The sequence below is a fragment of the Lampris incognitus genome, chromosome 14 (assembly GCF_029633865.1).
Source record: "Lampris incognitus isolate fLamInc1 chromosome 14, fLamInc1.hap2, whole genome shotgun sequence".
Taxonomy (NCBI): Eukaryota; Metazoa; Chordata; class Actinopteri; order Lampriformes; family Lampridae; genus Lampris; species Lampris incognitus.
This window is the reverse complement of record NC_079224.1, coordinates 38,124,889-38,268,006: the sequence shown is the minus strand read 5'-3', so window position 1 is coordinate 38,268,006 and position 143,118 is coordinate 38,124,889. Positions and strand designations below refer to the sequence as shown.

The 143,118-nt window shown below is 44.4% G+C and overlaps 7 protein-coding genes and 1 pseudogene across 10 annotated transcripts; 1 reads left to right on the top strand and 7 right to left on the bottom strand.

Moving 5' to 3' along the window:
- Positions 1-29,260: 29,260 nt before the first annotated feature.
- On the bottom strand, positions 29,261-39,600 carry LOC130124116 (NAD-dependent protein deacylase sirtuin-6-like). 2 transcript variants are annotated; one of them, XM_056293529.1, is made up of 9 exons: positions 39,532-39,600; positions 39,136-39,252; positions 38,790-38,917; positions 33,770-33,952; positions 32,070-32,129; positions 31,777-31,872; positions 31,602-31,682; positions 29,787-29,910; positions 29,261-29,572 (listed from the first exon to the last, which is right to left on the bottom strand). In XM_056293529.1, the coding sequence occupies exons 2-9, from the start codon at positions 39,199-39,201 to the stop codon at positions 29,261-29,263; spliced, it is 1,050 nt and encodes a 349-aa protein (XP_056149504.1). In that variant the 5' UTR covers positions 39,202-39,252; positions 39,532-39,600. The 2 variants fall into 2 exon arrangements, with proteins under 2 accessions (XP_056149504.1, XP_056149503.1); XM_056293528.1 differs by lacking the exon at positions 39,532-39,600 and having other exon boundaries at positions 39,136-39,282.
- Positions 39,601-42,930: 3,330 nt separating this feature from the next.
- On the bottom strand, positions 42,931-53,700 carry LOC130124435 (NAD-dependent protein deacylase sirtuin-6-like; annotated as a pseudogene).
- A 1,078-nt stretch (positions 53,701-54,778) lies between these two features.
- On the bottom strand, positions 54,779-67,105 carry cdc34b (cell division cycle 34 homolog (S. cerevisiae) b). The gene is made up of 5 exons (XM_056293537.1): positions 66,109-67,105; positions 65,860-65,946; positions 65,612-65,709; positions 56,837-56,971; positions 54,779-56,734 (listed from the first exon to the last, which is right to left on the bottom strand). Exons 1-5 carry the CDS (start codon positions 66,292-66,294, stop codon positions 56,524-56,526), a joined length of 717 nt encoding a protein of 238 aa, XP_056149512.1. The 5' UTR covers positions 66,295-67,105; the 3' UTR covers positions 54,779-56,523.
- A 500-nt stretch (positions 67,106-67,605) lies between these two features.
- cactin lies at positions 67,606-81,942 on the top strand. The gene is made up of 10 exons (XM_056292806.1): positions 67,606-67,923; positions 71,199-71,844; positions 72,009-72,104; positions 75,999-76,144; positions 76,315-76,477; positions 77,054-77,168; positions 77,302-77,494; positions 80,368-80,490; positions 80,775-81,154; positions 81,293-81,942. Exons 1-10 carry the CDS (start codon positions 67,619-67,621, stop codon positions 81,781-81,783), a joined length of 2,658 nt encoding a protein of 885 aa, XP_056148781.1. The 5' UTR covers positions 67,606-67,618; the 3' UTR covers positions 81,784-81,942.
- A 155-nt stretch (positions 81,943-82,097) lies between these two features.
- On the bottom strand, positions 82,098-93,040 carry sema4e (semaphorin 4e). 2 transcript variants are annotated; one of them, XM_056292808.1, is made up of 15 exons: positions 92,716-93,040; positions 90,944-91,234; positions 90,647-90,792; positions 90,050-90,112; positions 89,850-89,948; positions 89,610-89,709; positions 89,379-89,489; positions 88,528-88,679; positions 88,082-88,260; positions 86,420-86,576; positions 85,997-86,219; positions 85,687-85,802; positions 85,435-85,592; positions 85,280-85,332; positions 82,098-83,442 (listed from the first exon to the last, which is right to left on the bottom strand). In XM_056292808.1, the coding sequence occupies exons 2-15, from the start codon at positions 91,050-91,052 to the stop codon at positions 82,772-82,774; spliced, it is 2,337 nt and encodes a 778-aa protein (XP_056148783.1). In that variant the 5' UTR covers positions 91,053-91,234; positions 92,716-93,040; the 3' UTR covers positions 82,098-82,771. The 2 variants fall into 2 exon arrangements, with proteins under 2 accessions (XP_056148783.1, XP_056148784.1); XM_056292809.1 differs by lacking the exon at positions 92,716-93,040 and adding an exon at positions 92,509-92,614.
- A 2,961-nt stretch (positions 93,041-96,001) lies between these two features.
- On the bottom strand, positions 96,002-107,056 carry stap2a (signal transducing adaptor family member 2a). The gene is made up of 11 exons (XM_056293703.1): positions 106,949-107,056; positions 105,961-106,032; positions 105,751-105,870; positions 105,608-105,664; positions 105,313-105,464; positions 104,002-104,133; positions 103,815-103,884; positions 101,925-102,027; positions 97,553-97,648; positions 96,254-96,391; positions 96,002-96,137 (listed from the first exon to the last, which is right to left on the bottom strand). Exons 1-11 carry the CDS (start codon positions 107,054-107,056, stop codon positions 96,082-96,084), a joined length of 1,104 nt encoding a protein of 367 aa, XP_056149678.1. The 3' UTR covers positions 96,002-96,081.
- Positions 107,057-107,539: 483 nt separating this feature from the next.
- Positions 107,540-119,378, bottom strand: LOC130123492 (endophilin-A2-like). Of its 2 annotated transcripts, XM_056292666.1 has the most exons (9): positions 119,211-119,378; positions 115,087-115,155; positions 114,429-114,645; positions 113,892-114,025; positions 113,345-113,503; positions 112,431-112,534; positions 111,951-112,084; positions 111,738-111,794; positions 107,540-110,625 (listed from the first exon to the last, which is right to left on the bottom strand). In XM_056292666.1, exons 1-9 carry the CDS (start codon positions 119,253-119,255, stop codon positions 110,438-110,440), a joined length of 1,107 nt encoding a protein of 368 aa, XP_056148641.1. In that variant the 5' UTR covers positions 119,256-119,378; the 3' UTR covers positions 107,540-110,437. The 2 variants fall into 2 exon arrangements, with proteins under 2 accessions (XP_056148641.1, XP_056148642.1); XM_056292667.1 differs by lacking the exon at positions 111,738-111,794.
- A 590-nt stretch (positions 119,379-119,968) lies between these two features.
- LOC130123362 (nuclear receptor ROR-beta-like) lies at positions 119,969-135,930 on the bottom strand. The gene is made up of 10 exons (XM_056292500.1): positions 135,357-135,930; positions 129,210-129,295; positions 128,927-129,068; positions 128,219-128,749; positions 126,325-126,446; positions 125,353-125,485; positions 123,407-123,514; positions 123,153-123,263; positions 122,700-122,812; positions 119,969-122,599 (listed from the first exon to the last, which is right to left on the bottom strand). Exons 1-10 carry the CDS (start codon positions 135,361-135,363, stop codon positions 122,438-122,440), a joined length of 1,515 nt encoding a protein of 504 aa, XP_056148475.1. The 5' UTR covers positions 135,364-135,930; the 3' UTR covers positions 119,969-122,437.
- Between the last annotated feature and the right edge of the window lie 7,188 nt (positions 135,931-143,118).

Below are 143,118 nucleotides of genomic sequence, written 5' to 3'. Positions count from 1 at the left end.
ACTGCTTGGCTGGAACAAAGACCTGCACCCACACCGGCCATTTCTGGATCATGCTGCCCACCCTTGATAGGGCTTGGTGTTGAACACTGACATTATTTCACCATAGTCCAACGAGTCAGTCAGTTCTCTTTCAGAGGACAGCAGGGACAAAGAGTTCAGTGTGCGTGTCATCACTGATGCCCTGATGACAGTTGTTATCCAACTAAACAGCTGCAAAGCGTCTTTCAACAGTGCAGCTTGTTATGGGTAGGGTGACGAGGGCCTGCAGGAGACGATTCATTTTGGGAAACGTGTCACTGGGGCATTCGCGGAGCACTTCAACAAGTGATGGAAAGGCCCTGTCCGCTGTGACCTTTCCCCTCAGCTGCTGTATAAACACTTCATGGTCTGCATCCTCCACAGCCATGATAAAGTGTGTGCTTGTCACCAGAGGTGTCTGACCGAGGCAAGCAGGCAGCAGTGGCTCTCATAAACCCGCAAGTGTCCGCTTTAAAACCAGTGTCCAGTTCCATGATCTGCCTGTCTAGTACATAAGTCCGTATATTTTTGGGGTCTTAGTTGTCCTTTACACGCAGTGGCGCCCCCAGACATTTTTCATAGGGGTGGCCAAATGGGGCCACTGAAAATCTTGGGGTGGCACACCAAAACCAAAAGCCATGACTGAATTTCAGGAATTCTATGATGCTGTTGTAGTATACTGTATAGGCTAGTTGAAAACTGTCAATATGACAGTTAAGAAAAATATACATTATTGATTTAAATGAACAGCACCTAATGTAAAATATCAGATAGAAGCGTATTGTGCATAATCAGAAGCATATTCTGCATATGCGACTCGTGGCTGGGGGGGCCAGCGGGGGGGCCAGGGATAGTATCAGGGTGGCCGTGGCCACCCCTGGCCACCCCTTGGGGGCGCCACTGTTTACACGTGACGCTTTGCCCACAGTAGATTCAACCCGCTCATCGCCCCAATTTAGCAACTTCCTCTTTCGAGACCCAGTGACGTCACAGCTCAGAATGTCATGTTTCTCCGTCAGACCGTCTGTCAGCGTCACTACTCATCAAAGGCATTGTCTGTATTTCTGAATGTGGTGTGGCTCTCCTTAAGACACCCAGTTAGATCAATGCGACCTGCAACTGACGCGGCGGAAGACTGCGAGCCCTTAGCGGCATAATCCCTCATTTCAAACGACGTGTTGAACGTGACAAGTAGAAACACAATTGTTCTTTTTTCGTTTGTTTGCGTTAGCTGAAGCAGAGGGTTGGCTGGAGAATCTAGCAAGGGTCTCCAAAACTGGAATAAAAGTGTGAAGATTTTACTTACTGCGCTTGCTCACGATCTCCCGTGGGACATCGCAGGGTTTCCGTTTGTTTGGAACTGGGCGTGATTTTTTTTTCGTACCCGTTTTCCGGGAACTCTGCCTCTGATTGGCTAGTACTCGTTGCCTCCGTTGATTAGGGTTAGGGTGGGCTTAGGGATAGGGTTAGCCAATCAGAGATAGAGTAGGGGCGGGTCTTCCCGGAGTACTAGCCAATCAGAGGCACTGCAGACGCGTTTCGCTATTCGCCCCATCGAGGCTCCGCCTCGTCACCTGAGAATTGTATTTTACTGCCCAATCGGGTGGCAGGAGCCGCGTAGCTCACCCCCTATAAAGCCCCTGCGTCTCCGTTACTCGTCTTCTTTTTTCTACAAGTTTCGGATTGTCCCCCCTGGTCGGCCACCAGAGAATGGCCGAGCCGGGGAGGGCTGCAGACTGACACATGCCTGCTCCGAGGAGTTTCGCCAGGAGGACGTATCATATTGTAACGTGCATGGATAAGAAGACACGCTGGCCGCTGGCTCGCGGGTCTGACCCTTTAGTCGAGCGGTTAGCGATGCCTCCTGCGGTGCGGGCGATACGGGTTCGCGTCCCGGGCGCGGCAGTTCCTGTGGTTGCGTTGCCCCCCGAATTCGCTACAATATAGAAGGATCACTCTATTCCACCCAGTCTCCCCCTCCGAACAGGCGCACCGACTGACCAGAGGAGGCGCTAGTGCAGCGAGCAGGGCACATACCCACATCCAGTTTCCCACCTGCAGACACAGGCAATATTATTTGTATAGCCCAATATCACAAATTACACATTTGCCTCAGGGGGCTTTACAGCAACACAACATCCTGTCCTTAGACCCTCGCATCGGATAAGGAACAACTCCCCCAAAAAAAACCTTTAACAGGGAGGAAAAAATAGGAAAATTTGAAGACAACAAAGCGCAGTCGAGACTAGAGGAGGTGGAGGAAGTTATCTCCTGTTGCTGTATTAGCAGATGGGTCAGGACATGGGTGCCACCGTGTTAACGGATACGAGACGAGACAGAGAGAGAGGGAGAATTTAAAAGAGCAACAAGAGCACAACAGAGGAAGGGATTAGGCTGTGAAGACGGATGCTATCAGATGGAGAGAGCTCAGAATCCACTGATTAGATTACACTGCAGTAAGTAATAAACAGCAACAGAATGCTGATGGATGGACATCTGTTGGGGCATTGAACGCCTGTAGCTGGCATCCAGTATGTGTTGTGTGACTTGTCAGCCCATATAGAATAGAGTATTGATGATTATTTAGTCCCTATGGGATGAAATAGTGCATTAACGGCTTGCTTTTGTATAATATGACATTGGTTGGTGTGTTCAAATTATTTGTTGAATCTATGTATAAAATAAATTGATAAATAACTTGTGTGCATGATGTAATCATCGCATCAAAAAATGAGAGATACCGATTACATCTTTTTTATGACCAGGACAGGAGAGAGTAGAGGAGATGAGGAGTGCGGCAAATAGATGAGACATCAAAAGAGCTACTAGAGCGATGAAGAGGAGAGTATCAGATAGACGGAGGAGACGCAGCGTTATCAGTTTGTCACGGTTCAAAAGGAGCCCTTGTCACACAATAGATGAAGCTATGAGACCAGGGTTGGTCGATTTTGAAAATTGAACAAAGCATTGGCAACACACAATCTAGCATATGACTTCCTCATCAACTTACCCCCCTTTTTTCTCCCCAATTTGCATCCGGCCAATTACCCCACTCCTCAAGCCACTGCTCCACCCCCTCTGCCGATCCGGGGAGGGCTGCAGACCACCACATGCCTGCTCTGATAGTATATGTGGAGTCGCCAGCCGCTTCTTTTCACCTAACAGTGAGGAGTTTCACCAGGGGGATGTGGCCCGTGGGAGGATCATGCTATCCCCCCTCCTGAACAGGCGCCCCGACCGACCAGAGGAGGCGCTAGTGCAGCGACCAGGACACATACCCACATCCGGCTTCCCACCCGCAGACACGGCCAACTGTGTCTGTACGGACGCCCGACCAAACCGGGGTTAACACGGGGATTCGAACCGGTGACGCAACGGAATAGACCGCAACGCAACCCGGACGCCAAGGCTTTTATTCGTTCTTTGGGTTTTACCCCATACTGCTGACAATAAAAATAATAAAGTTGAATGAGAATTCAGCTTGCACTCATTTTGCTTATTATGATTTCATGCAGTGAAAGACAGCCTACGCACCGGACCAGAACCTTTTGGTAGAGACCGGTTTCTCACATCTTCTATTCACTTTACTCTGGAATAATTTGAAAATGGTGCAAATATCAGATGAAAATCTAAAGATTTCTGAGCTGGGCTAAGCCCCCATGTTTCAGGATCCTAACAACGCCTCTGGCTACTCCACTTCGTTTGCAGTCTTAGAAAATCCTCATCCATTTCTCTCCGACTCCTACTTCCAGCCATGTCTGAACATCGTTCTCCTGCAGTGATGGCTGGTGACTCAAAACATTTGGGACGACAGGAGGAAAACTAACCCAAGACAAAATGTTTTTTTTTATGTTCAATGAAAAAATAAGCAGTAGAACAATGGCTTGCAGTATTTCTTAAAAAACAAGATAATTTGATTTTAATTTATATATTTTAATTTTACATTTAATTTATATATTTTATTTTTACATGTTATTTTAATTTATATGTTTTTATTTTAAATCTCATTCACATTTATTTATTTATTTTATCTAATTTTACAAAAACCATGAAAATCTGTAATAAAAACAAAGCAAAAATGAAGCGTGTTGTGAGTTCTCCCTGTGGGAGGGTCCCACTTGACTTTACACGCTGGGAAATTATCTTCATAGCTGCTGGGAGGCCTGTTGTTGTATTCAGACTTCCAAGAACAAAAGAGAAGTAAAGGCTGGTTGTCATCTTTCGATCTCTGTATAAGGTCAGAAGAGGTCTAGTCAGTAAAATATCAACACAAACAAGCTTTGACAGTTTAATAGGGATTGAAAAAGCACCAGGGGGGAAAAACTAAATTGAGCTACAAATACTCGTTTTCTTTGGATCTTGTAAGGTCAGAGTGACTGTTGTCACTGCTCGATAAAAAAGGGAAACGTAAGTCTGAAAAAGGAAATGTGGACTCTGTTGCCAATTGCCTTTGTTCGGGAAGGGGAACAAAGACAAAGGAAGGTTCCACCAAGGGCCAGGTTTGGACAGCTGGAGGCAGCCTGGGACTGGCAGATGCTGGTGGACGTGAGCCAACAGCTTTACGGTTCCATCAGATAGCCATCACCAACTTGAGGCCTGATCTGGTCCTGTGGTCCAGCTCCCAGCGCATGGTGTATTTTGTGGAGCTCACAGTCCCTTGGGAAGCTGCTGTGCAGGACGCTTTGGAGAGAAAGAAAATGTGATATACAGAGCTTGCAGCAGAGGCAGGACAGCGGCGCTGGAGAGCAAAGATCTGCCCTGTAGAAGTTGGATGTCGAGGCCTCGTGGCAACATCAACTGTAAGGCTGATGAGGGACCTGGGGATCAGCGGACAAGCCCTATGCCAGGCAATCAAGGAAACATCAGAGGTGGTAGGGTGGAGTAGCCAGTGGCTCTGGCTGAAGAGGAAAGACCCTAGCTGGTCTCCTAAGTAAAGCAGTTAGGCTGATGCTGAGGGGGGTGGTTCTGAGATGTCGGAACGCACAGCTTAACCTACTGGAGACATCATGGGCCCAGTCAGTGAAATGTTGATGAACGTAGGAGCCCACTTGACAACCCCAATGACAAGTGTTCTCAGCCTTTCTCAACATTGGAATAGCGTAGGTCAGTGTTTAAGTCGTCCATCAGCACTGGGAGCGGGGGAGTTTAAGAGATGGCACTTTGGATTTTAACATCAGGTCCTGTGTATTTGAAACAGTAGTAGTTCGCAATTTGCAAGTTATAATTTCTTTTCTAATATGCTACTGTATGACTCTATCTTACAGGCTTACAGGGCCGCCCATAAGGGCAGAAAAGAGGGAAGTTTTCTGGGCCCAGCTGCTAGGGCAGGGGGCATGAAGGCCAGCAATAATCATGTTCATCCTAAATATAAGCAATGATGAGCTATCTAAACAGATGGACTTTAAAGACATCATAAAGGACTTTGCATCCAGTAAGACAAGGAAGATGGCTGTATAAGAGACAAAGATGAATCCATAAGGTAAGAAATTGCATTTTCTATTAAGAAATGTGTAATGTAAGTATAGCAGGTCTTTCTTGACTTTGGTGTGTTTGTGTGTCAAAAAGCTCTATTCTGGTGTATGTGTGTGTGTCTGTGTGTGCCTATGTAACCCTGTTACTGAGTAAGTCTCAGTTAACATGTATGTGTTAAGTAGGAGAGAAAGAGGACGTGCATGCGTTGATATCAAAAAAGCAGATGGGGGGTGGGGGGGTTTACTGGACCTTTTCAGGGGCCCAGCCATTTCTGTGGGCGGGCCTGGTCGCTTACCATGAGTGTCACACGTACAATACAGTGGTGGGGAATTGAAGAAGAAATTTGGAAATTATCATTGGACCAACATGATGTCAATATTATATTCTGGTTGTCGGGAGGACATCATCTGTTGTGGCATCATTTTACATGTTTTGGCCAATAACAGATGACACAAGACAAGAGTCTTCCATGATATTGTTGATTTCCCCTCCCTCAAAACTCTGATTGGGTATTCACCAGTGCAGTCAGCTCCACTGATCGGTTCACTGATGTTCAGCACTAAGTCCAGAGCCCTCTGGCTAGACCTGCCCAAAGGGAGGTTTGTCCTCCCTTACTTCCATTCACCCTCATGTTAAAAGCTAGGAATCACAAGCCGCTGGGGCAACAACCATTTATAATGGACATCAATGGGAGGCTTGGGGAGGTCGGACCACGGGGAGACAGTTTTTGTGACTTTGAAGTGTTAAAATGGTAATATTATCAGTATTTTAACAGATTATCCTATTATGTGTATTTAGTTTTCTCTTTGAAGTTTATTCTTCTCTGAAATTTTAGGGGGGATGGTCCTCCCTTTCCTCAATGGACGAGCTGCCTCTGTTAATTGATCCTCTGTCCAGTAAAATTGTCACATCATCATCACATTTCGAATGGAAAGGATAGTGAAAAAAGTCATGGATTGCAGCTGTAAGTAGTTTCCAACTGCCTTTCTGTACCTCAGTCATGTCATTATTATTCCTACTGAAATCCGTTTTGCCCCTGAGAAATTCCCATTTTCATAATAGAGAAAAAGATAGCTGTGCCATAGATGGACTTATATTCATGCTGCTGCAAGCTTAGGCTGGGGCTGAAATGATCCTTGTGTATATAAAGAATGCTGTTTTTTTTATTCATGACAAAAGAACAACTGAAAGTTGATTCTCGTTTATTATTCTGTGTTTGATGACTATTTAATTATTGTCAAACACTTCAAGTATCTTGTCTGCTTTGCTGAACTGCTTTACAATGGTTCGTAAATAAATGTATGTACCTTGATAAGAAATAAATGTGCCAAGTTAGACAACAAAAGATTTTTAGGATGTTAAAGGGAAGCTTCATCTGTTGCAGATGTAATCTTGATTGGGGCCTATTTCCAGAACAACCCCCCTCACCCCCCCCCAAAAAACCCACAAACGAACAAAAAAGGAACCAAGACCAGGAAAATGAGGAGTCAGCCGCACAAAAGCTGGTCCACAAGTGCCCTTTTGCAACCTCAGAGTCTTAACCTAGATAACCATCATTGGCTGCCCACAACATATGGCCAGTATGCAAATATTGTGTCACAAACACACTTTACTGTTGGTGTACTATAAACCCACTCCTCCATTGTGTGCCATTGCTGTGATTTCTGACAGCTCAAAAACCTTTTTTTCTCTTACATAACATGGTTAAAATTCCTGTCTTTTCTGTCCATGGCTGACACAGAGACTCTAATACATGCATTTGTTTCATCCAGACTTGATTACTGTCATGTTCTGGTTTCAGGTCTGCCACAAGCTAGTGCTGAAAGTCTGCAGATGGTTCAGAATGCTGCAGCCAGAATCCTAACTAAATCTAGGACATTTGACCATATTGCACCAGTTCTTGCCTTCCTTCATTGGCTTCCTATCTATGTTAGATCAGAATACAAGCCGCTTCTGCTGACTTATAAAATCCCAAATGGGCTCACCCCATCTTACCTATCTGATCTCCTTAAACCGTACATTCAATCTCGAGTTCTTTTCTCTCAAAATACAGGGCTCCTGTGTGTACCCAAAGTTAAAAAGAAGTCAGCAGGTGGCAGGGCCTTTTCCTATCGGGCCCCGTTCTTGTGGAATGACCTGCCTGCTGCCATCAGACAATCACAGTCTGTTGAGTCCTTTAAGTCCAAACTTTAAACTCATCTTTTTGCTTTAACCTACAATTTAGTTGCCTTTAAGTTGAGTACTTCAAAACCTGTACTGCATGGCGGGTCGGTTTTGTGTCTCAGTGAATTTACTAAACGCTGTTCTGCCAATGAGATTATAGCGTATAGATTATGACTAATTGATGACTTGATTATGGCTAATGACTATTGCAAACTGTTCTCTTCTCTCGTGTTTTTCTCTCTCTCTGAATGATGTCTTCTCCTTTCTCTTTTTCTGTGTGTGAATGGTGTCACATGAGTCTCCCCTGTGTGCACGTGCAGTCCGTCCTCCTCCCAGGTCTCCATGGTGATGGTGGTTGCCACCTGGGCACTGCTTGGCATCCCCCTCATCACATTTTCTTTTTATACATCTTATAAATCCATATCATTTTGTTATCCTGTTTCAATGTTGTATCCTTCCCTCACTAAGATGTGTGACTAATTTTTTAAAACATTTTTACGTGGTGATGCTGGTCGCATGGCTCAGGTCCTGGGCTGTTTCAGTGGTGTCTGGACACCACTTGGCATCCTATGCATCATATTCTTCATAAATTTTATAATTCCGTTATAACTCTGTTATCTTCTTTCAATGTTGTATTGTGTAAATTGTGTACACACAACATCCATTGCACGTCTGTCCGCCTTGGGAGAGAGATCCTCCTCTGTTGCTCTCCCTGAGGTTTCTTCCTATTTTTTCTCCCTGTTAAAGGGTTTTTTTTTTTTAGGCAGTTGTTCCTTATCCGATGCGACAGGACAGGATGTTGTGTTGCTGTAAAACCCACTGAGGCAAATTTGTAATTTGTGATATTGGGCTATACAAATAAAATTAACTTGACTCAGATAAAGCCCCGCTATCCCCATTCATAATTGCTGGTACAGTATGTCTACATTCATTTCTCCTCCCTGCAGGAGGCTCTCACGTTGTTTAGAATGTTAAGTGTCGCCAAACAATCCACATCCACAGGAATATAATGGAGAACCATAAAAAACTGATTTAACAACAATCATCCATCCATCCATTATCTGAACCGCTTATCCTGCTCTCAGGGCCACGGGGATGCTGGAGCCTATCCCAGCAGTCATTGGGCGGCAGGTGGGGAGACACCCAGGACAGGCCACCAGGCCATCACAGGGCCAACACACACACACCCACACCCATTCACGCCTAGGGACAATTTAGTATGGCCAATTCACCTGACTTACATGTCTTTGGACTGTGGGAGGAAACCCACGCAGGCACGGCGAGAACATGCAAACTCCACACAGAGGCCGACCAGGATGACCCACCAAGGCTGGACTACCCCGGGGCTCGAACCCAGGACCTTCTTTCTGTGAGGTGACCGCGCTAACCACTGCGCCACCGTGCCGCCCCTAACAACAATCAGTTGCTTGGAAATCTGGGCTGAGACACCAACGTGTCTTTTGTGAACTCTGTTATCGTAGGAGCCATGTATTTGATTTGTATTTAAGTGTAATATTCTTCCGAGCATTAGGTGGTGTAATGTAAAGGCCGCGGCTGGCCACAGGAAATTTAGGTTCATACCAGTAATCACAGGGGTTGCTAACTGGAGAGAGGCAAACAGTTTTTGACTGCTCAGAGCTTTCTTTTAAAAAAGACTTTTACACTACTACTACTACTACTACTACTACTACTACTACTACTACTTACTACTACTACTTTCAGCTGCTGCCATTAGGGGTCGCCATAGCGGATCATCCGTTTCCATCTCTTCCTGTCCTCTGCATCTTCCTCTGTCAGACCAGCCACCTGCATGTCCTCCCTCACCACATCCATAAACCTCCTCTTTGGCCTTCCTCTTTTCCTCTTCCCTGACAGCTTTTTATGGAGAAAAAAAATTATGAAAGCTTCTACAAAAACATAATTGTTTTTATTTATTTATACTGGTTTATTTTTACTCTTGTTTATTTTTGTAGCTTTTTATTACAGTGCCTTGCAAATGTATTCAACCCCCTTGACAGCCATCACTAGTTTCTGGATTATAAAAGTGACTCCCACGTCTGTTCCTGAACAATATTATTTTTGTGAACCCATAAGATCTAACAGCATGTTTCGCTGACTTTTTAATGAATAAATTAAAAACTAAAATATAGTAATTGCATAAGTACTCAACCCCTTGTGCTCTGAAAGCTCCAGGTTTACACAAATGACAAATTATGCCTTGAACAAACTCAGGTAAAGACAGTTGGACATAATTAGTGGGCACCTGTAAGATATTAAAGTAATGGTCTCGTTTAGGGATATAAAAATCAATCTGTGTTAAGTTCATTAGCCGGGTGTGAACACCAAAAGAAAATGAAGACAAAGGAGCATAATACTGAAGTAAGAGACAAAGTTTAAAAAAAGACATGCATATTAGGGTTAGTACTCCTGTCTGTGCCCCTGGCTGAGGCATGGCAAGAGGAACTGGACTTGGTCTCTGGGCGCTGCACAGCTGCCCACTGCTCCTAGCTGTGTAGCTCCTAGCTACACAGCTAGGATGGGTTAAATGCAGAGAGAATTTCCCCACAGGGGGATTAATAAAGTAGTACAAAAACAAAACGTGATTAAAATGCAGAAAGCAGAAAAGGGATACAAAAAACTACCCAAGCGTTTGGATGTCCCACGGAACACTGTTGGATTCACTGTCAGAAAGTGGAAGCTGTATCACACCACCCAGACGCTTTGCAGGGCAGGCCGTCCGTCAAAAGCCAAGTGTCCGAGCAAGACCTGGGCTGGTGAGGAAAGCCACAGACGATCCTGCAATCACTTTGAAGGAGCTCCAGAGGTCAGTGGCTGAAACTGGAGTTAAATGTTCATGAGTCGACCATATCACGGGCTCTCCGTAAACCTGGCCTGTATGGGAGGGTGGCAAGAAAGAAGCCGTTGCTCAAAACTATGCACATAAAAGCACGCTTGGAGTTTGCTACCAAGCGTGAGAGAGACCCAGTTGGGATGTGGCTAAAGGTTTTGTGGTCAGACGAGACGAAAGTTGAGCTTTTTGGGCAAAATTCGAAAGCGTTATGTGTGACGCAAACCTAACACTGCTCATGCCCTAAAAAAAACACCCTCCCTACAATGAAGCATGGCGGCGGCGGCATAATGCTGTGGGGTTGCTTTTCATCTGCAGGCACTGGGAACCTTGTTCAAATTGAGGGAAGAATGGATGGAGCGAAATACAGGGAAATATTGGAAGACAACCTGTTGCAGTCTGCCATAAAACTGAAGCTTGGGAGAAGGTTCACCTTCCTGCAGGACAATGCTCCCAAGCACAAAGCTAAAGCAACAATGGCACGGCTCAGCAACAAAAAGGTGAACGTTTTGGAGTGGCCAAGTCAAAGTCTGGACCCACACCCCATTGAAAATCTGTGGCACAGACTGAAAATCGCAGTCCACAGGCACCGTCCCACCAACCTGCAAGACCTGTACAAGTTCTGCCAAGAAGAATGGGCAAAAAATTACTCCAGAAGAATGTGCAAAGTATTGTGTTTAGAAATCACGTCAGGACAGACATAACACAAAGCTTGCACATACTTACCCCAAGAGAATCATAGCTGTTATTGCAGCAAAAGGGTACTCTACAAAGTATTGATATGTGGGGGTTGAATACTTATGCAAGCATTATATTTTCGTTTTTAAATTATTCCCAAAAAGTCAAGAGAAACATACCTTATTTTGGCTTTGGGAACATGCTGTTAGAGCTGATGGGTTCACAAAAATAATATTGTTCAGGAACAGATGTGTGAGTATCTTTTATAATACAGAAATTAGTGATGGCTGTCAAGGGGGTTGAATAAATTTGCAAGGCACTGTAACAAATTGCTTTCTTCCCTTCTGCTCTTATTTCACGATTTTAGTTATTAGTGCTGTTTATTTTATTCTTCTACAATGTTTTTTTTTGTATGTCATTTTTAACAATTTTATCCTGTTCTGTGAAGCACTTTGTAACCTTGTTTAGAAAAGTGCTATATAAATAAAGTTTATCATTATTATGACTGTATTTGTTTTAACTGAGTTGAAAACTTATCGGAATGGATGGACACTACGGAGTATGGACACTGGTGAGAAAATAAACACATGATATGAGAGAGTACTGGTAAAGACTGAATATCTTTTTTCTGAGTACACATCTAAACAATTCATACCAATTAGCAGCCAGTAGCGACTAAAGTGTAGGACCTAATCGCTACAGTTGTTGTCTTGTTTCTGAGGTAGGTTGAGAAAGTGTGTTGTAGCTGGATGTACCAGACATATATACGTATTCTCTACATAAAGATCACAGCGTGTTAGGTTAAAGTTTTCTGAGCAACTTTTTACAGAGGTCACAGTCGATTACATTTTCTGTCTCAACGGCTTCAGTGTCAGAGGGCAGTTTAAGGAGGGGTGAAATCTGGGTTATGAGCCCAGCGGTTTCACGTGCTCCCAACCATTGTTCTTTACCGGAATAAAATTAGTTTTAATTTGGATATTGGAGGTTCAAGTGAATTCTGCTGAAGTTGAACATGAACTTCTTCAAGTTTGACCAGACTGAGAATGGTCTCACCTGTCAGCACCAGAGACCTGTGACATGGACAGTACAGTAGAAGTCAGCCACAACAAATAGTTTGCATTGACTGCAGAAGTGCACTTCTTTTGGGCTTTAAAATTGGGTGGATGTTACCTCAGAATTAACCATTACTTCATTGTCTGGAAGTTTTGTTTGGTTATGAATTAATACAATTTTACTATGGACAGGACGTTGTAATGCTGTAAAGCCCCTTAAGGCAAATTTGTAATTTGTGATGTTGGGCTACACAAATAAAATTGACTTGAGGGTTGTTTTTTTTTTGTTTTTTGGGGTTTTCTTTTTGTGTGTCTCACTTAAAGCAGTGTTGATGTTGGGCAGTTATAAAGCTAGATGTGTGTAACTGGGATTTTAAGGTAGGTTGGTTGTTTTATTAACTTGTTTTATTGTAAAACAACAATGGCTGTCCTTTTGTCGATTCAAATGTGTATCTATAGGCATTTCTATAGGCTTTGCAGCATACTATATAAGCTTTTTATCCTACAGGTTCTGCAAGCAAGTCAGTACATTCAGTAGGTTGTTTCCGAGTCATTAGATTCTGTAAATGCATTGTGGCAACAATACAACAATGCGTTGACATTAAAATGTACTTTTGAATACTTGAGTATTTTTAAAAGCAAGTACTCCAGTAACTTTAACTCAAATAAAAATTTGACTGAACAACTTTCACTTGTACTGGAGTAATATTTGACCAGGAGTATCTATACTTGGACTCAAGTGATGGAGTTGTGTACTTTGTCCACCTCTGCTCTTCAGTAAACTGCATATTGTGACTTGAGATGGCCGGTGGATTCAGGAGTGGACAATGTCCAATCCCAGCGAGTCCACAAACTGTCCCCTGACGTCATACTGTATACATGGCACTGCAGCAGAGACTGCCACGTTACAAACAGCTTTTCTCCAGGGATCGGGTCCAATTCAAGAAACGTGGTGATGCATTTGAATGATGCATTTGAATGAAAGCGTTAGCGTTGCTTCCATGTCTCTCAGGACACTTCCATTTATTTCAGTCAAAACAGAGTTTGAACTGCATAATCTGAACAAAACAACTATGTTCCAGTTCAATTATGTGAAGCAAAATGTTTTGTTGAATGTTTCTCAAAGAGAACTTGTCGCAAAATTGTTAATGGCTGTCAAAATAATAGTGAATGGGCGAGGGGGAAAAAATCCTTTTTGAATGCCATTTAGGGGACTATATCACCCGTTAAAGAAGCAAATTGTCAGCCAATGTAATTATCAACCCTCACACAGTTCATTCACAGTAAAATGGAAGTCAATTTATGACAACAATCATCATCTTTATTTTGGTAGCAGCCCCTGTAAAAAGTCTGGTTGTGTATAAATTGCAGGAAAGTGGAGACGGACAATTTCTTTCACTGACTACACAAACACGTGTGTCTTATTTTCTTTGTACAAAACCAACAGCCCAAGCAACATGACCCTTCCCCAACCAATCATCATCGTAGCTCACCCTGTCAACCCGGAAACCCTTCCGTAAAGCCACCAGAACCGATTATGGTGAATTATGTCCACAGAGTCCGCTACATATGCCCCCCCCCCCAGAATTCACCATAAATTAAAAAGTCAACATGGAGGGGGGCGGATGGCCCGGCCGAAATGCCTTCGCCGACCAGGTGCGGAGGCCGGGGTACTCACAGGAGGGGCCTTAGGGACCCTGCGGCGGCGTGGGGGTAGGGTGGGGGTGGAGGAACCTAAGGGGCCTTGTTGGGGGGTGGGGGCAGGGTAGGAGGGCACCCCCACCGTGGGGGCTGGGCAAGTCCAACAGGTCGGTCCAAGTCCAGGTGAGCCGGTTTGAGGCGATCCAATGAAACGCGCTCTGGCGTGTTGCCGACTTCCACGACAAAGTGCTTGTTCTCGGTCTCCAGCGGATGAAAACGTATTCTGCCAACTGTAGACTTGCAGGGTTGGGAGGCTGTGGGAGGCCGTGTTGCGAAGTGGGAACCGGTGCGAAGGCTCTGGCGTTATCCAGGAGCGTGGTCCGTTGATGGGCTGCATATCAGGGAGCCGTGGTGTTGGGGAAGAAATCCTCTGTTCTGACCACGTCTTCCAGTCCTCCCGACGGATTGCATGAACCCACGCCTGTCTTCTTCGTTGTCCGATTGGAGTTTTCCCTTTCGGCATGCGATAAAAATGCAGACGCTTGTTTTTACCATCTTCACGATTTGTACAACCGACAGTGCAACAACTGTGAGGCATTTCATTTCGTTTTAAATCAGTTTCTCCGTGAGGATCTCTTCGAAGTGAACGTAGTAATGTTTACAAACACAAGACTCGCGGCCCCTTTTTGCCTCACAATCTGCGCACGCACATTTGGCGCATGTAAACAAGGGAACAGGTCTATACACCCAGGCTCCAAAGGCCAGAATATGAGGCAACTTTTTGTTAAAAATGTACAAGAAAAACTGTTGTGATCATAAGTTTGTTTTAGTTTAGTTTAGTTTATTCCATTTATTTTGAATGTTAAAAAATAAAATTAAAATGTATAACAGAAAAACAAAAGAGGAAAAAAAAATCAAAACAAGCAAATGATATTGTAACGACCACGGATAAATAGACTCGCTAGCCCTTGGCTAACGGGGCGGACCCTTTAGTCAACTCATGCAGGGGAAAACCAGCAGAGCTTCTATCGGACCAGGGCACAAATTTCAAAGGAGATAAGAGGGAGCTCCACGACTCGTTTAAAGCTTTGCACCCCACTCTACAGCCAGAGCTGGCCAAACGTCAGGTCAAATTTGTGTTCAGCCCTCCAAGTGCACCTCACTTCGGTGGTGTATGAGAAAGGGAAACTAAACTTATCAAAGCTGCCTTGCACACTATGATCCAGATGCAGACTGTAGCAGAAGAAGTTCTGCGTACGGTACCGATTGAGGTAGTGGGCATCCTGAACTCAAAGCACCTGGGGTATGTATCCAGTGACGTCGCAGACCCGGACCCCATAACACCAAACATACTCTTGATGGGGCGGCCTGACCCCTCGCTGCCTCAGGTGGTGTACCCGGAGTCCGATCTGCTGAGCTGTCGTTGCTGGAGGCACTTTCAGGTCCTAGCTGACCGTTTCTGGTCTAGTTTCATCAGGAATTACCTTCCCAGCCTGCAAACCTGCCAACATGGCACTCTACTCCAGTCAACCTCACTGAGGACTCTGTTGTGACGTTAGTTGATCCACAGCTGCCACGAGCCTTTCGGCCCATTGAACGTGCCATCAAAGTACACCCCAGTGCTGATGGTCATGTCAGGTCAGCCGATGTGCAGATCCAGGACCGTGTCTACACCAGACCGGCTGCACGGCGCTGGTCGTCCTGCAAGCCATTCCAGGAGGCGAGGTAGAGGGAAACCCTAGCGCCTCAGTTCCCCCTCAGTAGACTGTTTTCCCCTTTCTATGGAGCAAATGTAATCTCTGCATTTGGGGGCGGCTGTTAGAAAGGTTCTAAATGGGTGTGTGTGTAGATCACCATTGGTATGGCCTCCCGTTGTGGGGTGGAACATTCCTCGTTCTCCAGGACAGCGTCGGACCTGTTTAAGTGACGACCGAAAACCAGCGTGAGAGGGAGATTACCATAGGAGTTAAGGGAGAGTTTGATTATATCTTTCTCCTGTCCCCGAAAGACCCTTTGTGTTCGTGTGCATCCAGAGAAATAACCACCCACACACACACACACACACACACACACACACACAACCACCAGTTGTTACCAATAAACATCTTGAAGATAACATCCTTGCATTCTTGCCGATGCACCACAGTGGGCACATATTCCCGACAAGACACAAAGTTACAGTCCGAGCTATCAACCCTTCATTACAGTAATATACATACTCATGCATAGCATGTGGTAGTCTGAAGCCCTCCCCGGATCGGCAGAGGGGGTGGAGCAGAGACCGGAACGGCTCAGAAGATTGGGCTAATTGGCCAAGTGCAATTGGGGGGGGGGGTACATTTAACTTTTTTCTCTAGTCTGGTACTGTAGCATGCCAATAAATGTTTAATGATAGCAGTTGTGAAGTATTCTGCTTCTACTCGATGCTAATACTAATTAGTAAGAACTACTAATATTTTAACATCACAATTCATAATTAATCTGGAGAGTAAACAACAGTTTTTGAGGTACACATTTAAATTTTTCAATGATTAAGACATGTACTTTGAATGTAAATAAGGTGCCAGAGTGCATTAAAAAGCATCAAAATAGAGCTTGTTTATAAAAAAAAGTTTTTTTTTTACATTTACACCCTTTTATTTTTTATTGCATGAAGCAGGCTAACTAGCACCTGAATTGCATTTGTGACTCTCGGCAAATCTCATTCATTAACTACAGACCCAACACAATACGTATCTGTCACAATCGCCACAAAAACACAACAAGGCAGTTTGTTAAATCATTCCTCTTTTGTGTAAGGATAAACTGGAGAGTTTGTAACGTGTTTTCGCAGTACCTGTGACAGGTACTGTGAGATGGGGTGTTACATGCTGGAGCACGGTGCACATATATTTGCATATTTTATTCTTATTTCTACTTCTTATTTTATCTTCTATTTATATGTATTTCTATTTTCTTATTATCTTGTTAGTTTTTCTTTACTAGAGTGTGATTGTCTGTATGAAGACCCAATTTCCCCTCGGGGATGAATAAAGTATTCTGGTTCTGATTAGGATAATAAACCCCTTGAGATGAACTATCTCGTTTTCGAGGGGGGTCCTAATTTTTTTTATTTCAGTGATTTTTTTTTCAATTTGATGATACATGCATTAGATGATGATACATTATGAAATGAAAATAAAAGGAAATCAGTCTTAACAAAAGTTTTGATTTAACTGATGCTGTTCTGTATTACAGTGTCGGATGGCAGAAGGGGACAGGAGGAGGGAGAGACCCCCAGCGGTAGCGGAGGAAGTGAAAAGATGGAGAGACAAGGCGGCTCCGATGAAGGCGATACCCCTGGCGATACCCCCCACTGTATTTCAAGAGGAGAGGAGGAAGATGAGAGAGGTGGCAGAGGAAAAGGCCACTCTTTCTGACAAGGAGGCCAAGGAGCAAGTAAAGGAGTCAACTGCATTGCAAGAACGGATGAGAGAGGTGGAAGAGCTCTCGCGAGCCATCCTGAAAAGGAGATGTCAGCAGGAGAGAGAGCTATGTATCACGAGGAACTCTTCTGTCACTATGACATCCTCCAGAGAGAGTGTCATCTCAAACCTGAAGAGGCAAAAAGGCTGCCCTTTCTAGCAAGGAGGTCATGGAGCGAGAAAAGGAGTTGATCCTCCTGGACAAAGACGTACTCCTGCAGCAGGTGAAGGACCTCCAGAGAGATGCTGCCCTCAAGGAGCAGGAGAAAAAACTACTGGCAAAGGAAGAAAAGGAGGACAGCCCCATGGACAGCACTGCAGAATACATAGACAAGTATGATCACTGTGTTTCTAGTGGTAGATGGTAAAAAAAACAACAACAATACACATTATAGACAAGTATACAACTTTGCCATGTGTCTCAGAGAAATGGATCAAACAAGTTTGCTGTAAAAAGTCAGACAATCAGTGTACAGCAGTGGAATGTATTATAGTGTATTGACAGTAGAATGACGAGAGTTTTGTACTTTACAGAGCTTCATCTAAGACCTCCTATCAAGGAGAGAACTCCTCTAAGCAGAAAGACGAGGAAGCCAAAGAAGAAACACCCTCCCCTGATGAGAACGCACATGAGGCCAAGGCAGAAACACCCTCCCCTGATGAAGTGGAGGAGGAGGCCAGGGCAGGAACAGCCTCCTCTGATGAAGATAAGGAGGCCGAGAGAGGAAGAGAGCATAACGTCAAGCGCAAGAAGGGCCCTCTCCGGCGCATCTTTGGGAGGCTGAAGAGGATATTTCGCCACTGACCTTCCCCCATTGACAACGCCCTGACTTCAAAGAACCCTCCTCTGTTCGACCCCGCTACCAAAATGCCACAAAGTGACAGCTGCTCTCGTTTCTGCACTTACTGCCTGTCTGGTGTGAGAGTTGGTTTTTCCCAAAGGGCTGCCAGGAGCTCACAGAGATGAAGGTGACTCTGACAGAGATAAGGCTGATGTGTCATCTGAACATCTTCAGTCCGGTCGCTGTCTTTCCAATGGAGTTGCTCCCACCTGAGTTGTTATCTAGTGGTACTCTACGCTAAGCATATCCCTTAAAAGTAATAGATTTAAACCTTACAACTCTTGTTGTTTGATGGGTCAAGTGTCCCTCCTAAAGCTGCTTAAGTTTGCACCCAACTGCAGAGAAGAGGCAGGGGCAGTTTGTAATGAGATAGTTACCATACTGGCCATATATGTCCAACAAGATGGTGCATATAAACAATAGCTATCAAACGTGTGTGTAGTGCCTACAGAGAAATCATCAAAACACTGGAGCAGCTTAAGGATGACAAAAGTGTGAGGGGAGAGACCAGAGCTAAGATTGGAGACCTGCTCAAGCAAGCAATGAAGGCTAAAACCTACTATGGCCTCCTCTGTTGTGAAGCAATATTCGAGCTGTGTGAGTCGGTGGCCAGGAGTTTGCAGCAGCATACCAAAGCCAGCGCACCGGGCGCCCTTGAGTGTTGCCGAACTGCTTGGAAGGCGCATGGAGGCCCTTCAGCATGATACAGTGGTGGATAACATGCTACAACAAACTGTATCCACAGAGGGACTTAAAATGCCAGGTGAGGACAGGGTGACAAAAACCCCAGTCCGTTATCGATACACAGCAGAGCCAGAGGCAGATGCACAAGTTGCGTAACACTCATGGAGATGAGAGTTCTATGAAGCTGTGGACTTGGTCACAGCAGAAGTAAAGAGGAGATTTGATCAAGATGGTATGAAAACAGCAGCTCACAGAGAAAAGGTGCTTATTAAGCCAGCCAACAAGGAACAAATAGTGGACATAGAGTCTCTTCACCTTCCTGTGCACTTTGATAAAGCCCAACTGGAGATCCAGCTGAAAATGATGGGAGACCTCTGCAGTGATTCTCCCAAGACAGTAAAACACATCGCAAAAACCATGTCTACACTCCATCCACAAACAATGGCTCGTTTCAACGAAGTTGAAAACCTCATTAAACTCTGCCTAAGTCCCCCTTCTCAGCTGCTTCATCGAAGAGGACATTTTCTGCTCTCCGCCATCTGAAGACACGGTTACACACAACTATGGCGCAAAAGACTGACCCACCTTGCTCTGATGCATGTTCATGGAGATATATTGGACAGTTTAGACACTGATGCCCTCATGAGCGACTTTATCAGCGCCAACCCGGAGAGAAAGGCCTGGTTTGGAGTTCTGCATGCAGGCCGGCAGTAAGGCAAGACAATTATATATTTCTTGATTGGAGATTGTGGCTGATAGGTCTATGTGTATGGGTTGATTTTTATATGCTGTCGCCATGCAGCCTGCAGTTGTGTTGGTGATTGCATGTGGCTGATAGGCCCATGTGTTATTATAGGTTGATTTTTAGGCTATATGCTGCCGCCGCGCAGCCTGCAGTTGTGTTTTGGAGATTGTGCTTTGGCTATAGGCATACATATTATGTGTGTTTATGGGTTTGTTTGTTTTTTATGCTGCCGCTGAGCAGTCTGTATTTGTGGGGTGATGTGCTTTTATGTGTCATGTATAAATGAGTGTTGATGTTCAGCATCACGGTCAGCGTACAAGCACTCTGCATAGAAAAGAAGCACCCATAACGTTAGGCCTGGCACCACCGTGTGTGTGGGAGAGAGAGGAGAGAGAGAGAGAGAGAGAGAGAGAGAGAGAGAGAGAGAGAGAGAGAGAGAGAGAGAGAGAGAGAGAGAGTCTATTTGTCCCTCAGCAGCAACTAATATTGCATTCTAGTCATTTATCAATGTTTTACTTAAGCGTCTAGGCTATGCACAGTCCTAACATCAATCCTGGCAAAACTCGACCCCCCCCCTCTTTTTTCTCAGCCCCCCTGCTCAAAATACGTTCCCGCGGCTATGCCTGGGACTCACAGTGGCTGTCTGTAAACCAGTTCAGTAGACGGGGACCGGAGGTCCTCCTTAGGGGTGGTCCCGATGCCCAGCATGACCCACGGGAGCCTGTCGACCCAGCTGCTATCCTTGAGGCTGGCCCGAAGAACAGCCTTCATAGAGCGATGAAACCACTCGCACAACCTATTGGCCTGCGGGTGGTATGCGGTAATGTGGTGGAGCTTCACCCTTATGCTCTCTGCGACTGCGTTCCAGAGCTCAGACGCAGACTGTGATCCCCGGTCTGAGGAAAAGTCAGATGGGGTGCCCAACTGGGCGACCCAGGTCCCGATGAACGCCCGGGCTACGTCTGTGGACGTCGTCGATGACAGTTGGACGGCTTCTAGCCATCGAGTGGTCCTGTCCACCATGGTGAGGAGGTACGTAAAACCGTGGGAGGGGGGCAGGGGGCCCACTAGGTCCACATTAACATGGTCAAACCTCCTTTCAGGCACCGGGAACTGTGCCAGGGGGGCTCTGGTGTGGCGGTGTACTTAAGAGCGCCGACACCCCACGCAGGTGTCAGCCCAGTCTCTCACATCTTTTTTGAGCCTGTGCCAGACGAACTTGGCCGCCACTGGTCTTTGAGACGGCTTTTTGCCAGGGTGGGAGAGGCCATGGACGGCGTCGAAAACACGGCGCCTCCAGCCAGTGGGAATGACGGGCCAGGGCGGACCCATGAAGACGTTGCACAGGAGCATGGTGCAAGCATCGTCGAAACCCACGTCCTCTAACTGCAGCCCTGTGACAGCCGTCCTGAAAGGCTGCACGTCTGGATCGGCAGCCTGGTCAGATGCCATTTGGGCATAGTCAAGACCCAAGTGGATGGCCCCTGCAATGGCCTGGGAGAGGCAGTCGGCGACGAGGTTGGTTTTGCCAGCAACACGCTGTACGTCCATGGCGAACTCCAAGATGTAGGAGAGCTGTCGTTGCTGGCGGGCGGACCACGGCTCAGCCATCTTGGCCATGGTGAACAACCAGAACCGATTATGGTGAATTATGTCCATAGTCCGCTTCAGTTGACAGGTTTTCTGGTTCATAACACTTTGTTCACTTTGATGTAAGGGCTCAAATTCACAATCTCCAATTCACCATGAAGAAATGCCTTCACTGAATAGTACACATGGCCATTGTAACTCTAGTTAACGGCCCGGCAATTTGTATATGAAACTGATCGTTGGGTTCGGTCATTGTTGATAAGGGTGTTTATTAGGGATACCTGCGATCAGTGTAGACTGAAGAGGTCACTTAGATAAGTAATGAAACGTTTCTGTCAGTAAACGTTGTGTCCAGGGGAACTGATTCAACTTTTTGGTATTTCCTTACCTGGATTACTGAGCATGCATCAAGACAAAAGGCCTCCGGGTTTTGCCGCTGTGACCACACAGATTGGGGCTTTTTGGATCTTTGGCTGACATTAGCAAATGTCGTCTCAGCTTTTATCAAACCGGTGAATGAGAAACTTGTTCTTTTTTTCTTTCTTTTCTGCAGAAACCAATGTACAGTCTGTGGCCATTCGAGTTACAAGCCAAACGACTAGCCAAAGACGTTTGCTAACAACTGTAAACTACTAATAAGACACGTTAGCCCCTAGCTAACGGATCTGACCCTTTAGCCGAGCGGTTAGTGATGTCGCCTTGTGGTGCAGTACACCCCGTATCGAATCCCGCACCGGGCAAGAAAATAACCGGTTACATTGGTGGCAGCGGTGGGATCCGGAAGTGTGCGGATCCTCATTAGTCTCTTCGGAGCGCGGGAAGAACAAAGCGCGAGGGCGCGCTTCCGGGGAGGGTGACGACTGTAAACTACTAATAAGACACGTTAGCCCCTAGCTAACGGATCTGACCCTTTAGCCGAGCGGTTAGTGATGTCGCCTTGTGGTGCAGTACACCTCGTCTCGAATCCCGCACCGGTCAAGAAAATAACCGGTTACACAAGTTAAAGGCGCTATATACGACATTCAGCACCAGCATCTAAGACCAAACCAGAACAAACTACCCCCTTCGCGTTGTTGGCTATTGTTTCGTTCAGTTCGTTTTTTTTTCGATCTACCCAGCGACCTAACTCGACGCAACGTAATTATTAGCTTGCTAGCTACCCTGCTAACGCTAGCTGCCTATCGCGCACTAACGTGTACGCGCGGCCACGCCGGGCTTCCAAACCAAAGAGAAACTGGGATCATAACACACACACACGCGCGGGCAGTGTGACGTCATTCTCTGCTCAGGACGCCGTTAGTCCACCATCTCTTTACACAGCGGTTGTTTGCTGCGATATTAAAGTTCAAAATCTCGTGTACAGCGACTTTAAAAAAAAGTTTTCTTGGCTGAAATCCTCTGAATCCTTTAAAGATTCAACGTGACACCAGAGAGGTTGTGTAGATCAGTGGTTCTCAACCTTTTTGGGGTCCTGGACCCCCTGCGTATTTTAGATCTACCCTGAGGACCCCTCCACCTGATCTTGGGGGAGGTGGGTTGCAATTTGATAGAAACAGTAGAAACTGCATTTTAAATTGCATTATAGCATTTATTTTCGTCTTTGGGGCAAAAATACGAGCTTTCAGTTGTAACTTAGATATAACAAAACAGAATTTTTATGGAGTAACTTTTAACAATGCAAACGGGCTCGAGATCTCTTATTAAAATACAATAAATTACACTTGTGAAACAGATGTAATTAGAGAAAAAAGTCCTGTCACCCTTTATAGTTTAGGTGGATAAAGGTCTCCGTCACATTTGAGTAAAATAATCCTATTTCTATAAATGTCATAGGATCTTTTTTTTAAAGATATGTTATTTTCACGAACCCCTTGCAATTACACCACGGACCACTTAGGGGTCCGCGGACCCCCGGTTGAGAAACACTGGTGTAGCTGATGGTCCCTACACCCCCCATCCAGCAACTGCATGAGGGGTCGCCCCACCAAATGACAACCGTGGTGCAAACTAACAGTCCCAGGCCCGACATCTGTCTGGAGACGAGCCGCCTGATTGCAGGTGGGAGAAGCGACGCTCTTAACCACCCAGAGGAACAAGAGACCGGGGAGCTCAGCACTGCCATGCTGTGCTGCAGATACCTGCACGTTGAATCGCCTGGGGAATGTAAAGCCACCGTGTTGTTCAGCAAGTCTGGCCCCCTCCCACACACTACCCTCACTATTTACCCTCTCATCGCTTTAGGGGATGAAGTGCAATTATAAGTTTGAAAGTTTTGGAAATTAAACGACTGCTGAACTCTGTTTTGGGCTGGAATTTTGCATTTGCTTTCCTGTCCCTTAGCAGTCTTATTCCACACTCTCCCATTTTATAATAATTTTATAATAATAATGTAGATAATAATCTCTATATTGTTGTTCTCAAACCAGGTGGGGGAAGAGACACAATGAAAAAAATTATAATTATAAATGCACTGTGAAAAATTATGGTGATGAGCATTGTACGCTGACTGATTAGCCCATGTGAATTTGGTTTTCCAGCTGTCACATTTAACTGCATGAAGAACAAGATTAAAATGTTCTGAGCTGTAATGAGCTACCTAACTCCTGTATCTGATGCAACTTCATTTAGATTAAAAAAAAAATCAGAGTACAAAGCAGTAATAGAATTCAGTGTTTAACGTTAATGAAAAATACAGAAAACTCGAAATTAATTTCATCGAATAAGGAATAATACCTTGTCTCATTGTCTGTCCTTTGATGGACAGCTATTCCACAAAATGTTATTAAAATACGAGGATAACAAGATAAAGTTCTTCACTTCCAACATCATCAAGAGGAAGCCTGTTTGCTTTCATTGGGCCTCATTCATCGATTGTGCGTAGTACAAATTTGTCCTTACACACCCATGGGATCTTTTTAGCCCCGAAGTTTGTCTCAGAGACCAGTGTAGAACCTGAGCAACCCCTGAATTTAGACACCAATTGGCTACCACTGATGTCTTTGCAAGCCTGGGTGATGGCTTGTTACAAGAGGTAGACAATATAGGTCAGGGGGAAGGAATTAAACCACCAGGCTTTGCTTCCGACTGTCAGACAATCTTGCCAGCTAAAACAAAATCCATGGGTGTGTAAGAAAAAAATTGTACGTACGAACAATTGATGAATGAGGCTCATTATCTTTTCAGCAATCAATTCTACCAGGTTCTGTGACAGGCAGCACCTTATTGGCATAAGAGGGTCTTGCAAGCCATCAAAGTGAAGACATAGTAGTTGGATCGAATGTGTGTGAAACCCTCATCAGAATTTCAATCGTGTTTGGTCGTGGCTGACGTCTTAATGAGTTCTGTGGCAAATACAGAGAAGCATACCATGATATCAAGTGAACATGCGTATGGTTCCTCAGTTTTTACTTGAAAATGTGTCATCAAATTTACAATTGAAATTCAGATGTAAACGACCCACTGTACACAAGGTGGAACTGCTAATGCAATGTTTATTGCAAAAACACCTGTATATAAAAAGTACAAAAAACAAAACAAAACAAAAAAACAATGTGCACAATGTCTGAGAACAGTTTGTCTCTCCTGAAAAGAAAACAAGTTAACGGAAACATAGGTAGCATCACTACTACCTGTTTAGCAGGTTAACAAAAAGGGTTCTAGGAAAAACAAAAACAAAAACATGGATAAAAAGAAATACATGTCTCTGTGTTGTTGTTTTTTTTTAATTCCTTCACACAAACAGTAAGGATTTACAGAAATTGGGGCTTTACACTTTAAGCCAGTGTAAGACAACCACAAGGTCTTGTGAGTGTACATTTACAGAGAAGTAATCAGCTGAAAATTTAATCGATTAAACAGCAACAAGTAGAACACTTTTTACTGCAACTGTGTAAAGTGGGCGATCTAAAAACCAAGCAATGTAGTGACGTCTGTTATTATAACCTCATTGTCTCATGAAAGTTCTTGATCTTGTCTGCATCACACATACACTGATGAGCCAAAACATTATGACCGCTCACAGGTGAACCGAATAACGTTGACCATCCCCAAACAAGGGCACATGTCAAGGTCTGGATTAGACGGTAAGCGAACAATCAGTTCTCGTGGTCAACGTGTTGGATGCAGGAGAAATGGGCAGAGATAAACACCTGAGCGACTTTGACAAGGGCCAAATAGTTGCTGCCAGACGACTGGGTTAGAGCATCTCTGACATGGAAAGGCTTGTGGGGTGCTCCTGGTCAGCAGTGGTGAGTACCTACAGACAGTGGTCCAAGGAGGGACAAACCACAAACTGGCGACGGGGTGTTAGGTGCCCAAGACTCATCGACGTGCGAGGGTAACGAAAGCTATCCCATCTGGTCTGAACCAACAGAAGGTCTACTGTGGCACAAGTCACAGAAAATGTTACTGATGGTTACAGGAGGAATGTGTCACAACACAGTGCATCGCACCCTGCAGCGTATGGGGCTGACTAGCCACAGACATGTCAGAGTGCCCATGATGACCCCTTTCTACTGTTGAAACTGCCTACAATGGGCACGTGAGCATCAGAAATGGATCTTGGAGCAGTGGAAGGTCGCCTGATCTAATGAGTCCTGTTTTCTTTTAGATCACGTGGATGGTCATGTACAGTTAGGTCCATAAGTAGTTGGGACAGTTACACAATATTTGTAATTTTGCCCCTGTACACCACCACAGTGGATTTGACATGACGTATTTGAGATGTGACTGAAGAGTAGCCTTGCAGCTTTAATTTAAGGCGTTGGATAACAATATGGCATTGACTGTTCAGGAATTACAGCCATGGATATACAGGGTCACCCATTTTCAGAGGCTCAAAAGTAATAGGACAAACAAACATAACGACGATTATAACAATTATATGTAATGTTTGGAGGAAAATCCTTTGCAGTCAATGACTGCCTGAAGTCTGGAACCCATCAACATCTTCAAATTCTGAATTTCCTCCTTTGAAATGCTCTGCCAAGACTTAACGGCAGCTGCCTTCAGTTGCAGGTTGTTTGTGGGTCCATTAGTCTGGTCTTCAGCAAGTGAAAAGCATGCTCAATTGGGTCGAGGTCAGGTGACTGACTTGGTCACTGATGAATATTCCACTTTTCTGCCTTGAGAGACTCTCGGGTTGCTTTCTCAGCTTGTTTTGTGTCATTATCCATCTGCAGTGTGAAGCACCGCCCTCTCAGTTTTGTAACATTTGGCTAAATCTGAGCAAATGGTATCTACTCCTATATTTTCGGAATGTGTGTGTGTGTGTGGTGTTAGTGTGTGTGTGTTAGTTAGTGTAGATAGCGGGACCAAAAACTAAAGCATTTATGATCCTAATTCTTTTTGGAGGTGGTAGGTATTGTTCCAGAGAGTACGGGAAAAATCCCAGAAAATTAAAATTATGCATAATTATGCAAAATATGCATTTTTCTAAAAATGGCTAAAAACCACTTTTCTCGGCATTTCAGATAATTCTGAGCATCTTTGATTTTTTCACCTATATAAAAAAAAATTTCTGGGACAGGAATGTTTTGGCATTATGCAAAATAAATGCATTTTTGCAAAAACGCACTTATGATCCTAATTTTTTTTGGAGGTGGTAGGTATTATTCCAGAGAGGACCAGAAAAATAGCAGAAAATAAAAATAATTATGCATAATTATGCAAAATATGCATTTTCTAAAAATGGCTAAAAACCACTTTTCTCAGCATTTCAGATGATTCTGAGCATTCGGGGGGGGGGTTGGAGTGGGGGGGGGTTTAGGGGCAGGGGGAAGGCGGTTAGCTGGCAGGATGAAGAGGAGGGAGATTTAGACGGGTGGATAACCAAACCGCTACATTGTAGCGGGGTTCTTCTAGTATCCTTATAAACATCACAATCCATCCTGCTACTTCTGTCAGTAGTCACATCACCAATAAACACCAATGACCAAGTTCCACTGGCAACCATACATGCCCATTTCATAACACTACCTCCACCATGTTTGACAGATGATTTGGTATGCTGAGAATCATGAGCTGTTCCTTTTGTTCTCCACACTTTTCCTCTTCCCATCCTTCTGGTACAAGTTAATCATTGCTTCATCTGTCCGAAGAACCTTGTTCCAGAACTGGGTAGATTTTTAGATGTTTTTAAACACAGTCTAATCAGGCCTTCCTGTTCTTAAGTGACACCAGTGGTTTTCACCTTGTTGTAAACCCCCTGTATTTATTTTCATGCAGGCGTCTCTTGATTGTAGACTTGGACAATGATACCCCTACCTCTCAAGAGTGTTTTTGACTTCACTAGATGTTGTGAATGTGTTTGTCTTCACTAGGGAAATAATTCTGTGATCATCCACTGTAGATGTCCCGTGGTCTTCCAAGCCTTTTGGTGTTGCTGAGCTTGCCAGTGCATGCTTTCTTTTTAAGACTGTACCAAAATGTTGATTTGGCCACTCCTGAAGTGTTTACTATCCATCTGATAGAGTTCCTTTGCTTTTTCAGCCTAATGATGGCCTCCGTCACTTGTCTTGACACCTCTATGGACTTCATGTTGAGAGTTCCCATGAACAGCTACCAAATGCAAATGTAAATACTTGGAATGAACTCCAGGCATTTTATCTGCTTAATTTGTCATGGAATAATGGTGGAAAAGGTCTTACTTGCCCATGAAACCACTTGTTAGTCAAGTGTCCAATTAATTTTGATCCTCTGAAAATCGGGTGACCATATATAAAACTGGCTGTAATTCCGGAATGGTTAATGCAATATTTTTGTCCAACCCCTTAAATTAAAACTGGAAGTCGACACTACAATCACATATTAGTTACTTACTTGATTTCAAATCCACTGTGGTGGTGTACAGGGGCAAAATGACAAATATTGTGTCACTGTCCAAATACTTATGGACCTAACTGTACGTGCGCACCATTTACCTGGGAAGTGATGGCACTTGGATGTTCTGTGGGAAGACAACAAGCCGGTGGAGGGAGTGCGATGCTCTGGGCAATGTTCTGCTGGGAAACCCTGGGTTCAGCCATCAATTTGACACGCGCCACCTACCTAAATATTGATTCAGACCAGGTACGCCCCTTCATGACAATGATATTCCCTGATGGCAGTGGCCTCTTTCAGCAGGATAATGCACCCTGCCACACTGCACACATTGTTTGGTAATGGTTTGAGGAACGTGATGAAGTGTTGCCATGGCTTCCAAATTCTCCAGATCTCAGTCTAATTGAGCATATGTGGGATGTGCTGGACTGACAAGTCTGATCCATGTTGGCTCCACCTCGCAACTTACAGGGCTTGAAGGATCTACTGTTAATGTTTTGGTGCCATACCACAGGACACCTTCGGGAGACTTGTACAGTCCATGCCTCGGTGGGTCAGCGCTGTTTTGACGGCACACAGATGACTAACAACACATTGGGGAGATGGTCATAATGTTTTGGCTCATCAGTGTACGCAGCTCTAATCTACAATCTCTCTCCCTGATATATTTGGGCTGCCTGTGGTCAGGTATCGCAGTAGGTGTCCATATCAAAGAGACAGTCACAAAGACACACAACACCCTACGTTACATTATTGAAGTCTTCTACGCAGGCACCTGCTGCATTTTAACAGCACAAGGGATGGTAAATAAATCAAAATATAAATCCCAGACTGAGTATTGGTAAACCCTCTGTCTAGCAAAGGTGTTTAGCCAAAAGGTAGGAATGGTGCCTGTGACAAAATTCCCTAATTATCAAAAAATAATCCGCGAAAGGTAAGCCCACTTAAAAAAAAAAATCTATAATTTGCCACAATGGAGAGCCCTAATCACACTTTTCTAAGACACAATGTACTATGTCTTATTGTGTGTTTCTATGTTGGGAGGGTATTCTCCACTAGAAAGACAGCTGTCATTAAGTGACCACGGAAAAATGTGGGATCCATAAAGAAAATACAGTACTGGTGTAGTCATTGCTCCAGAGGGAATCGGATGACAAAGGAGGAATTCCATTCCATGTTGGGTTGTTGGGCCCTCTGTTGTAAGGTTCACCCTTTCTAAGAAGCTCTGCTAAGAGTGACACAGTCTATTTCTTTTTGTTAAACCCTACGGGGGCTTCTGTTCTCTCCTTCTTCACAGTAATTGGCTCCTTGTTAACCTGCTCCTCGTCTGTTTGTGGTATGGCGAGTCTTTTTCTCTCCTCCTTCTTGACCTCAGTTTTCACCCCTTTCTTTGCTGCACCTGGTGACTTGAGAAGGGTGGTGGATTCAGAGATGGCCGCGGCGCTCTCGCAGATAGTCGGCCCCTCCCACTTTGGAATGTCCAATCCCAGCAAGTCCATAACCTGTCTCATGACCTCGTCTACGTAACCATGGATACGCAGGTACGCATGCTTATCCTGGCAGAGAAAATTAAAGCCGTGAGATGGAGGAAAATAGGTCGACAGCTTATGTGGACAGAGAATTCTGGTGTCTTTAATTCCTACAGGCTTTTTGACGTGCTCTTAAAAATGTTTGAGGGATTTAATGCATCACTGAAATACTGAAAAAGATGGAGCACCATACAGGTTTGTTGCACAGGTGCTTCTATATTTGCGCATGCGTGGGACTCACATGTTTGGTGGTCTGTAGGTTGATGATGACCACCTTGCCACCTTTTCGCTTAGTGAGGAGTGGAAGGTCTCCGCTGGGTTTGATCTGCATGGAGGTTCCCAGAGTCAATGCCAAGTCTGCTCGTCTGATTGAAAAAGATGATTCAAGAAGTAGTAAACTTTTTTACATTTTTTGAGCTGAAAATATGCAGTTTCCCTAGAACGGTAAAGCCCTGGTGATAAAATCATCAAAAGGCAAGACCATATTACACGGCCATATCACACAGAAGAAAATCTATGCTTTCTCCTTCTTCTCGGTGGAAATGCACATTGCAACCCACCTAAATAATGTAGGTAAGGGATTGCCTAAATTATTTATGGGCATCAAATATCAATGCCCAACATTGCGTATTTTACTCACATGGGGTCCAGCACACTAAAACAATAACAATAACCCATGTACAAAGACGACACACAACTTAACTCTGGGTAGACTTGTGAGGTGCTCGGGCGTGGTGTTCTGCTGCAGCAGTGCCACTCTCAGCCTCTTTTTGTCTTGCTGTCCGACCTTTTTTGTGCCACTTTCAGTGTGGGCAGAGAAAGGCTAAAAACAAGTGTACCACTATGAATGACATGTAGCTTTAAGTATCATGTCACATAATCAAGTAGCATATTTGCCCAGTGAGAGGGTTCTCCTTATTCACATGTTGATTCTTAAAACTATTTTAAAAAAGGAAGTGTATAATTGTTTGGCAAATCATGCATAACACACGTGGCACACTTTTGATTTAGGGGTGAAAGTGGCTCGGAGGTAGAGCAGGTCGCCTGGTAACTTGTGGGTTGCTGGTTTGATCCTCCTTGTAAAAATGTTGGAGTCGTTGGGCAAAACATCACACCCCTAACTGCTCCCGATGTGCTGGTTGTTATTTTGCATGGCGGATATTGCCGTCGGTGCATGAGTGTGTGTGTGGGTGAATGTAAGCTATTTGTTGACTGGAAAGTGCTTTGAGTGGCTGTTGCAGCTAGAAAAGAGCTATATCAATGCAATCCATTTACCATTTATTTCTGTATGTCCTGATTGAAACCTTAACTAAGTGTTAAAGTGAGCTGTAACTGAAAGTGGAGCAGTAAGTAACTGTGAATCCACAATGAAATTTGGAGATAGAAGCATTCAGAACATCATGCTATTTTACAAGACAAAGACAACAACTGTGGATACAGAAATGAAGAGGCAAATGTCAAAAAGAAAAGCCTACTTTTAAACAGTAAAACTGATGATGATGTGCAATGTAAAAAATTCCCAGTAGTAAACTATTCCATTGGCAAAAAATTGACAAAAAGGTACAGAGCATTACAGCAAATAAAGCATTACAGCAAATATCATTTTACATTAAATTAGATGTGTCATGTAACCAATACCCGGAAGCATCTAATTTCCTATTTAGGATGAGCATCCATTTATAAACCTGACCTGGGTGTTCAAGGAAGAGAGGATGTGTAAGAGCAGTAATGTTAATGTGGCCAAGTAGAGGAGAAACACTGAATAGACGCCAGAATCACTCCTATCCAATACCTGCCTAAACATTATGGGGAAATATATTTTCACGTCTAAATCAAGCTGTCTTTATAATAGAATTTTTCCACTTTGAACAGCTGATAGTAGTGTCCTGTCAGTAGCTGTGGCAACACCATGGTAACAAACTCAGCCTTGTTAACTGTGTATATATATCATGGTAACACATCAGAGATGAACTGGGCTTCATTGGGACCAGTTGGTTCCTGATGCACAGTCTGATGGGCACAACGCTGGGTTGTAGAGATGATCAATGTGTCTTACCTGCTGACATCATCTGCTTTGGTTAGGTCTCTGTGTGGAAGAGCATCCTCCCAGTCCAGTATGGTGCTGATGAGTTTCCCTCTGTAATGTAGACCACCATTCATATATACATACACAGGAAGATTGATAGTAAAATATTATTACTTCACTATGGACAAATTTAAGCATGCCTTACCTGCAGGATCTGAGTCCCCTGGAGCGGACCACTTCACAGTAGCGTCCGGTGGGTTTCAGCCCCATCACACCGATCACCTTCTCTCTCACGTACTGCCTGAAAAAAAAAAAAACTCTTTCAATTCACCTTTCTAATACATTTATACTTGCAAACAAAAGAAGATGATGGGATACACAATCTTGTGTGGAAAAAAATAGATGCAAGTCAAAGCGGCTTGTTCAAGTAAAAACTGTGGTAGGGTTTTAGTATCAACATCAAGGTGTGTGTGTGTGTGTGTGTGTGTGTGTGTGTACCTGCCACATTTCTCACACTCCTCCACAAACATGTTTCCGTGGAGCTCGGATAGCAAATCCCTGACAGAGTGAGAAAAAGAAGAACTTGTTTGGTGTTTGGTAACGCTGGGGATTAGAGGAAGATCACAAAGACAATATTCATTAAATCATAGTCCCGACACTTTAAAGAAAGGATGAGACACTTTCACATAATTCAACAAAAAAAAAGACTCTCTTCCTCTGCAGGTCTTGCACTCATAAAAATTTCAAGCATTCGTATTAATTTCTATATTCCATTTGGAATAAAAATCAGATGAGAGCCGAGCAGCTGCTTTAGTGTCAGTTCACTTCCTCTCTCAGTGATTGCCATTTGGACGGGGAGTCACAACTCTCTATGATAAAGCGTCGAGCTTATTTAGAAGTCCCCTGATGAAAACTGTAGGCTAATGAAGAAGAGAGGGAAAGCTGAGAAATGGCTTCCTAGGAAGGGCAGCCATCTGTTATAGGATAGACATGTATCAAATAGAATATTAAGACTCCTTGCCTGGGGTCAGTCCAATTTATCTGAATGCAGACCAACATTTCTGGCATGATGATGAAGCTCATTTCAGCACATATTTGAAGGGCGACAGTTTTGCTGTGGGACTGCAGTTAGTGGTCAACATGAGGCAGCACGTCCTCCTCCTAACTGAGATTAAACCTGAGAACATGGATCACGAGGAAGTGAAGTGATGCTGCGACCTCATGCAACAAGTCATGATGTCATTGAACCATTACTTTGTCTGGAAAATTCCCCATTTATCACAAACAACGCCAGAAATCAGATTATGATTTGAATAAACTGTATTGTGGTTTTTATTTCTAAAGGAATATATTTCTGCAAATTTGGAAAAATTTTTAAATTACACAACTTCAATTAATTGTATCTGATCAGTGTGACAACTGACATCGTAATATTGGGGCTTTCACAACATTGACAGTAACTACACTGCACGTGAAAAATAGAAAGAAAAAGAAAGAAAGTCACTTTATTTTGTCATTGTACCTCTAAACGAATTGTATTCTTACAATGAAATCTCTTCTCTGCATTTAACCAGTCCTACTGTATCGGAGCAGTGGGCAGCTGTAGCACCCAGGGACCAACTCCAGTTATTTTTTCCTACTGCCTTGGTCAGGGGCACAGACAGGAGTATTAACCCTAACATGCATGGCTTTTTGATGGTCGGAGGAAACCGGAGCACTTGGAGGAAACTCACGCAGACACGGGGAGAACATGCAAACTCCACACAGAAAGGACTTGGGACGGCCTGGGGTTCGAACCTAGGAACTTCTTGCTGTGAGGCAACCTCAAGTATGGGGACACCCTGCTTTTTTTTTTTTTTTTTTAATACATTTTCTGAAAAAAGTGGAATTTTGTTTGTTACTTTTGACATGTAGCTTAGTGTTACATAGATTAGTAAGTAAATACTTGTATTATATAAACATTTGCAGGTCATTTTTTTTCTTACATAATTGAAAACAGAGAAAATCAAAAATTACTCTGAAAATTTATTAAAAAAAAAAGAAAGAAAAAAGGAAAGGTGTTCCCAAACTTTTGACAGGCAGTGTTATGTACTGATGCCTGCCGACAACTGAGAAACAACATGGTGCGAGCGGTTTTCGTGAGCTTACAGCTGCTGTCTCAGTATTAGGCTTACGTTCAGCAGGCAGTGCAGTATTACCTGGGGAAGCCAGATCTGACATGCAGGCCATCCACGTTCTGGCTGATGAGGTATTTGAGGTAGCCAGCCCTTTGTAGCCCTACTAGAGCCATGTGAGTCAGGCTGGGTCGAGCATCCTCAAATGTGATATCAAAGTGGGGTGTCTCACCCTTCTCTTCCAAGGTCCACACACCCTTTGGACCCCTGAAACAGAATATGGGGAAATAAAAAAATAGAAAGCAGTCCTTAAGGGCAAAGACTTTACAGAAAAACTCCAGTATTTTTTAAACTAAGCGATGGGTAGGAGAATCTTTTAAATTGCTTAACTATTGAGCAACTACTACTACTACTTTTGGCTGCTCCCGTTAGGGGTCGCCACAGCCGATCATCCTAACTGTTGCTTAACTATTGAGCAACCTTCTTTTATTTTCTTACCTGGATTATTGAGCATGCATCAAGACATTGAGCAAGCTTGCGTTAGCCGACTGCTTTACAGCAAGCTGCAAACAACCTGTGCTCACCAAATAACGTCCACTAAAAGAGCTCCTTTTTGGTACCAACAGGCTCAGAATGTCTTAAGGAGTCGAGTTTTCCTTTAGTTCCAAGAAGCAGCACATGCAAATGGGTTAAATGTTTATGAGGATGCATCATAGGATGCATCAAAGAAGGGGAAAGGGAAGTTTTAATGTTTTATAATTGACGTTTGAGTTTAGTTTAATGACCCAAACGTGGAAACAGGAACTGTGGCAGATTGGTTTAGTGATGGAAGCAATCTAAGCGCACATCCTACAACCAGAAATCCAGGACTCAATACCACACGAAAGCTTAATGTCCACCCTTACGTGTCTTTTGGCAAGTCATGCCAGTGCTGCTCTGCCAAGACCTTCCCCATTGATTAAACAAAAAAAAAAAATGTGTGTGTGCATATATATATATATCTGAACCTGGATTTTAGCTACTGATCAAAGAAGATTGAATCAGTTCATCTGGATACAATGTTTATTGACAGATACGTTTCATCACAACTAAGTGACATCTTCAGTCTGATTGAAGATGTCACTTAGTTGAGTGATGAAACGTATCTGTCAATAAATATTGTGTCCAGATGAACTGATTCAACCTTCTTTGATTTTTTTACCTGGATAATTGAGCATGCATCAAGACATTCAGCTAATGATGTGTCAGCATCTGCTAGTTAAGATTTTCTGTGAGCTTGTTCTGGCATATCTGCTTGTTAGCCACACAACTTCACCCCTTTTTCAGACTCACTGCTACCTGCCATTTACTGTATTTTCACACCTGGTGAACAGCTAAAATGCCAGCTCCTGTGTGTATAATTTTTTTTCCTGAAAAGTCTCAAAAAGGACATTTGTTTTCAAAGTTTACTAAAAATGATGACATTCCAACAATCATACAAAAATTAGTAAAATCTATTTTCCAACCTGCCATGATTCTTATTTACATTCTTTGTTCCATTTGGATATCTCCAAAATTGTAAAATCATAGCATTGCTCCTTGTTTCCGCCTCACACTGTGACAGTTGCTGAGTTACTGAGGACATGGAAAATATCTTTATGCATCAGGGTGGAGAATACGTTCTGTGAATCCCAATATCCACAACAGCCTCAGCCTCATCTCTAGTTCATTTTGAATGTTCAAAGGTCCATCTTTCATTGTGAATTTGATACATCGCTTGCCAAGACTGTCTGAAAGACTAATCGGCATTAACAGAGCCATATGCGTCACTTATTGCATGCTTATCAATGGGAGAGATGTGCTGCAGGACTTAAAAGCTAGTGAAGGTCTACAGAGCTGATCTAGCATGAGCATGTTTTGCTTTCCACTAATGTCAAGCTGCTACTGAATGTGTGTGTGTGTGTGTGTGTGTGTGTGTGTGTGTGTGTGCGGGCGCGCATGCACATGTATGTGTGGGTTTGATAACAACAACACTTTCTAGTGCTAAAATCCAAACTAATAGGACAGCCAAGAGTGGATATATGCTTTGAGTCTGTAAATATTTTGTGTGTACCCTAGACTTTATTTGCAGTCTAAAAAAGGTTGACAGCCAGATAGACAGCTAGTCTATTCTATATTTATTAGCTAAGTTTCCACAAGCGTTATGGTTTAGTGTGTGTACTAGAGCCAATTACCTGCAAACAACTGAAACATAATTTTAATTAATCAAATGGGAAATGAGCCAAATCAATGTTTCACTCATTCATAATTCTTTGGTTCTTCATTTCTTCTTTATCAGCTCAGACACTAGAGGTAAATTTGTGATGGCATACTGCAGAGAAAACCCAGACGATATAATGGGATCAAACAAACAAGCCCACCATAATGTCTGTTTGAGTGACCTTACAAAGAGCTGGATTGTTCCAGCAACTTTCCTGAATCAAAATACCACACTAAGCTTCTCACGCCCTCATCTGCTGGTACAGTGGTACTTCAATAGACCTCAGGAGGTGAGCCAAAGAGAGATGCAAACTAAAAGCTCATAGATTTTTGGGCACTGCAGAAAAACGGCTCTCTTCGTATAACAAAACCTCAGGAGGAACAATGAAAAATAACTTTCATGTAGAAAAAAAGGTCTAGTTTCATAGTTTTAATGGTTAAATAAAGAATATTCCAATTCTCTATTTTGAAATTTCCTTCATTTTCCTATGTATCCATAATACCAACATAATCCGATTCAAGATTGCAAGGGGCTGGAGGCTCTCCCAGCAGGCATAAGGTAGACAGCAGGGGAGACACCTTGGACAGGTCACCAGTCCATTACAGGGCCCATGCTGGTCAAGCATACCTAGGGGCAATTTAGGGAATCCTGTTCACCTAACCTACATGCTTGTCTTTGGACTGTGGGGAGGTAACAGGAGCACTTGGCGGACACCCACACAAACATGGGAGGAACATGCAAACTCCACAAAGATGGGCTGAAATTGAACACAGGACTCTCTTGCTGTGAGGCAAAGCGCTAGTAACCACTAGGGCTGTTGGAACAAATTTCTATATTCGAATATATTTTGAATAGTAAAAGATATGAATACTATTCGAACGCTAGTGTAACCGGTTACTTTCTTGCCCGGTGCGGGATTCGATACGAGATGTTCTGCACCACAAGGCGACATCGCTAACCGCTCAGACCCGTTAGTTGGGGACTTAAGTTTATACTCGAATCGCTATTCGATGTGTAATTTTTAAAAAAATATATCAAAATGTGTTGGCTAATGTTAGCGAATCTCGCTCTTCTCGCCTGCCTACCCATGTGAGACGCTTTCGACGTGTCATGAACAATAAAGTTTGAGTCTGAATCACAATATCGTTAAACGCGCGCGATACCATTAACGTCACTATCACAGAAATGGCGGAAAGAGAGGAGCCGACGGAGATCACCATCCCTGACCGTTTGAGAAGCGAGGTGTGGAAAACATTTGGATTTCGGTCAACAAACGGGGGAAAAATATCACAAATAGAGATATAGTAATCTGCAGAATATGCAAGATCCAAATGAAATACCACACTACAACCAGCAACTTCAGGGCACACCTGCTAACGCTACACCCTGGTATGCTAGCAGCGGAGCTAACGGGAGTCTGAGGAACCGCAGCTAAAGGCAGGCAAGCATGACCTCCTTTTTGCCTCCCTCCTCATCGAGAGGGTTACCAGCTACCCGCCAAACGGGGATTCCGGAGAAACTGACAAAAGTTTATCTGCAAAGATATGAGACCGATCAACATATCGCAGGGGTCTGGATTTAGAGATTTCGTCCACGAGCTTGAGCCGAGGCACATGGTTCCTAGCCGCGCGAGTTGTGAAACCGTACGATACCACTGGAGACAACGTCAAAAACTACGGTAGGCTACGTCTTCATTCAAGCAGCCTATACCCATTGGTGCGTAAAGACGCACACAACTCATTCAACAACAACGCAGCAATCTCCTAAATAGAAAGTGTATGTCATGTGTACAAATGAACCGTGGGGACGAATTGTATTGCGTACGAATTAACCAAAAACACAAGGCATTTTAATAGGCGATGGAAAATTTGTCTCCTCAGTCTCATTCTCCTACTGGCAACTCCTAACCACTTAGGACACCTCTCGAGGTCTCCTAAATATCTGGGGGAGTAGGAGTGTTCCTTAGCCTCGAGAAAGTTGATAAATAGCTTTTATTCAAACCTGGACTTGACCGGGACTTTCTGAGAGTTCGTCTTTCTAGACGTTTTGAGTGGCTGGAATGCCCTCTAGTGGACAGAATGTACTTAATAACCACATTCTGATACTGTAGACATGGACACAAGCCTGTAAATAGGCTAAATTACAGCTTTTAAAAAATCGAATATATTCGAATATTAACAATAATGCATAGAAATTCGAATATGATTATATAGGAAGATTGACAGCCCTAGTAACCACTAAGCCACTCTTCCGCCTCTCCCTTCGCGTTTTTCAAAAAGCAAATAATGTTTCAATTTTAAAAAAGAAAAAGAAAAAATGAATTTGTATATTCAAACTCAAACCCTGAGCATCTTTTGCCAGGCTTAATGGCATTTTTTGCACAAATATCTTCATAATGGCATCAGCTATTGTCGGAGCTTAAAGAGTTCACAACATTGGCCATACCATGGCAGGAATAGAAACAAAGAAATTCTGAAAATCTTCTGAGATACAGTCAACTGCAGGGCGAAAATATTTATATATCTCACCATCACTGATAATATGGGCTGCCTGATTCATTATCATCTGAGTCCCTTAATTCATTCCAAATGTGCCTGACACATACATCACAAGTCACATATCCATAGACCCGCCACCCAGTCAGACCCAGTCACCAACATTTTTTGGGCAAAGCTGTCATTTGGTGGGGAAAATAAATAAATAAATAAATAAATAAATAAATAACTAAACAAACGAGTATCTGGTTTGCAGACCCCACCCCCTTTCCGTTTTGTGGTTGTGTTTGTGTGTGAGAAAGGGAGACAAAGTGAGAGATCAATGATAAACATGGCAGATTTTTACAGCAGTGTTATACTGGTGCCTTACCTGAAGTCAGGTATGCCTGTTGATGTGCTTATGCCTGCTCCAGAGTGGACAACCAGGCACTGAGACTCCTTTATCAACTGAGCTAGAGTCTGGACCTTCGCTTTCAGCTCCTCGGGACTATCAAACGTCTGTTAGCCCACATAAAAGACGCAGTCAGCGAAACAGTGTGAGAAAATGGGAGTGGATATGACAGGATCAACAGTAAAAGCAATCGCATAATTCATCAAATAGAAGTCACTAGCTGAGTTAATGCTGGGCGCAGGAGGTGATGCTCGCTAACTTGCTAACAGCTAAAAAGCTAGCCGTTAACTATGAACACGGTCAGCAACTGGGCAGCCAAAGTTACCTCGGGGAGTCCGCATACACCTTTGTCTGCATAGGGCGAGAGTCCAGAAGCATAATTTACAGACATTTCAAAGGTCCTCTCTTCAAATATTTGCCTTCATAAAGCCGTTCACACAACCTGCAAAGTAGACACAGGCGAGTTAGTTTGGTCCGCGCTATGACGTCATCGACAGGCGACAATTTCTTTTAAACTTGGCGATAGGCAGTACAACCTTTTTGTTTTTATTGAAAGCGGTTCATTTACAAAAAATAAAGGCATACAAACCATGACAGTAAACACCTCTCAACATACAAGGCAGCTTAGACAAGAAAGATAAATTGTATAAAATAAAATATATAACAAATGATTGAGAATAAAAAAAATAGATAAAACAAATTAAAGATAATACGTCTGCACCTTTTGATAGTTGCTCTAGGTGTCCTCAGATATTTTCAGTTCTTCATAAGCTCTGAGGAGAGGTTTTGCATGTTCCCCCCCAATTAGTCTCGAAGCACTGCGATGATTGTCCACAAGGCCCCTTTTGAAAACAGAAGAAAGTGGTCTCATTTTCCCCTATTTGGATGTGTGGATGAAAATTTTCGCCAGGAGTATCGGGTTGTTCAAAATCAAGTCCCCCTTAATGTCCTTCGTGTTAATACCAAATACAACATTTTCTCTTGTGAGAGGAGCAAGTTGGATCTTGGTTAACAGCCAGTCCTGCGTAGGTGATACAACATGGAAGCCCTCCAATATTGTACAACAAAAACGTTCAAAAAGTGAAAACGTCACTGATGTATTTTTAATTTGTTATGTTTGTTTCATTTGATGAATAAACCCCAGTTCTATACACGTGTAATGTTATCCCTCTGGTTATATCTTAGGTTGCACTAAATATTCTGGCCTGTACTGCTTTACATTGGTAACAAATGACAAATAAACACATCCAACAGGTAATCACAGGAGGACCACAGCAAAATTCAGTTATATGTTGTCAAACTGAGTTTCAATCGATTGTTTTTCTGTATGTCCTCCTGACTAATAATTCACTGGGATCACCAATGATTACAAGTCAAGTGAGAGAAAACAAAGATCATGGTGAAACTAAACTAAATTAACGTTTCCAAGATGTTCTGGCATGCACAAGAGACAACAGATGTCAGGGGGTTAGGAATTAAGCCATCAGGCTTTGCTTCCGACTGTCAGACAATCTTGCGAGCTAAAAAAAATTCCATGGGTGTGTAAAAGCAAATTTGTATGTACGAACAATTGATGAATGAGGCTCATTATCTTTTCAACAATCAGTTCTACCAGGTTCTGTGACAGGCAGCACCTTATCGACATAAGAGGGTCTTGCAAGCCATCAAAGCGAAGACATAGTAGTTGGATCGAACGTGTGTGAAACCCTCATCAGAATTTCAAATCGTGTTTGGTCATGGCTGACATCTTAATGAGTTCTGTGGCAAATACAGAGACGCATACCATGATGTCAAGTGAACATGTGTATGGTTCCTCCGTTTTTACTTGAAAATGTGTCATCAAATTTAGTTGGCGTTCAGACGTAAACGACCCACTGTACACATAAGGTGGCACTGTTAATGCAATGTTTACTGCAAAAACATCTGTATATAAAATGTACAACAAAAAAAACCCCAAAAACAATGTGCACAATGTCTGAGAACAGTTTGTCTCTCTTGAAAAGAAAACAAGTTAATGGAAACATAGGTAGTATCACTATGACCCGCTTATCAGATTAACAAAAAGGGTTCTAGGAAAAACAAAAACCAATGGAAAAAAAAAACAACTACATTTTTTTTTTTTTATTCCTTCACACAAACAGTAAGGACGTGCAAAAAATTGGGGCTTTACATTTTAAGCCAGTGTAAGACAACCACAAGGTCTTGTGAGTGTACATTTACAGAGAAGTAATCAGCTGAAAATTTAATCGATTAAACAGCAACAAGTAGAACACTTTTTACTGCAACTGTGTAAAGTGGGCGATCTAAAAACCAAGCAATGTAGTGACGTTTGTTATTATAACCTCATTGTCTCATGACAGTTCTTGATCTTGTCTGCATCACAGATACACTGATGAGCCAAAACATTATGACCACTCACAGGTGAACCAAATAACATTGATCATCTCCAAACAAGGGCACATGTCAAGGCCTGGGTAGATTAAATGGTAAGCGAACAATCAGTTCTCGTAGTCAACGTGTTGGATGCAGGAGAAATGGGCAGAGGTAAAAGACCTGAACGACTTTGACAAGGGCCAAATAGTTGCTGCCAGACGACTGGGTTAGAGCCTCTCTGACATGGAAAGGCTTGTGGGGTGCTCCTGGTCAGCAGTGGTGAGTACCTACAGACAGTGGTCCGAGGAGGGACAAACCACAAACCAGCGACAGGATTGTTAGGCGCCCAAGGCTTATCGATGCGCGAGGGCAACATAAGCTATCCTGTCTGGTCCAAACCAACAGAAGGTCTACTGTGGCACAAGTCACAGAAAATGTTAATGACGGTTACAGGAGGAATGTGTCACAACACAGTGCATCGCACCCTGCAGCATATGGGGCTGCCTAGCCACAAACATGTCAGAGTGCCCATGATGACCCCTTTCCACCATTTAAAGCCCCTACAATGGGCATGTGAGCATCGGAAGTGGACCTTGGAGCAGTGGAAGAAGGTAGCCTGATCCTCTGAGGCCTGTTTTCTTTTAGATCACATGGATGGCCATATACGTGTGCACTGTTTACCTAGGGAAGTGATGGCACTTGGATGCACTGTGGGAAGACAAGCTGGTGGAGGGAGTGCGATGTTATGGGCAATGTTCTCCTGGGAAACCCTGGGTCCGGCCATTCATGTGGACGTCAACTTGACACGCGCCACCTACCTAAATATTGATTCAGACCAGGTACGCCCCTTCATGACAATGATATTCCCTGATGGCAGTGGCCTCTTTCAGCAGGATAATACGCCCTGCCACACTGCACACATTGTTCGGGAATGGTTTGAGGCACGTGATGAAGTGTTGCCATGGCCTCCAAATTCTCCAGATCTCAGTCTGATGAGCATATGTGGGATGTCCTGGACTGATAAGTCTGAATCATGGCAGCTCCACCTTGCAATTTAAAAGGCCTGAAGGATCTACTGTTAATGTTTTGGTGCCATACCACAGGACACCTTCAGGAGTCTTGTACAGTCCATGCCTCGGTGGGTCAGCGCTGTTTTGACAGCACACGGATGACCAACAACACATTGGGCAGGTGGTCATAATGTTTTGGCTCATCAGTGTATGTAGCTCTATTCTACCATCTCTCCCTGATCTGTTTGGGCTGCCTGTGGTCAGGTATTGCAGTAAGTGTCCATATCAAAGACACAATCACTCACACCCAACCCCCCCACCTTACATTATTGAAGATAAGGCTTCTTTCTACACAGGCACCTGCTGAATTTTAGCAGCACAAGGGATGGTAAATAAATCGAATGAACCCCAGACTGAGTATTGGTAAAGCCTCTCTCTAGCAAAAGTGTTTAGCCAAAAGGTAAGAATGGTGCCTGTGACAAAATTCCCTAATAATTAAAAATAACCCATGAAAGGTAAGCCCACTTAAAAAAAAAAAAAAAAAAGCAAAAAAAACCCAAAAACAAACAATAAACCATCTAATTTGCCACAATGGAGAGCCCTAATCACACTTTTCTAAGACACAATGTACTACGTCTTATTGTGTGTTTGTATGTTGGGAGGGTAATTTGTGAAACACCCTCGACCAGTTTTATTCTCCACTAGAAAGACAGCTGTCATTAAGTGACCATAGAAAAATGTGGGATCCATAAAGACAATACAGTACTGGTGTAGTCATTGCTCCAGAGGGAATCGGATGACAAAGGAGGAATTCCATTCCATGTTGGGTTGTTGGGCCCTCTGTTGTAAGGTTCACCCTTTCTAAGAAGCTCTGCTAAGAGTGACACAGTCTAGTTCTCTTTGTTAAACCCTACGGGGGCTTCTGTTCTCTCCTTCTTCACAGTAATTGGCTCCTTGTTAACCTGCTCCTCGTCTGTTTGTGGTATGGCGAGTCTTTTTCTCTCCTCCTTCTTGACCTCAGTTTTCACCCCTTTCTTTGCTGCACCTGGTGACTTGAGAAGGGTGGTGGATTCAGAGATGGCCGCGGCGCTCTCGCAGATAGTCTGCCCCTCCCACTTTGGAATGTCCAATCCCAGCAAGTCCATAACCTGTCTCATGACCTCGTCTACGTAACCATGGATACGCAGGGGTATGTATGCTTATCCTGGCAGAGAAAATTAAAGCCATGAGATGGAGGAAAATAGGTCGACAGCTTATGTGGACAGAGAATTCTGGTGTCTTTAATTCCTACAGGCTTTTTGACAAGATGGAGCACCATACAGGTTTGTTGCACAGGTGCTTCTATATTTGCAAATGCGTGGGACTCACATGTTTGGTGGCCTGTAGGTTGATGATGACCACCTTGCCACCTTTTCACTTAGTGAGGAGTGGAAGGTCTCTGCTGGGTTTGATCTGCATGGAGGCGCCCAGAGTCAATGCCAAGTCTGCTTGTCTGGTTGAAAAAGATGATTCAAGAAGTAAACTTTTTTTTTTTTTTTTTTTTTACATTTTTTGAGCTGAAAATATGCAGTTTCCCTCGAACGGTAAAGCCCTGGTGATAAAATCATCAAAAGGCGAGACTATATTACACAGCCTTAAGGAAGAAAATCTATGCCTTCTTCTTCTGGGAGAAAATGCACATAGCAAACCACCTAAATAATGTAGGTAAGGGATTGCCTACATTATTTATGGTCATCAAATATCAATGCCAACATTGCATATTAGATTCACATGGGGTCCAGCACACTAAAACGATAACAATGACCCATGTAGAAAGACGATACACAACTTAACTCTGGGTAGACTTGTGAGGTGCTCGGGCGTGGTGTTCTGCTGCAGCAGTGCCACTCAGCCTCTTTTTGTCTTGCTCTTCGACCTTTTTTGTGCCACTTTCAGTGTGGGCAGAGAAACGCTAAAAACAAGTGTACCACTATGAATGACATGTAGCTTTAAGTATCATGTCACATAATCAAGTAGCATATTTGCCCAGTGAGAGGGTTCTCCTTACTCACATGTTGATTCTTAAAACTATTTTAAAAAAGGATGTGTATAATTGTTTGGCAAATAGGCAAATCATGCATAACATACTTTGCACATTTTTTTCTTTGTTTTAGGGGCGACAGTTGGCTTGGAGGTAGAGCAGGTCGCCTGGTAACTTGTGGGTTGCTGGTTTTATCCTCCTTGCAAAAATGTTGGGAGTCGTCGAGCAAAACGTCACACCCCTAACTGCTCCCAATGAGCTGGTTGTTTGTTACCTTGCAAGGCACACACTGCCGTTGGTGCATGAGAGTGTGTGTGTGTGTGCACGGGAATTTGAGGAATTTCTTTTTCAATTTTCCCCCCAACTGTATCTGGCCAAATACCCCGAGCCGTCCTGGTCACTGCTCCTCCCCTCTCTGAGCGCCCCGACCGACTAGAAGAGGCGCTGGTGCAGCAACCAGGACAAATACCCACATCCGTCTTCCCACCTGCAGACATGGCCAATTGTATCTGTAGGGACACCCAACCAAGCCGTAGCTAACATGGGGATTTGATCCGCCGATCACGTGTTGGCACAATGTGAGGAATTTGTTGATTTTAAAGCGCTTTGAGTGGCTGTTGCAGCTAGAAAAGCACTATATACTAAATGCAATCCATTTACCATTTATTTCTCTATGCCCTGATTGAAACCTTAAGTAAGCCTTAACGTGTGCTGTGACTGAAAGTGGAGCAGTAAGTAACCATGAATCCATAATGACATTTGGAGATCGATGCATTCAGAACATCATGCTATTTTACAAGACAAAGACATGCACAATAAAAAAACACCTGTGGATACAGAAACTAAAAGAGGCAAATGTCAAAAATAAAAGCCTACTTTTAAACAGTAAAATTGATGATGATGTGCAATGTAAAAAATTCTCAGTAAGTAAAATATTCCATTAGGGGAAAAAACTGGATAAAACGGTACAGAGCGTTACACCAAATATAATTTTACATCAAATTAGATGTTTCACATAACCGATACCCGGAAGCATCTAATTTCCTGTGCTGTTTAGGATGAGCATCCCTTTATAAACCTGACCTGGGTGTTCGAGGAAGAGAGGATGGGTAAGAGCAGTAATGTTAATGGGGCCAAGTAGAGGAGAAACACTGAATAGACGCCAGAATCACTCCTATCCAATACCTGCATAAACATTATGGGGAAATATATTTTCACGTCTAAATCAAGCTGTCTTTATAATAGAATTTTTCCACTTTGAACAGCTGATAGTAGCGTCCTGTCAGTAGCTGTGGCAACACCATGGTAACAAACTCAGCCTTGTTAACTCTGTATATCATGGTCACACATCAGAGATGAACTGGGCTTCATTGGGACCAGTTGGTTCCTGATGCACAGTCTGATGGGCACAACGCTGGGTTGTAGAGATGGTCAATGTGTCTTACCTGCTGACATCATCTGCTTTGGTTAGGTCTCCGTGTGGAAGAGCATCCTCCCAGTCCAGTATGGTGCTGATGAGTTTCGTTCTGTAATGTAGACCACCATTCATATATACATACACAGGAAGATTGATGGTAAAATGTTATTACTTCACTATGGACAAATTTAAGCATGCCTTACCTGCAGGCTCTGAGTACCCTGGAGCGGACCACTTCACAGTAGCGTCCGGTGGGTTTCAGCCCCATCACACCGATCACCTTCTCTCTCACGTACTGCCTGGGGAAAAAAACCAAGCTCTTTCAATTTACTTTTCTCAAGCAGTCTTCATTTTGGAATGTGCAGTTACAGTGCCAAATACTGAATTTAAATATATATTAATACATTTATACTTGCAAACAAAAAAAGATGGTGGAATACAAAAGCTTGTGTGGAAAAAAAATAGATGCAAGTCAAAGCGGCTTGTTCAAATAACTGTGGTAGGGTTTCAGTATCAATACCAAGGTGATCAAGGTGTGTGTGTGTGTGTGTGTGTGTGTGTGTGTGTGCGTGTGCGTGTGCGTGTGCGTGTGTGTGTCTGCGCGTACCAGCCACATTTCTCACACTCCTCTACAACCACGTTTCCGTGGAGCTCAGACAGCAAATCCCAGACAGAGCGAGAAAAAGAGAGCAGCACACCGTGCTGTCCTCTCCATGTGACTGTTTACATCCCACGCTTCCCTCCTGGAGCCTCCGCTTCCACCTGTGGTGGCTCTCGATGGTACTGTTCCACTCGCTGACTCCCTCCACTGGCCTTGTCTGTCATTGAACCTCTCACCGAGAGTTTTCCCCATACAGACTATTACTGGGCACCGTGCCTCTCGTCCACACGACGTATCTAATAGTAGAGACAAAAACAACCGGATATATGGAGCAAATATCTGCAATTTGCGTCCTATTTGTAGTACTCCGATTGGTTTTAATTCTGCTTTGACACCAAACAATCTTGGCCTCTTCAACGTGAGCTCTCTGGGTAATAAGTCCTTCATCATTAATGATTTTATTGATCTAATAACCTGGACTTCTTTAGGATTACTGAGACATGGCTGTCTCCAGGCTACACAGTTCCCCTGATTGAGGCTAGCCCCTCTGATTTTGCATATTTTCATATTCCCAGGCGCTCTGGAAGAGGGGATGGCCTAGCTGTTTTTATAAGTTAGGTCTTAAGCGCCATCCTATTGCTTTTGGTAATTTTATCTCATTTGAGGTCGTTTCCCCCAGCCCACAGCAGTGCAACACAAAGACAAAAACACATATCCAAAAACTACATGAACTACAAGAACACATAAATCCAAACTAACACATATATCTAAAGAAAAAAAAAACAGTCCATAAAAAAAAAGAAATCCTAAGCATCATATTCTTCATAAATTTTATGTCCATTATAATTCTGTTTATCCTCTTTCAGTGTTGTATTGTGTAAATTGTGTAAACACAACATCCATTGCATGTTGTCTATCTTGGGAGAGAGATCCCTCCTCTGTTGCTCTCCCTGAGGTTCCCCCCCCCACCCCCCCGTTAAAGGTTTTTTTTTAGGGAGTTGTTCCTTATCCGATGAGAGGGTCTAAGGACAGGATGTTGTGCTGCTGTAAAGCCCACTGAGGCACATTTGTAATTTGTGATCTTGGGCTATACAAATAAAATTGACTCGACTTGACTTGACTTGTCCAGGAGAACGAACACCTGCCAGGATGACTGTCTGAACTGCCGGTTTGCATTAATCTGGTGGATATGCCTGTATCTGACCATCTTCTGCTTCCGGTGTGGGAAGATGGTGGCATGAATTCACGTTTGCAGTGGCCTCACCCAGTACCGTCCATGCAGTGTCTTTGTCCACGTCAGCACCTAAGTTTGTGTCTTCGTTTGATGCCTGGGAGGGCTGGCGCTGGATTGGCTGGGAGAGCTTGCTCTGCTGCATCCTGTGGGCCCAGGGACCACGGCCATGCCCGGAGCTGTGCCCGAAGAGGTAACACCGAGGATGGTCTGACAGGACGCGGAAGCAGGGCAGGATAAGCTAACTGCTAGCCCATGCAGACCGGCAGTTCCGATAACACCGAGGGCGGTCTGACGGCGGCCTCGCCTGGCGTCGACTGTTTTTAGTGTCGTCATGTGGACTGCAGGGAAGTTTGTCGAAGGTGTCTGGCTGGGAGAGCTGGCATTGGATCGGCTGAGGGAGCCTGGTCTGCTGCATCCGGTGGGCCCGAGGACCAAGGCTCTGCCTGAAGCTGCACCTGAACAGGAAACACCAAGGGCGGTCTGACAGGACACAGAAGCGAGGCAGGCTAAGCTAACTGCTAGCCCATGCAGACTGGCAGTTCCGACAGTCATCCTGGCTGGCATTCGTTCAACTGGACAGTGCTTGTTTTTTGTTTTTAGTTTGGATACATGTGTTCTTGTAGTTTTTGGATATGTGTTGCACTGCTGTGGGCTGGGGGAAATAATATTTCGTTTCATTTCATGTACGTGCATACATGAAATCCATCCATTCGTTGTCTTAACCGCTTATCCTGCTCTCAGGGTCGCGGGGATGCTGGAGCCTATTCCAGCAGTCATTGGGCGGCAGGTGGAGAGACACCTTGGACAGGCTGCCAGGCCATCACAGGGCCCACACACACACACACACACACACACACACACACACACACACACACATTCATTCCTAGGGACAATTTAGTACCTACCACCAATTCACCTGACCTACATGTTTTTGGACTGTCGGAAGAAACTGGAGCCCCCAGAAGAAACCCACGCAGACACGGGGAGAACATGCAAACTCCACACAGAGGACGACCGGGGATGACCCACCAAGGTTGGACTACCTCGGGACACAAACCCAGGACCTTCTTGCTGTGAGGCGACCGCGCTAACCACTGCGTCACCGTGCCACCGCATACATGAAATGAAATGAAATGAAATGAAATGACAAATAAAGTGTTCCTGATTCCCGATAAAGCTGTCATTTTCAAAGTACCCCTACAGCTCAGTATTCCTAGACCACTATCATAAAACACGTTCTCGCATTCTCAACGCTGACTGCAGTTAAATTCTGTGATGTTTTTAAATTCATCATCCTTTAATCCCTCTTTATCCTCCCTCAATCTAGATGCACTGTTAAATTCATTCAATGATCAGTGCCTATCCATACTCGACCAAATTGCACCATTTAAAACTAGAAAACAAAAATCATATAACCTCACCTGACTGAATGATCATACTCATGCCCTTAGAAGACTCCGTAGAAAATCAGAATGACAACAGCTAGTCAACAAGTCTGAATTAGCACATAACACCCTTAAAAAAACCAAATGTTAATTTACCAGAGGGCAGTGAAGGATGTGAGATCAGCGTACTTCTCCAAGCTAATATCAAGAAATAACCATAATCCTAAAGTTCTCTTTAGGGTAATTGATTCTGTTATTAATGGTCCCTCCACTTCTCTTTTTGAACTTGATGCTGAGTTGTCAGAAAAATTTCTCACTCATTTTGTAAATAAGGTGGAGAACATGTGAGTCAGGCTGGGTCGAGCATCCTCAAGTGTGATATCAAAATGGGGTGTCTCACCCTTCTCTTCCAAGGTCCACACCCAAAGGGTGTGTGGACCTTGGGAGGAAATGGTGAGACGTTGTAGAAAAATAGAAAGCGGTCCTTAGGGGCAAAGCCTTTAAAGAAAAACTGCAGTATTTTTTTAAACTAAGCGATTGGTGACAGAATCTTTTAAATTGGTTAACTATTCAGCTTGCATCAGCCGACTACTTTGCAACAAGCTGCAATGTAACTCCAAGAAGCATCACATGCAAATGGGTTAAATGTTTGTGAGGATGCATCATAGGATGCATCAAAGAAGGGGAAAGGGAAGCTTTAATGTTTTGCAACTGATGCGTGGGTTTAGTTTAATGAACCAACTTGACAGTAAATGTTGGCAGATTGGTGTAGTGATGGAAGCAATTTAAGCGATCATCCTACAACCTGAAAGCCAGTATTCAAGACCCACTTTAAAGCATAATGTCCATTGTTACGTGTCTTTTGGCAGGATATCTCCAAAACTGCAAAATCGTAGCATCACTCCTTGTTTTTGCCTCACACTGTTGCAGTTGTTGAGTTACTGTGAGGACATGGGAAATATCTTTATGCATCAGGGTGGAGAATGTGTTCTGTGAATCCCAACAATCACAACAGCCTCATCTCTCAAATTCATTTTTCAATGTTCAAAGGTTCATCTTTCATTGTGAATTCGAATACATCACTTGCCGAGACTGGTTGAAAGACTAACCGGCATTAACGAAGAGGCATGTGCGTAGTTTATGGCATGCTTATCAATGGGAGAGATGTGCTGCAGCCTGCAGGACTTAAAAGCTAGTGAAGGTCTGCAGAGCTGATCTAACATGAGCATGTTTTGCTTTCCACTAACATCAAGCTGCTACTGAATCTGTGTGTGTGTGTGTGTGTGCACAGCATGTGTGGGTTTGATAACACTTTCTAGTGCTCAAAGCCAAAATAATCAGACAGCCAAGAGTGGATATATGCTTTCTGTCTGTAAATATTTTGTGCATATAGGACCCTAGACTTTATTTGCAGTCAGCAAAAGGTTGACAGCCAGATAGACAGCTAGTCTATTCTAAATGTATTAGCTAAGTTTCCACTAGTGTTATCTTTTAGTGTGTGTACTAGATCCAACTACCTGCAAACATCTGCAATTGAATTTTAATTAATCATATGGGAAATGAGCCTAATCAATGTTTCACTCGTTCATAATTCTTTGGTACTTAATTTCTTCTTATCAGCTCAGACACCAGAGGTAAATGTGGAATGGCACAGCACAGACAAAAACCCAGAAGACATAATGGGATCAAACAAACAAGCCCACCATAGTGTCTGTTTGAGGGACCTTACAAAGAGCTGGATTGTTCCAGCAACTTTCCTAAATCAAAATACCACACTAAGCTTCAATAGCCCACAGGAGGTGAGCTAAAGAGAGATGCAAAATAAAAGCTCATAGACTTTTGGGCACTGCAGAAAAACGAGTTTCATGGTTAAATAGAGTATTCCAATTCTTTTTTGAAATTTCATACATTTTCCAATCCATCCATAATACCTACTTAATCCGATTCAAGGTTGTGAGCGGATGGAGGCTATCCCAGCAGGCATAAGGTGGAGAGTAGGGGAGACACCCTGGACAGGTCATTAGTCCATCACAGGGCCCATGCACATGGTCACACATACCTATGGGCAATTCAGGGACTCCTATTCACCTAACCTGCACGCTTGTCTTTGGACTGTGGGAAGTAACAGGAGTACTTGGTGGAAACCCACACAGACATGGCAGGAACATGGAAACTCCACAAAGATGGGCTGAAATTGAACACAGGACCCTCTTGCTATGAGGCAACAGTGCTAGTAACCACTACGCCAGTGTGCCACCTCTCCCTTCATATGCATTTTTCAAAAAGCAAATAACATTTTAAATGTTTTAAAAAAGAATTTGTATATCCAAACTCTAAAACTCAAGGGTATCTTTGGGGTCGCCCTGGTGGCTGACCTGGTCGAGCGCATACCACATAAGGCTGAGTCCTTACCGCAGCGGCCTGGGTTCGAATCTGGCCCGGGCCCTTTGCTACACGTCATCCCCTCTCTCTCCCCCTCCTTTCTTGTTTTTCTCTAACGTCACTGTTAAAATAAAAGCAGAAAATGCCGAAAAATATGGTGGCACAGTAGCCCAGTGGTTAGCGCCGTCACCTCACAGCAAGAAGGTCCTGGATTCAAACCACGGGGTTGTCCAACCTTGGGGGTCATCCCAGGTCATCCTCTGTGTGGAGTTTGCATGTTCTCCTCGTGTCTGCGGTGGGTTTTCTGCGGGTGCTCCGGTTTCCCCCACCCCCAAAAAGACAATGCATGTTAGGGTTGATGCTACCGTCTGTGCCCCTGACCGAGGCATGGCAAGGCGAACTGGAGTTGGTCCCCGGGCGCTGCACGGCAGCTGCCCACTGCTCCTAGCTACACAGCTAGGATGGGTTAAATGTAGAGCTTACATTTTCCCATGGGGTTTAACAAAATACATCAAAATCAAAAAATCAAAAAAATACCTGGTTGCGGTCTGGAGATCTGTGGAGTCGGCATGTAAGATCACCGCTAAGTGGAATGTTTGCTCTCCTATATTTTACAACCAAGGTCTCCTAGTTGATCGTCGTCCTATCCCGCATAATAGCTGGTCCAGTAGGGGTGTACACTCTCTTGGTAATCTGTGTGATGACCGTGGTCTGCGTTCTTTTGAGGATCTCAGGAATCAATATGATTTACCGGCCTGGTCTTTTTTTTTCTATCTTCAGTTGAGGGCTTCCATGAAGGCTCACGGGGTGCCGTGGCTCTCTTCTCTCCCAGTGCATCCACTTTATAGAATAATTAGTGAAAAGGTTAGTACTAGGGGTTTAGTTTCTGTGCTGTATGGCTTTATCCTGGAAAGAACATACAAACCCCTTGCGCTGGACACAATTTGGAGAACAGATGTGCCCGATCTGGATACTGAGTTCTGTTGGGAGACGGTGTGGTCTAGTATTCTCTTAGCGTCTAGGAATCCAGATCATCAGCAGATACACTATAATTTTATACATCGGACATATCGCACCCCACGACAGAGGTTTTGTATGAAACTTGCTGATAGCCCAAACTGTACATTTTGTTCGCTGAATGTGGTTGGAACCTTCTTTCATATGGTCTGGGAATGTCCAAGGGTGAAAGGGTTTTGGGAAATGGTTGCTGATAAATTGTCCCAATTTTTGTCGATTACTGTACCCGCTGACCCTGCGGTATTACTTCTAAATGACTTCTCTGCACTACATGTACCACTAATCAAGCAGCGCATATTGCTTGCGGGACTCACAGCAGCCAAGAAGATGGTTGCTATGCGTTGGAAAGCTCCAGATGATTTGTCATCTCGTCATTGGTCCCTCTTATATCTGGACATTGTATATTTGGAGCTCTCGACAGCAAGGATCCATGGAGCAAGGGCTGGAACTATAGACATGTGGAATTCTGTGGCCGCTGAGTTGAAGAACTTTATTGACTGAACACTGACCGAGTATTGTATGCTGTTTCTTTTTTGCAATTTTTTCTGTTTTTTTTCTTCCTTTTTTTGTGGTTGGGTTTGTGGGTGGGTTTTTGTTTGCATTATTGTTCATTTGTGTGTCTTGTTTAAAAAATGATAAAATAAAAAATATTTGATCACAAAAAAAAATCAAAAAAATAATCTTAAAACTCACAGCATCTTTTGCCAGGCGTAATGGCCCTTTTTACACAAATATCTTCATAATGGCATCGGCTTTATATTGTCAGAGCTTAAAGAATCCCCAACATTGGCCATACCATGCATGGCAGGAGCAGAAACACAAGATATTCTGAAAACCTTCTGAGATACAGTCAACTGCAGAAGGAAAACGTATATCTCACCATCACTTACGTGGGCCGCCCGATTCATTATCATCTGAGTCCCTTAATTCATTCCAAAAGTGCATGACACATACATCACAAGTCACATATCCGTAGACCCGCAAGGCAGCAACGTTTCTTCGGTAAAGATGTCATTGGGTGGGAAAGATATAAACGAGTATCTGGTCTGCAGCCCCCACCCCCTTTCCGTTTAGTGTGGCGTGTGGTTGTGTTCGAGAGTGTGAGAACGGAAGACAGAGAGAGAGATCAATGATAAGCATGGCAGACATTTTCCAGCAGTGTCATATTGGTGCCTACCTGAAGTCGGGTATGCCTGTCGATGTGCTTGTGCCTGCTCCAGAGTGGACAACCAGGCACTGAGACTCCTTTATCAACCGAGCTAGAGTCTGGACCTTCCTAATTCATCAAAGAGAGGTCAAGTTAATTCCGGGCGCTGGAGGTGACGCTCGCTACCTTGCTAACAGCTAAAAAAGTTAGCCGTTAACTTTTAATACTGTCAGCAACTGGGCAGCCAAAGTTACCTCGAGGAGTCTGCATAGGGCGAGAGTCCGGCAGCATGATCTACAGACATTTCAAAGGTCCTTTCTTTAAATAATTTTGATTCATAAAGACGTCCACACAATTTGCAAAAGAGACTCAGGCGAGTTATTTTGGTCCGAGGTAATGGCGTCATCGACAGGCGACAATATTTTGTTTTGACCAGGCGATACAACATAGAAGCCCCCCCCCTCCAATGCTGTAAAACAAAAACGTCCGAAAGTGTCGCCAATGTTTTTTTTAACTTGTGTTTGTTTAATTTGACGAATAAATCCATGTTCTATAAATAATGTCAGCCCTCTGGTTATATCTTATGTTGCACTAAATATTCTGCCCTGTACTGTTTTACATGGGTAACAACTTGCTGTAAAAAAAAAAACAAATTAGGGAAATATCGCCTCTGGGGTAGAAATACGCATGGATAGGTCTAAGGATATAAGGCACAAAAGATCATCTGTATTTACAAAACCAACATTAATCAGAAATATTTTGATGGATTTTAATACTTTGCCTAAACAGACTATTCTATTTTCAGTTAGTTTCTACTGTCTAAATTGTTAGATTAATTTAGTTAGGGAGTTTTAAAAAAAATTACATTAAAGACAAAACTTTACTGGCGATCTCGAGGAAGTAGGACTAAACCTTTTAGATTAAACATGGCAAAGCCTCTCAGTCTCCCATGAGGTGATTAGCTGGGAACAGGGTCAGTTCTGTGGTTTAAACGTCAAGATTTGCCTTGAATTAGACTTTTATATAGGAAACGTAAGAGGATCTGAGTGACGTTCTATGTAAAATGCTTGGTACATCTTTGAAATGCACTTTAAATAAATTAAACAAGGGCTAAATACTTCACTGCCATTTCTGTCAGTTAAATTTCACATCTTTGCTCAAATGGAAATGGAAATAAGGTAGAAAAGTAAAAAAAAAAACCAAAAAAAAAACCATAAAGCATAATAGAACTAGTCCTTAGCCCCCTGCAAGATGGGCGAGTTATGAGGGGGGGAAAAGCAATGCCCAAGGGACCACGTGACAGTGTCTGTAAAAGAGGGGCCATTCTCATTAGTGATAAATGTCAATCAAGTGTCACATAAGTTAAAAGATTTGCTACTTGATAGTTTTCCAATAAAGATCTTTATTTTTCAATTTCAAATAGTCAAAAATAAGAAAAACACAGGTAAACAAAATAAGGTGATTTTTCATACAGCTACCTGTGCATATCAGTAATGTTTTTGTGGAGGCTGTAAACCTACTATGACAACCACATGAGAGTGACCTAGTTGTCTATCTAACATTGTCTTAGTTTCCTTTAATCATACTTAATATCCTGAGAATTGCAGTATGATGTCCAATTTGAGTAAATAAAACAATCAATATTGCTGATGCAAAATGCACAAAAAAGAACACCCATACACTCTTAAGGTTGTGACATCACCAATCCCCCCTCCACCAGCACGGAAAATAAATACTCATTAAGAAAACACGGCGGTAGTTTTCGATTTTAACTCCTGGGGCTCTCGGTCTCTCTCAAAAAAAAAAGTTTCAATAACCCTGATATCCCAACAACATTGTAGAGTAGACAATTTCATATCAGAAACCCTTTTCCCAATCAAATCCATTTATCACATCACACAATTAAAGTAACTTTTAAACAAAGATTTCAGGCAAAGTGTTTAACCAGAGATGAAATAAAATACCAAAACTTGCAAGAGAGCCAACAGTGTACAAAGACAAGAATACAGCAAACATTGTTTCCTAATCATTAAATGATTTGGGCTGTCATTTAAACTACCATTACATCTTTGGCTCCATCAGGCCTCTTAGAGAAGGAACCTGTGGAGAAATATAGTTCTGATCGGTAATTAGTTATGCCCCCTGATCAGCTCTATCCTCCTAGCTGAACTACTATGAAAAACAACCCCATTCTCAAATGACAGATAAACACATCCAACAGGTAATCACAGGAGGACCACAGCAAAATTCAGTTATATGTTGTCAAAATGTTCACACTGAGTTTCAATCGATTGTTTTCCTGCAGGTCCTCCAGACTGAGAATTCACTGGGATCTCCACTGACTACAAGTCAAGTGAGCGAAAACAAAGATCATGGTGAAAGTAAACTGTCCACATGTGATAGAAATTAACGTTTCCAAGATGTTCTGGCATGCACAAGAGTTTTGAAAAAAAGTGTCCTGTCACAACTCAAGCCATTTCCTGGAGAAGTGAGACACACTGTACATTTTGGAAATATAATCTTCAACGTGCGTTTGCAGTGCATCGCTCATACATACAAAAAACAAAAACAAAAAAAACAAACAAAAAACAGGCCATTTGAAGTCTTCAGTCTTCTGTAAGTCACTGAGGTCCACTGCAGGTGCGTAAGACCCAGTGACAATTAGGGAAATATAAGATATGAAAGCGGGGGACTGGACCAGATTTGTAAGTGTTTGCACCAGTGCAACAAACGGATATTTTGACAGTGGCATAAACAAATGATTAAATAAAATAAAACAATAGGGTATCACTATGGTTTCAAGTTATTGTCTCAAGATAAGGTTTCAGGTGACACTGAAAACAGCTCACAGAGTTGCGTTGCTCTTTTACAAGGTAAAAAGATTGTAAGATTGTGCTGATGCAAATCTTGCCAGATCAGGCCCTTTCTTGAGGGTGCATTGATATTATTCTCTGTAAAGAATTCAGAGACTGGGGAAAGGGGGGGACCTTTTTTATCAGATAAAAAGTGGGAGTTTTCTTATGTCTCTTGGTTGTGGACCTAACATTTCTAGCAACCCTGACAAGGAAGGGGTGGCATATGCGAGCTAGACTGGGGGGTGGGGGTGGGGGGGCAAGACTCAAACACGTCATGATTCCTCATTTCCAGAGTCATCTTCATCATAGCAGCAGTCACCATCTTCATCCTCCAGCTCCTCGTCATCATAGTAATCATCATAGAAGAGGTCAGAGCCTTCATCAGGGGGCGGGGCACGTGTGCGGACACAGTACTCTGCCAGTGTGGTAGGCACCTTAACGCCGTCACGTTCAGCTTCTGCCTTGGTGGCCAGTACCTGTTTCCTAAGGGGAATTTGATTTTTTTTAAAAATGGGGTCATTCTTACCTTGTGGAATTTTAAAATAAATAAAATGTTATAACCACCGGCATAGAAGGATTTGTTACCTGATAATCTCTGCATATTCCCGGTCCTTGCCCTTGCTGTCTCTCCACTTACGGTACATGACAGAGGCATCCACATTAGCGGGGGAGAAAGTGTTGGGCTCATTAAGCAGTGAAATCACACTCAGCAAGATGGTCCTGTGGAGACACACACACACACACACACACACAGGTTGGGGTTAAACTGAAATCTAATGACAATATTATCGCCAGGAATGTTTCTCCTGAAAACACTGACGTAGCTACTGGCACACCTGGCTACAAATGAGTAAACATGAAACTCGATTATTTCAATTTAGAATGACCTTAATGTACCATTTCTAACCTTACGTTCTGAGAATAGAAGCCAATCTGTTGTTTAGCTCAATTTTCAGTGAGGAGAAACATTAGTGGGAAATTACAGACTAAGGGGAAGAACCAACTTTTCTTTGGCTATAGAGGACTGTAATGATTTTTTTTCACAGAAAATTGACTTGCACGTTAACATTTTCACTAGATTTACTCCTACTTTTGCTGCCCTTCTGGCCCCGCCTTAATTGAGTGTGAAAATTTCTTGGACAGCAACTACATAATTAAGGTTTTCTTAAAATTAATCTACCTCCTGGTGTTTCCCCGATAAATCTCTTCCCCTGCATGGCACCTACAACTTTTGATCCTAAGTTTGATAATAGCAGTGGTCCTGAGGTAAACCTCACACAGTGCCACACAGCCGGGGGTTGCATTACCAAGAATCTTCCATCATTTACCAAATTTCAAAATCGTTGATGATAATTCCAAATGTCATCGATCATTTTGACAGAATCGACATTAAAAAAAAAAAGGCTTTGTTGGCTTTTTGAGAGAACACCGTCTTATGTTGCTGTCAATTACGGTGTGTATACACTAAAACGGAGTGGCCCAAATATCCATCCATCCATCCATTTTCCGAACCGCTTATCCTGCTCTCAGGGTTGCGGGGATGCTGGAGCCTATCCCAGCAGTCATTGGGCAACAGGTGGGGAGACACTCTGGACAGGCCGCCAGGCCATCACACTGCCCCCCCCCCACACACACACATTCACACCTAGGGGCGATTTCAGTATGGCTGATTCACCTGACCTGCATGTCTTTGGACTGTGGGAGGAAACCGGAGCACCCGGAGGAAACACACGCAGACACGGGGAAAACAAGCAAACTCCACACAGAGGACGACTTGGGGCGACCCCCAAGGTTGGACTACCCCGGGGCTCGAACCCAGAACCTTCTTGCTGTGAGGCGACCGCGCTAACCACTGCACCACTGTCCGCCTGTCCAAAATATCATAGGGCAAAATTGGGTGGCCCAAATATCATAGAGCGAAATTCATATTTACAAATTAAAAAGGGTATAGCCTACAAGTAATCATCTGTGCTAAAGCATCACCAAAACACAGCTCGCATAGTGGATGTTTTTGTTCTCTGTGTAAAAGTAGGCTACTAGGATTTATTGCTGGCATGCACACGTGAGGCTCCAGTATGAATGGCCTTTTTTTCTTTAATCTTCCCATAACTTTTATCGTTTTTGCTAAGCATGACCCCAGGGCTTATTGTAGGATGGGATTAAGCGTTATAATACACACATACACAAAATATAAAGCAAAATATAGTATCAGTAAACATGAATACACACACGTCAGGTTAAAACAAACTATGACGGGGCGTCCAGGTGGTGTAGCGGTCTGTTCTGTTGCCTACCAACACGGGGATCGCCAGTTCGAATCCCAGTGTTACCTCCGGCTTGGTCAGGCATCCCTACAGACACGGGAAGCCGGATATGGGTATGTGCCCTGGTCGCTGCACTAGCGCCTCCTCTGGTCAGTTGGGGTCCCGGTTCGGGGGGGGGGGTAGCGTGATTCTCCCACACACTACATCCGCCTGGTGAAACAAGCGGCTGACGACTCCACATGTATCGGAGGAGGCATGTGGTAGTCTGCAGCCCTCCCCAGACTGGCAGAGGGGGTGGAGCAGCCTCCAGGGCGGCTCGGAAGAGTAGGGTAATTGGCTGGATACAACTGAGGAGAAAAAGGGGGAACCCCCCCCCCAAAAAAAACAGACTATGACGGAGCTTCTACAGCCCCATCCATCACAGTGACACATACTGATTAAATATACTGCAAGACCTCCACACACCAACCTCTCCTAACCAAATTACATTATCCACCCCAAATCTTCCTTCTTAATGAACTCTGATTGGCTTTTACATTGAAATAATAGCCAGGATCTTCTCTCCTTCATGATCATTCTGAGGGGAAATACTTGGCACTATGGCTCGCTTTTTTTTTTGCTTTTTGGATCTTCCCCCCTTTTTCTCCCCAACTGTATCTGGCCAATTAGCCCACTCTTCTGAGCCATACTGGTCGCTGCTCCACCCCCTCCTGCCAATCCTGGGAGGGCTGTAGACTACTACACGCCTCCTCCATACACGTGGAGTCGCTAGCTGCTTCTTTTCACCTGTCAGTGAGGAGTTTCTCCAGGGGGACGTAGCGCATGGGAGGATCACGCTATCCCCCCCCCCCCCGAACAGGTGCCCTGACTGACCAGAGGAGGCACTAGTGCAGCGACCAGATACGACTGACTTCCCACCCGCAGACACGGCCAATTGTGTCGGTTGGGACGCCCAACCAAGCCGGGAGTAACACGGGGATTCGAACCGGCGATCCCCATGTTGGTAGGCAATGGAATAGAGCGCCACGCCACCCGGACGCCCCGGCACTATGGCTCTTAACCGCCAAAATTCTTGACTTCAGTAGATTGTGGTGTTGACTTTCTAACGTTCGAATCTTAATTCTATGGTCACACTCATTGCAAGACATTCTAGACAAGTTTGCGAGCTCAACATTTTAAACATAAAGTACATTTTTATGCCTATGTTCATCTGAAGCCAGCAATCAGCCATTCCTTTAGCCTGTTAGCATAGGGTTCTTGTAGTTGGTGATGATTTGATACAGTCTGGTTTCTAATTTGCTGAGCTGGCCATTTCAAGTCAAGAATCAGTCATTCCTTTAGCCTTTTAGCATAGCCCCATGTAGTTGGCACTGTAAAAAAGGCTCTGACATTTATAGGTGCCTGCCCCTTTAAGACTGCCTGTCCCTTTAAGACTCTGGCCAGATTCTCCGGTTGTGAGTGACGCAGCCTATGTTCAGTTGTAGTTTGAAGCTAGATGCCTTGCCTAGCGCACGTTGAGACTGTGTCCGTGTTATAAGTGCACACTACATGTAGTTTTCCCCTGCAAAACTTGTGTCTAGGTGTATAGTGAAGTTATCCTCATTTGTCCTTTGTTGCGATCCAGTTTGTTCTTTGAGTCACTGACGAAAAGTAAGTGTTTCAGTCGGAGTTGCCTCGTTATGTTTAGCTAGGCTAGGTAGTAGTTGCTAGCTCACTGCGCACCCGTAGGTTCCTAAATGGGAGAAGATATATTCCGTTTTAGAATCTGTCCTAATTCCTTGATTTAAGTGCTAAACTAGCAAAGGTGATGCCTTATAAGCTGTTATAGGCTAACGTGCAGTTTATGCCGTCGTGTGTTCGTTTGTGTTGATCGTCCAACGTGGACCTCATTTTGTTATTCTTCATCTCTCCAGCAGATGTCGCCATTGTATCGTATATGATAGTAATAGGCCTACTCTAAACGTATGTAGCTTGAGGCCACCGTTTCTGATATTGTATAGCGATTGTTATGTTGAATAACTCAGAACCACTGAATGTATGGACATACCTTTATTATGTTTATTGGTAGCCTAACTCATATCCTGTAATGTTGCAATGCTAGTGCCTAATGGCAATTCCCTTTTTGTTGTTGCAGAACTCGCTATAATTTATGCTGGATTTCAATACAGTTCAGACAAACGAAGTTCACGTCTCCTCTTCATTCCCGTGTTCTGACCGACACACCATCCTGTCTACTCTCTACCTAAGACAAACTAGCCCTTCCAAATTATCACACTAACAGGCACTGATCTGATACAACTGAGTTTGCCCATCAATTTCAAGCCAGCAATCAGCTTTTCCTGCAACCTTTTGCTGTAACCACCAGCATGTAAGCTGTGAGGTGATATCAGGCGTTAGCTGCAGGTTTCAGCATAGGTACAAGGTAGCGTGGAGAGGTTCATACTATGCGGGTAGCATTGTTGAGTCTATGGGAGGGGGATGCTTCCAGAGCGCTGGAATATATTGTTGAGCATTTCTGAGGCGTCATGGCCCTAACTCAGTGAAACATCATTGAGGGAAGGCGCCCACTTGATAACCCCCAATTACATGCCAGAACACACAGGCTCAAGACTTTCATAGCTCATGTAGGTGGTAAAGTAACCAATGCTGTCTGTGACACGGGCCACTAGATTCACGGCAGGCACAGGCGTAAGGAACGACTCAGCGCCGGGCCCCAATGCAAGATGGTCAAAGCGGGCCCCAGCCTGCCCATCACAATCAGACGCAACATAACGTAATGTCAGTAGCAAATGAAAGTGAAAGTATGCACCTTTAAAATGACCATCAACAACGAAATGCACAGCACAGCTGACACCTAAATGAAATGATTTCTAGGAGACCGCCATGCTATAGAAGAGGAGTCATAATAGCAAGGCCAAGACTAGCCTACTTAACAAAACCTGGTGTGGGGGCACCCGAACAGATGAAAACATAATTGGTGACAGCGCACCCTGCTACAAAGAAAAACATTATTGGTGATGGATGGCGCACCCGCATATTGACAACATTATTACAGGCCTTATGAACACAAAATACACCTGTAGGATGATTATTAGTCAAATAAATAAGTTCTACTTACATCATAGGTGCACTCTCCGGGCTTTTCGCAGTGCGAAGTCTTGACACTTAGCTAGCTAGCTAACTCTTATGTGTGAATTTTGCTACATAGTAGTGCGCATGTCCATAATTACACACGGTCACACTTGGCACATTTTTGAACATACTGTATACCGTACACGCAGCGCTCGAGTTGAGATCTTTTCATATGATAGGGATGACATAAAGAGGGGTCTGTGCATGTGGGCCCTAAATTGTTGTGGGCTCCAACGCAGCATTGGGGCCCGCATCTACCATATATGCATTACCTGCATATGTGGTAGTTTTGCCTCTGATGGCAGGATAGCCTGAATGTCCCATCAAGTAACCACTGACAGATCAGTACATTGTGTTAGGACACGGCTTAATACAGTTGTTAATTACCTGACTTACTTTTTTTTTTTGGAGTGGATTTCCCCCCCTTTTTTTCTCCAATTGTACTTGGTCAATTACCCCACTCTTCTGAGCCATCCCGGTTGTTGCTCCACCCCCTCTGCCAATCCGGAGAGGGCTGCAGACTACCACATGCCTCCTCCGATACATGTGGAGCCACCAGTCGCTTCTTTTCACTTGACAGTGAGGAGTTTCGCTAGGGGGCGTAGCGCGTGGGAGGATCATGCTATTTCCTCAGTTCCCCCTCCCCCCAAACAGGCGCCCCGACCAACCAGAGGGGGCGCTAGTGCAGCGACTGCGACACACACCTACATCCAGCTTCCCACCCGCCGACACGGCCAATTGTGTCTGTAGGGACGCCCGACCAAGTGAGGCAACAGGGGGATTCGAACTGGCGATCCCTGTGTTGGTAGGCAACGGAATAGACCGCTAAGCTACCCAGATGCCCCCACCTGACTTACTTTTCAGTGTAAATGCTCACTTTGGAAAATGGTGCAAGGTTTGTTGTTACATCACATGCTGTGTAAAATGGTCCTTGAAGCTAAACAATAGTGTGACATTGCAGACTAAAAGGTAGAACAAACTTTTCACTCGACTCTGGCTATAAAGGACTGTAATAATTTGTCACGGGGAATCGACCTGGACATCAATATTTTCATGAGATTAACTCCCAAGTTTCGCTGGCCTTCTGATGCCACATTTATAATCAACTGTGAAGAAAATTCAAAGTTTTCTGCTGAAAATTCTGTAGAGACAGCTGGATGACAACTACATGATTATGGTTTCGGTTTCCACTTTAAATTTCTTTTCTTGGCTGCTCTGATGTCGGAGCAGAATAAACCGCCGCTCTTCCAGTCCGCTCGTCATGTGGCTGGGAGGTTCGTATCCCAGACTCGCCGTAACCGGTCACGGCCAGAGCGTCCACGGGGTAAGGCCTTCATTAGGCCACCCTTACCCGAGGGATAGTGGGTGTAGATCGGTGTAGTGTTCGGGGGACTCGTCGTTCTCCAGCGACCCCTCTGGCCCATCCGGGCGCCTGCAGCCAAGCAACCGAAAGCATTCTCCCTACGTCTCCTTTGCGGCCTGAAGGTAATGCGATCCATGTGAGGCTTCAGCGTGTAAAATAGCGAGAGCAGCCGACACGAGTTTGAAGGAAGCTGGCGTTACGACTATCTCCTTCCTGTGGAAACGTGAGCCAGGGGAGTTATTCAACAAGAGTTCCGGCCATATGCCATTGGGTTAATCGGGTGGGATAAGGGGAAAAACTAGAAATAAATGTATAAATAAATAAAAAAATATTTCCTTGCAGGTCTCCTACACATTAGCTGCTAGGTTTGATAACACCAGTGCTGCTTAAATAGTCATAAGGTACTGCTTACGAAGCACCTCACGCCACCCTCTCTCAACTGAATTACATTACCCAGCACATATCGTCCTACTTCATGAACTCTGATTCACTTTCATATGGGGGTGGGGGTGGCCCTTCTATCTTTTTCCTCAGATTTTACTTAAGTCTCTTTTTCATGAACTTTGTTCTTTCACGATCATTTTGTGGGAAGATAATTGGTGCTATGACTTTGACCCTCATATTACTTGATTTTGGTTGCTTGTGGTGTTAGCATTCTAGCAGCTGAAGCTTATTCTATGGTCACGCTCAATTTATGTCATTTTGGATACATTCTTGAGCTCAACATTTCAATTGCAAAATATTTTAATGCCTATATCTTTAACCACAACAGATGCCTAGTGTGTGTGTGTGTGTGTGTATACAAGGGCAAATTAACCTATGATGTTGTTTTTTTAACAGTTATCCCAACATGACACTATCCAAAAAGTGTGGGAAAAACATTCAAATGCTATTATTGAGTTTTATTCTTTAATAATTTGCAGGTCTATAAATAGGCATGTCTATTCATTTACCACATGACCTATAAAAAGATCAGGGTCAGAATGAATTTTGTCAACAAAATAAGTTTGCACATGCAAGGAATTGACCTTGGTTGCTCATACGGAATCATACTCAATGTCATTAAACATTTTTTATAAATGTACCGTATCATAGCATAAGACTACAAGAAAGCATATAAAAATGAAAGGGAGTCTCATATGCACACCATATGATTATGGTGTGCATTATGAATAGGATCGCACCGATTACCAGTGCCAGTATTGGTCTGGTCTGTCCTCATGTACTCATAAAATGACTCCTGTTCAACTGCACCCGATACCCAACTAAACAATTCCTGCTGCAATTGTGAAAAGTTAGTGGTGCCTTTTTTCACCATTCGTATGAAAAGAGGAAGAGATGGAGCCAGATACATTATGCAGAGCAACGGCTGAGAAGCAGACGAACACATCGATGTGTCATTTGTCCAAACGGAGCAAGAAATGACAAAGTTACAAGCGTGAGTAACTTGGATGAGCGCAGACAGTCCAGGCACAGACGCGGTGCATGACGTAGGTGGGGCAGAGTGGGGTTTTATATCTGCTACACCAACTGCGACTGTGTTGCGTGAGATTGCACGCCAGCTATGTTTACTGCTTCACGTCTGCATAGAACTGTGTAAAAATAAGTACAATCTGTTTAAAAATGATTAGAATAAATACCTCATTGTACCAGAGGCAATGCAATACAACCTTGTGGGTTTTTTATTACACATTAAAATAAATCCATCAAATCCATGTGTATCCATGATCCTGTATCAAAGAAGGTTGAAGTCTCTTAAGACTGAAGAGGTCACTTAGATGAGTGATGAAACATATCTGTCAATAATCGTTGTATCCAGATGAATTGATTCAACCTTCTTTGATTTTCTTACCTGGATTATTGAGCATGCATCAAGCCATGATCCTGTAGTTAAAACGATCTAGTTAATTAATTCAGTACCAGTTAATATAGCCTATGCTTCCAAACCATTCATAACCAACTGCATTATCACTTGGAAAAACTCAATGTGCATGCAGAACTCTCCTCAGAAAACATTGCTGACATGCAACCACATGCAACACAGATGCAGTCAGTGCCATGTTTGTTCACAAAGCTGAATGTTAAAATGTCAGCAACTTCATCATGTTAATAATAATAATTGTATTTATATAACACTTTTCTAAAATAATGCCACAAAGTGCTGTATATTTCTGTGGTACAGTCAAACTGAGGAACATCTGATGTAAATAAAACGTGTTTTTGAAGTCATTGTTAGGACTATAATGGTTTTATTAAATACTCATATCGGCACTTGGTATCAGCAAGTACCCAAATGTAATTACTTGCACTTGGTCTGGAAAAAAGTGGTATCGGTGCATCCCTAATTATTATGAATGTGTTTTTGTGCTATCTGCCAGCATAGATTTCACAATAGTATCTGTGATGTTCTGAAGAGATTCCGTTGAGGACTAATGTCATGTGATAAAGCCACAAGGGGGAGGGCGAACACTAGAAAAACAAGAAGCAGTGCTTGAAGCTGGGGTGGTGGCAATTGGGGGAAAAAAGGGCTGAGGGACATACAGAAAATGAGCCATAATTGGATCTATTTTGTGTGACAAGTACAAAATTTGGTCTGCCAACCTGACATTTTGGGTGGGATTCCATCTCTCTGAAGGCAATTCTCCACTCTGGGGATCATCCACTGGTGGGTGTAAAATGGAGATACAGACATCTCCATTCTGGAAAAAAAGAAACAACCCCCCCCATCACACACACACACACACACACACACACACACACACACACACACACACACGAAGTCAATGGCTCTAGGCTAATTTCTCTAGAATTTTGACTAAATAGATTTATACAACCACTGCCATACATACCTCATAGATGTTAGGGTGCCACATCTTTGTGAGGAAACGGAAGGTAGGTGGGGAGTATGGATAATCAATGGGGAACTTGATCCGAGCCTGGGGCAAAACACGAGGATCGATTTTATTTTTTCACACGTGTAAACATCACGCTGCCGATTTAAGGAGGCATCTACTGACATGTCCGATAACACAGTTGCCTCTTGGTGACTTAACTGACAAAGGTTGAATAACGCAAGTCTTGGAAGTAAAGGTACATACCTTAAAATATCCCCCCTCGTAATGTGTGTTAGGGGGTCCAAAAATAGCTACTTCCCAGTTGTACAAGTCTGCTTCGTCTACGAGTGTTATTTTGAATCCCTCGACGGGCTCCTCTTGCAGACTCTTCATTTCGAGCATTAGTGCTTTTTGTGAACTAGCTACGTGCGAAGGACCGTGTTGCGCCATCGCCAGGGTTGCTCGCAAGACTAGGATCAGTCGACAGGCGATCAATTTGTTTACTCGACCACCGTTCACCCCTCGTTAGCCAGCCGATCTGGCGACACTGGGGAGGGGGGGGAATCGTCTTTTGTTTTCAGGGCGAGAGACAATGAACAGTGCAAAACTGGCAAAGCTGCGCACAAGTCAAACAAAGGCTTTGTTGATTTGTCCCACGTCCGCGCAAATTATTTACCAAATCCAACACACAGAAGGAGCTTTACGGTCCCGAACATCGTGGCCCAAACGACGCCAGCAGTTGCAGAAGACGGCGACCTAGCGAGACAGCCGCGGATAAGCCGCAAATCTACCGATAGCCGTGGGCTAACGTAAGCTAACAAGCTCTACCTTGACGGCCAGCTGAACCCGTGGGTCCAATATTTGCAAACTCGCGTTCTGCCGCGACGCAAGAGTTGCGCAGACAACCAAATACACGACGACTGTCGGTTTATAATCTCGCGCTGAACGGAAGTTTCATCTTTAGTCGCCAGAAATGGACCAGAGATCAGCCCAACAGCGGGTGGAATGAAGAAGAATGTTGCCGAAAGGAGCCCCCGTCTCTCTTCAAAACAGCAATAGTGCCAGACATTTTCTGGGATTTGTAGTCCACTTGGCATCGACGAACAATTATTTTCCTATCAGAACAAAGTAAGATTTTCTTGAATCACGTTACTATAGATTTAAAATAGCGCGTTTTGTTTGTAATAGTAAACGACTTTGATGTGTTTTACACCTAGTTCACATACTGATTTTAAATTTGAATTTTAAGAACTACATTTGCCACTCGTCTGACATCATACAAATACGAACGTTGTTTGCGTTTTCAAAAGGTATTTCCAATCCTTTACAAATTAAAATGGTTTAAAACAATGGTATGTTTTTGTAGAATGGCTTTATTTGTGCACACATAACTCGAAAAATACCCCCACAAATGAAAAAAATACATTGTCATGTACCTATAAAAGTTCTCATTTGTTCCTATTGCCAGTTCGAGCTCTGTGACGCTTATAGTTTGCGCCATAATTCCTGGCAAGCCCCCTTAAGCTGGCTTTTCTTTTTGCCCGAGAAATAAATTCTGAAACAAAAAAGTAGCCAACGCACTAGGAGAGCGGAAAATAATAAGTTTACGTTGGTCTGACCATTGAAAGTCGAGCCGTTATTTTTTTATAGCACAACACACTTCATGTTTGTTAGTCAACGTTGTGTGTTGTTCAAGCAACAAACATGTTTCAACGTGAGCTCCTATTTACGCGACGGACTACAACCCGGACCCACATTTCAGAGACGTTTTACCATGGGTTCGCCGAGGCGCCGTCGGTCTCGTTCCCCCTCGCGGAATCGGAGCCGAGAGCCGAAGGGTCGATCCAAACGCAGCATATCCCGAACGCCTGAAAGAAGGAGAGACCGGAGTCGGTCTGCGGAGAAGAAAAGAAACACCCGGAGACGTGGACGATCCGGTAGCGGAGACTCCGACAGCAGCGTCGGTTCTCCTTCCGCCCGACGCAGGACTCAAAACAGAGACGGGTCGAGTTCACGAAGCGATTCGGAGAGCGAGAAGAGGCCCCGTCGTGCTAGGAGCAGATCAACGGATCGATCCAGGTACGCTGTATTTGGCAGACGCCTTTTATTCAAAGTGAGCAACGAGGCAACAATTTCGAGTTTTACCAACCGTCATCGCGGAGTGCTTCATTGTAGTTAATCATATCGTTGTAATATTATACTAGTAGTACATCTGCGACATAGTAATCACAATTTTTTACTATTTTTAAATGATAAAAAGGGAAAAGGGCAAAGCTTTGGGGAACTTTTTGTATTATTCTTTGTTACTTTTGAAAAAGATGAGTACTAAGGCCCAGACCCAAGTGATTAACTGGTTAGGGCGTCAAGTGAGTCAGTTGAATATAATTCCAGGACAGAACCACGTCCATGCCTTCTGAAGAATCCGACTGCGGTGGCTGTTCTGTCTGCTGTCAACAACCATGGGTTCCTCTAAACAGTTGTCCAAGGATGTCAGAATCAAGATAGTTCACTTCCACCAACAAGAAGAAGGCTACAAAAAAAATCTGTTTACATTTCAAACTACCTGTTTCCACTGTCGGAAACATGATCAGAAAATGGAAGACAAATGGAATAGTTGAAGTCAAGGCAAGGTTTGGAAGACCAAGTAAAATTTCAGATAGAATGGCCCGAGAACTGGTGAGAAATGCTCAGAAGAACCCACACATCACTGCAAAAGAACTGCAAAAAGAGCAGCAGACACAGGTCTTGTTGTTCACAGGTCAACAATAGAATGTACTTTCAACAACAACATAGCAGAGTTGCCAGAAAGTAGCCTTTCCTACAACTGTAACACAAAATTAAGCATCTGAAGTATGCAAAAGAAAACCTTGAGCTTGAGAAGCCTGGAACCTTTTGGAACAATGTGCTTTGGACTGATGAAACCAAAATGGATCTTTTTGCCCACAACCAAAGAAAGTATGTTTGGAGTAAAAAATGGTGAAGCTTTTGGGTTGTGTGGCAGCTGGGGGCACAGTAAATATTGTGTGGATGGAAGAAAGAATGGATTCCACCAAATATCAAAAAATTCTAGAGGATCGTGTTCAAAGGTCACGCCACACAGTGAAGTTGAAGAGAGGCTGGATATTCCAGCAAGACAATTATCCAAAGTATACTGCGAAATCAACCATGAGGGCACCTCCAGGAAAGAGGGATGAAGGTTTTGGAATAGCCACCACAGTCCCTGGACTTGAATATTATTGAAAATCTGTGGAGAGATCTCAAACATGCCATGCATGCAAGGAGGCGGAAGAATATTTCTGTGCTAGAGGTGTTCTGCCAGGAAGAATGGGGAAAAATTCCAAAACAATTGAATGACTCTTTGCTGGTTACAAGAAGCGTTTGCAAGCTGTTGTAGTTGCCCAAGGAGGCATTACAAAATACTAACTGACAGGGTTCCCAAACCTTTGCACAGGGCCCTTTTCCTTTTTTATTATTATTATTTTGAAACTAAAAAATTAAAATAAAAAGTAGTCTTGCTTTGAAATTTGAAGAAATGTGTCATGTTTAACTTTGTACCATTTAGAGGCCAGGTTAGCTTCTGTTCACCTAGATATTAATTGTAAAATGTATTTTGACCAGGCGTGCCCAAGTTTTTGCATCCCACTGTGGTAATCATATCATTATATTATATGAAGCGTTACTAGTAGTAATGGCACATTTGCTTTATAGTAATAACTTCATAGTAATATATGAAGTAATACTAGTAGTACATTTGCTACATAGTAATTACATTACATTACAGTCATTTAGCCGACGCTTTTATCCAAAGCGACTTACAATAAGTGCATTTAACGTAGGAAATCAGGAAAACTACTAGTCATCAGAGGTCATAAGTGCATCTAAACAAGCATCTAAGAGCAAAACCAGTGCTAAAGTAAAAGTGCAAGAAAGAGATTTTTTTTTAAATTAGTAAATACAATAAGTGCTAAGAACAAGTAACAGGGTAGTAGTTCTTGAAGAGGTGAGTTTTCAACCTGCGCCGAAAGATGGGCAGCGACTCCACTGTCCTGACATCAATGGGGAGTTCATTCCACCACTGTGAGGCCAGGACAGAAAAGAGCCGTGACCGGGTCGATTGGCAGCAAGGGCCTCTGAGTGACGGGGCAACCAGGTGTCCCAAGGCAGCAGAGCGAAGTGGTCGGGCAGGGGTGTAGGGCTTGACCATGGCCTGGAGATAGGAAGGCGCTGTTCCTTTCACTGCCCTGTAGGCTAGCACAGCCAGTGTAGGGACATGAGAAGGGGAGTTGTGTGGGAGAACTTAGGGCGGTTGAACACCAGATGAGCTGCAGCTTTCTGAACAAGCTCCAGAGGTCTGATGGCCGATGCCAGGGCGCCAGCAAGGAGGGAGTTGCCATAGTCCAGCCGGGAGAAGACCAGAGCCAGTAATCATATTATAGATAAGTGTACATGTCATGTTGAGTGCATTCATTGTAAGTGTGCCTTAGATCATCAAGAGGTGGAGAATATGAAAATCAAAGTACAAAGTAGATTTACATTGCAATATATCACTATATTATTATCATAAGAGCATAAAATGTAAAGTGCAGGTAAGAGGGCACAACCGTGGATACTTATAATGGTATTTACTGGCCTACTATCATTTTCATCTTAGTATAGTGGTTCCCAGCTGTAGTCCACGGGACCCCTGTATTTTCTATTGTCAGGCGGTATATTCTGTTAGGCCAGGTCTTCAACCTGCCTAGACTGCTGGATACCTACCTATCAGAATAAAAAAGCGGCAGTACTGGGGACCACTGTTGAACTATTTTTTTAGTGTATCATCTTCAAGGCTCAGCGTTTTCGGTTTTTACCGATTTTCACTGAATAATACCCAGATTTTATGTTTTCACAGATCCAAAAGTTGTTCCTGTTTGTGTGAGGTTATGTAACAGTGTCCTCTTGTGGTGAAATTTGGCATGCTGGATGGCTTTGAAAAATAAAAACCGAAAACGCTGAGCCTTGATCATCTTAGATGGTAATGGGCAGACATTGTTTACATGAAAGTCCTAATCACTTTAAATCAAAGCTACATTTCTGAAGATTTGCATGTAAACAAATTTCTTTTTTGATACTTTCTATCTCCGGCATGTTACAATACCAATAGCTTCAACTTGCGTTCCGTTGTGTTATGTTGTTCGATGACAGGGAAGGTACTGACACAACAGTATCTGTTATTCTGTCTTGTTTTAAATGAACCTCTGGGGTGTAAAATGGTCAAACACCAATGCAAATTACAAGTATTACCACAGATGTCCGTAAGTCAACAAAAACAGTCCAGAATCGAAGCTTGACCTAACATGCTATCTTTGTCTCAGCTCCGATTCAGATGATCCTAAAGTGGGAAAGAGAAGACAGACAAAGGAGAACTGGCAGGACACTCGTAGAGAGAAAAGAGGAAGATCTCGGTCCCTGTCTGACTCACGTGGGGGAAGCAGCGACAGAGAAAGGAGAAGACGTTGGAGTCCTGACAGACGGAGCCCAAACAGAGAACGAGATAGGAATAGGAAGGAAAAAGAGAGAGATAAGTGGAGAAGCCAGAGTAGAGACCAGGATAGAAAAGGAGGCAGAAACAGAAGCCAGGAAAGAAGGCAAAGAAGTGAGGAGCATGAACGAGGGAGGAGAGAGAAGAGCAGGGACAGGACTGATGGAGAAAGAAGGAGGCAACTTTCGGGTTCACCAGAGTCATCCTGTAGCTCAAGGTCAGAGGGTGAAACCCAAGCAATGTCCCCACGTGCCAAAGGAAAATGGCATGAGGACAAGGAGGAGAAGAAAAAACAGAGGGAGATGATGAAAGCTTTGGAGACCCCAGAAGAAAAGAGAGCCAGAAGACTGGCAAAGAAAGAGGCCAAGGAGAGGAAGAAGAGGGAAAAGATGGGCTGGAGTGAAGAATATATGGGGTACACCAATGCAGACAACCCATTTGGTGACAACAACTTGTTAGGTACATTCAAGTGGCAGAAGGTGAGTGAAAGAGCAGCATACAATTGCTTTGAATGACTTTGTTTTAATGACTAAGCAAGGCAACCATGTGCAATACCAAAAAGGTTAGGAAGCTTGCCCTTGTCTCCTGGTTTTGAATTATTTGAAACCAGTCCAACATCTTGTTTTTTTATTTTTATGTTCAGGCTTTGATTAAGAAAGGTATCGGCCATCTTGGAGAGAAAGAGCTGAAAGACAGAAACAAACGTATTCAGGAAGAGAACAGCAGAGAGCTGCAGAAGGTATGACTTCACACATGTCTATCCACTTGGATCACTATGGTTGTTTAAAGTGCACATTATGAGTTAGCCCTTGAATTCTTAATGAAATTTCTGGCCTAACTGATATGCCCAGAATGCATTCGGGGTGTGCTGATCATAGAATTTTGATTGTGGTCAGTCGTCAACATAAAACACTGTGTAACAAGGGGGGGGGGCTTTGTGAACAAACGCAGCCATATACTAGCCATTGTTTAAGGTATTAAAGTTCTGCAATAAGCAACCAATGCTAGACGTTTCAGCCCAATCTACTACTACTACTTTTGGCTGCTTCCGTTAGGGGTCGCCACAGCAGATCATCCGTTTCCATCTCTTTCTGTCCTCTGCATCTTACTCTGTCATGCCAGCCACCTGCATGTCCTCCCTCACCACATCCATAAACCTCCTTTTTGGCCTTCCTCCTTTCCTCTTTCCTGGCAGCTCCATATTCAGCATCCTTCTCCCAATATACCCAGTATCTCTCCTCCGCACATGTCCAAACCATCTCAATCGCGCCTCTCTTGCTTTGTCTCCAAACCGTCCAACTTGAGCTGTCCCTCTAATATACTCATTCCTAATCCTGTCCTTCTTCATCACTCCATACGAAAATCTTAACAAACTTCAACTCTACCATCTCCAGCTCTGCCCCCTGTATTTTAGTCGGTGCCACAATCTCCAAACCATACAACATAGCTGGTCTCACTACCATCTTGTATATCTTCCCTTTAACTCTTGCTGGTACCCTTCTGTCACAAATCACTCCTGACACTCTTCTTCACCCAATCCACCCTGCTTACACTCTCTTCTTCACCTCTCTTCTGCACTCCCCGTTACTTTGAACAGTTGACCCCAAGTATTTAAACTCATCCCCCTCCGTCACTGCTACTCCTTGTATCCTCACCATTCCGCTGTCCTCCCTCTCATATTCCATCTTGCTCCTACTGACTTTAATTTGTCTTCTCCATTGCCATTCACCATTGCAAACAAGAAAGGGCTCAGAGCTGATCCTTGATGTAATCCCACCTCCACCTTGAACCCATCTGTCATTCCTACCGCACACACCTCACTGCTGTCACTCTGCCCTCATACATATCCTGCACCACTCCTACATACTTCTTGGCCACTCTCGACTTCCTCATGCAATACCACACCTCCTCTCTCGGCACCATGTCATATGCATTCTCTAAATCCACAAAGACACAATGTAACTCTTTTTAGCCTTCTCTATACTTCTCCCTCAACATTCACAAAGCAAACATCACATCTGTGGTGCTCTTTCATGGCATGAAACCATATTGTTGCTCACTAATCATCACCTCTCCTCTTAACCTAGCTTCCATTATGCTTTCCCATATCTTCATGCTGTGGCTGATCACCTTTATACCTCTGTAGTTACTATAGCTCTGCCCATCACCTTTATTCTTGAAAATCAGTACTAGTGTGCTTCTTCTCCACTCCTCAGGCATCCTCTCACTTTCCAAGATTGTATTCAATCAATCAATCAGTCAATCAATCAATCAAGTTGCATATAGTTAAAAACTCCACTGCCATCTCTCCTAAACACCTCCATAGGTATGTCATCTGGACCATCTGCCTTTCCACTCTTCGTCCTTTTCATAGCTGCCGTCACTTCCTCCTTTCTAATCCACTGCACTTCCTGATTCACTATCCCCACATCATCCAACGTTCTGTCTCCTCAAAATACTCTTTCCACCATCTCAAGACACTCCCCTCACTTGTCAGCACATTTCTATCTCTATCCTTCATCGCCCTAACCTGCTGCACATCCTTCCTAGCTCGGTCTTTCTGTCTAGCCAATTGGTACAAGTCCTCTTCTCCTTCCTTAGTGTCCAAGCTCTCATACAACTCACCATACGTCTTTTGCTTTGCCTTTGCCACCTCTCTCTTTGCTTTACGCCACATCTCCTTGTACGCCTGTCTACTTTCTTCAGCTCTCTGACTATCCTACTTCTTTGCCAACCTCTTCTTCTGTATACTTTGCTGTACTTCCCCATTCCACCACCAAGTCTCCTTGTCTTCCTTCCTGTCCAGATGACACAGCAAGTACCTTCCTAGCTGTCTCCCTCACTATTTCTGCAGTGGTTGCCCAGCCATCCGGCAACTCTTCACTACCACCCAGTGCCTGTCTTAACTCCCCCCTGAACTCCACACAACAGTCTTCCTTCTTCAGCTTCCACCATTTGATCCTTGGCTCTGCCTCCACTCTCTTCCTCTTCTTGGTCTCCAAAGTTATCTTACAGACCACCATCCAATGCTGCCTAGCTACGTTCTCCCCTGTCACCACCTTGCAGTCTCCAATCCCTTTCAGATCATGCCTCCTACATAAGATATAGTCCACCTGTGTGCACTTTCCTCCTGTCTTATATGTCACCCTGTGTTCCTCCCTCTTTTTGAAATATGTATTCACCACAGCCTTTTTGCAAAATCCAACACCATCTGTCCTTCCACATTTCTCTCCTTGACACCATACCTACCCATCACCTCCTCATCATCTCTGCTCCCATCACCAATATGCCCATTGAAGTCAGCTCCAGTCACCACTCTCTCCTCCTTGTGAACACTCCCCACTACTTTATCCAACTCACCCCAGAATTCTTCTTTCTCTTCCATCCCACACCCAACTTGCGGGGCATATGCGCTGATAACATTCATCATCACACGATTTCCAGCTTCATACTCATCACTCTGTCTGACACTTTCTTCACCTCCAACACACTCTTGACTTACTCTTCCTTCAGAATTACCCCTACCCTATTTTTCCTCCCATCTGTACCATGGTAGAAGAGTTTGAACACACCTCTGATGCTCCTGGCCTTACTCCCCTTCCAACTGGTCTCTTGCACACATAGTATATCTACCTTCCTTCTCTCCATCATATCAGCCAGCTCTCTCCCTCTACCAGTCATAGTGCCAACATTCAAAGTTCTGACTCTCACCGCTACACTCCTACCCTTCCTCCTCTCCCACTGCCTCTGGACGTGCCTTCCCCCTCTCCTTCTCCTTCGCCCAAAAGTAGCGTAGTTTCCACCGGCACCCTGCTTGCCAATAGTACCGGTGGCGGTCGTTGGGTACCTTGGCCTTGACCATTCCGGTATGGAAATCCGATTTATGATCACCATATTTGATTTGGCAAAGATTTTACACTGGATGCCCTTCCTCACGCAACCCTCCCCATTTATCCAGGCACTAAGAATGCACTGGCTTGTGCATCCTTAGTGGCTGGGTTTCAGCCCATACTATTAGGACAATAATAATGATCATTGATGCGATAATGCACATTTATAAAACATTTTCAAATTAGAGTTGTATCTTTTTTGTGTCAAATGAGACGTATGCATAAAGATATTACAGTGGAGCAGACTGGACTCTGAATCCAAAGACTATGAGTCCCAATAAGTCCAATAAGGGACTAATAACTGTTATGATGGTTATTTAATTTTGTTTGGGGTAACCATTGATCTCCATCGGTCAGACCATTATTAAAAAATTGCCACAACCTAGAATATGTTTCTTTTTTTCATTTTTTCTTTTTTTGATTTGGTCGGAAAATGTGTGAATTGAGACGTGGTTTCAATAAATGTGTATGAAAACAAATGTTTTAGAGTCATGTCTGTGAATGTTCTCTTCATCCAGGTCATGGTTATCCAAAGGAGTTGAATCAAGTGCAACTGGACTTGGTATATATCCGTGAAGACGTTTTGCCTCTCATCTAAGAGGCTTCCTCAGTTCGTGTCTTTCTGACTAGACGAAGCTAGTCTGAGTTTAGGAGTCATTTATTTTTCACCCAATCCTGGTCTGAAAGTTTGAATCCCTACTATACTAAGTGTAATACTCAATAAGATCTGACTGTATGTGTAGGTGAAACAGCTGCGTCTTGAGAGGGAGAGAGAGAAGGCCATGAGAGAGTCAGAGCTTGAGATGCTGCAGAGAGAGAAGGAAGCCGAACACTTCAAGACGTGGGCTGAACAAGAAGACAACTTCCATCTACATCAAGCCAAGCTACGGTTAGTTGGTCCCCCTGGCCGCTTCTCCATATTTTGGTCATCAGTAACTCCACATGTTTGTTATATCTGTCATTTGTTGGCATGGTTCTGATTCACATCCCCATTATCTAAACCCCTTCATTGATTCTTAAATGCTGCTGTCTTAAAAACCTTGTTTGTGGCATGTCCAGTTCTAAGATTCGTATCCGTGATGGCCGTGCGAAGCCCATAGACCTCTTGGCTAAGTACATCAGTGCAGAGGATGATGATCTCGCTGTGGAGATGCATGAACCGTACACGTTTCTCAATGGACTCACTGTGACTGACATGGACGACTTGCTGGAGGATATTAAGGTACCTGCGTGTGTCTGTTTGTATTTGAAGCTACAATCTTGGAAAATTTACTTGGAAAACAAATGTCCTTTTTTGATCGTTTCTATTGCTGGCACGTTTGAGACAGTAGCTTAGCCACAAGTACTCTGGTTGAACAAGCATTAATTATTGAGTAGTTGCTCATTTTATTGGTTATGGTAACATAGGACTTTTCAAGAAAAAAATCATACAATGCCTTCCATTTAACATTCACAGCAGCAGAGTTTGAAAATAAAAGTAGGGTAAGTCAGTGGGGAGTTTTAAGAAGACGCAAAGTTGTTGTCTGTTGTTGTTGTCTGACAGGAAGATAAAGCATGTACAAGACAATTAAAATTAGATACTACCATGGGGAGGTTGCTAACACAAGAGTGCTGATCCTCATTTCATTTCAAATGGACCTCTGGGATTTGGAGCGGTCAAATAGTATCACTGTATGTATCGAGATGTTAAAACAAAAATGACGGTATTCGTGATTATAGCATTAGATTCAAGTGTAAAGGAAGTTGCTGATTCACAGGGAAAGCTGCAACTCAATTCCATGTGATTTTGTCCTGGTAGGTGTATATGGAATTAGAGCAAGGGAAGAATGTCGACTTCTGGAGAGACATGACCACCATCACTGAAGATGAAATTAGTAAGCTCAGAAAACTGGAGGCCTCAGGGAAAGGACCAGGTATGACGACACAAAATAAGCTGCCTTGTTTCTGTGGTCAAGCTAAACGCCAAACTATACATGCATTATGTAATTTTACCAAGCTAATTTTTTTCCTCATTTCTCAATCACCCTGCTTCTCCGACCCCCCCAGGTGATCGTCGCGACGGCATAAACACGTCAGTAAGCACTGATGTCCAGCTGGTGTTTAAGGGAAAGACATACAGCCAGCTGCAGGCCATGCACTCGAGCATTGAGATGAAGATACGAGCCGGAGGATCCAACCTTGATATCGGCTACTGGGAAAGCCTGTTGCAGCAAGTCAGGGTTTACATGGCTAGAGCCAGGTATGTTTGTGTGGAAACCCTCGTTCAGGATATTATGGTTCAAGGGCATGTCAAGAATCCATTTAAATTGCAATGTCACACAAGAGATGTCAACACACTTACAAATGAGGTGGTGCCAGAGGATTACTTTGAAGCCAACTTTAGCCTTTAGTGGCAGGCAGTGTAGAAGGGTCACAATGGTGTGGGCGTTCGGGGAGTGTAGTGGTCTATTCAGTTGCCTACCAACATGGGGATTGCCGGTTCAAATCCCCGTGTTACCTCCGGCTTGGTTGGGCATCCCTACAGACACAATTGGCTGTGTCTGCGGGTGGGAAGCTGTGTGTGGGTATGTGTCCTGGTCGCTGCACTAGCGCCTCCTCTGGTCGGTCGGGGCGCCTGTTCGGGGGGAGGGGGATCTGGGGGGAAAAGCGTGATCCTCCCACATGCTACGTCCCCCTGGCGAAATTCCTCACTGTCAGGTGAAAAGAAGCGGCTGGCGACTCCACATGTATCGGAGGAGCGTGTGGTAGTCTGCAGCCCTTCCCAGATCGGCAGAGGGGGTGGAACAGCGACCGGGACGGCTGGGAAGAGTGGGGTAATTAGCCGGATACAGTTGGGGAGAAAGTCGAAAGAAAGAAAGAAAAAAAAAGAAAGAAAGAAAGGTCACAATGGGCGCTGTATGATCATATTAAGCAGACACTGTGAGGATTCTGCCTGCAGTATTCAGAATCGGCTTAGGACTTTTGGTGGCTGATTGTGGCAGGTCAGAGAAAAGAGCATTGCTATTGTCTAATCTAGAGGAACTACGTATTAAAGATCTGGCATTCTACGGTGATAGAATAGGTCAGATTTATGCAGTGTGGCGAAAGGGAAAAAGACTGTTATAGTCATGGTCTCAATGTGAGGCTTAACTGATCAAAGTTTTTTTTATTAGGACTCTGGGAAATCATACAGCTGTTAAAGTTAAGGGTAAAATCTTCAAACTGGTGTCTTTGTTCGACTGGGTCTACGATAAGAGACTCAGTTTTACATGCTTTTAAAAGTATCAAGTTCATTGTTTTTATATCAGACAGAAATACCTCTAGGTTTATGAGCTGGGAGTTGTTGGATTTTATGGGTAAGCATGCAAGTATGCAGTAAGTTGGTTAGCTATAAACCCCTTTCAAGTAATTTAGACACAAAATAAAGATAAGCGATCAGCCTGCAGTTACTTAAAATTGGATCACAATTTGGTTTAAGTAATGCATTAATAATAACTGTTTGAAGGTTGGAGGACAAGGTAAATAGAAATTACTTCATTACTAAGATTAAACGTTGGACTCTCTAGGATTTAGATAAGCTGTTGAAATAGTTTAGTAGGAACTAAATATTGAGCCTGTACCATTAACCTTATTTCTGACTGTATCAGTTTTCTCAGTAAAAAATATTGTAAATTCATTGGTATCAGAAGAGCCGGGGGATGTGTATGTGTAGGCTTAATGACCGTATCAAAGATAAACCTCACATTGTTTTTGTTGACATTAACTGTGGGAAGTAAGCAGTCTTGGCTGCACAAACCCATTTATAGTTTTTTAAACTTTAATCGCAGGTGAGGCCAAATACACGTTTTTTTGGTTAACACCTTGTGCTGAAACTTTCTACAGGTCAGTTTTAAATTCACGGGTGGCACCAGAAAGTCACGGTGCTGATGTTGTATGGGTGGGTTTTCTGGCTATAAGGGGATGGATAGAATCATATGTGCTGAACAAGGAATCATTCAACTCATCTCATTCACTCTCATCAGCTCGTCTCAATCACTCTCATCAACTCATCTCAATCACTCGTCAAATCATCTCATTCACTGTCATCAACTCGTCTCAGTCACTCTCATGTGAAATTAGATGCAGCAGTGTCTGACAGAAAAAGTGTAAAGGGAGAAACTGACAAGCCAGAAACAGCGCTGCTGTGAACCAAGACTAAGTCTTAGTGTTACCACAACGATGACTTGGTTCATGGATAACTTGTTGGAAAAAGAAAAAAAACTTTGTGAAGCTAATTTGATGCATCATTAACAGAATGTTATAATCTGTCATTTTTTATTCTTAATCATTAAGAAAATGTATCTAGTAATTCAGTGTATATCCTGGAGGGGGCGTTGGACAATAAAGTCAAACGAGACAGTAGTCGCTGGAATAGTAAACCAATGATGAACGCATAACAAGCCCATCAAAAGATAAGGAATTATAATAAGGGTTCTGATTCAGGTTTACTTTGGAATCAGAGGTCAGAGCAGCACTTCCTACCACTTTTTGAGGTTTAGAAATTATGAAAGCCATTAAAGTAGGAAGAGATTCTCTGTTTGATGGCAGAAAATCATTTGGTTTTAACTAGATCTCACAGAGGGACAACGTAACAAGACTGCACTCAGTAATGAGGTCATTAACACCAGTTCAAGGTGACAGAGATCTTGAGACATGTATTCAAATCACAAAAATCATGAGGGTCACAGTTAGTGATATAACTGATTAAATTGGTCTCAACAACAGCAGCAGGGCAAATCTCAGACTGGACTGAATTTGAGTTGTCAGAATTCCAATGTGGTGGACTGCAATTTTGGTTCCTATGAACCAAAACTACTTGTCTCTAATGATGTGAGCGATGGGAATTGGACGCACGCCACATTCAAGATTATGAGGCATGGGAGCCGGGGGAGTAGTTGGATAAATGCCAGTAAGTGCCAGCCCATGCCCTTTTAAGCACAGCTTTATTATTGGATCAAACAGTGCAAGGCACCGTCCTGGAGACATACCGAATAAAAGTGGGGAATGAAGCAGTTGAGTCATATCTAGACTCTGTCCGACTCGAGACAAGGCGTAACAAACTGTCTGCTAACAGGTTGCTTTTTATCGTGTCAGGTTGAGGGAAAGACACCAGGAGGTGCTGCGACAGAAGCTCTTCAAGCTGAAACAGGAACAAGGAGTGGAGAGTGCACCTCTGTTCCCAATTGTCAAAGAGGAGCCAGCAGAGGAGGAAGCTGTGTATGTCACAAGTCACTGCACACTTGCACGGAGATCCTTAAGTCAAGAGTGCAAACACACAGGGATCTAATTACACAATTTGTTAATGTGCATACCACATATTCACAAGCGATTCAAATACCAATCCATGCTGTAATGCTACGTCATATAACTCTTTTTTTTGTTTCTCTTCAGAATGTGATTGAATTAACAATGCAAATACTTATAGTAGGTCACCCACCCTCAAGAAAACACAACTAAGCTCACTGCTGTTTAGATCTAACACACACGTTTTGTTGCTACAGGACACCGAGAGGAATGGAGCAAGAGGGGGAAAACACAGAAGAACACAGCCCATCCTCTTCCGCCCCCACAACAAGTCAGAACAAGGAAACAGAGAGGGGACAGGATGAGGAGGCAGGCCCGTCCACAGAGGGAGGAGATACGAAGAAAGCTGAAGACGTCGGAGAAAACACCGATGAGAAAGAGGATGAGAAGGATGAGGTGGTAGAGGCTGTATTGACGGAGGAGGACCTGATACAGCAGAGCCAGGCCGAGTACGACTCTGGTCGCTACAGCCCCACATTGCTCACGCAGTCTGAGCTGCCGCTCGACACTCACACCATTACTGCTGAAGAGGATGCACACAAACTGCACCTGGCACGCAGACAGTTGCAGGTCACCGGTATGACAACACACCCACAGATATGTACACTCTCACACAAACAGCTGCTGCTCACAAGTTCAATTTGTCCAACTGCTTTCCTTGCAGATGTGACATGTGCCCTGTAGATATGCTTCTTAACTCTATGTCTCATTCCAGGTGATGCAAATGAAACCTCAGAGGACGCTTTTGTGCGTCGTGCCAAAGAGGGCATGGGCAATGATGAGGCCCAGTTCAGTGTGGAGCTCCCCATCACGGGAAAGATGTACCTGTGGGCCGACAAATACCGCCCCCGAAAACCCCGCTTCTTCAACAGGGTCCACACCGGCTTTGAGTGGAACAAATACAACCAGACGCATTATGACTTCGACAACCCTCCGCCCAAGATTGTCCAGGGCTACAAGTTCAACATCTTCTACCCGGACCTGATCAACAAGCGCTCCACCCCACAGTACTTCCTGGAGCCCAGTCCCGACAACAAGGACTTTGGGATTCTGAGGTTCCACGCGGGTCCTCCCTACGAGGACATAGCCTTTAAGATTGTCAATCGCGAGTGGGAGTACTCCCACCGACATGGCTTCCGCTGTCAGTTTGCTAACGGCATCTTCCAGCTGTGGTTCCACTTTAAGAGGTACCGCTACAGGAGATAGGTGTCGATTTTAATGGACCAACTGTCTAGTTACTGGGTTGAAAGACATCCAAGATGTTTTCTATGTAGCGCTACAACCTGGTCTAATAGTCTTTTGACATAGTAACTTGTAATTGTCTGATCATTGCACATTAAAGATGTTTCTCTTTTGTCCCCCGCAGTTTCTTTTTAATAAGTTATGGGTGTCATTAGCTGCCAGTCTTCAAAGGATTTTATAATTCAAGGAGAGATTATCGAATTGTTTCATTCTAAAATACCATCTACATTTCGTGGTGATATGTTGCATGCAGAAATTCAGCCAGTATTTCAGGGTGTAGCCTATATCTTGAAGGCACACAAGCTCTACTTCTATACTCGTCGTTATGCCCAAAATAGTTTTCTTTCAAAATCTCTCAAGAAACGAATTCCTTTAAGACGTAAAGGAATTTCCATACTATCAGTAGGCAACCTCCATCTCCGCGCCTCCCACATCACGCATTCTTTGCAAGTCTTGTCTTGCTTGAAACATGTTAAACCTGTTACATTTATCAGAACAGGACATATGAGAGTCAGGTAGACCAAATATATATAAAATAAACTTAAGAGAGATTCTCATTCTGAAATGGAGCTTTTCCTTTATTTCTAAGTAGTTTCAGGGCTTCTCCAACTGAAAATTATGTCCGTTTTCAGAAGTTATTTTCTGTATGGGATTTGCAGTCTCCGTGGGGAACCATTGTAAAAACATTTGCAATGTAAAACATTTGCATAAAATAAATCATCAATCACACATATTCCAGTGTGTTCTTAAGGTGTATGCAGTCATAAAAACATAGTTCAGTTTTTCTTTTCATACACCAACCCACAGCACTTTGAGGAAATGCAACATGAGCAAGTGTGTTAGTCAGTTACATTTCTTCTCAGCTGGTCCATCTTTTACCTCCGCTTTAAAAACCAACTTGAAACATTCTCGGCACTCACCCAGAATGGCAAGACCACACTGATCAGTATATCTAAATTTCTGACTCGTCCTTGATATACTGCAGCGTAAGTTTAGGGGAAGCATTCTCCTCCACTTCAGCACTAAACTCAACTTCTCCGCCAGTGTGGTTATTATGGCTGCTGTTGCCTAATTCAGAAACCAGTGGCTTGCCTTCCGCCAATGCAGGCTTTTGTGCTTCTTGTTGGGTTACACTGGAGCCATAACCTGGTGCCTGTTCAAGCTTCTCGGCTCGCTCTGCTCCTTTCTTGGGTCTGCACACTCTTGTCAGAGGCAGGTGGCCTTTGTAGATGTTCCAACTCAGAAGGACAGCAAGAAGAACCACCAGGAGCCCCACTGTGGCTTGTAGTCCAGTCAAAGATGGCCCGTCCTGGGCTTGGGGTGAAGGTCTTTGCCCTGAATCCCCACCTTTCCCCGAAGCAATGCCGACCTGGTACTCGGCCACAGAGGTGGCGTACAGATTGTTGTGGGAGCGCTCCAGAGACAGGCAGCGGTAGCGACCGGCATCGGAGGCTGAGGCGTTTAAGATTAGCAGTCCATCTCGTAGGAGCTGAAAGCGGGCAGAGGGAGGCAGGGAAGATCCATCCCGCAACCAGCTTGGCTGTGCTAGGTTGGAGAGCGGTAGACACCGGAGCTTAAGGTGACTATTCGGCCAGATGGATTGAGTCACAGGCTTCACTGGGTCTGAGGTAATACAGAGATTATGGACATGTTGACAAGTTCTTTACAAAAACACTCTCATACACATTAGACCAAAGTACCCAGTAGGGCTGAACAAGATATCGTTTCAGAATTGAAATTGCAGTATGTGCCAGTGTTGTAGTACTCGAGTCCAACTCAAGTCCTGATTTTCAGGACTCGTGACTTGACGAGCACTGATGACTTGGACTTGGACTCGAGCATTGACTGCATTGGGACGAGGACTCGGACTTGTTAATTGATAGAGGTTTTTTTTTGTTAGTTCTCTTGTAATAGGCCCTAATAATTTGGCATAAGATATTGATAGCTATATTAATACCGTAACATTATTCAATTTCGTGCAAGGGCAGGCACGTGTGTTCTACCTACATGCAGATTCACATGCATACCCTCGTGTTGGAGGGTATGAGCCCATCTTCTTCGACTTGGACTCAACCTTGATGACTTGGACTCGGACTCAGGTAATGGGGATGACTTGGACTCTTCTTTGGGGACTCGGACTCGAACTATGAGGACTTGAGGCTCGACTCGGACTCGAGGTTTAGTGACTTAACTACAACACTGGTATGTGCAGTATTCACATTGCAAAGGATGCCGTGTAAGGCACACCAGGCCCATCAGTCATGTTGGGCTGAAACTCTTTGTGCTTGATGGAAAACAAAACCAAGCAATTTCTGCTTTTTTAAAAGGCTACTGACTAGAGCATCTGACAAATAGTATGATTCAATCTGACTTTATGATGTAATGAACAACTTCCTTATTTCCCCACTCTAAAATCACCCCAAGCATTGCCAGTGAAATGCTCTGTAAATGTTGCTTTGAAAGTTAAAAGCTTCATGTATCTGGCGTCCAGGTGGCGTAGCGGTCTATTCCATTGCCTACCAACACGGGGATCGTAGGTTCGAATTCCCGTGTTACCTCCGGCTTGGTTGGGTGTCTGTACAGACACAATTGGCCGTGTCTGCAGGTGGGAAGCCGGATGTGGGTATGTGTCCTGGTCGATCGGGGCGCCTGTTCGGGGGGTAGGGGGAACTGGGGGGACTAGCGTGATCCTCCTACGCACTACATTCCCCTGGCGCAACTCCTCACTGTCAGGGGAAAAGAAATGGCTGGCGACTCCACATGTATCGGAGGAGGCATTTGGTGGTCTGCAGCCCTCCCCGGATCGGCAGAGGGGGTGGAGCAGCGACCGGGACAGCTCGGAAGAGTAAGGTAATTGGCCGGATACAATTGGGGAGGAAAAGGAGGAAAAATGCAAAACAAAACAAAAAAAAGCTTATTTTTTGAGATTTATTCTCCCCTTTTTCTCCCCAGTTGTACCTAGCCCATTACCCCACTCTCCCAAGCCGTCCCAGTCGCTGTTCCATCCCTTCTGCCGATCCGGGGAGGGCTTCAGACTACCACATGCTTCCTCCGATACATGTGGAGCCGCCAGTCGCTTCTTTTCACCCGACAGTGATGAGTTTCGCCAGGGGGACGTAGCATGTGGGAGGATCACGCTATTCCCCCCAGTTCCCCCTCCCCCCTGAACAGGCACCCCGACCAGAGGAGGCGCTAGCGCAGCGACCAGGACACATACCCACATCCGGCTTCCCAGCCGCAGACACAGCCAACTGTGTCTGTAGGGACGCCCGACCAAGCCGCAGGTAACACGGGGATTCAAACCAGCGATCTCCATGTTGGTAGGCAACAGAATAGACTGCTACGCAACCCGGACCCCTAGAAATATATATTAAGAAAAATTATTGCAATGTCGATATTTCTTTTTCAATATTGCTCAGCCCTGCCACCCAGTAACTGACGTTTGTCACTTTACACTCACCAGCGTCCGGGCAGAGAGATGCATTCCCGTGTTTCACACTCTGGATCAGTTCTCTGGGGGAAGAACGGAAGATAAAACAAGGCAGCCCGGCTTTGGAAAAGAAGTGGGAAGCCAACCCCACTTGCTGTAGGACATAGGTGTGTATACTTGCCTACCTTTCTGCACTGGCGAGAGCTACACATTTAGCATCAACCTCGTCCCAACCGCAGTACGGGTCTCTGGCCAAAACACAGTCCATGCAGGACAAACACCTCCCGCAGGTGGCCAGCGGGACCTGCACGGCTCCGTTCTCTGAACCTGCGTAAATCTGGCGCTGTTCGCACAGAGACAATACACAAATCAGGGGAGTCGTACACTGTACCTTCCTGACTCGAGCAGGTCTGGTCAGGCAATTTGTTCGGCGTTACCGTTGAATTGGAGAATCGCAGGATCTTGATCGGCTCTTGGGATTGAAGGATCTCCACTTCCTCTATGATGAACATTTCTCCATCATAGTTGACAGCTTTCAGCAACGTGCCTTTCTCTGTTGGGAAACACAACGCGAGTTGTATTTACACACCATCGTGGACGTGGGCGTATGCTTGACCTTTTAGGCTTCCCTAATTTCTCAACAGCAGCGGAAGCCGGTCGCCCATCAGGATGTGAACTTCGTAAGGGTACAGAATACAGTTGTGATACACACAGAAACATACACACACACACACAAAACCTGCACACCTGTGCCTATAAACATGACTTTGTACTTCCTGCCGTCAGCGGCCTGAACTTGGTCCACTATGATGCGTGTGAACGTAGCTCCCCTCCGCACTAGTAGGGGCCTGTCCCCGACTGGCTTCACAGCCTGGTCCATAAGAGGCCTGTCTCTGATGAACTGAAGGGTCCGGTCTGGGAGGTCCAGTGTCCGAGTAATGCCCTGTTTACGCGCCTCATTGTCTATACACTGGAAGAAGAGAAAAGGAAGAGGGGGAGGAAACAGAACGGGAGTACAAGTAGCGTTAGCTTCCTGCCACTCGCAGAAAGGAAAAAAAGTGGACCTCTGACGTTGTACTCTTTCTCACACACACACACACACACACACACACACACACACACACACACACACACACACACACACACACACAGATTAGTGGGCAGACTCACAGCTCCGGGTCTGGGGGAGGGGACGTCTCCACTGTACATCACCCACTTCACAAAGGAGGTTTCTACGGTTACCGGGGTCTTGTACTTTCCCTCCGAAAACACCCTGCTGATGTCGGCCACACGGTACGCGCACACTGCAGACAGGTCTGACGTGTCCCTGAGATATGGGCGTCCCCAGACACATGCACACGGTGAAAATGTGACACATTGCAGAAAGCAACCGACCCCACCAACAGACACACAGAGGCTTACTTATGGTCTTCAGAGACAGTAAGCGATGCTCCGCCTGCGTACCCGCGGGGTCTCCATGCACTCGTCGTGTGAACAAACAGGCAGACAAGCGCCCCGCGAGTAAAAGCCAGGCGTGCTACGCATGGTAACCATGGAAACGGCTTCTGTGCGCTACTGCATCCCTGTCGCACAACTGTATTTCCTTTATAGGCTGTAGCAACATATTCAAATATATACCTTGTAGAAATACTGAAAGAAAGAGTCTATAACTAAATAACACAACTGCCAGCTTTCAAATTAGTTCAGTTAATTAGTTCACTAGTTTATTAGCGAGTTTCTCGGAGAACTCGCACACAACGAGGATCAGTCTCTCGTCCGTTTTGTGGGGTGACACTGTGAGTCGCGTAAAAAACTGTTCTAGACAATTCCACTCTGGCCGTGGGCGGGTGTGTGTGAGACTAGCACGACAGTTTCACGGGAGTCCACCTGCTTGTTGCTCTGCCTGACAGACTGCCCGCTCGCCTCCCTATCTGCCCGCTCGCCTCCCTATCTGCCTGCTCGCCTCCTTATCTGCCCACTTGCCTCCCTACCTGCCCGCTCGCCTCCCTACCTGCCCGCTCGCCTGTCATTGAAAACGAATTACTGAGGGCGTCCGGGTGGCGTGGCGGTCTGTTCCATTGCCTACCAACACGGGGATCGCCGGTTCGAATCCCTGTGTTACCTGCGGCTTGGTCAGGCGTCCCTGCAGACACAATTGGCCGTGTCTGCGGGCGGGAAGTCTGATGTGGGTATGTGTCCTTGGCGCTGCACTAGCGCCTCCTCTGGTCGGTCGGGGTGCCTGTTTGGGGGGAGGGGGGGATAGCGTGATCCTCCAATGCGCTATGTCCCCCTGGCGAAACTCCTCACTGTCAGGTGAAAAGAAGCGGCTGGCGACTCCACATGTATCAGAGGAGGCATTTGGTAGCCAACAGCCCTCCCCGGATCGGCAGAGGGGGTGGAGCGGGGCAGCTCAGAAGAGTGGGGCAATTGGCCAAGTACAATTGGGGAGAAAATAGGGGGGGGGGTTACTTCAGCGCGTCATCGCTCCCCATCTGAAAAGATCGTTATTCATATATCCTCATGGGGACATAAAAGTTATGTCAAAGTGAAAGTCATATTTCCCCTAACTGAACAAAAAAACAAAAAAAAACAAAAAAACAAAACAAAAAAAACAACACACAACCCAAATTTAAAACTAGCTTAATCTTTAACTCTAAGCCTAACTCAAATGCTTAACTTTACTGCCAGACCTAAACCTAGCCCCAACTGTAACTCTAGCCTTGAACATACTGCCTTGCACAGAAAAAAACGTTTTTCCCAAAAAATGTCCCCTTTAATCCTCATGAGTGTGAGTGAACACACACACAAATCAGTTCCCTCCATGTGACTCACGACTGTGGCGTGAAGACAGCGTAGAACAGACAGCTCCTCCAGTGTTGTTGGGGTTCACACCAGCGGTAAGTGTCCTGGATGACGTAGGGAAGCTGGGACTCGAGCACCGGGCAGTCCATCCTGGCCTTCAGGAAGGACGTCCACTTCTTCTGCAAAGTCCTCTGACCTCCAAGGTCCCCCTGAGAGAGCGGACAGACGTGACAAGGACAACACCTTGAGAACTGGAAAAAACATGCAGACGGGCACCGCTACAAAACCTTGGCTCATTTATAGCGGCCGGAAGCTGGGAAATGGCAAGAGACAGAGAGTCAGACAGTTGAAAGGGCCAGACGCACAGCAGAGGAAGTGCTGCCAATGCGTCAAGACAGTCTGTTTGGGACTCACAGCTCACGCTCCCAATCCCCACCCCAAAACAACTACAAATGGTCAATCTGGCAGAGACCCACCTTGCAGACGCGGGCCACACAAGAAACCACCAGTTTGCTGTAGAAGTCATACTCCACAGCAATCTCACTGAAGAAGAGGTAGACTTTGTCATCATCCCCCCGATCATCATCTTCACTCTCCGGCATCTGAGCCATAGAGATGAAGTTGGGCTCTGGGTAGGACAGAAAAACAAAAACAACGCAACAACTCATTTAGGACATTTCCTTCACTGCTTAGGGTCAACAAATTCAGACTTGGTAAAAACAATATGTTTATTTTGGAGGCAGACAGCCTGCGTCATCATTATGAAAACCACCATTTAGCCTTGTAGTCAAGACCACCCAAAGTGAGACCGAGACTAGACTGACTGTTTATGCGAGTTCAAGTCAGACCAGAGACTGAAGCTTGTCAAGTTAGTGAAGTCCATGTCTTTAAGGTGGCGAGTTCAACTCAAGACCATTGAGCCCAAAACTTCTGTAAAGACTGACGCCAGACAGTGCAAGCCCAGTTAAACACCATGACTAACTGTAGTAGTCTACCATCATAGTAAAAGTCAAAATTTCACTACACTAATATTCATTTAGGCTTTTTTTTTTTTTACTCCAAGGAAGGAATGTTTCAGATTCCAGTTTACCAATGTTGCAGAGACACAACTTAATAAATAATAATAATAGCAAAACAAAACAGATTGCACTTAATTGATCACCTCAGGGGAAGTTTAACTGGTCTTGAAAGTTGTTCGAGTTTGCAGTACCTGAGACTGAGTCAAGTCTGAGTCATTATGCTGTGAGGTCTGAGATGAAACGTAAGATCCGTCATGGTACAGCTCAGCTATCTGTCATATAACAGCACAAACCGAGACATGTCTCACCGTTTAGCCAGGTGCTCTTGAACTCGGTGCGTATGGACACAGAAGAGCTGCGCATCACCACAGGCTCAGAGCCCAGAAAATTCATGGAAGTGGCCGAGTACAGGTCCTTCCCTAGCAGGATGGAGATTGCAGAGGGACAAACAATCAACAAATGAACCTTCAGCTGCAGGTTCCTTCTTATTCTTATACTCCTTCCTATTGTTCCACCAGTTTCTAATGACTGGCACTCACCAACCATGATGGAGGAATACCTCTGGAAGGGATCAAATGGACACTTCCCCTTACCATCCTCTCTTTTGTTCTCTAGAGTCAGCTCTCCATCGGCGTATGACTGCACATAAAAAAAAAAGTTGAGAAAGTACTCATCCTGATCACTTTTCTGGTTAGAAATGTTATTGATGATGGTAAATAAATAAGACAAAATAGGTAATAAATGTGTGTTGTATACCATGTGTTGTCAGTTTGTCTTACCATATAGTCACACTCTGGATCAAAAGCGTTGGTTCCACACACATACATCCTCCCATCCTCCATCGTGTGCAGGATCCTGATGTAGTTCTTGCATTCTATCTGTAAACGTTTTTTTTTCCAATAGGTAACTGAACACAATCTACTCAATACTGAATAACCGCAAATAGCAAAAGCTGCAAGAAATAACTGAACTGACCCACCTCAGGATTTTTCCCTTTGTTTTTACACCCCTCTTGCTGCGGAACAGTCACTTCCCATTTCACCTAAAATGAAGAGAACGCTTGAAGATGCGGTGTGGAGTTTTCTTTGACCACCAGGGGAGCTACTGAGCAAAGTGATTCCTCGTATCGTAACACAAAAAATAAAACAAAAACAAAAACCCTAAATAGCAAATTTTGGATTTAAACATCAACGCCTTGCAGTGTAAACATTACAGCCATCTGGATATTAAGAATCAAGACTTTCCCAACATTTTTGAAAGTAATCACTTTTTTCAGCATAGTCAATGGGGTCGAACACCACACTCTACATTTGCACAAATGAAATTATGAATGTAAATAAACTCCTGCCTGTTTACATGTACTTTAACCAACATATCTAATAAAGCCACATGGTGCCAACAGAATAACATCACTGCATTTCTGTCTTTGCAGAACGTGGCAATGACAACATGAACTTGGTCCCACTTGGCCAAGGACAAGTGCAGTCTTCAGAACTTCTCGGCCCTGGGTTCCGAAGGCCTTCACGCAAGTGAATTTGAACGTGGGCTGACCCCAGCCAGTAAGAAATGGTTTTACCGAAGCATTCTTATTGGAGATGTTGTTGAGGTCAAGGGCATAGACAACCTCCCTGGCCCCCAGCAAAAGCAGGCCCAGGTCCTCCCTCAGCAGCATGATGGAGTAGTTCCACACCCCATCCTCACGGAACAGCTTACTGTTGTTCGCTAGAACACAGAACAGGTTATTTCAAAGCTAACAGGGATTAAACTCCGTTCTCCGATGCATCTACCCAAACTTCAACCAATTCCACCACCGCGCCCTTGACATGCTATAGAGACCGTGATTTCACAGCTTAGGTGGGATCGTAATACTCACTGTGATAGGGCACTGTTTTTCGAGGGACACAGTCCAGCGGCGAATCTTCTCCCAGCATCAAAGCCAGGGGGAGGAAGCAAAAGAGACTCACAGGCAGCAGAGGATACATGGTTCCTCTACTTGAATGATGACGAATTCTAACCGGATTTGTTTTCTTAACACTTTATCATACTGCAGCTGAGGCGATCGGTAGCATCAACTGGACGAGGTAGTCGTTGTCGACAGCAAGGCTCCGGCCCTTTTACTGGCCCCACTCAGTTGGCTGTCCATGGTGAGATGGATGACACAGATCTAAGAAACAACAAGAGGAAGAGACACCGACATTACAAAATGCACTGTTGGCAAAGAGAAATGCTAGAAAAGGAAATGCCCAGCAAACAACGAAGCAAGAAGGTGCAGCTTGTGGGATAGCTTTTGCAAGATACCACAAACCAAGAAGATGCAGCTTGTGGGATAGCTTTTGTAAGATATCAAAGACAGGAAAGCGGTCAGTAAGAAAAAAAAGAGGAGTGCAGAGAGAGCTAAAGTCAGTGCAGCAGTAATTCTGTCAGTGCCATAGTGATGTTAATGTAGGGTCATGAAAGGCATTCGGCAGGGTGCAGGGATCTCAACTTCAGCTCTCCTACTGCACCAAATACAAGCATACAATCAATCACAAACAAGATTCACACAGCATGCCAAAGCTTGGTATGGAGCAGGGGAAAGAAAGAAAAAGTCTGTAGCAACAGGCCAACAGATTTCACACACTCACGCACAGACGCACACACAGACACAGACACACACACACTAGAAACAATGATGAGACCAAAATGTTTCACTACATGCTCAAGTAGCTGAATCTCTCCTACCACAGACAACTTTGAGAAAAAAAACAGTTAATCTAAATTCTCGATGTAAATTACTTGCAGCTTCAAATGCAAGTCGGTCAGGATAGAAAGGGCTTGTGATTAAAGTGACAGTGTTTTTGCAAGGCGTTTCTTTAGCCAGTCTTACTCGTCCAGTGGTTATTTACAACACAGGGAGAGAGTGTGTAGTCTTTGTGAAGACGTCAGATGTCTCTCCCGATGAGCTGCAGCATGTCAGAGAATGCAGACCTGACAAGATACCCTGATCATTTCCCCCCCGAGGCTTTTTGCACACATCTTCCTTAATTGGCTTTCACGTCTCATATATATCCATTATCTTAACGCTTATCCTGCTCTCAGCCTCTATGTACATACATACACATATATATATATATATATATATATATATATATATACACATATATATATATATACACACACACACACACACACACACACACACACACACACACACACACACACATTTAAATGAACAGGTCAGCTTCAAGAGATTCAAGACTGAAAGACTGTTTCTGATTAACTGGTGCAGCTTTGACCTGTTGCGTTTAAATGTGTGTAAATAAACATACTAAGCTGCACAGGCAAAACGTAGCTGATTTTAAATAATCTGCAGTAAGTCATTATATACGGCATCATACCCCATGCAGGGCAGCCAGGCCAGCTGTCAGTCAGGACCAGCACGCAGTCCTCTCAACTCACCTGCGCCTCCACCGACACGCCCAAGGCGGCAACGCGCGTCCGTCCCCTCGTCAAAAACCATGTAAAGCAACGAGTCGATGTCTGTTTCTATTCTTCCCTTTCATAAAACTACACGTCTGCGAGGCGTCATTTCGCATTGGAAATCAATTAAAAGCGCCGAGATTGGCGCCAAGAAGCAAAAAGCAAAAACAAAAAAATGACGCCTACCTTCAAACACGAAGCGCCGGTAACTTCCTCGAGGGTTGTGCGCGAGACGCGCCCCAAGGCTGAGTTTTAGCGCGAACGCACTTTATCGTGCACGCTAGCCGGCACGCGGCCGTGCGCTTCCCTCCGTCCGAGAGACGCCGTGCGCGGGAGCGCTCACGAGCCGCGGCGAGAGAGCTGGATGGCCGCTGCTGCTCCGGTCTTTCTCTCCCCACAGAGAAGGAAGCGTCCCCCCTCTCCCTGAAAGCAGCGATTACTGCTTTGATTAAGGTTTTATTGTTACCGACGTTGTGCTCCGTGAAAGGAGGCGCAGCTGATTCCCATCAGAGACAGAGACAGAGACAGAGATGGGGGGTGGGGTGGGGTACAACTTGTTTCAGTTCAACGGATTTTTTTTACACCCCAAACTTGTTCAAACAGGACCGGTAGTGTAGTGAAGCAATTGCCCCTTATCCCTCCTCCATGTGTCCTGCCATGTAGAAGCAGTTGTGGGATAGGATTATGACTCACTGTGGGGGGGGGGGGGGTCCGTTGGAGAATAATATTGATAATATTTTCATATAAACAGCTATGTCTGCTATTGTGCCTCCCCTGCTTTTGACATTTTATGCTCCTCCGATGATAAATATGCCAGTTACTTGGTACTACTTGGTACTTCCTTACCCCCCCTACCCCCCCCCCCCGATGATCTAATGCACACTCGAATGAAATGCACTGGCCGTGACATGCACTGCATGATGACTACTTTGTAGCACATGTCCTACTACTACTTCTTAGAGTACTACTATGATTGCTGTATTCACATGGCACAACTATACTATGATTACTATGTAGTAAATGCATGACTTCATATAGTACTGCTATGATTACTGTATTTCAAATGAGGTATGACTACTTCATGCGGTACTACTATACAATTATATGATTATTACACAGTAAATGCGCTACTTCATATAGTACTGCTATGAGATGAGATTACGATGTTGCGCTCTACAATACAAAGTTGGTAACACTCGAGTTCATCTGTTAAACCGTGGACTCTCGTAAATCAGCTGGGATTAAAGCAACTGTCAAATGAATAAAAAATGTAAACGTCATTATACATTATAAATTTATAGATAATAGCGGTGAAATGTTTTGCATGTTGTCAGATTATTCACTTACATACACCTGAGTGTAGCCTGCAAAAGGGCTGGGTTTACATGAAGGCCATGGAGGACTACGGACTGGACCTTCCACACCTTAGATGAATTCAGAGTCGCCGAAAGGAACTGCTGAAATTAAACCGCTCTCATGGGCAAAATGTTAAAGAGTAACTTACGCTATCTCGAAAACTCCTCTTTGCATTGATAATACAGGCTATCTCTCTTTGCCAACTGTGAATAAACATTACTAACAAAAGACTCAGCTGTGAGGTCACCGGCTAAGCAGGACAGAATGCACAAAACTCTACAGCAAAATCTCTGTTCAGTGATTGCACCATACAATTGATTCATTCTTGACATGTCCAATTTCCTCATCCTTTGCTTTGCCAGACCACAATCTTTGTTGAGGCTCATCCGTGGCAACAGAGCCAAAAAGTCTGCAAACTGAAAAAGACGAAAGATGTGTTAAGAGACAGATGCAGTTAATCTAGGCAGAGTATTAAAATCCACAAAGCCATAAAATAGTCTTCATGCAAAAACAATTTAATGCTCTAGAGACCTGCAAAGAACACTATTGTTGGAGAGTAGAGACGGACAGACTCGACGAATAAGTTACACATATAAATATACAAGTGAAAGGTCGGATTAAGGAGACACTTAGGAGCCGTTCAATCTCAAATGACATCCGGTGCGTAGCTATTTCACAATCATCTTCACACACTGGTCATGCCAAAGGAACGACAGAATACATCATCAGTTTCCTTATGATGGGCTATCTTTCTTGTAGTTTTCATTTCCTCACATCTCAGTAATATGTCATTTGTATATGTAAGGCAGGGCGTAGGGCACGTTGTAAAATGTGTACAAACCAGGTAGGCTAGTTTCCTCAAGTGTTTGGATTGCCATGGGTATTTCTAAATGCTTATTTATAATCCCACGTGAAACAGATGTGATGATTCCCCACGTTCGCAATGTGAAATATCAGATTTGAGTTACACATGAACAAAAGTATTGCGTACCAACAGCTTGCATGTTGATAGCAGGCCCATAGAACCTTCAGTTGGTTTGCATCCCATCCACTAGAGGGCACTGTTGCATAAATACAGCAGATTAACGTAACCCTTAACCACCCCCCACCCCCCCCCCCGGACTGGAACGACACTGAACTCTTTAACAGACCAGAACACCACTTCTAGCTTCAAAAGGAGTTATAACACAGGTGGGTTATAGCACCATACAGTGGCACATACACACAGTAACCGGAAATAAGAAAATCACTTTGAATACATCGCCACCAACAATACAGTAAAGTTTTAAGTTGAGTCCTAGCATCACTGCTCCACCATTACAGCAACGGATGCAAAACTATCAGGGATGAGATTTGAGAAACACCCAGACCAACCTGGATCTCTAGAGCCAGAAAGTGTGCAAGTCTCGGTTTCTGGCCAGCTAACCCCCCCCCCCCCCAGATTGTAAAGCATGCACATTATAATTAGGGGAATTGGTAGTGTTTGTGGGCGGAAACGAACGTGTCTGACTTCTGTTTCTCATATCTCGGATCCTGGTTCGTTTCTCCAGAGTTGGTTTTGCAGCTTCGTGTTCGGCTCCCCCCCCCCTTCCCCCTTCCGTCAAATGTGACCCTAGCAGCTGGGTTGACTGACACGGCTCAGACAGAAAAGGCTCAGTTGTTGGTCTATAATTTGTCTGTGCTTCTCAGGTAAGATTTCAGTCACATCGGTTCAAGAATCCACGCAACTCCGACTGAAAAAAAAAATGAAAAAAAAGGGAACATCTTCCCTCAGAGAATGTCTGTGACAGTTTTCACATTGCTGGATGAGGCTCGATTTTTAGTATCAGGTAGCTTTTTGTGAGGGTGCTGTATGAAGGCAAATCCCGTGTTCACCAGCCAATTCTGCTCGGGATGAGCCAAGTAATGTACAGGTATGCATGTCTCCTGGTCCAGCGCCATCAGAGATGACATGCCAACAAGTTGTACACAATCAAATCCAAAAGAACAAAACCCTGGCCATCCCAGAGCTCCCCGTGACCAAAGGGGTTGGGATTTGTGTGCGTTTGCATTCCAACTAGAAGGCACCGGATGTGTATATAGCTGCAGATTTTGGTAGTTTGGCACCAAGTTTTTTTTTCTTTTTTCTTCTTCTTCTTCTTCCCCCAGATCCGGGACCGGAAGTTGTTCCATCTTGGTTTGTGCTGCTGGAGTACGTCACTCCTGACTGGCTCGTCTCTTTTCCAGCTTCATTTTGAGTTCCTCGCTGAAAGCTGCTAAAGCAATGAATCAGACACTTAGAACATAAGCAGAACTAACGATATGTATGTGTGTGCATGGATGTTACAAGTGACTGAAATGGGGACAGGTCGGGAGAGCTGCCACTCACTCTGTGTGAGGGGTGAAGGGGACAGGATGAGTCGTCTCATCGGGTTGGTGGGTGACGACGGCACCGGTGACGTCAGGATACGGCGGTCGGGAACGGGGGACCTGGACATAGGTTTACTGGACCAACGATCTGCACCAGGGCCAAACGGTGGTTAGTATGGATGTGTGTGTGTGTACCAGGTTTTTCTATCCTGATGGGGACATTTGGTCCCAATTAGGATAGAAAAACCTGAAACCACCTACCTTGTGAGGACATTTTTGGGGTTGCCATGAGGAAAAGGGTCTACTTTAGGGTTAGAACTTGGTTTAAGGGTTAAGGTTAGAATTAAGATTAGGTTAAGGTTGGGGTAAAGGTTAAGGTTAGATATGTATTTTTATGATAGTTAAGGTTAGGGTTAAGGGGTCCCCCACAAGTATAGGGTGACATGGTGTGTGTGTGTGTGTGTGTGTTGAGACTAGGGTTGGGCTGGGATATCTTTGATCGAACACCACAGTATCGAGAATGTGCCGGTATTCTAGGGATGACTACCGGTGCTTTCATAAGATATTTACACACAAGAAGGTTCTGAGGAATGACCATTAGTAATTTGGATGTGACGCCAAAGCAGGTGGAGACATCTTGTCATTTTACTGTATTGCAGCCTTTAAAACAGGAAATGACAACACTGAAGTTATATCATGATATTACAATAACTAAAACCCCAGACAAAATTGTCTCATATCACAATATTGATATGATATCAGCTTCAGTTGGGGCCCTTTGAAAGCCATTTTATTTTTTCACTGTTTACATTTGATTTTTTTTTTTTTTGCCTGTTTTCGGTTGTCTTGGTTTTATTATTGTTCATTCAAGTTCATGTCTTTTTACTGTAAAGAAGTATGTGTAATCAACTACAACCATAAGAACAAAAGCAAAATAGCCAGGTTTCTTAGTTCTTTGTCACCTTCTGCGACGCGGGCCGTTTTCACTCTTTCCCCCCTCTACCCCCATAGAACAAACCCACATGTGTGTACTGACCCGTGTGTGACCCGTGTGCACACTCATATGCAAAGACACCGAAGCGCCACAGGGTTTCTGCAAGGGAGAGTGACTGATGGGCGAAGGACAAATTACTTTAAATTCTATCTATGATCACAAATTTTGTAATAATCTCCCCCAACCCCCCCAACTCTGCACACATCCATGTTCCTATCTGATGTCCGTTTTTATGTCTCCACTCGAAGATTCAGTCCATTTATTTCATAGGGCCCCATAGTGTGCATGTATGTGTGGGGAGGTGTCCAACTAAAGTGGGGTTACCTTGTTTTGGGGGAAGGGCAGGGGCCTTCGGCAGGGGGCTTGAAGGGGCAGTGTGGAGGATTCGTTCTCCATTTTCGTCGTTGGAGGAAACGTATGCTGATGAAGACAGACACAAACACTACGTTGACATGCACACTGAAATTCAGATAGTATCCTGATTAAGGTAATGCTCTGAATAAGACGTCACGGTTCGGTTTCCTGAACACAGATTTAACTTAGCCCTGGACCAAACTGACCTTTGTATCGAGAATCTCCATTCAAGATTCAGTTTAATCCAGGACTAGGTTTAATCTGTGCCTGGGAAACCGAACCTAAATCTGTTGTTAGTGTGGTTATTCAAAACTGCAGTGAGGAGTTTTTCATCGATTTGTTTTTCAGTCTCAGTTTAATTTGGATGCCTCTGTATGATCGGCATAATCAAATGAGACCATCAGTGAGAAGGTTAGATACTGCTACGTAGTGATTACAAATTCATGTCTGCGAGTCAGATTCACTCTTGAAAGCTGACTAAACTATTATACAGCACACAGACGGGATACACAGCCCCATTAGAGAGACATGACATCATTGCTGTATATCTTGCAAACAACCATATCTCCCACTCCTCTCCTCAAAACAAATACACTGCTACCAGAGACTGATTGTGGATCTTTGTGACAAAAGGTAACACTTATGCGAAATGAAGTCGTTCGTCTGCAAAACACTTCTGCTGTTGTCAACAGGGGGCGCACAAAATCAACAAAAATCCTAAATTGCTTTTAGCAGCTTTAAAGGCTATTTGGACATATAAACACCTTTAATCGCGCTACTGCGTTGAACCGGACGGACGTCAAAATCTCAGGTTGGACAGAAGTGCCGTCTTTCTGACTACTGCTGCTCGTCAGATGGTGGCAAGTGCCTCAGAAACTCAGATTGAAAGCAGGAGGGTGATTTATCAAAGGTGCTATATTTAAATGATATTCAGCACCAGCATCTCAGACAGAAATCAAAACAAACCTCTCCCACCTCTTCACGTTCTTGACTATCATTTCATTCGGTTTTCTCCATGGATTGTCACCTTGTCATGGTAGAGAAGTTTGCGTGCTCCCAAGATCTCGAGAGCAACGCAGTCTGGAGCTATGCTCCTGGTAGGGTCACGCATGGCGGTAAGGTCAAGGGGGAGGTCCCTGACAAAGAGCAATCCAACCAAGACCTCAATGGTGGAACAGGCGGAGGATGATGGCTGACGTTAGGGAAGCATCACAACGGCTGGGAAGGCAGATGAAGGCTGCAGCAGATATGGGTCCCCAGTCGTCTTGGACTCCATACCACTGGATCCTGACCCAGATCTGTCAAGGATTGTGTGGTGGCCATCTGTACCGCCAGTCTCCCCACATTAAACAAAGTCATGCACAGGTGTCCTCCATAAAGGGAATCCACCCTAACATCCTGGATTAAGTCCTATGGTAACTGTCAAGTGGCGACAGGGGCAGGATTGTGAGATCTGGAAGCCCCTAGTCATGAGCCGGCACATCAGGTGGTGGGTGCTAGATTCAGTTGCTGGGCTTTTGGAATGGGGTAGTAATAGCCCTTCAGTAGCTGCACCCATGACTGAGCAGCCATCTTTAGGATCTACTCCGCTCACCCCACCTGGGGAAGGGGCTAGAAAAGGTGCCCTAAAAATAGCCTGCCTCAAATCTCCTTACTGAATTACTGTGAGGGATCACCACATGCGGTCAGAAACACAGAAACATGAACGTTGGCATCTGGAATGTGAGCGCACTGATGGATAGGGCAACCAGTGACAGACCGGACAGGAGAACCACGCTCATTGCTACAGAACTGAAGAGATGCCGGATTGATATAGCTGCCGTTTCTGAAACCCGACAGGCAGACGAAGGACAACTTAAGGAGGAGAAGGGTGGCTACACTTTCTTATAGAAAGGAAAAGCTGCTGACGAGCCCTAGATCCATGGTGCTGGATTTGCCATCTGGAACCAGATCATCAGCCACCTGTCTGAACTTCTTGTGGGGATCACCAAGTGTCTCGTGACCATCCTTCTGGTGCTTGCCTACAACCAGACGACAACAGCTGTTGAGTACCTAGGCCCCTACTTTTGACTCTGAAGAGGAAGTAAAAGAGACTTTCTACACCTGCTTAGACTAGATACTGTCAAGAATCCCCAAGTAGATAAGATTATTCTCCTTGGAGACTTCAACGCCAGGGTCAGCTGGGAACAACACCTCTGGAAGGGCACTATAGGAAAGGAAGGCATGAGGAACATCAACTCCAATGGAGTTCTGCTTCTTAGCAAATGTGCTCAGTATGACCTCACCATCACTAACACTGTTTTGCAAGAAAAGCAAATTTAAGGCATCTTGGAGAGACGCCCGCTCCAAACAGTGGCATCTCTTTAACTCCATCATTGTACGAAACAGGGACCGCCGTGACATCAACATCACGAGGGCCATGATCAATGCAGATGACTACTGGGCAGATCATTGCGTCATCTGCTCCACAATGTCCATCAATCTCAAGAGGAAGAGGAGGGTTCAAAAGAAGCAGATCCAACCAAGCCTGAACCTTGAAAGCCTGAACGAAACTGCCACCCAGCAGCGACTTTCCTCTCTTTGGGAAACCCTCCAACAAGAATATCCTGATGACACCAAGAAGCACTGGAACCTGCTCAGGTTCACCATCCTCGACATCTGCAAAGCCATCCTTGGGGACAAGTCCAGAAAACACCGGGACTGGTTTGATGAGAATGACACAGAGATAGAACAGCTCATCTCCAAGAAAGGGGAAGCCTTTTGTGCCTGGCAAAATTATGTAACCTGCAAGGCTAAAAGAGTGGCTCACTCCAGAGCCAAGGCGAATGTCCAGAGATGGGTGAGGGAGCTTAAGAACTCTTGGTGGACAGAAAAGGCTCTGGAGATCCAGCAACCGGCAGACTTGAGTGACACCAGTGGTTTTTTCAGTGCTACTAAGGCCGTCTATGGTCCAAGCAACCACGTCTTAAACCCCCTGCGCTTAAAGGATGGGCAAGAGCTGCTGAAGGACAAGTCCATTAACGCCCAATGGAAGGAGCCCTGGAACAATACCACCAAAGATCCTGCTGAAAGATCTTGAGGATCAGCTGGAAGGACATACGGACCAACATTAGCATTCTGGAAAAAGCCAAAATTACTCGCATCACCACCACAATAATGCAGCACCAACCCCGATGGACAGGCAATGTCATCCACATGTCCAACACACGTCTCCCCCAACAGATCTTGTACTCCCAACTGAAGGAAGGTCAGCAAGCTCCTGGCAGGCAAAAGAAACATTTCAAGGACAACATCAAGACCAGTCTGAAGAAATTCAACATCACATCAAGCAATTGGGAACACATTGCACTCGATAGGCGCTCCTGGAAGAAATCCGTGTAGGAAGGAGCTCCATGTCATGAAATGGATACTCCACTATGCTGCAGAGAAAAAGCAACAGCACCGCAAGGAGAGAGATAAAAAGGCTCAACCACCACCACCACTTTCCCCTGTCCACACTGCACTGAAGTATGTGGATCGTGCAATGGCCCCTACAGCCATCTGAAGACCCACACGTGGACAACCCAATTGAAAGGGACAGTCATCCTCGCTTCGAGTGACCACCGATGATGATGATTTCATTCAGTTCAGTTGAGTTTTACAGTTCACATTAGTAACGTATTCAGCGAGGTGAGGAGTTATTTCTTTGATCTGCCAAGTGACCTGAATCCATGTAATGCATTTATTAGCTGCTTAGCCATCCTGATAACACTAGCTACCTCACGAGCACCAACATGCAAGCGTAGCCAGACCAGTTTCCAAAACAAACAGTGAAACTTGGAATTACAACACACACACAGGGAGTTTGAGTTCATTGTCTGCTCAGGACGCCATTAGTCCACCATCTCTTTACATAGAAAATAGCTGTTTGGTGCTATATTAATGTTTGAAATCTCGTAAGATGTATCTTTAAGCTTTTTACACCTGGCATTGGCAAAATTATTGCTTACGGTGAGGAATGAGTCAAATAAACACAAAAAGAATTCTCAGCATTTTTGGGGTGAGCCTCAATCTGTCCTCATTCTGACACGAAATTAATATGACAGCCAAATAAATCTTTTATCATTGTTACTCAGACTGTGCTCCATTGCATGTAAAACTGAATGTTTTCTCCCGTAAATCACTTCAGTTGGACTATTTTCTTATTTATAAAGATGAGCCTGATTGGGTTGTTGCGTGCATATATAAACGTACTCACAGTGTATATTCGGTCATATTCAGAAAAGAAACAACCTGGGATAGTGACAAAAACCACAGTTAAACTCACTAGCTTGTGTGTGTTTGTGCAGTGTGCAGGCCTTACTAATATTCTCCTCATAGGGCTCCTCCAGTAGAAAAGGCTGTAGTGTCCCTGCGGTCTTCTCTACCAGGGCATCTATGACCTCGTGAAGTGTAGCACAGGGAATCTGCAGACCAACACACATACTTATGTATTAGATGTAACACGCTGTCACTCAGACTCCAAATTTATACTGCTGTTGTTGTCAAATCATTCCAGTTCAGCTCATTTTCATGTGGAACCCTGACGTAAGATAAGTGTCTGTCCTAAAAACAAAGCAATCTTAGTGTCTTGCATACTCAGTAATCCAGATAAGGAAATCCCTAAAAGTTGAATCAGTTCATCTGGTCACAACGTTTAGTGGGAGAAAGGTTTAATCACTCATCTAAGTGACTTCATCAGTCTCAGCTGACTGCAGGTATTCCCACCTTTAAAAACAGCACAGTTGCATAACGACCATTCAACGACCAGTTTCATATGCAAATTGCCTTGACCATTAGTTATAATGGCCATGTGTACTATTCACAGAGGATTGGGGAATAGCTGCAATCATAGCATTGTAAGACGGTGACAGATCCACAGCACATTCTTTATAGGGAGGAACGCTGGTTTGAACGGGGAGTCAAAGAGGCCATCTATGTGAAGAGGGAACGACCATACCTGAACCGGGGGGGGGGGGGCTAAAAGTACATCTGTCACCATCTTACAGTGCTGTGGTTGCAACTATTCCTCAATCTTCTGTGAGTAGTACACATGGCCATTGAAACTCTAGTTAATGGTCATGGTAATTTGCATATTAAGAAATTGATTGTTGGTTTCAGTTGTTATGCCACTGTATTGTTTATAAGGGTGGGGATACCTGCAGTCAGTCGAGACCGAAGAGGTCACTTGTGTCCCTTTTCCACTTGCATGGTACTGGCTCAACTCGACTCTACTCGCTTTACTTTTTGGGATTTCGTTTTCCACTGCAGATGGTATCCCCTCACGGCGAAGCCCCGCTGGTCATTTGTGGGCGTGTTGACTAGTTTTTTTTTTTAAAAGATTTTATTTATATTTAGTAAATAAGTATACATATATTTAGTATATTCATATTTTATTTATTTATTTATTTATAATGGTATTTTCGTGTCACCTTTTAGTATCGGCTCAGCTCACTTGGAACCTCGATGGAGGTGGTACCAAAAAAGTACCTGGTACCAGCTACTATCCCAAACTTTCGTCCAATGGAAAACCCAAAACAGCGAGTAGAGTTGAGTTGAGTCGAGCCGGCACCATGCAATGGAAAAGGGCCATTAGATGAGGGGCATTAGCTGTGTAGCTAGAAGCAGCAGGCAGCCGCTGTGCAGCGCTCCGGGACCAACTCCAGTTCGTCTTGCCATGCTTTGCTCAGGGGCACAGACCCTAACATGCATGTCTTTTTTTTTTATGGTGGGAGGAAACCGGAGCACCTGCAGGAAACCCACCGCAGACGCGGGGCGAACATGCAAACTCCACACAGAGGACGACCTGAGATGGCACCGTGGCACCAGACTCAACAGACTTAACAGCTGACAAAGGCTGTTAAATATTCAAATTCTCTCTGCAAGCATTACCGGCGTAAAAAAAAAAGATAAATGCACACAACCAGACAGTTGTCGTGGGTTTGAAAATGTTTTGCTAATCGTCTGATTGACTTCTTCAATTCAGCTGTATGGAGGGGAAACCTTGGCTTTCATTTCCGTAAAGACGACGGTCCTCTGATCAAAGAGGCGAGTTGAGGACATCCACTCAGAAATGAGCAGCAAAACATTTTCAAACCCACGACAACCATCTGGTTGTGTGTGTGTGTGTGTGTGTGTGTGCAACTTTTCTTTTGTAATACCGTACTACATGGATGACTGAGATGAATCTTCACAGACATACGGATGTACTTACTGGATTTTCCACATCAATGATGTAGCCACCCTGCTCCCTTTGAGTCACACGGTAGTGTCTAAAAACTGACCTAAAAGTGAGACAGAAAGAGCACAAGAAAGACAAAAAAAAACCAAAAGCCAGCATGTAAGGTCCTGTGCAGTATGCAGAATTCAGGGTGTCACACCGTCATATCTACAGGCGTTACCCGTTGAGGTCCTGTCGGGTGGTGACGGCCAGGGAACAGCCATCTCTGCCCGGACGGAGCAGCATGTTGCCACAGTCCGGGTGTCTGTCTAACAGGACCTCCGCCTCTGTGCGAGACACCGGTCGGAAACACCTGCATACACATGAACACACACACTAGTGATACAATTCTTTTAAACACACACACACACACACACACACTGATGCCAATATAGTGACACACAAGGGCTGTAGTCAGCCTATTAAATGGGAGGGGGGGGGGGGGGGTCAGAAAGGTGGTCTTTTTTATTCCGAGCACAGGATACCTTATGCAAGCCAGCCTTTGACCTTAGTATAATTTCAGATTTTGTTGATTTTACATGTGCACCTTTACTCTTGTATGATTTGTTTTCCTTTCTACTGTGTGTTGCCATAGACATCAGTTCCTTGTCCTGCCTGCCTGTAGGACCGCCATGGGAATAATTCCAGTGACTTTACTGAGCTATCCTGATGGATTGAATACCATGTACTGAGATGTGTTTTGAATTTTAATTTATCAAATCCATTCATTCATTCGGGCAGCACAATGGCGCAGTGGTTAGCGCTGTTGCCTCAAGACACAACTAATTGAATTTGTGTAATTTTTCCAATTTTGCAAAAATATATTCCTTTTGAGGCAGCACGGTGGTGCAGTGGTTAGTGCGGTCGCCTCACAGCAAGAAGGTCCTGGATTCGAACCCCGGGGTAGTCCATCCTTGGGGGTCGTCCCAGCTCATCCTCTGTGTGGAGTTTGCATGTCCTCCCCGTGTCTTCGTGGGTTTCCTCCGGGTGCTCCGGTTTCCTCCCACAGTCCAAAGACATGTAGGTCAGGTGAATCGGCCATACTAAATTGCCCCTAGGTGTGAATGTGTCTGCCTTGAGATGGACTGGCGATCTGCCCAGAGTGTCTCCCTGCCTTCCGCCCTATAGACTGCTGGGATAGGCTCCAGCATCCCCCAACCCTGACTAGGATAAGCAGTTTGGATAATGGATGGATGGATGGACATTCATTCATTCCTTCATTCATACATACCATAATAAAACTTCTTTAGTGTGAGAATCCCCAAATAATGGACATCTCAGGCGTAAAAACATCATATGGTAGTGACTATATACTTATTTTGTCCCTGCTTGATTTCACTGGCCACACTTTAATTGGACTCTTTGGACCTTCGGGGTAGGTCCAACGACACCCCCCCCCCCCCCACACACACACACACACACCATCCCGGCCTTGGCTGCACCCGTGCACACCCTTCAAAGTTATGTAGACATGACAACAAGGGAGACTCACGGTGGGATCTCCCCTACTAAGGGCACACAGAGAGGCGAGGGAGGGGCCCGGGTGGGCGTGCGTGCTCTCCGTCTGGACCGCTCCTTGTCCACCACCTCCCTCAGCATCTGCAGCTGGCCTGGCAGCAGCGTGAGGCAGGCTGGTACATTCAGCTGCAAGCAGACCAGGGGCAGACATCAGGATTTCACAAGACCATCAAGTCAGAGTTATGAGAGGACAAAGACAGCGTAGGGAGAGCGACAGGTATGACAGGTGTGTTAGTGTGCATGGTGACAAAGACGTGTAGGTCACTTACATCTATAACAGAGTAGAGGAAACCCTTCCACAACTCTCTTGATTCCAAGTTGGGTGCCTGAAAATTATTTTTTTCTTTAATTGATGCCAAATAGGTCAGTGCGTGTGTGTGGCTGCATGTATTTGTGTCAACAGTGTAATTACTGTGAGTTTGGTCTCGCCGTCCTTCATACGCAGAATGAGCCTGGCTGCCTCCAGGTTCCTGTCTCGGCTACAGTCATCCTTCAGGGACACAAACCCACCGAGCTCCAACTTCTCCACATACTGCATCACACACATTTGTAATTACAACATGCCACAATACAGCCATGTGATGTGATGTGTTGTGATGTGATGCTCCCTGCCAGAACTCACATTTGAGTCCTTGGCGTTATTGAAGAAATACAGTGCATTCCCGCACAGACATGTCCACAGCCGCCTGGATGCCTGCAAAACAAATGAGCAGAAAGACACACACACACTGAAATAACCACAGTAGTAAAGCTAAAGAGAGATGTGGCAGAGTACAAGTCCATGCCAGTGTAATAGATAGCATCTTCTGGCCACATGTCCTGTCTCCTGTCCCAGGGGATGGATAGGAAGTGAGGCTCAGCTGTTGTCAATCTGGCACCATGGATCACTGCAATAACCTGCACCTGAGCCAATCTCCCAAATGACATGCGTATGCATGATTAAAGCCTGCCCAGTGAGAGAAGACGGTTATAGCAAAGTAGGTACCCCCCCATTCTTTGTGTACCCCCTTCCTTTTCGGTCACCGGCAAACATGTGGCTGTGCTGCATACTATGGACATACTATCCCCTTTTTCCTTCAACCTATATACATTTATCACGTGTGCTAGAAACGGTAATGGATGTGGCGTTTCAGGCTGAAGGTTCCCAGCAAACACTGTGGAACGAGCCTCATTTTCAAAGTAGTTCACGCCCGAATTCTGACAATTGCTGAAACGCGTAACAAAACAAACGTGTTGGGCTGCAGATCCTAACTGGTCCATGCAAGCAACGACTATCTCTGCCGACGACCTGCCGTCACGCCTCGACTCTCGCGGACACCGACTGCAGCACGCGCTTGTCACTTGGTACAGAATCGGTCCGGTACCAATCGCAAATCCGCACGCGCTATTGCCCGCCAAGGGCGGCTCGGGTCTCGCGCCTCGCCCGTGCGGCCAACAGCGAGGAAGTTGACAGCTCCGGCGCGGAACAAGGGGGATAAGCCGGCTTCACGTTGCCAGCGCCTCCACTCACGCCGGGCGCCGCTCAACTACCGGGGATGAAGAAGAAGAAACAACACACACACACACACAACCCCGCCGTGACATCTCATCTGCTAAACGACAGAGTTTACCTTTTCCTTGGGTCCTCGCTTCTCCAGGTATCCCTCGTAGTAGCAGGGCGGGAGCTGCGCGCGGGGCCCCCCCGGCCCCGAGCGCTGCTTGACGGGTGCAGCCGCCATGAGTGTCTCGCGGCTGGGCACCGAGCGAGGACAAAGGGCCGCTAAGTAATTCTGAGCGACACGCCTCCCCCCCCCCCCCGATGGAAATAACCCCACAGCTGTCTGATGGAGGCTCCTGCTCCATCCGCCCGTCACCCAGAGGGGATGCGCGGATTAACGCGTGGTCCGCGCGGGACCACGGGGTTCTGAACATTAGGCTTTTTTAAGCGAGCAAAAGTTACACGGGAGGCAAGAGGGTGTATGAATGGATGGATGTGTGGATGGCTGGTTTAATGGGGTGACTTGCGTCATGCACGTAAAACAAGGTCTTAAAAAATACATTTAAACACGGGGATGCACATAAAGGTCTGCTGTAATCACAGCTCAGGACAGGGTATTACGTTGAGCACCAAAACCTCACATGCAAATATTTCAATTTTTAGGTGACAAAGCATTACCCATCCAGCTGTGAAGATTGCCAAAGAAAAACAAATGTAAGACCATTTTCCTTCATATTTATTGGAAAAGCAAATTAACAGCATCCTTTACCCTTTACATTGTAAGAAAAAAATTACAAAATACATTAAAGCTTATGTATAAACGCAGGAGATAATAGAGACAATCCATATACCCTAAAGATAATCCAGGATAATCCAACGTTAGTCTCCCCAGAGTGTCACAGTTACAATAACAAGGCATTGCTTAAGACAAAGAACGAGGCCATAAGGAAAACACATGCATAGCAGTAATGTCTTTACATTGAAAATTCAATTTAGATTCTGCATATTAAAATAAAGCTTTATAGGTTGATAATACTTCATTTGAGGAAACAAGATTTATGAGACACTGGTGTAAAAAGTAAAATAAAACAGACCCCACCATACAATGTAGTGTAAAAATGACTTAATAGTTTATACTGCCACAGCAGTAAGATATCTATTTCTGCTGTGGCAGCGGCACTAAAAGAATTGATCGTAGCCCTTTGTTACTTGACATCATCCATCATCAATGTTATATGAGGTGTGTAATAGCCCAACCTGAGCCCCATACCCTCGCACACACCCCCTTTCAAAACTACAGCCCTTTGATTTAATCTAATGAGGGGCGTTAACCCACACCTGATCACCACATCAGTCATTTACAGAGTACAGTCGAACCCTGTGACCCCTCAACTAACAAGAATAAGACTCAAGACATGCAGTCATTACAACCAGGTCGCACACTACGTTAGCGATGAGAAGATGTTTCCAGGGAGGGAGGATATACAGAAAGGGGGCACCCTGGGATTGCAATGGGGTAGAGAATGAGCGGGGTCGGGGGGGTGGGGTGGGGGCTGGATGCAGAGGGCAGGTGGTGAATAAAGAAGGGTGGAGGCATAATCCACTGCGGTGTGTGCCCTTTCCCCACTGAAAAGGCCTGTCTGTTCCACTTCCAGTCCAAATAGAGACACCGAGAGATGACCGGGGGGAGGGCGGTGGTCTAATAAGGGAACCATGACAGGAGGAGATAGCCGATGTTTTTTTTGAGCAGCGCAATCTTCTACAGTTTAGTCTCTCTGTAATAGGCTTAGATGAAACTGAAACCAGAGGCAGTTACTGAGGTCTGTGCACAATGGCAGGGAGACGGCGTCAGGTCCACAGCTCAGTTTCAGCCTGAGAATTCATGCAGGTACAATGCCATGAACCGATCCACGTCAAATGAATTTTCTAGCTCTTAATTAATGGGGTTGAGCAGCATGGGGAGGTAAATGATGACAATCAGAACCAAAGTGTTTTTGTCTGCGTGATTACCAAAATAGCACTGAAAATGTGTTCACAGTCACAATGAGCATTAGTAAACAGTCGAGTGAGTGCCTATACAAACATTTCAGTGACACTGCCAGCAGTGTCCAAAAAGGCTGAGAAAACAGAGGAATCCAAGGCTGTGTATCTATGGCTTTGGCTTCATGCTGCACAAAAATGTCAGAAATCACATTTTACTTTGTTTTCTGAGATCAATTGTAATACATCAAGACAATGCCATTTCTACATATTTGTCCATTTGTTTTTCCACAACTTGAAAAACTGAACAAAATTAGTGTTTACCAGAGTAGTTATTATCAATGAGCTCCTCTACCCACCATCCTGGTTTGGATCAATGGGATTCGGAGAAACAGAAATGTGTGTGAAACACATGGAAAACTGACAAAAAGCAGGGTTTTACGATTTGGAAATTGCAGTGATCATCATTGTGCTCCCAATGCAATTTTAGAATAAATGTGCTCCTAATACAATTTAACATCTCTTTTTCTTCAGCTCGAAGACAGAAGGTTGAAGAAAGTGGAACGCAATAGAACCGGAGCTAAAATCAGAATCAGTCTTTGCAACAGTAAGCAGAAACACTGATACAACCAGCACCGACTACCTCTCAAAACAACATTTCAGTTAAAAAATAAACTTAGTGTCTGTGAAATATTCCTTAGTGTCCCTGAAATTATTTCATAGTGTCCCTGACCAGAATTAGTTAACGATATTATAAAAAAAGTCACCAATGCAATTATTTTTGTCCACTGACTGGTTGCAGAGAGAAGACTGTTGCACAGCATTTTAAAGCCTTCAAGTGTCGCATCTCCCCATGCAACTAAGACAAGAAGAGACATGCAATGGATTCGAGATGACGGGTAAATCAAACAAGCTCCAGTCCAAGGAAATAACCAAAAACTGATATGTACTACCACCAGATGGCAGCAAAGGATAGCTGCAAACAGTCAGAAGGAAGCCAGTCCTCCATATTAACGCCAACTCATCTATGATGACAATACCAGGGCACAGCGGCAAGGAAGGGAAAGGCAGGAAATGCAGGAGTGTAGAAGCACAATGTTCATGGATGTATGTGTGTAGTACCAAGATGAACAATGGGTTACGATTAAGCGTAGCAGGGACAATATATAGGCCATGTCCTGTCTATAAAAGGATGCAACAACAGTATCAGGTTGAAGCATTTTCTTACTATACATGGATACAGCATATCGCATGTAATGAAAGATTAGTTTATAGCCCTTCTTCATGAGTCCCAGTGAGAGGTGTGGCGTAGAAAGTGCACAGGTGCATGGACAATGAACACGAAGACCCAGGGGTATAATCAATATGCATCCAAATATGCCAAACTTTTTCTAATTGAAAATCCCTTCACTCCCCCTTTCTCCCTCAAAAAAAAAAGAGAATCCCAATAGTGGCTCATTTTTTCCCCAGTTCAATGGCCAGAAGACAGAAGAAATGAAGTCCCTGTCTATAGATGTTTTATGTTTAGGTACAATAAAGAGGATACCTCTTACATAACTATTGAGAAACATGCTGGCTGGAAGCATCGCCATCATCATCATCATCATCACCCCATTCATCCTCCTGTCCCCCTTTTCTTATTTCAGTGTGACAGCGGCACCACCACCTCCACGTAGTTGTTGGGGAAGTACCCTGATCGGCCTCGAAGGCTCCCCTCAAACCAGTTCTCATCAATCTGATTGGTCAAGGTGATGATGTCGCCCTCATGGAAGCCCAGCTCTCCCTCGTTCTCTGGGTCAAAGTCATACAATGCCTTACAGCATGGCTCAGCTGGGGGGGGGAGAGAGAGAGAGAGAGAGAGAGAGAGAGAGAGAGAGAGAGAGAGAGAGAGAGAGAGAGAGAGAGAGAGAGAGAGAGAGAGAGAGAGATCAAACAAGGTCATTTTAATTATATTAAAATGAGATAAGGAGAGAACAGGGGGAAGGGATTGATTCACAGAGTGGTAGTGTTTCCCTTTGACAAGATTAGTATATTCTCCTTCAGCGAGATTTGATTTCCAGCAGGTCACAAGTACGGTTTCCAAGTATTGCCCCGAGCGGGATTAATAAAATTGCTTGTATTGTATTGTATAAGTAGGCCTACAGGACTCCGAGACAGCAGTCCAAGAGATTCCCTCTGTCTGGACACTGATGAGTTAATGACAAATGCAGATGTGATGAGGTGGAAGAATCCTTCTGAATCTCAAGATCAACAGTTGGGTGTTTTAAAATAGCACATATATTCGTGCTTTTTCCTCCTGCTATGAATACAAGCTTTTGCATCAGAACCAAGACTTTTACTAGATGCCTGAATGAACTGACAAGTGAGCTTAGGAAAAAGGTACGAGCTCAGGGGAGCTATTGATATTCGGTCCATTATCAGAATTATTTTTCAGATAAGTGTTTTGCCCCCTTTTTGACCGAGTAATTCCAATTCAATCCCTGAAATATGAATGAAATGTAAACCAAATGACTGTTGTCCGTTGATCTTGAGGCTCAGACGTTTGGTCCACTATTGAGCAGATTGACAGTGAGAGATGCACACTGTTGAGCAGCAAAGGGGTCATTTAGTTTAGTACGGAATTTAACGTTGCGCCAAGAAATGGTGATTAAAATGTCATGACTGAGAAACATTCAGAGCCAAGATGGGGGATAATTTGTTAAGTGCTAAATGTATTAACACTATGTAGCTGTGATCAGGGTAAGGTCCACCTCTTACCCCCTTATCTTCCCCTGGGGGACCTGGCAGATGAGAGGATTAGTGAACTTGACAAAACACCATTGACTGACATTACTGGGAGACACTTTCACCACGCAGGTTTGCATCACACAGCGTTAGTGCAATTTAAGCGAGTTGCTCGACTCCCATGCTAATACCACCCTGTCTCCATCTGTCACACTCACGCGCTCTGCTCTTGATCGACGTTCTGTTGAATGACGGACCAGGATATAGTTCTGAGGCTAGTTCCGTTATGAGAGGAAAGAGGTACATCAGCACAAAGTATGTGTAAGATATTTTGCACACATGCCTGTTTACAAGCAAACACTCTCTCTCACACACACACACACAAACTTAGGTAGCTTAAGAAGAGAGTGATACAACAGCTCTAGGCTTACCAGCGGAGTAGGCTGGGGGGTTGCCTGAGGCAGGTGTGTATCCTCCATTGGAGTGTTCTGCCTCTCCAAAGTCAAAGGAGGATTTGGGTTTTGGGGTGTATTCACGCCTTGGACGAGACTGGGCTTCGTTCACCCTGCACACACACACAAAAAAATTCAATTGGAAACAAATGCCTGTCTTACCTCACATACTAATCCAGATGATAGAGGTTTCCCAGATATCAAAATCTAATAACGTGTACCACAAATATGTCAAAATCCACATCAAGATCCAAAGCTAATGGTCTAAATTTACATTACTGAGTACAAATAATGATGGATTTATGGTTGACCTAAGCTGCTACTTCAGATTCAATACTCAGAGTTTGTACTGGCACAGATATACTCTATTAGATCCATTCCTATTCATTGGCTAATTGACAGTGTTGGTCTACTAAAGCCATGTTTATACACTTGCACCAACATAGTCGTGTGGCTGACCTCTCCTTGAGTTTTTCCATCAGCTCATCCAAGATCTGTACAGCTTGCTTGTGGTACTGCAGCTGAGATTCCACTAGAGAGGACAGCTGACACACCTGCTCTACCTGCAAGTGCAAAAAAAAAAAAAACGTACACACACACACACAATTTTAGATTTTTGATGTCAAACACAAGTTCCACTTCTCACAACAGCATCTGGCAAACCATGCGTTCTTTATCAGTTATATCAAACTGGTATTTAACAACTGAGTTTCCCAATTGCCTCTGCCCCCGCCCCCTCCAGGCCTTCCTGTATTCCATTATAGAATCTTATTGTCACCGTGACAGATCTGGGTCGCCTCATTGGGTTGGGAATGAAATGGGTAAAGACAAAACAAGTCTGACAGGTTCACAACACAGCAAGCTAGATGTGTTAAATGAGACACACTGTCCTTCTAGACGTTATATAATCAAGTGACTTTAGCTCTGTAGCTGTGGGCAGCTGGTCACATGCCTTTCCCAAAATACCCATCAACGCTTCAGATTATACACAAATATTAAAAGGGAGTTGAATTAAAGATTGCAACTCCCTTTAAGAAACCTCTAGAGTAAGACAATAATTGAATTCTAGTCTAGAAGTGGGAGGGGGTAATGGATGTAAAATTTAATAAACCTACCACTCAGTCAAGCATGCACTGCTCATAAGTGGATACCGCTTTAAAAAAAACTGGCATGTTTTACTGTGTCAACAACAAGTATAATGTGTGTACTATTTATTTCTAAGTCTATCACTTAAAAAAACTGGCATGTTTCAGTGTGTCGACAACAAGTATAACGTGTCTACCATTTACTGCTGTAGTATAAACAAGGCCATAGAGGCTCGCTTCATGGGGGATGTGGGTAACTGCTTCCATGGCGGTGTGTTGCATACTCACGTCCGTCTCAAGCAGGTTGTGCATGGAGCGCTCGGCCAGCTCCTTGGATTCGTGAAACTTCTCCAAGGCCTGCCTGAGCTCCTCATCGGCTATCTTACCCTGACGTTTCTTCTTGTAATCATAATCCAGACGTCGCCCCTCCAGCTTCTTCAGGTGGTGCTGATGAGGTCAAAAGGGGAGAGCGCTCTGGGTGACATTTCATTGAATTTTCATTTATTACATTTTTTTTGTGTGACAGTACTTGTACAAATGGGTCAGTCAATTCCATCATGTACACACTACTAAACTCAATTTACATTTGATGTACTAAGATCTGTTATCTATGTGTGTGTGTGTGTGTGAATATGTTTTTTATATACTTATTTCATTCTCTGTACCAACAAAACCAAGCTAAATTCCTAGTGCATTATATGCACATGGCAATAAAAGAATTTCCGATTCTGATGTAAACTGCAAGGATTTTTCATTTGAGCATACTACTGTAAATAGCTCACAGCACTGTAACTGGCTTGGGTGCGTAGAGAAGAGTACCGTCTCTCTATTCTACCTGGATGTCTTTGACGTCCTTTTCAGCGACTGCCTGCAGCGGGTCGATAAAGTTTTGCTTAACATCAATATCCAGAGAGTCCTTGACCTCTGCCAACCTCTTCATTGACTCTCCTACATCAACTAAAGCCCCACCTGCAAGCAGCGCACGCGCGCGCGCACACACACACACACACACACACACACACACAAACACACACAAAATTATGCATTATGGGCAACAGTGATGCATGTTAATGATGCGTGGGCTTATAAGAGAGAGGTGATAAAACAGAGCAAGACATATTAAGACAGACACTCTCCCTATACTTGCATAAAATGTACACCTCATGAACATACATACTCACCCATGCTTTGCCAATAATGCCTTTTCCATGAGCCTATCTTTAATTTTCAGTCCTGTATCTATTTATTTCAACATTCTCTCTGGCTCCCAACTTCCTGTTTCCAGCCTGTCCACCCATCTATTCACCATGATACATCTACTCCTTTCCCAATTCTCTTTTTCACTCCCTCTTTATTCTCCGGCCTGTCTTACCAAAGTTTGTGTCCTCGCCCATCTCACGTCCATACTTGGTCATGCACTCCCCGAGGAGGCCCTCGGGCTGGGGGTAGCCCGGGCTATTCACCTGCCCGCGGATTTTGGACACTGTGTTCAGCATGGTCAGCTTGGCCCTCGATGCTGGGTTGGGCTGGAGATATTCTGTTGTCTTAGAAATGACCTCCACCACTGCTCTGCTGGTGACATCTGCTTTCTGGTGGCAAAGGGCAGAGAGACAAGCAGTTTACTCTCCCATGTCTACATGTTTTTTTTGCAGTCTATATAGCATGTAGGCAACATAAAATGGAGAAAAATTGATGTAATTATAGCAATATATACAGATTAGAGTATGTTTACATAAATCAAGTTCATAGATTCCTGTTTGCTTGTTTACATAGAACACACGACACAACAGAAAATCATGAAAGAGCAGTATATTCAAGTAGACAATGAAAAAAATTAAACAGGTCAATAGTGAGTCTTCTGCAAAAGGTATAGAGAGTTACCTAACTGTTGCTATAAGGCCAATAAGTCAATAAGATGTGTTATCTAAAAAGTGTACCATAGTAGATGAGAACATAACTCCAAATTATATGGAAAAAAAAACCCAAAACACATTAACATATCCCAGAAATTACAGTTACTTAAAACTCACCTTCTCCAAATCTCTAAAGTCCTCATCCAGTTTGGTTCCCTCAGCACCTCCAACTTTCTCACTCACCAGCTGCAAAAAGAGAAAGCAGGGCATGAATTACAAGTTCACTAGACTCTCTTAGATGAGTACTTGCAGGTTTCAAACACAATTTCGCTGATCCTTTTAAATAATTCCACATTCCACACTCATAAGGTCAGAGAAATGAAAAATAAAGAAATACCCATGACATTTTCAGATGCATTTTGTACAGGGGATATCATCCAGATTTTTCTTTTCCAGGTTTGATCAAGGTATCCAAGATGTGACTTTAGATTTTCCATGAGTGGAGGAACCCTTGGCAGTACTCAGTCTGCATTTAGGGAACTAGCCTACTGGAGCGTGGACTTTCCACAGTAATGAAAATGCAAATTCCATCAGGAATTCCACTATGGGTTTTCCTGCTTCCCTTGAATAGCCTATATTCCATTAACTAAGCACACATGTCACAGTTTCCTACACCACAACTTCACACACTAACACTGAGTCGCTCACTCGCACACACGCACACACACACACACACACACACACACACACACACGATCATCATCCTTCATACATGCAATCCATCTCTCATGTAGGGCCAAAAGCTAACTCTAAATTCCTGTTTGGTTGCCAGGCAAACCAAACAGAGCATCTTATTGTGTGTGTGCATTCTCACTTGCTTTCACTCGGTGCAGCTGTCAGCTCAACACTGTACATTGCACCTGTGACCAGATGGGCAAATCAATCTCTAGTCTGTAGAGCAGACAAGCTAGGCAGTATGCTGTTCATGGGGGGAAAATACAAACATGTGTGGCTCAGACAACGCCCAATATGTCAAGGAATGGCCAGCTGGTGGTAGGGTGCATCCCATACCAAAGACCCCTTAATTATGACCTCTGTTTGTTTTTTTACCTATACCATAGCTAAGTAATAGTGCTTTCAAATGAAAATTCTTGCAAATCTTTTTGTCACCAAGGGCGCAATCTATCTAGGCAGTGAGAAGTTGACTCTCTGTCTCTCTCTGTCTTCAACCACAACTGAAATAACCGATTTCAAGGCCCAACTGTTGGGGAAATAGGATTTTCAAGGCCTTCATCAGTAGTAGAAATGGAGCGGAGCAATGGATGGGTTCAGTCTGTTTTACAACCACAAAACATAACACGATATAGACAAACACGATCAGATCAGTACACAGCACACGCACTTAAGGTACAAATATTTTGAGCCTTGGTTTTTCTACTGGGCTTACGCAACAGACAAACCTCCACCTTGTTTTCTTACTAAACCCTGAATGACAAGCTGCAGCACTTGTTTGTACTGTCAGTGCGATTATGGTGCAAATTATCCTACACAATAGGGTTTTACACTGGATAGGGTAGTACAGTTGCACTGTATTGCGATACTGTGGAGAACCTGTATCATCAGTTTAAGCAAGCACAGAAGTCACAATTAAAGTTAACAGGGAGATAAATGCAGAAAAGGATTTGGGTACTTTTCTTATTGTTATTTTCATTACTTTTAACCTGGCTTAACTGACTAAATCCGTTTGCAAAAGCTTAATAAAGGACAGGAATCTTGTTTGGGCACAGTGGTAGCATAGCAAAGATTCCATGAGCCATTCTGATGCATACACCCACACAGCAAAGCGCTCTCTACAGATAATGTTGTGCATTGATATTGCCAAAGCAATCCTTGTTGTACAGCAAATGTCATCTCTTTTCTAAGATCACCACTTTCTGAGCATTGGTTTTGATCACCTTAGAGCCCTACAGTAATAGTTTACCCATGAGTAAATGCCTGGCTCAGCTAGCAATCAGAAATTGTGTTATTATAAATGTATTGTTGGAGCACATTCAAGTAAAGTGTAAATTGTCAAAGCCCTCTTCTATGAAAATTACTGCTGCAGTTACTAAAACCTATCAGCTAAAATCTTGCATCAGTGTTGACCTAGATTGTGCTTATTGTTCTCCAGCTTATAGCAAAAGGTGTAGCTTATATAACATCTACATCAGTCTGCGAAATTAGAGAACATTTAGAGAGTTTCATTTCAGGATGAGATTACTATGACTGGAAAGGTGAGACCTACTGTGAGAGAAAAAAAAACAAACTTGGCAACACAAAATAAAAAAAGCAAAAATCACCAAGTTGAATCAGTTCATCTGGACACAACATTTATTGAGAGAAATGTTTCATCACTCATCTAAGAGTCTTCTTCAGTCTCCACTGGAGAAGACTGAAGAGGTAGGTCACTTAGGTAAGTTTTGAAACGTTTCTCTCAATAAACATGTCCAGGTGAACTGATTCAACTTTATGTGATTTCCTTACCTGGATTATCGAGCACGCATAAAAACAAAAAAGCGAAAACTACTAAATGCACTCCCTAAAGAGTAGCAGGTTAAAAAAAGGACACCTTCATCAAGTTGATCTCTTATATTAGAGAAGTACTGAATACCTGACAACATGATTATCTTCCAAAATGGATACATGTCATTTTGGCAGAGAAGTAGTTGTTCCTCTTGCTGACAGCTCAGTTCTGCATGTCATAAAGGAGCACTAATGTGATTAGTCTGGCTGATAAATGATAGCATCCAGGTCAAATAGCACTTTTCAAACATATGTATATTACTTCACCAATATTCTATTGTCCTATTTTATGTGTTTGTGTTTTTTGCCCGGTTACTGTGTACTGTCTTGCTCTGGTGTGAGATCAGTCTCCACTGGAGAAGACTGAAGAGGTAGGTCACTTAGGTAAGTTTTGAAACGTTTCTCTCAATAAACATGTCCAGGTGAACTGATTCAACTTTATGTGATTTCCTTACCTGGATTATCGAGCACGCATAAAGACAAAAAAGCAAAAACTACTAAATGCACTCCCTAAAGAGTAGCAGGTATAAAAAAAGGACGCCTTCATCAATTTGATCTCTTATATTAGAGAAGTACTGAATACCTGACAACATGATTATCTTCCAAAATGGATACATGTCATTTTGGCAGAGAAGTAGTTGTTCCTCTTGCTGACAGCTCAGTTCTGCATGTCATAAAGGAGCACTAATGTGATTAGTCTGGCTGATAAATGATAGCATCCAGGTCAAATAGCACTTTTCAAACATATGTATATTACTTCACCAATATTCTATTGTCCTATTTTATGTGTTTTGTGTTTTTTGCCCGGTTACTGTGTACTGTCCTGCTCTGGTGTGAGACCATTTCCCTATGGGGATCAGAAGGTTTGTTTGTTTCTTTCTTTCCATCATCTATCTACACAAACAATCCCCCCCCCCCCATACACACTGAGGCGCCAACATCCTGATAATAAAAGCAACGCATCTCTTTTGCGAGTCGGTTCCACTCATGGAATCCAGCTGTTCGAGCCAAACAAACAAACACACACATCAATGAGTGAACCTGACAAGCCACGCTTAAATGAAGTGATATCAAATCGCCATTAGTTCAGTGTTTAATAAGGTTAGCCTATCAGTTTCAGTCACGCGCTCCCGGTGATGTTACGGTATAAAAGCAGATTGTGCCTGAATTCAACCTACTCGGCAGCGAAACCTGCACCGGGGCCAAACGTTAGAAGCCGGGCGGCACACAGGTGATGTGGATTCAACGGGAAAGTTTGAAACCCCCATCAAAACTAGGAGGACGTCGTACAGCTAAGTGGCTAAAGTTACAGTTTAGTCCGTTTTCTGTTGTCCTTCCCTTCCCTATCTGTGGGCGCTTTCATTTTAATGCGATAAACGCGCCATAAAAGCGGAGGTCGTTCGGTTGGACGTTCACAGCGGCGATTGAGCCCCGGCGCTCGAAGCGCAAGCTAGCTAGCTAGCTTCGGGCGCTAACGAGTTACGCTCGAGCGCCGGTTCGCCCAATAGGACCCGGTTCGGCGGACTAACCTGTTGACGTTTGTTACCGTTCAAATGAATTTGGTTTGCGTGTCGCCGTTCAGAAAGACGACTTTAACGGCGTCGACTTCGGCAGCTGTGACAACGGGACGTTCACGTATCAACGCTGGCCAGTTTGACAACCCAGCGCCGAGGCGAGAGACCGCTGGTTAGCCGTCGGCTAACTAGCGAACGCAAGCGACTCCGAGCTCGCGCGCCTACCTGGCTGGCTTTGTAGAACTGCTTCTTGAATCCCGCGACGGACATCTTGCGTTCGCGATGCTGTTACTTTAGGGGCTGCTGCGTCAGTTGGGAGACTTTCACCGCTTCGGCCAAGTGTGTTTATTCTCCCGTTCACGGCACAGACCTAGCCACTCGCCCGCGGACTCGCCTTCTATTTCCTGGAGTGGGATTTGAAGAGGGTGTCTCCGTCCAAGCCCAGCGGTCCAGCCCCCCCCCACACACACACACACACACGCACACACACACATATATACCTGTTACTCAAACACATACATACTTGCACACATAACTTTCCCTCTCTGAAAAACTAATGTGCCTCCATACCATCTGGCATTTAAACATTTTTAAAACTAGGATAAACGTTAACTGAATTGAAACTGTAGTTCATGCCTGCACGTGGTCCCCTCAAAGTAAGATGGTCCACTGTTGAGGTATCCACTTATTTCTGACCAAACCTTTCAGCCCTGCTTTTAAATGATCCTTTTTCTGAGTTTGGGTTTCAGACTGATCCCTAAAGTCAATGTGCACAAAGCACCAGGTTTTGACTGAAATCATAGCTGCTCGCTTATAAGATAATCCATCCATTATCCAAACCTCTTGTTCTGCTTATAAGACAACATAAAAATTTTATTTTTTTTACCAATTACTGTATTGGGACTTTTTGATTGGTCAGCAAAATACCTATAATTACCCTCAAGACAGTCATACCAAAATAAGACACAACTTGGGTTGTATAATAATAGCAATGTTTATTCAACAATTTTCATGAAATGAAACAATAAGACACAGTACAACCTTTCAAAAGAAATACATTTATTACATTCTTAAAACCACATATAATGTATCCCATTGGACAATATATATATAGAGTTGTGACTCGGTTACTCTTGGGGTAGTAATATACTTCTTGTACATTTCGTCATACAGGAAAAGATAAGGGAAACAAACTTTTTTTCTGTAAAATTTTGAAAACCTAATCTTTCTTCCATTAAAAAAAATAGATCACTTGCTTTACAAGACCAAAAGGTGGAGACACGAAAAAAGAAAAGTGGATAAAAGACTGACAAAAAAAAAAAAAGAAAATCACAGCAAAAGCAACATTAAACCTGGGTAATGAAATTCATCTTTGATTCTATTTAACTGATTCCTTTGTAATTCCTATGTCTCGTAAAGTTCTTATTACAATATTAGGAGAAAGGGGGAGGGGTTTTTGACACTTTGTGAGAAACATTCACAAAAATAGAACTTACCTCCACAGTGATTATGGTTATGGGTCTCATCTTAGGTGCAAAGGTGTAAGGAATACAAGGCTAGAAGACACTGGTGATTGGGTCGTCGGACAGAGAGGACAGCTATCTCCCTGAGTGTGAGGCAGTGCTGAGGTGCGAACTTTTAAGGGTTTTGTTTTGCACCCCGTTTCAACGCATCATCTCTACGCTATACCATCATTTGGAAAACATGTCTTTGTAACCTAACAGTTATGGACAACCTTCGGTAAAGCGTACAGAACTTGCACAAAAATAACTTAATTCATGGAAATCTGTGAAGTCTTACTGGCATCAAGGCCTAACTCAGGGGGGCAGCTGGTATCCCCGTTTGTCCTTTAACTAGTGCCAAGTGAGATAGATGAAAGAATAAGTGCTTTAAACAGGTGTTAGATTTAGGACTGAAGGAGAGAGGGACAGCAAATGTACAAAAATAATACAGTTGCTCCAACCAGCACAACACACGTATAGACTCATCTGCGGTCCTGCCCGTTACCAACAGAAACATCATGACGGAGACAAGTCTTCAACACCTAGTGACTGCTGGTTAGAAACATGTTGGGGCCCACCAGTATATCCCCAAGTCTCTTATTATGCAGAGTTCATAAATTCCTCTTGTGCCTTGCTGTCTTTTCACCTTACAGTCCTCTTTGTCTTCTTATCTCCTTAGGTAAAAGGGGGGCACTGTTGAGTGCAGAGTCAATGGCATTCAGTTAAAAATGCAAAATGAAGGAAACGTCTTTGCCTTTTTTTCTTTTTTTTTTTGTTAGATGGCCTCCTCCCCTGCCGTGTCATGTCAGCAACAAGTGTCCAAACGCATGACTAATGCGTCAACAGTACATATTCCGGTCGGGTTGCTTTCAGGGCAAAAGGGGTTGTTGCCATGGAAACCTGAGAGTATGGTCAAAAAGACTGAGTCCAAATGTCTTTACTGAAGCATCCATCTTTTCTCTCTCCCTGTGAAATCACTCTATTCTTCTTGCCCTTTCTCGCAGAACTGCACTCACACGCTCTTATCTCACTATATATTTATATATAGTCATCTATTTACATTCTTATTTAAAATATTTGTTTATAAATGTATATATAAATTAAAGATAATTTCATTTATTCCTGTCTCTAAGTGGCATTTACAGGGGGAGGGGGATATGGGACTGAGGTTTCTCATTGCATTATAGGAGCCTACAAAGGGCAGCACCAAACACTGTCTTAAATGTGTGTATGTTTGTGTGTGTGTGTGTGTGTGTGTGTGTGTGTTAGACCGTTTTTCTGTATGTCTATTTGATAAGCAGCCGGTAGGCTAACCAAAACTGTGAGGCATATAATACTTGTAGTATTTCCTTTTACATGACGAGGATCTTGGTCCCTTCGAGATGGTCAGTATAGTATTATCTGTATGACAATGTATGTGTACCGTACTGCGATGTATAAATACAGAAAGGACATATTGACTGAGAACTGTGTATATAGAGACCTGTTAATCAAAAGGACTTCATTCTAATAGTAAGTAAAGAATTCTGTCCCAGAGTGGCAGGTTTGTACATTCGCTGTTGGGTTCGGGTTGGTGCACTGGTGCTTATCACTGGTACATTCATGACAAGTTGATTGATCCTCAGCGGATCGGATGTCGAACAAGTGTTAGAGATTGGAGCCATCAAATACAAGGTGGGCAGTTATGTGCTATTATAATGCCCATCAGCTTGTTGTTAATGCTACGATATTAGCGGACTATGAGCATGTGTGGTCTGTAGTGTAAGGTGCATTGCCTGCTGGGAAAGTGGAGGACTAGTTTGGGATCAGAGGAGACTGAGTATTAAAAGTCCTGGATTGTCTCTTGTCTGCTGGTTGTTAAGCATCATTATCCTGTTCTGTCTCTCCTTTTGCTCCCCTACCTCTTTATACACTCTTTTATCTGCTCCGTTTCTCTGTTTGTCAGTCTGTCTAGCTGTCGGTTGAGTCAGGGAGAGACATCTCACTGCCAAACACTTCCCGGTAAAGCGGTGGGAAGCTGTAGGCAGTCTCTGGGTGGACCAGACGGAAAAACTCCAGTTTATCAATATGGAGGTTGCAGATAGACTTCATCATGGGAAGCTTGGAGATCATCTGCGAGGAAAGAAGAGAGACAAGGATTAATTTGTGTAAATGTGTGTGTTTGTATGCATGTGTATGTTGAAGAGACTCTGCTGGACCTCTAAGTCTTTACCTTCTCTAGTTTCTCATCCGAGCCGCCACTCATATGTAGACTGTGTTGCAGAGCCAGGTAGACCTTCTCCTGGAGCTTCTGCACCTTCTGGCCTTCTGTCAGCCATGGCCGATCTAGAACAAGTACAGTGTTGAGTAGCAGAAATATCTTTCTAATAATTGTCTTGCATTTTCTACATCAATACTATGCATAACTATGAGCCTGTGGCAAAACAATACCCCATCTTGCCTATGCTTCCATGAAAACATAAGGTCAGGGAGTTTATAAGGGAAGAATTATGGAATCAGCAGCATTTGAGAATCTAATATTCAGAAGTATAGGTTCGAAATACAAACAAACACCGTTGCTAATAAAGAAAAATATCACAATAATAGCTTGCTCAACTAGCCAAGGATTCTGTGCTATGAGTACACGTAAAAGCAAATATGTCTGCGGTATGAGAAAATGACTCACCAGGGGACAAAAGGACAGTAGCGCTGAACAGAGCCATCTCTTCATCGGACAGCTGTAGCCGGCAAAGACCTTTCCCAAGGTCAAACACGGCACTGACTAGGTCGTCGCAGCCTGGAGCAAACGCAGAGAAAGCATCCAACTTTATTATCAGACCGGCAGTTTGAGGATTTTGAGACAAAAGATACATGATGAAAGCGTGGTCAACTCGAGCGCAATCTCTGAAACGTTACGAAATGCTCCCTTAAGAGCCTTACCGAGTGCTTTGAAGAGCGGAGCAGGGGCAAATTTCCCATCAAAGAAGATGGTGCCGTTGTTGACGTTAAAAGCTCTGCACATCCGTATAAGTAGGACCTCCAGGCAGCCTGCCAGGGTAACCACAGATATAGGCAAAGAGATCGAAAGATGGAAGAAGAAGGGGTTGGGGTGGGAAGAGGAGGGGGACAAACCATTGGGGACAAGTTTGTTGTAACAGAAATAAAATTAAATTTAAAAAAAAAAAAGGTTGGAGAGAACAGAGATAGAAGGTTGGAGGCAAAGGGACAAGAGGAAGCTTAAATTAACTTTAGTTTCACATTTGTTGACAAGGTAAAATAAAACTGCAGTAAGCATTTGACTTTTTTAACTTAAAGCTCCAATCCCAAAGATTGTCGTTTCTGCTAAACCTACTGACACCTATATGTATATTATCATATACTATATATGTGATAACTGCTGTGGTTGTTTGCGCCCTCAAAATCCCAGAGATCCATTCAAAAAGAAATGGAGTCACCACTCGTCAGTGCCGTTCCGGCAACACTTTCTCCACCACCGGACAAAAAATTAACCTGAACTTTAGTTACTGATGTTGCACTATCTATTCGTAAAGGTCTTCTGTGAGCTCAGTCTGCCATATCTGCTTGTACCCATAAAAATAGACGAAGATCGCATCACCACCGCTGATTCTTTTTAAATTCCTCCAAATATACATCAGCAACAACCTGAAGCCCTGAAGTGGAAAACTAACAGGGTGGCATGCTGGTGCAGTGGTTAGCACTGTCATCTCACAGCAAGAAGGTCCTGGGCTTGAGCCCCGGGGTAGTCCAACCTTGGGGGTCGTCCCGGGTCTTCCTTTGTGTGGAGTTTGCATGTTCTCCCCGTGTCTGCGTGGGTTTCCTCCGCATGCTCCGGTTTCCTCCCACAGTCCAAAGACATGTAGGTCAGGTGAATCGGCCGTACTAAGTTATCCCTAGGTATGAATGTGTGTGTGTGTGTGTGTGTGTGTGTGTGTGTGTCGGCCCTGTGGTGGCCTGGTGGCCTGCCCAGGGTGTCTCCCCGCCTGCAGTCCAATGACTGCTGAGATAGGCTCCAGCATCCCTGTGACCCTGACAGCAGGATAAGCGGTTTGGAAAATGGATGGATGGAAAACAAACACTGAACACACCACTGCAAAAGCTCAACAACGACTTTCCAGTGCCTTGGTCAAGAGCACAGACGGGAGTATTAACCCTAACATGCATGTCTTTTTGATGGTGGGAGGAAACCGCAGCACCCGGAGGAACCCACGCAGACATGGGAAGAACATGCAAACTCCACACAGAAAGGACCTGGGACGGCCTGGGGTTCGAATCCAGGACCTTCTTGCTGCGAGGCAACAGCGCTAACCACTGGGCCACCATGCTGCCCCATATGTACCACTCACCTATTGCATGTGGTGGTGTGCAATATTTTCTCTGTTGTCCACGTATGCATTGTGCTGCAGAGTTTTTACATACTGTACCGAAAACGAATTCCACCGGCATCGGTCATGTTGCCCATAAACAATCTACATATCGATGTCTATCTTTCCCACAACAATTTTGTTTCTTCTTACAGCTCGCCTTACCTGCCTCTACCACATCTGGTTGCGATGGTGAAGAAGAGAAATGCCACGACCCAACTTATTTTTTTCCAGAAAGTCTGGCAGGACCCATGAAAATGAGCTGGGACAAAAGCACCTATGAATTTCGGATAGCTGTGAATTAGCTATTGTCTTAAATACACCAGCGGTAGTATCCAAAAGGAGATTTGTGTACATGTAAATCTAAAGGATTAGAGCTTTAATTAGAGTATTGCGTCTAATACTGGGCATTCAAAATCTAAGGACGTGTGTGTGTGTGTGTGTGTGTATATATATATATATACATATATATATTTGAGTGTGTGTATGCGAGAAAGTACTGACCTGCTTTTAGCAATATAATCTGGTCATTCTGGCACAGGTCCATGAAGCCAGCAATACGTTTGGCAAACTCCACCACGTATTGGATAGCATTGGTGATGTGGTGTGCACACTGCTGCCACATCCACTCAGCCGACTATGAGAAATAAAAAGAGAAAATGCAATTAACAAGTGTTCCCTTCCCCAATTAACTCCAACCAATTGATTCATAGTATTGGCCAACGCCAAGTTGCTATCACCTCTATTACATAAACTGGACAAAAGAAAAACATTTCATTAAGAAGCCATCCATCCATTATCCAAACCACTTATCCTGCTCTCAGGGTTGTGGGGATGCTGGAGCCTATCCCAGCAGTCATAGGGCTCACATGTAGTACTTCATTTTTATCCATCTCAACAGCCCATTTTTTTTAAATTTAATTATTTTTGGTTTTTTTTTTGCAATTGGCAAAAGATTTGGTTGGTTCGTTTTAAATACCCCTCCCCTTTTCTTCCCAATTGTACTTGGCCAATTACCCCACTCTTCTGAGCTATCCCGGTCGCTGCTCCACCCCCTCTTCCACTACAGACTTTCACATGCCTCTTCCAATACATGTGGAGTCGCCAGCCGCTTCGCTTCACGGACAGTGAGGAGTTTCACCAGGGGGGCGTAGCATGTGGGAGCATCACGCTACCCCCCCCCCCCGGGTTCCCCCTCCACTCTCAAACAAACCAACCAGAGGAGGCACTAGTGCAGCGACCAGGACACATACCCACATCCGGCTTCCCACCCGCAGACACAGCCAATTGTGTCTGCAAGGACGCCTGACAAAGCCGGAGGTAACCCGGGCATTCGAACAGGCGATCCCCATGTTAGCAGACAACGGAATAGACCGCCACGCTACCCAGACACCCGGCATGGGGTATTCTTTACTGCCGGGCTTCAGAGGCAACCTCCTCAAATCTGTAAGAGTTGACTGGTGTGTGTCTATTCACCTTGCTCTGAAAAGCACGCGTCTCCTCAGGCGAATATTGCACCCAGGTGAATCTCTTCATGTCCTCAGCACTGTACTGACACGTCTCCAGGTGGGATTTCAGGATACTCTGAGTGATGTGCTCTGTAACAAAAAACAAAAAAACAAAAACATGAATACTTACTAACATGCACACAAAAATCAGGACTGTAAGACGAGGTCTTCATGTGTGAACACCTAAAAAAGTGATTTTAATACATTATAAGCGGCTGACATGTCTGATACAATTTCCATGCCTGATTAGTGCAGCCGGTAAGGATGCCCCCGCATGACCAGATATTCTGTCTCTGCTACTTGCTTTTACCGACAGGCTTCAAATCACTGGAAACTGTTAATCCATTATACCAGCTACTGGATAAGTCCCATTTACAAAACTCTAACTGGGTTATCTCTGCCAGATTTGCCAAGCAGTCACAAATCTTATCTGCTCTGAGCAGTTAGAGCGTATGACAGTCCAAATATCTGCTAGTGCTGCACATTTGGTGAGAAAGTCATGTTGCGATTATTGTGGACAATATTGTAATTTGCGATTGCAATATAATAAACAGATTTATACATATACAAATACAAATTTGTCGTGTTGCCGCAACATGTAGCGACTTTCATTTTGCATGTTTTACACAGTACCTCTTTCTGCTCAATATTGCTGAGCCTGAATCCAAAATACCGCCATATTGGAGGTCACGTTTTTTTTTTTTTGCCAGCAGCTCATCAGCGTTAACCTGCTCGTTGTGATTGGTATCCCTTTTTTTTTTGTGGATTCCCCCCCCCTTTTTTCCCCAATTACCCCACTCTTCCGAGCCATCCCGGTCGCTACTCCACCCCCTCTGCCAATCCAGGGAGGGCTGCAGACCACCACATGCCTCCTCCTATACATGTGGAGTCACCGGCCACTTCTCAGCTGACAGTGAGGACCAACCAGAGGAGGCGCTAGTGCAGCAACCAGGACACATACCCACATCCGGCTTCCCACCCACAGACACGGCCAATTGTGTCTGTAGGGATGCCTGACCAAGCCAGAGGTAACACGGGGATTTGAACCGGCGATCCCCGTGTTGGTAGGCAACGGAGTAGACCGCCATGCCACCCGGACGCCCCCGATAGCCATTTTTTTTGCCACCAGTTCATCAGCATTAACCTGCTCATTGTCATCGGTATCCATTTTTTCCTTCTTTCTGGTCTGCACACAGCACACCGGATTAGTCATGTGACTGTAGACTGAACATGCTTCACTGCCTAAACACAGACTGATTGGTCATCTCTTAATTATGGGTGTAGATATGCAGACTGAACACAAGATATTCACACGCGCACGTTTTATCATCCAATTAGAACGAAGCCTTTTGCGGTTATATAATTGCACAGGCTGACATTGCGATTAGATTAATTGTGCAGCACTACTATCTACAAACTCCCAATGTCTACAAAACTAACACTAATCTTCAGCTGCTGCTATTTGCACACGCTGAAAATTTTCAACTTGAGCGAAAAATTTGCACGTCGCTGTGTCACGAAAGCCTATCAGCGCTGATACTCCCGATGTCGCCGACAATCAGAAATAGAGGACAAACTTATTGGGTGATAAGGTGGAATATTCGCGGGTTGCGAAATACTCCAAAATACACTCCAGCGGCCGTATTGGCACGAGTAACGTGAAATGAAAATGTGCTACACGTTTGGTCTGAACACACCGTTAGATTTTTTTTTTTATATAAACAAACTGTTTGGAAACACGTGACTTAATGAAATCTGGACAACTGAATGAGTAAATGCAATGTGCATGAGCTTACAGTACATAGTACTTATCAGCACATCACAAACACACATCCTGACACTGAGTTTGTTGTGCAACTCACCGAGGTCCATTAGGGAGCAGTCATCAGGGAGATTATCCAGCAGCGTCGCCTGTGTGTGTGCCAGCAGCGTGTGCGAGTGAGAGTGCAGGAGCTGGTTTCCATTTCCATCTGCCGCATCCAGCATAGTCTGCTGCGGGGAATTCTGGTTGGACAAGGATGAGGATGAGGAAGATGAGGAAGATGAGTTGGAGGTGTTTCCGGTGCTGGCTCCTCCGCCTCCCCCCAGCAGCTCCAGGCTGCAATATTCACTGGCCTCCTCTGGGGTTAGCGGAAGGTCAAAGAGGTCGGGCAGAGCCGCAATGTCGTCCAGGTCGCTGAGGGTGGAGCTGGAACTCCCGCTGCTGTAGGACCGGCTTAGTCCCCCTTTGCCTTCTTCCGCGGTGCCCCCGCACACGCCCTCGTCACTGGATGGGGACAGGCCAGCAGGACCCCCGCCTCCAGAGCCCATGCACTCCTGGGACTTCTGATGCTTCTGCACCTCGGCATACAGGCTGTCACGCTGCTTCTTTGACATGCGGCCAAACTTCACCGCTGGAGAGAACAAGTGCACACAACTTTAATTTCCACAGGTTATAGCAGGACAATTAAAAAAAGAAAAATTCCCAGAGCTTGTCTGCTCTCAAACATCCTGCCCCGCAACTTAAACTGTGCAAGTATGTGTAAGTGTGTGTGAGGCAGAGAGTTGCAGAAACTGAGTATGCTCCTCACCATCTCGGCTCATGCCCAGGGCCAGACACTTCTGTAGACGACAGTGCTGACAGCGGTTGCGATTGGTCCGGTCGATGAGACAGTTCCTCTGGCGGGAACACGAGTACATGGCATTGTTCTGTTGGCTGCGACGGAAGAAACCCTACAAACATGCACCCAGAAAAACACACACACACACACACAAAACACAAGTAGATATGATGCACGTTTTCAAAACTGCACTAGACTGAAGTATTGCTGAGTACTCGGGGCGATTTTGTGTTTGTCTCCTCCTCCTCCTCACCTTGCAGCCTTCGCAGGTGATGACTCCATAGTGGATTCCTGAGGACTTGTCCCCACAGATCTTACAGGGGATGACCTCGATTTGAGCTGCAGGGACAGAAGGGATGCAGAAAGTACAGTTCAGACAGCTGACAGACATTAGACTCTATTCAGTAGTCAACATCTGCACGACGGAGCCCTGGAGTTACAACTCGATTCGCTGTGCTTCAACGCGACGCTGTTGAGTAACACATTACCACCAAGGCAAACATCTTATGGAGCCGTGACAAAAACAACTTATATCGTTGGGTAACACAGTGCAAACAGCCATACATAAATGCTGGCTTGCACCGGGGCCTAAGAGTTGGCCTACATTCAGCGCGAGATAGGAAAACTAAATGTCTGGGTTTCCAGCAGGTCTCCAACGGGACCATGTGGAAATGATTAAAACACTGGCAAAAGTGAGACAGTTCGTTGCATGAGACTTATTTGTACTGGAGTATGAAGCAAAAAAAAAAGTTATTTCGTCTCATCATACAGACACAAGTGAACACACACACACACACACACCACATACAACACACAACACCGAATGAGGCTGTGGAGACAATGAAGAAATGGCCTTTTCAAATGGAGTAAAACGACTGATACGCCACTTTATCATTAAGTAGCTGTTACCAAACCAGACTGTTTATTACTAGACAAGGGTGCCGTGAGGAATTCTTGGCCCCCCTGACAGGATGTAATAGTGGGGCCCCCACCCTGATACATTTCATTTAATGCACAAACATAAATGCCTGCTTGAAGGGCCACTTTGCTGTGCGGAGCCCTGTAAAAGTACCCACTCCTTCCATCCCATTATCCTCGTCCCCGTCAGTGGACATAGGGATTTCAGATGATTGACATCTGTGAAATATCAAATTTGGCCCTCGAGAGGACAAGACATAGAAAACCTCTCCCCGTCTATATGATGTGATGTAATTTTTATGTGCTTAGCCATCGGCTAAACAACTTCCTAACCCCCCCTCGGGACAAAACACACACATTAGCCGCCTCCTTTTCTAAAAACTCTTGACTAAAATGCACTGTCTGATTAGGACAGCTGCAAGGCATGCAATGGAAAAAATCTCTCCCCGCTCTCTCCCTGCCTCGTCCTTCCTCTCCGATACCCCCCCCTCCTCCTCCTCCTCCTCTACAGTTATATAACTCTCGTCTGCCAGCATTCCACCAACACTCATTCAACGGGCTCACTCTAGCAACACCAACGCCCCACCTTTTCCTGACTCGCTGCTTCCCCATTGGCCGGGCCGTAGCCAGTGTCTTCCCGAGACGGGCCGCGCCGTCTGTCACTCAACAGCGGCAGCCTGTCAGCCCATGTGGACATTCTGTCCTACTGACACACTTTCTCACTGCGAAGGGAAGGGAGGAGGGACGCAGGCACGAGCGCACCATGTCTGAATAAGTCTCTGCGCAGGCCAGTTTTAAGGTGGAACAGAACCGTACTTGGACTTCCCATAAAACGTTTCTCCAAAGGCTTTCAGCAGAAGATTATAGACGTTGCATAACGACAACGAACAGGCAATTTAAAGCCGAAAGCCAAAGGCGCCTATGAATTCATGCACAGGAAACACACACACCAAGGTTTCCATCCATTACTGGGGTTTATATAAGTGTGCTTAGCTAGCTTTGTGGCTAGTTTAAATGCTCGATTAACATTCAGCAGCCTCGTTTGATTTAGTGTCGGGATGTAGTAGTGCTGCCGGCCCCGGTCCGCATGAATCAAACATACTACGAACTTCTATTTCAGGCATCTCGCAGCATCCCTAACAACTAACCTCTGTTTAATCCATTTCTATTCTTGTCCCTTGCTGAGACCCAGAGTTAAAAATCCCCCTCACACACACACACACAAGACAGTAAACCAGTCCACCACACCTCCTCTTAATAGTAGTCCCACCTACTGCCAGGTAGGCTCCGTCCAAAAGAAAAGCACTCGACTCCAAAAACAAATACGCACATCAAACATTATGTAAGCGGAAGACTTGACACTTCCCCGTAAAGCAAAGCCATCATGAAATAAGGGAAACCTAAAAAAATCCCACTTCTCTTCTGCCTACCTCAGTGACTTCAACACTGAGACCGCTGGACAGTGACCAGCGATAATAACGCCATCTTTTAATTGAACCCCCTGACCTGGGCCAAAAAGACCGATCTCGTGGAAGCCAGTCCTCTAGAGAGACCTCCCCATTACTCGCAGACTAACGCAAAGCCAATTCTTTACCTGCAGCTGGCACGAAAAGCCCCGTAAGCTTCCAAAATTGGCAAAACAATAAATGAAAATAGACTTGAGGTTAAGACTCTCATGCCAAACAAGGGATCATGTTATGAAATACCCGATGCTGGCGCGGCATCAAGATGTGTGCATAGCTTCTTTGTCCGACACACCCAAAACCCCTTTTTGACAAGCTGAAATAGGAGCGCGGAGGCACCGACAGCCAATCCGGCCTCAGCGCGTTTGTCGGCCAGCTAAATACATAACTTTGTTATCTCGTCCAGAGGCAAACTCAATAGGCCAGCGGGGGGGGGGGGGGGGGTCACTGACTTTACAGACGAAACGGCTCTTTGCTTGGTATCTGACACTGATCACGAATTTTCTACCTTTTGCCCTGCAGTCAGTGTGTCAGTGTGTCAGCACCAAGACAGATGAGCAGCTTCTAAACCCTCCACACTCTCAGAGCAACACATGCACCCGCTGCCTTGCTCTCTGCCACCCACCGTGATGACACAACCAATTACAAGTTGGGAGTACAGTACAAGACCAGTTTGTACCCATATACACAAGTCATGGGGAAAAAAAAAACATTGTTGTACACTTGTTTTCATACGTAAAATGTCCACTGCACCACTGTACATGCCCTCTAGTAAGTTATTAACCCCGGGTGTATTAAGCCTTTTTTTTTTAGCCGTTTAGTCAGAAGGGAAACAAACATTATGATGAGGCACACTCAACAGAGGCAGGCTTTGTGAATTATTTCCATACATTTTAGAAGCAACCGAAGCACATGCTGTGTCACGCCATGTCGAAGTACGGGCCTCGAGATTACAAAGGGCTGGTTAGCGCGAGTGAAACAGGCAAACACCGAAGTCCATCTCGAACGTCAATGAGGTGACACTGTCCTCAGCGATTTCACCTCTTATGAAATCATTTAGAACAGCACACAACTGTTTTTACACATTCTGTAAGAGAGAAAGAGAGATAGAGATACAGAGAGGCTGACAGAGAGAGAGAGCGAGAGAGTGTTTGGGCTCGAGGCTATAGTGCTGAACCCCAGGAGAGCGAATCCAAAGCCAGTTAAGAAAACCAAGCCTAGTTTCTTTTCAGGGAGTCAGGTCCAACCTGTGGAAGCTGTTGTATTCAAAAGGCTTACAGCTGATGAAATACCTCGCAGGAAACAATTCACTGGAGCCCGGCTCTCAACCACACACGAAATCTCAATTTACCATTAGCCTGGATAGCATAGCAGCCAATATATACACAGTGGAATATTAAAATGTGAAGTCTTTGCTCTGCACTTGGGGGGAAAAAAGAAAGATATTCATAATCTGGTTATAGACCAACCTGCCAAGGGCACTTGTGCAAGTATGTCTCGTTGGAAGATGCAAACATCAGTTGACGCCATCAAAAGGGGTGCTTTGACTTTTTCACAAGCATCTACCATGTGTCATCTCTAATGCGTCACATGCCTTTTAATCCTTTTGCAATGCAGAGGGGATGAACATTATTAAATTCAGTCTCTGCGTTGTCAGAGAGAGGAAGTACACTAAGATATGAAAAAAAAAATGCAGCTCAAGAGCTTTAAGGCCAAATATATCATCCTCCAAGCATCTTTCAGCATGCAAAGCTGTTAAGACGACCACTGTGCTAAGGGGTGCATTTGTGTGTTCAAATAGAGATGTGCTGTTTTAATGTGCGCTGATCACAGGCAGCAAACAAGAGAAGTTATTAAAAACGAGTGAATAACCCACATTTTTGCTCCAGTGAGCTAAGTCCTCTCCTTGGTTTGTTTACATTGAGATATCCTGCCAGAGAGGAAACGCTCACTCCCCTGTTATTACCAAAGTTCTTCCCTCCCCTCCTCGCCAAGGGGGAAAAAAACAAAAAAAAAAAAAACCTCATGGTTGGCTATTCTCCTAAACAAAGGAGTTGCAATACAGACCTGGATAAAAGCAAGAAAACAAAACAATCTGCAAGGCTCAGCATTGCCTTCTCTCATATATTGCCATTACTAATCAGCAGCAGACATCAACACAACTAGGTGTGCAAAAAATGTGAGCAGTAAGCTGAATAACACAGGCACAGTTCTAACTCAAAACCAATATTTGAGTATGTTTGGGTTATTTTTGGACCAAAATGCATAGTTCCTGCCACTGGAGCGATGAACTTTGGGACAACAACGACAATAATCTGTTTTTTTAGTAAACACGGTCTTCTTTGCGATCATTCCTGGGAGGGTATTGTAAATTAGGGGTTCTACGGGTCTAGATGCATGTATGCATGGTATGTGCAAGGTATATTTATATTTTGTAGAGCTGATGTGTATGTGTACGTATTGGCTGTCTCTCTTCTGAGCCTGTATTTATTAGTCCTGTTTTTTTTTTTGGAGGGTAGGTCGTGAAGGTATGTGTGCTTGTAATCTGACCACTATCACGATGCCATATATTAGTGGATATATAAAAAAAAAAAAATTAAAAAAAAGAGGAAAAAAATAACTACTATTTGGACCATGTTATGCAATTATTTTTTTGCAGCGACAATTCATTTCAGTATATTACGGTACATGCATGTGCATAAATGGCAGCCATAGTGTGGTGGTGTGTGCTAGAAAGGCTGTGCGTGCAAAAAAAAATTCTGCTGCGTGTTGCCAGACCACCTCCCCACTCCCCAAGTTCAAGTTCAACATCAATCTCTTTTTAGCTACACGTTGAAGGGGTTGCCAGACGCGCGCCCCCCACCCCACCCCACCCCTCAAGTTCAAGCTCAACATCGATCTCTTTTTAGCTACACGTTGATTGATAGGGAGACGTCCACCGCAACCGCACATGGCGTTGCACGTCTACGGCACAGCCCTTCCCGTCAGCCGCTCCCCCTCCCTCCCCTGCGAACGCCGTGTATAATGTTTGGTGACATAACTAGGTCAGTGGAACAGCCAAGTCCCTCTGCCGCCTGCGCGCGCGCACACACACACACACGCACGCATACATACACACGCACGCGCGTCACACTTTCGGCCATGCTGGCACCGCCGCCGCCACAAACGCCGTGCTTTTTAAACCCATCTTCACGCGCCACACTCCTGCAAAACACAACACAAACGCTGGAAACTGGCACCTTTTTTTCTTTTTCTTTTTTTTTTAATTACGCTCAAAAAACGACAACTCGCCATATGAAGGCTCGTGCGTCCACGGAACAATGACATCTGTTTTAAGCGTTGGTGATTTTACTGAATGGGACGAATTAAAAAGATGACGAAAGCGACCAACAATTCGGTTATCCGCGCAAACAATATCCCGATTACATAATTACAGTTTTGGTTACCCGTCCCTCCGCGCGCCCCTCCCCTCTCCCCATTGCATAACTCAACATGGTTTCCCGGAGCCACGGTACACGGATGGGAGGCGAAGGGGGGATATTACGGCTATGACAGCCATTTCTGCGAAGAGCCTTGCACAATTCAGACGCAAATGATTTGTGTACAGCACCTTTTTTTTTTTTTCTCTCTCTCTCTCTCTCTCTCTCTCCTTTCTTTCTTTTTTGCAGATCTACTACACTTTCACCCCGTGTCCCGAGTTCATCCAATAAAAGTTACACGTATACACACGTCCTCCAATCACACACGCTGCACAATCGTAACACAAAACCGAAGCATTCGCCTACGCCGCGGCGCAGCTAGTTCCCCCCGGTCAGGCGGGGGGGGGGGATTAACGTGAAAGCTGCCCTGCACGAAGGGGCGCTCGGGACCGCAACCAGCCCCGTGCCCGTGCGCGCGCACACACATGGACACACACACACACACAAGCATGCGATCACGCACGCGGGCATCGTTCAGCAGTTCGCCGACTTCAACGAAATGTAGGGTAAACTTGTCGGCGGGTAACGTGGTCAGCTCACCTCTCATGTTGGCGTGATTTCTCTTGGAGGGTTGTGCAGGAAACCCGACTACATGGGCTTGATACTGGCTCTGCAACTTCAACGGCGAGGACAAGACGCCGGAGCCGGTTGTCAACTGGCCGCTGCGGAACTCGGTGCAGAAACAGATAATCGCTCCCGGGAAACACGACACACAACACGCGTTTACAAAACAAAAACACACACACACAAAACCCCCCTATCGTTCAACGAAGTCTGGCGTTGGAAGAACAAGAGTGAAGAAAGTGTCTTTCGCTGACATGGTACCGTCTCGACGCTCCGCTGGATCTTTCGTGTGTTGTGTTTCCTTTTTCTGCTCAACTTTTTCACGGGAAAAAACTCCCACGGTGGTTCAAAGAAAGTTGAATCGCTTCATCTGGACGCAACGTGTCCCACGGTGGTTTCTCAGGTTGGCTTGTGGAGCCTCGCGAAGTCAGTCGTCCGGGTGCCCCCCCTCCCTTTCCTGTGTGAGTCTGCCCCTGCTTTCCTCTCAGTCTACCCTGCTAACCTACTTTTGAGCAGCGTGGACTCTCACATGATCTCACCGCCGACGGAGGCTCGCGGGGACGCGCGCGCGAGGACGAGCTTAAGGAGGCGGCGGCCGAGAAAGTGGTTCTCCACCGCGCGCAGGCTCGTCGCGTCTTATTCTGCAGCGCGCGTTCGCCTCTCCGCCGGTTGCGTGCCCCCCCCCCACCACCACCACCCCCCCACACACACACACACGCGTAAATAAATAAAATGTCTGATCTCAACAAGTTGCACTTTAACTGCTTAACATCTCTGATATCAAAAAGGGATTCCCTGACGTCATCAGCATTCACATTTCTGATGGCATCAAATTAGCATTTTAATGAGCTGAAATCGAATATACGATATCAACAAGTGAGTTTCAGACCTCAACAACTCCACCCCTGAAATACACAGTGGGCATTTTAAGTAGTTGAAATTCCTGCCTTGAAATGAATGGGGGTAAAGTCTTAATTCTCACTGTCTGAAGTGGATTTTTTTTAAATAAAGATTTGAATACTTCAAAATCAAACCGCTGAATTTCTGGTATTAAAAGCTGAATTCCTGATGTCAACAATTAGTATTTGAACTAGTTGAGATTAGCTGTAATTCAGTTGCATTATATCAAAAATGGATATTTCAGTCAGTGAATATTAATTCTGCAAAAGCAAAAAAAGAGAGAGCAAGAGGGAGTAGTTATAAAGGGCTCGCCTTAAGCCAACCTTACACTTGAACTTTATGTGCTTTAACGGATCACAAAGCGTTTTATCAGAGAAGCGATAACATGACCTCCAATGAGAAAATGAACTTTTGGGGTCAGTATCGCCGCCGGCCGTTGGCTTTGATACTCCCATCTGAGCTACAACAACAACACAATAAAGTTTGCTCTTGATAGCACTTTATCAAAGCAAGTTGCCAAGTGCTTCATATAAACGTGATAAGGAACGTGAAGGTAAGAAAAATGAGATTAGAAAACAGAATAATTAATGCAGAATGGGGGGGGGCATGGAGGTGGAGCGGGTCATCTGGTAATCGGAAGGCCGCTGGTTCGATCCCCAATCGAACCAGTGAACCACGAACCACGCTCTACAGAGCGTGCCGAAGTGTCCTTGAGCAAGACACTGAACCCCTAACTGCTGCTGATGAGCAGGTTGGCACCTTGCATGGCAGCCTCCTCCATCAGTGTATGACTGTGTGTGTGAATGGGTGAATGTGGGCATACGCTGGGAAGCACTTTGAGTGGTCGGCAGACTAGAAAAGCAATATATGAATCTAGCCCATTTACTGCATTTCCCAATGAAACCTGACATGTGACATGTGCTACACATAAGTGTGATGTAATGTAAAACAATAGAGGAATAAAACACGTTTAAGAAAAGCTTCAGTTGTGGAATCAAAGCGGGCTGTGACAGCAAACAAGCAGGTTGCTGCACTGGTTTATATAGAGGGATAATAAATCTGAAGTGTAACTGGAGCAAGGCCATGAGGTGAGTAAGGCTAGAAAATAAACGGGCTACCAATGTAGGGATAATAAAATGGTAGTAAAACATTCCCTTCTCCTTGTTTTAGTTGAAACCAAGTTGTAGGATTTTTGTCCCATGTCGGTATTTCAGAACTTTCTCGTGATAATTTTGGACCTCGTCATCAGACAATAACCTCAAACACGGGAAACTCCACTTCGCTTTTGCACCTCATCTAAATGTATGTTATGGTTGCGAACAGTCACATCAATATGAACATGAACCGCTCTCTCCCATAAATAGAAGTCATATCAGAGAGGTGTTACAGTATGCCGTAGACTTTATACGGGGGCCTGACTATAGGGGCCAACAGGAATGTGTGAGCTGCTAAGACGAGATGACATTTTGTTTGAATCACCGCAGGAACACTGAAGGGCTTTATTTGCTAGCATGGTTAGCACTTGTTAAATAGAAACTGTCCCCTTTCACCGTCCTTCCCTGTCAATTCTTTATGGAGCGGCTCCAGATTTCACACCCGGTGACAACACCAATTTATTCGTAGTTTTCTGGTTTCTAGACAATAAATGTGATTATTTAATGTTCCTCCACAACATTTTATGCTCAGTTTGCATGAGAAATTATTTTTCTTCTATCTAATGTGTGATAATCACCTACTTTGCATTGGTGCACATACTACACTTTCCATACAGGTAAAACTGGACTTTTCTTCTGCTAAACTGTCTTGACTTGACGCGAGGTTGCCATAGGTTATTACATTTACAAAACACTATAATATTGCATGATGTCTATCATCAGCATGCAGCATGTTTTCCGCTATGTGTCATTCTGTGTTTATTTACTTTGTGTACTAAACAAGCTTGCAGGCAAAATAACCAACCCTGTGTTTTGGCTAAGCCTAAACTGTGATTCCCATGTGAGCGTGATTCCAATATGAACGCATACTTTGGTGTGTGTGCATTATGTGTGTGGGAGAGTGGGGGGGGGGTTGTCTCATGATGCAATGTTCTGGCAGCGATGTTATGAAACAGCGAGAAGGCAGAGATTACTCAAACTAGGTTAGTAGAGCAAGCACAGTACAGGCTATACCTAAAATCACAGATTCTCTCAATCTGTCACACACACATTTCTGATTTATGCCCGTCTCTTCCTAAAAATTCCTTACTCCTTCTCCCACAACTGCTTCTTCATGCTGTGTGCATGTCTCCTCTTTTAAACCATATACTTTTGGTCCTCTTGTGTCAGTTACAAAATTAGGTTTTCATGTAATGATTTTTCACTCTTCTTCTACCCTTTCTGCACACACAGTGCTTCCCTTATCCGCTTTTCTCTGTGCAGTTTCTCCCTTTCCTTGGCCCCCAGCACATCTCCTCCAAAGCCCCTCTGTTCTGTGTTTCCCTTGACAACAGCGGTGACACTTTGACCTCGGCTCTTACGTAACCGCTGAGCAGCTCAGTTAGACAACAGGAAGGAGGAGGAGGAGGAGGAGGAGGAGGAAGGATTCAACATGGCTATGATGTGGCAGGCTTTTCCTAGCCCAATGATAGAATGAGCGGAGAAGTAAAACTGCAGGGAAAGAGAGAGAGTAAAGAGAGGACGACGTTGACGGCTGCCAGCAACTGCAAAAAAATAATAAAAAAACAGCGAGACGCGAGGCGAGGACGGATGGAGATGCCGGCAGAAAGAAACAAGCAAAGATGCATTTGGTTATGGATATTTACATGGAAAGTAGACAGCTAAGTTTGAATCATGGTAGACCTCAGTGTTGCCTTTGAACCAGTCGACCACAACGTTTTAGTTAACCACCTTAAAAAGATTGGGTCTCACAGACTTGTCCCCGGACTGTTTCCATGACTACCTGCTGAACAGATCTGTTTCTGTTGAAATTGGAAATTGCTGTTCATCCCTGGCTCCCATCTTCTATGGCGTCCTCCAAGGCTCCATTCTAGGTCCAATTCTATTTTCCAGTTATATACTCCCCACCGGGCCATATCATTTGCAGATATGTCTTTTCATTGGTACGCCAACAACATACAACTTTCTCTCTTTTGAAAGACAGACCGTTGGCCAAATCTCAACCCTCTCTGTGATTGCCGTCATGACAGGAAATGTTGGATGACCCAGGGCTTTGTCCCATTGAATGAGAACAGAAATTGCACAACATCCCCCCCGGTGCCAATGTAAATGGTATCCAACAAATCCTGGGACATTAATCATGTCCGTCAAACCAGACATCAAAAACCTTACCCCAAATGCGCTTGACGTGGTGCGCATTCTTGGCTATGATATGATTATCATTCAGCGCCCTTATGTAGTCGGATGGAGACACACAAATATACGTGACAATCGTTAGTCCCTTGGATAAAAGTGTTTGCCAAATGAGTAAATAAATTCAAAAATTATCTCCCATTTCTGGCTTGTGCAAAAATGCTGTGGGCAGAATCTACAGATGTACCGATAGGAGGTTTCTCAGATCTGTCAGTCAGGGCCTCCTGCCAATCCCGAGGTCCCGTTAGAATAATATGCTCCCGTACTTCACATCGGCTAAACCTGCCGATTATTTTTTTTTACTTGTCTATTCAGCAGCCTTTTACTGTCTGACTTGCAAGTGTGACCGTACTACGCCACTCTTGAATTTATTCTTGCATAATCATTTTTTCATTTCATCTGTTTTAATTGTGTTCTTTGGCTCTTGCTATAGTCTCTCTATTTCTCCATTCATCTATCTATCTTTCTCAATCATTCTCTCTCTTTTTTTTTTTTTTTTTGGTAGAGCACTTTAGTTCAAACTTGTTTTGTGCTTGCAGTGCTGTGTGCTGTATAAATAGATTTGACGTGACGCGACAGATCTACTGACAGACAGTAGACACAACAGCAGCAGAGGAGTCAATAGCCCAAGCCCTCTGTACTTTATGTGCCCGAACACTGTTTACAGACTGAGTAAACATAACCAGACGCAGAGCCAGCCATTTAAAAAGACAGTCCAGCCAGCAGAGCCGTGCCCTTTCACACTTGACTATTTGTTTTAAATGTTTTTGTCCGGCATGAGAAGACCCACACACACACACACACACACACACACACACACACACACACACACACACACACACACACACACACACAATTTCCCCTTTATCATAAGGGTGACGCTCTTTGATGACTGAGGACAGGAACATGTGGTCAGTGGTGTGTACTTTGTTACCAGGCGTGGTAATCTCTCGAGAATCCATTCAGATCAGACACAAATACAGTCTGGTGAGTAACGTCCTTCAGTACAGTACAACCACTCCGTGTGCCCATTTCACCACACGTCGACTGACATGACCACAAGGGCATCATTTGGGCGGGGCTCGTGTTCCTTCACCAACATTTCCATTTGAGGCATTATTGGCACAGATACCAAAATCCATTAAGACTCTTGCCAACTTGTGCTTTCCCGTCCGCTCTCGTATATATATATATATATATATATATATATATATATATATATATATATATGTGTGTGTGTGTGTGTGTGTGTGTGTGTGTGTGCCTGCCGCCGAGACAGACACAAAGTTTCGACCATGCGGCAAGCGAGCAGTAGGTGAGAGTTGCCATGCAAGCTCGCCTTAAGGTCAAAGTCTGTTGTTAGGAGTCTCATAATGTTCCACTTTATTCAGATCAAAGCCTATGCACCCTTGTGACTCCCCAGGACAGAGGGCCTCTCTCACATCAAAGAGTCTTTGTGGGATTAACTGTAACTGATTGGCTGCACATGGTTTCGGTGGGGCCCCATGGCCAATCTCTCCGCTGTACCAGCTACTCTTTTCGCTGCACCCTGGCTTTCCACAAAGCCATATTCTAAATACTCACATGCAATCAGGAATCAATTACGGCAGTCTCACTTACAAGCGTTGTGGATAATATTCGCCACTTGGCAGTTCATTATTCTATTATTTTTAAGCACCTTAACAGCAGCACGTCTTTATACAGTATTCACACAAGGGCAATAAATGCTCGCTCACAGATGTATGAGCGCCCGCTTCACACATGCACCGGCACACATGCACCGGCACACATGCACCGGCCCACATGCACCGGCCCACATGCACCGGCACACATGCACCGGCACACCCACTCCAGCCGTGAGTTTTGCTGGGACTGCACCGGAGTCCGACTTCACCGTGCACCTAGCTCTAATTCCTCTCCATTCTCTCCCCCGTTTGGCTAATCTTGGTTCTCTCCTCTCCGAGAGCCTGTGTAATCCCCGTCTCACCCTCCCTGCACTCATTGGACCTGTGATCTTTTCCTCGTCACAAAGTCAGTGTGTCAGCAACAAACTAAGACAAAAGAAAAAAAAACAGGTTTTCCTGTCACGTCTTCCTCTTTCGACTCCTTTCTAGTCCTCACATACACCCCTTTTTCAGCCCATCTCCCTGTTTCAGCTTCTCTTTGACCGGCTCTTGTTGCCGTTTCCCACTTTTCGCCCAAGTCCTCCTCCCTTAGTACAGCCGTGCTGCATTTAATATTTATCCGAGGTCTTCTGTGTTTTTGCAGGAGGCAGCCTGGTTTAGGCTAGACACGGGGAACCACATGCAACGGAGGGCAAAGGGTGCACAGGTTTCCCGTCAGCACATCTCTCAGGTGATTTCACCAGCCAGCACACCTTCTACACAAGCGGAGCGACTTATCAGCGAAATCACCTGATGTGGAGATTGACTGGAGGGAAAGCCAGTACACACTTGGCCCTCCACGGCATATGCTTGCCTAGGTCTGGTTTGCGCATTAGTTTTGAGGCAGGTCGAGTTATGAGTGGCTTATATAGGTGGGCACGGGTTTATACGTGTGTTTTTCAGCAGGCCGAGAGAGAGAGAGAGAGAGAGAGAGAGAGAGAGAGAGAGAGAGAGAGAGAGAGAGAGAGAGAGAGAGAGGAAGAAAAAGCTGAAATGATGTTTGAATAGACCGGTGTGCTTACACGGTGTGTAGTGAACTGCTATTAGTTGCAAAACAGTAATGACTTAAGCATCTTGCTCAAGCTTGACAATAACTGCTGAGCGGTGCAATGTCCACTGCAGAAATCCACCGCCCGTTAAAGCCACAGGAACCAGGACAATCAGGTGACAGGAATCAAACCAAAAAACCAGCTCTTCCAGTTTCCTGCACCCATACGTTTTCGAGAAGATAATGTTTTTTTTCCCCTCCATGCCTCTTAGCTCTGCGAGAACTGTAAAGAGGGTTGTTGTACGGCCCCATGAAGTGACTCGAACGACGTTAATCAATAGATTTCATTGTCTACCGACAGGCAAATAGACCCCATGTAAATGCTCTTGCGCGGCTGTTTGGCTAAAGTCTTGCAATGTAAAGGAGAATACAGTTCAAAGAAACAAACCTACATCCACGGGTGCGTACAAGCACGCACCTGTGAGCAATGTGCACACACACACACACACATACAGCCACAACCCGACATGCCTTGACAAATACAACCACTTGCAACTCCACCACCACCCATCTCCCTCTTTGTTCCTTAGCAAAGCTGGTTCAATGCAAAGAAAACATCCACACCCAGCCACTTGAATGGAGGGAGGACAGACTGCTGCTGGCGGATTCATAATACGGAGCCTCTAACTCAGATGGCAAGTTGTCCAAGCAGAATGTGGTGGTGATCAGTAATAGACGAAACACGTTCACGATCGCCAATAACGCTGATCCTTATACAGTCCCATGTTTGTCTGAATCTGGAAGGAAAAAACACACAAGTCAGAATCTCTGCAGCGGCG

Excerpts from the sequence above, each read along its gene's own strand:
- LOC130124116 (XM_056293529.1), bottom strand. The coding sequence starts at position 39,201 with ATGTCTGTAAATTATGCTTCTGGACTCTCGCCCTATGCAGACAAAGGT. Across the intron at positions 33,953-38,789 it reads ACAGGCATACCTGACTTCAG|GGGTCCAAAGGGTGTGTGGA; the intron begins GTAAGGCACCAG and ends ATTCTGTTTCAG. Across the intron at positions 32,130-33,769 it reads GTCAGATCTGGCTTCCCCAG|GGATTTGCTATCCGAGCTCC; the intron begins GTAATACTGCAC and ends TCACTCTGTCAG.
- cdc34b (XM_056293537.1), bottom strand. The coding sequence starts at position 66,294 with ATGGCGCAACACGGTCCTTCGCACGTAGCTAGTTCACAAAAAGCACTA. Across the intron at positions 65,947-66,108 it reads ACGAGGGGGGATATTTTAAG|GCTCGGATCAAGTTCCCCAT; the intron begins GTATGTACCTTT and ends GTTTTGCCCCAG. Across the intron at positions 65,710-65,859 it reads GGCACCCTAACATCTATGAG|AATGGAGATGTCTGTATCTC; the intron begins GTATGTATGGCA and ends CTTTTTTTCCAG.
- cactin (XM_056292806.1), top strand. The coding sequence starts at position 67,619 with ATGGGTTCGCCGAGGCGCCGTCGGTCTCGTTCCCCCTCGCGGAATCGG. Across the intron at positions 77,495-80,367 it reads GTTTACATGGCTAGAGCCAG|GTTGAGGGAAAGACACCAGG; the intron begins GTATGTTTGTGT and ends TTATCGTGTCAG. Across the intron at positions 80,491-80,774 it reads CCAGCAGAGGAGGAAGCTGT|GACACCGAGAGGAATGGAGC; the intron begins GTATGTCACAAG and ends TTGTTGCTACAG.
- sema4e (XM_056292808.1), bottom strand. The coding sequence starts at position 91,052 with ATGTATCCTCTGCTGCCTGTGAGTCTCTTTTGCTTCCTCCCCCTGGCT. Across the intron at positions 89,710-89,849 it reads ATCCAGAGTGTGACTATATG|TCATACGCCGATGGAGAGCT; the intron begins GTAAGACAAACT and ends TTTTATGTGCAG. Across the intron at positions 85,593-85,686 it reads TGCGATTCTCCAATTCAACG|CGCCAGATTTACGCAGGTTC; the intron begins GTAACGCCGAAC and ends CTGTGCGAACAG.
- stap2a (XM_056293703.1), bottom strand. The coding sequence starts at position 107,056 with ATGGCGGCTGCACCCGTCAAGCAGCGCTCGGGGCCGGGGGGGCCCCGC. Across the intron at positions 97,649-101,924 it reads GCCCTATGAGGAGAATATTA|CATACGTTTCCTCCAACGAC; the intron begins GTAAGGCCTGCA and ends TGTCTTCATCAG. Across the intron at positions 96,392-97,552 it reads TGCCCTTCCCCCAAAACAAG|CTGGTGCAGATCGTTGGTCC; the intron begins GTAACCCCACTT and ends CACCGTTTGGCC.
- LOC130123492 (XM_056292666.1), bottom strand. The coding sequence starts at position 119,255 with ATGTCCGTCGCGGGATTCAAGAAGCAGTTCTACAAAGCCAGCCAG. Across the intron at positions 114,646-115,086 it reads ACTTTAGAGATTTGGAGAAG|AAAGCAGATGTCACCAGCAG; the intron begins GTGAGTTTTAAG and ends CTTTGCCACCAG. Across the intron at positions 111,795-111,950 it reads CCCCCCAGCCTACTCCGCTG|CCTCAGAACTATATCCTGGT; the intron begins GTAAGCCTAGAG and ends TAACGGAACTAG.
- LOC130123362 (XM_056292500.1), bottom strand. Across the intron at positions 129,069-129,209 it reads TCACCTGCGAAGGCTGCAAG|GGTTTCTTCCGTCGCAGCCA; the intron begins GTGAGGAGGAGG and ends GCATGTTTGTAG. Across the intron at positions 125,486-126,324 it reads CGCGTGCTTTTCAGAGCAAG|TCGGCTGAGTGGATGTGGCA; the intron begins GTGAATAGACAC and ends TATTTCTCATAG.